The sequence below is a fragment of the Rhinoderma darwinii genome, chromosome 3 (assembly GCF_050947455.1).
Source record: "Rhinoderma darwinii isolate aRhiDar2 chromosome 3, aRhiDar2.hap1, whole genome shotgun sequence".
NCBI classification, from domain to species: domain Eukaryota; kingdom Metazoa; phylum Chordata; class Amphibia; order Anura; family Rhinodermatidae; genus Rhinoderma; species Rhinoderma darwinii.
In genome coordinates, this window is record NC_134689.1 from 327947710 (window position 1) to 328091888 (window position 144179).

The window sequence follows — 144179 nt, forward strand, 5'->3', positions numbered from 1 at the left end:
CCCTCTTCAACCCTAGACCACCAGGCCGTAAAACCACCCCTTCTACCCTAAAACACCATCTTCATCAGATGGTCATCAGTATGAAAAACCCGGACAACCCCTTCAAGGTTCCAGGTTTTGGCTTAAAAAATACTCTTCATGTACCATCCATATTTAGGGCCTGCATGCCCTCTCTGCCTTATCTGACGTTTGTATACCAATTTATTGTTTCTCTTTTGTATGCCTTATTTCTTTTAATAAAAAGAAATTTGCCCAAAAAAACATGCAAAATTTTTACCAAATATGCACTATGTGAACAAGGCCATTAGACTGTTTACCAGCTACTATATATGCAGGACGCTCGACTGCTATGGGGCTCATGGAGTGAGGGGGCCGGCATTGAACTGCATTCCAACATAACTGCATAAGGATTTATACAACTGCCATACTAGCTGTAAAAAGCCATATGCAGTTAGCTCCCCATAGTGGTGGCTGTAGGCAGCAAGGATTTTATTATGTACAGTAGCTCTATGTGAATTAATAGATTTTTAGTTCGTATTGTGCTGCTGGACTTCCCACCTACCCATATCTGGTAAGTCCCCAGTTTTACAGAGTACTTAAACACTGTAAACCTCTGAAAGCGTTTTTTTATTTTCATTCTTTAATAAAAAAGTCGATCAGTGTGTTTTGTGCAACTTTATAATTCATTTTTATTAAAATATATTTTTACTTTTTGAGATACATCTGCTTTGTATCCTGTAAACAGAGCAGCTGTATCTTGCGCCGAGACCTGAATCTGTCTGGTCCGCAGGACTGACAGGTTCAGTGTCAGCGGGTCCTGCATGTCTCTGACACGCAGGATCCACCTGTTATCCATCACATCTAAGTTCATAACTTAGATGTGATCGATTACAGGTAGACCCGCTGACACTGAACCCGTCAGTCCCGTGGACCTGACGGATTCAGGTCTTAGCGCATGATACAGCTGATCTGTATACAGGATACAGAGCAGCTGTATCTCAAAAAGTAAAAATTATTTCTAATAAAAACTAATTCTAAAGTTGCACAAACAGACTGATTAACCTTTTTTTTTTATAAAAAAAAATAAAATCGATTTCGAAGTACTTACTGACATTCAGAATTAAGCAATTTTGCAGTGATCTAATTCATTTAGTTCCCTGCACTGTATAATAAAGATTATAAACAATATTCAGGTTTCTAAAAATGATTAGAACCACTAAAGACTTTTAACATGTATTTATTTTTTGACCTCTGGTGGATCTAGGCCACAGTATATGACATGTTGGTGGCCATTCTCCTGTTGTAGACATATTCTGTAAAGTCTGACTGCATCTTTCTTGACATTCAGATGGACCTAGCAAAGAATGAATACAACTGTAGTCCAAAAGGCATAACAAAAATAAACATTTAACACTTGTACCGAGAATTCAACAGAAAAGGGGCTGTTATGGCATATACATATGTCAGTTAAAAAAATACAGGTGAGTGCTAATGACGTACAAGTTAGAAAAGAGTCCTGGAGGTGTTGGTGGGGCACTCACAGAGTGCATACAAATGGACTATTATCACAGAAAGGTATTGTGTAGCACCGTCCAAAAGTCCTCAAATTCTCATGCATTAATGTGTGGGGTACCGAGCTGCAGCACAAGCGTGTGACCAACGTTAGGGCTAGAGGTATACATCCTGGTACGAGATCATACAGCCGTATCTGCCGTATGTTATGGAAACAAAAGGAAATTACACTGAAACTTGTGAATTACAGTCATATTCCACAAAGGTTGGCATTAGGAATGTGAACAAGCCTTGGGCAGTGAATAGACAAAAGGCTGTCTGGAAATGATAAAACAGACATTGAATATAATCAAATACGTCAGAACAGAAATACAAGATATGTATAACAGTTAATGAGACCAGGGAGGCACCGATGTTTGTAGTGCTGGGCGGACACGTAACTCGAAGCTCCTGGGCCCCAATGCAAATTCTGTTACAATGCCCTACACCTGCCATGGGCCATTTATAATACTGGTGTCCTCTTATGTGGCAGACGGGTATTTCGCCACCCCCCCCCCCTGGGTTTAACTGGTACTGCTGCACCCCTATAATTATGCCTGGTGGTGGGTCCATCCAAGGGTCCCATGAATCATTTTCAGAAAGTACTGTCAGTGCAAAGGGAGAACACATGACACATAATTATTGTTTCATTATTTTTGCACTACAAGTACAAGAAGGCAACTTATTTGGTGATTTCAGCCTGACCTAAAATCCCTCATAGAGACAACAGCACATAATGCAAAACTCAGATTCCTACGTAATATCATTTCCTTTTAGCTTCATAGGAATTTGGTTTTGTAGGAACCTCAGCAACAGCAGTTGTACGTTGCAGCCTCTAGGTTCCTTTCCATAGATGACATATTGCCATGGACAGCCCTGTAGTAGATTGTGCCCGTGGCATTCAATTCACTCCTTCCTATAGCCATTCTCCCTCTTATGAAGTACCTGCGCACCGTTACAAGACTATCAGAAAATTCTTCTAGGTCAGAACAGGTTTTAGTTGCACAACATGGCTGAATATTCGCAAGGTTTAAGCCTACAACATTAGGTCTATTCTGAAATCTTTGATATCATGAAATAGACTATGTGCCCAAATCAATAAATCCTTTGTTTGTAGGTTCATTTAAGCCCAAGATCATAATTCAGTGTACGATCTCCTCAGGGTTGAGTGGTTGGAGTGAGTCTGGTGTATTGCTTAGAGGCAGTTCTTGCTGTGCCTTAGAAGTTAAAGACATCTCTTCAGAACATGGATCTCCACCGTCTACAGTGAAAGGCAAGCCCATGACTGCCTGATTCTCCTGAAAGTCCACACTCCTTTGGATTCCATTGGCAAGGTGCTGGCTCTTAGTTGTAATAGAATTTAAACTTTGTTCTGTACTAATGGCCATTAATGCTTGGCTGCTCCAGTCTTGGCTATCATGTTCGGTTACCACGGACTGAGTTTGAGGGTTAAAGACTGGAGTCGAACAAGTCTCAGTTTGGTCTTTGTCTGGATCCAAACTAAGTTCTTCCTCCTCCTCTGAGTCCAACTCAGCACAATGACCACTGCGCTCAGAAGCAGAGAAATCAGAGTGTACAATAACGTCGGCCTCCACTTGATTCTGAGATGGATTTCTATGATTCCTTCCAACATCCACCTGGTGAGAAGTAAATCATTATTCAGTATGTAGAAGATCAACCCAACATTAATGAGTGCATTTATGTCAACACACCCTTAATCAACTTTACCTTATGTGGTTCATAAGAAATTTCATGCAAGACCATCCTTAGACCTCCAGAGGTCATATGATTTGCTGAGCCGTTGGCAGCACAAGTGGCGTCCCCTGTGATGGCATCAGCATAGCTGGTGATGTGATTTGCCCAGTTCTGAGTGACTGAACCATTCCATGAAGGCTGTAAGGAGTAGAATATGGATATAATTCATGTTTATGCTTTAATCTTGAGTGAATTAAGATCAATCGAAATAATAATACCCATTACTGTGTACTAACGGTCCATACAAGAGAGGGGTGGGTGTCTTTGGCTCTGTTCACGTCACTATTTCCCTTTATGTCTTGCGTATACAACAGGGTAATCTCTGTATAAAATACAGTAGCACCTCCCTCATGTTAAAGAAGTATACCTGTCTAGTGGATGCCAAAAGGAGAATCTTCCGGCGCATACGCTGAACGTAACACACCAAACGTGGTGAGAACGGAGCCTTTTCTCTGACGGTAGCACAAGAAGGTACATGCTAATGTTTTTATGATCTAACCAGTATATATTTAATATGTATTTTTACAAGTTATTACTTTTAATACACAAGTTGGCTATGTACCCCTTATCTAGTTATAGGCTTCAGTCCCATATACAGTAAATGGACAAAAGTATTGGGACACATCTCTTAATCATAGCATTCAGATGTTTTATTCAGTCCCATTGCCGCAGGTGTATAAAATCCAGCACCTCGCCATGCAGTCGCCTTTACAACATTTGTGTAAGAATGGGTTATTCTAAAGAGCTCACTGAATTCCAGTGTGGTCCTGTAATAGGATGTCACCGTTGTAACAAATCAATTCGTGAAATTTTCTCTCTCCTATATAGTTCATGATCAACTGTGAGTGGTATAATTGCAAAGTGGAAGCATTTAGTAATCAATGCAAGCCAGCCAACAAACCACGTAATGTAACAGAGCAGAGTTGCCGAGTGCTGAGGCGGATAGTGCATAAAAATCGGCAACACTCTGCTGACTCAATAACTGCAGAGTTCCAAACCTCCTCAGGCAATAACATCCGGACAAAAACTGTGCGCCGGGAGCTTCATGACATGGGTTTCCATGGCCGAGCAGCTGCATGACGTCACCAAGCACAATGCCAAGCCTCGGATGGAGTGGTGTAAAGCACGTCACCACTGGACTCTGGAGCAGTGGGAACTTGTGATGTGGAGTAATAAATCTCGCTTCTCTATCTGGAAGTCTGATGGATGAGTCTGGGTTTGGCGTATGCCAGGAGAACGTTACCTGCCTGACTGCATTGTGCCAATTGTAAAGTTTGGTGGAGGGATAATGCTATGGGGTTGTTTTTCCCTTAGTTCCAGTGAAGGGAAATCTTAACGCTTCAGCATACCAAGACAGTTTGGACACTTGCATCACTGTGCCCCACTGCACAAAGCAAGGTCCATAAAGGCATGATCAGTAATGAAGTCCTTTATTATGAGCAACTTTCTGGTTTATCAATGTGTATTGTTTATGTACCTACCTTCAGCTTCACTTGATTCTTGTCTTCTGTTGGTGGGTTTAAAACAAGACTATGGCTTCCTTCCAGATCTGGAACTGGAAGGGAAGGAGTCTCTTCTTGTGGTGGAGGCATCAAAGTCTCTAACTCATGGGAGTCTTGGCAGTGAGTTTGGGAACATGACCCCTGTCTTGCCCTTTGATAGGATGAGGGCCCCCTAGTAGACCTGGACCCCAAATCAGATCCCACATCCCTAGGTTAGAACCAGTAAAGAGTGTGAAACCAATGATAAATACAACACTGTCATGAGTTTAACAACATAAGAAACAATCCAGCTACCTTAGGCTGTGTTCACATCACCATTCCTTTCCAATGAGGGGTTCAGTCTGAGTTCGACTGCGCTATTGATTCCGTCAAAACAACGGAACCCTGTCCCGACAGTGACAAAGGGAAACCTTTAGTAATGTTTCCGTCACCATCGATATCAATGGTGAGGGAAATGGAAGTTTAGGTTTCCGTTTTCCTTTCCGTTGAGGGGTTAACCAGACGGAAACCTCAGATGGAACCCCTCCACGAAAGAGTAACGGTGATGTGAACAGGGCCTTATTGTTACATATGTGGTAAATACACTGGGCAGATTATCAGCTTGCGTAACAAATAAAGGGGCGATAAATTTGCCTTTTTTTAGTGGGGTGCCAGCTGCAATCCACAGTCAATATTACTCTACTGATATTTGACATATTTACATTATTCAATTATTACATGTAGAAAAAAGAAGGTTGATAGTCATACAGGACAGTATCTCATATCTGTGTAAACCTATGTAGCCTTTTTTTTTATTAATTTGTCTGTGTTTCTGTTTATATATATTTTTTAAATTGACATATATTTTTTGCGCTGCAGCTTCTGTGTATCCACTATAAGTTGATGAACTTAAATTTGATCGGTAAATTTGAGCGTTTTTTCCGCGCGTAGTTGCATGCGGCAAAACCGCAGCGCAATACAATACCAGCATAGACAATGAGATTCCAGGAAATCTCATGTACACGCTGCATTATTTTCCCGCACGTAAATTGACCTGCGATGTGGATTTTAAAATCTGCAGCATGTCAATTTATCTTGCGTTTCCGCTTGCGAATTCTGTCTGCCTAGTGCAGAGGAAGATCGCACTTAAACCCGCAGCATGAAAATGCCATGATTTACGCATAAAAACGTAAATCGCGAGAATTACAGGTCAGTTGTTTGCTGTCCTATATACTGGATTTATTTTGCACTAAGCACTTTATTCTGTGGGTCTGTTATATAGGGCTGCAAAACTGTTACCAACAAATATTGTGCGACTATTACTGGTCTCGTCATAATTCTACCAACGATCAAATTATCTTGCAATATGCACTTTTGTATTATGCTTTTGCTGTCATGCATATTATAATGTATTGGTACCAACCAATGATGTGATATATTTTCCCTCTTGCTACATCTGTGTAGATTCATTTTTTTATATTGAATGTTATTTTTTAGAATTGATCTAATAAAAACTTTATATTTTATAATAGACTTATAGACTCAGTTTATTCTATTGGTAATATATATTTAAAGAGTATAGACATGTTACCTTAGGGGATCTACAATGTAAAATGGTATGTATGTATGCCTCGTGGATAGGTTGGACTCATCTGTAAAATACTGATGGCCATTTTGGCAAATGCATTCATGCCATGGTTGTCAACACCAGTTTGAATGGATTGCTGAAGTATATTATTTGTCTATGCACAGTATACCGGCTAGTATAACATTTCGGATTGACTCACCTCTGCTTGCCCTGTTGGAAGCTTGCACACATACAGAGTAGGAGGCACAGGAGGCACAGACAAACACCAACAATGATACCAGTAACAGAATTCATATCCAGGACATCTGCAAAAGCAAAATAGGTAAACTCTACAACTAGCTGGTGGATCATCAAACATTTTATTAGCATTTCATTTTGATCTAGCTTCCTCCAGGTTCTCTACTCTTACAAATAAATGTTATATAGTTTTCAATGACTGCCAATAATCCAAAATATTTGATAATATGACACCGACAGGTCCCATTAATACCAGGCTAAACAAATTTAGGCTTCGTTCACATCTGCGTCAGGGCTCCGTTCAGGCGTTCCGTTGGAGCTTTCCGTCAGGGGATCCTATGAACGGAACCCTGACTGAAACAAACGCATCACCATTGATTTTAATGGTGACGGATCCGGTGCAAATAGTTTCCGTTTGTCTCCGTTGTGTAAGGGATCCGTCGTTTTGACGGAATGAATAGCGCAGTCGACTATGGTATTGATTCCGTCAAAACAACGGAACCCTTACACAACGGAGACAAACAGAAACCATTTGCACCAAATCCGTCACCATTGAAATCAATGGTGATGCAAACGGAAATCTATGGTTTCCATTTGTTTGAGTTAGGGTTCCATTCATGGGTTCCCTAATGGAATGTTGCGACGGAACCCCTGACGCAGATGTGACCGAAGCCTTTGCTGTGTTATGTTTTGAATTTACGTTTTTATTAAATGATGTGTGAAAGAAATAAAAAACCCTCTTCAGATGGAGAAAGTGGAGTATAGAATTGCCTTGTTAAAACAGAAGGTATTTGCATGTCATGACTTGCATCACAAATCCCTAAAACAGGGATAATGGGCAGATCTATACAGCATCTTTTAGACCTTTCCAGAAAATTTATATTCCAGGCATTTTCATTACCAAACATTGATCCCTAGGCGTGCCTGCATGCAACAGGGGTGCGCATCTTATCTTAAGAATGAGTAGACCCGGGTCCCAGATTCCGATTTCAGTGAAGAGGTCTACAGTCACTCTCCATTGAAATAGAAGGGATCGATGAAAGGGTACATTACAGAATTATTAAACAACTGCAAAAGTCTCAGCAAAAAACATGTTACAACCGTGATGTCTGAACACAGCCTTAACAGAAGACTAATTCGTTTCTGTGCCATAGAAATTCCCCTTTACGTTGAGGAATAGATGGCATTTCACTTGTACTAGCACAGGCCTTCTTAAGACAGAAGGTATTCATATGCGCACTTCCTGCATATATCCACACAACAAGGAAATATATGCTTATTCTGTCTTAGTGGGCGGAGACATGTAAATTGCTCCTAACAGGTTAATTTGCATGTCTCCGCCCCTACCCCAGAATTAGGATTAATTCCCTTCATGTATAGATATTTGCTGTTAGTGAGCATGTGAACAGCTTCTGTTTTAATATGAGATTGCTGTGTTTCAAATTGCTTGAGTAAGGTGGATTTTTGGGTCCTTTTGGCCCTACTCACCCTGAGTGACTTGCAGCAGCGGTAGTATGTAGTATGCGATTTCCAGGTTGTACAGTCAAGTGTAATAACTGATGATGTTTTTTGTTTTTTTTTATAAAAGAGAGTAATATATCCAGACAACAGAAAGCACAAAACCTGATATTTTATACCTGGAGGTCTTGGAGGCAGGGTCTCAACTTCTACTACACTGGAATATGGCCCCCACCCTGATACTGTCTTGGCCCCCATCTTGAAGTAATATTTGGTCCCACTTTGCAAACCATCCACTTCTGCACTGAAAATATTTCCTGTATAAAACAAAACATATTGTCTTGTTAACACTAAAATATGGATTGAGACCCCTTTAGTGTTAACTGCAATACATTCCCGCTAGTACAGCCTTCAGATCATGTAATGGGTTATATAAGTCTAAACGGTGTCACTTCCTCTGTCCTCATGAAGGGACATTAAAAACCATGCAATAGTTAGACTGAAGACAAGAGGTGACAAAGGGAGCACACAAGTCACATATTAGTCACATGTAAAATGCTTGACTTCTACTGTTTCATTACTTTTTTTCAGAACCATCACACATCAAAAGCCTGTGTGGAGCATCATTTTGGGTGGAGTTATCCATTATTCATATACATACACCATAAACAAGATCTTGTTGCATTATTCTACAGTACATATACTTGGACTCCTATCGTGTTCTTAGAAAACAGACTTTGAAATAAAGAGAACAATTCCCTTTAATGACTTATTTGATATATTTCACTTTTAGTAACATGATTAGTGCAATCCATATATCGTATCTAAAATCAAACCAAATGACAACAGATATGCTTAGTTTATTTAAATGATAATCCTATTTTTATCAACATTACAGCTTAAATCTACTTAAAAAGCTAAGTAACTTTGCAAATGCTTCAATTTACAGCTTCATATCAAGTTTTAATTATTTCTTGTCTTTTCCAAGCTCCTTTAAAAATTCTGCTTGTTGCCCTTGGCAACAGACAGAAGTTTACCTCTGCTCAGCTGACAGACATGTGACCTAACAGCTTAGCTGTCACTGTGTAACTGTGATTTGAACTCCCATGATGCACTACTCTTTGTGAACAAGCAGTTACAGAGCATTATATATATGTCGATTTTAAAAGGCTTATCTTATCACAGACAACCCCTTTCAGATTGGAGTCGCCCTGGCAAACAGCTGATTTTGCCAAGTTAAGCTGCGGCCAGCCAGACATGTAGTGTTACAACGCAGCGATTCAGATTAATGGCCTACTATGTAATACATGGAAGGCTCGAGTCCACCATAGAAATGTCCAGGGTATTACACTTTACACATTTAATTGCACTTGTGTGAAAATAGCCTTTAATGTGAATCTAACTGCCATATCCACATCTTTATGTGGAATTAAGCTGCTGTGGTCCTGTATAAGTTGTTACTATGGTATTATGCTAATATAATGATATAAAAATAAAAACACATAAAAACCATAGAAGTAAAAATATTACAAATGGAAAGAAAGCCATGTTAACATATCCACTGTGGACCATATCATCTTTTCACTCACCTTCCTTTGTTAAAACAGTCCACATTTCATCAGGATGGCTTTTATTGGCAGTGTACAATATCAGATACTGCACAATTATTCCATTTGATTCCACTGGGGGGCGCCAGTGCACCTGAACGGAAAACTGTGACAGTGGCTGCAGCATCAGGTCAGCTGGAGCTGAGAATGGTCCTATAGTAAGTGCCATAAAAAGACATAAAAAGTGCCTATGAGTCCATAAATGATGTATCAATAACAAACTGATGGTAGAATTGTGTGCGGAATGGATGTATTAAAATTCGTCGGTCATTTAAAGATCTCAGCAGGTAAAAGAAGATGATATTTACTGTATATGGTAAGACTACTGCAAAAAAGAAAAAAGTTGGATAAGAAATCCAGGACCTTAAAGTCCTTGCCAAACCAGGAAGGCTACAGAGCTGGACTGGCCCTCAATTCACAGAACCCTATGAATATATTCCTTGTACGTGAACCATAGAGATACCAGGGATCGCATCAGTAGATAGAGTGCTTAGTATGGGAGAAGCCCCTTAATGTTAGAGAACCCCCTTCATATTCATGATGACAGATACAAATGGGCGGTGATATGTGTCACTTGCATTGGACTGTGACAAGAAAGTGTGGAACATTACTGCCGTATCCAACCACTGACCAAATATTGTCTTACTCACTATCTGGAAGGGTCATCTTTTCCACAATGTTACTATAGGGTCCATCAACTCCGGCTCCACTGGACTGAACCGCAATCTCATACCTGGTGTATGGTTTCAATTCACTTATCAGAACCTCTTCTGAAACACTGTGAACAGACAACATGCAGGTTACATGCACATTCCCTGACCTGCATGGAGAACATAACAGGGGGCACATGGGGCACTGGTTACCTGTTATGATAGGCGAACGAAGACGCGTTCTTAGCTCCCCAAGGTCCACATCGTACGGTATATTTCACAATTTTACTACTTATTATGGGTGTCCTCCATCTCACCAACATTGATGTAGAGCTGTTCGGTGTCACTTGAATGTGGCTGGGTGGTAGGGGTGGGATCTTCTGATCTATGAGATCTTTAGAATAAATAGGAAAACATACTGATTTTGATTTACCAAGGGAATCAGGATCACAACTACTGCTACATGGGGGCAAAGAAGATTATAGAGTCTGACGTCTGAAAGCAAAGTCTCCGAAAATATACCTGCTTTTTTTCTTTCTATGTTTATTGAGTTTGGCTACTATTGTTCCATTCGAACCCTGCAACTTTCGTATTCTTAAAGGGGTTGTCTGTTTTTAGACAAATAAATATTATTCTTTGTGTAATAAAAAGTTTTAGTTTTCCAATATATTTTCTGTATCAATTCCTCAAGATCTTTACTTAATTGGATCATTCAATTGTTTACTTTCAGTGGATAAAATCTGTCCTGGTCATGTGATGGACACAAAGGCATGACCGCCATCAGGGGGGTATTAGGGGTACTTCTGTAAGGGGCCCGGCCAGTGGCCCGCGGCATGAGGGGGCCCGTGTCGCCCGCCGGCACGGGCCCCCACCATGGCCGGAGGCTCCGCTAGCTGCCGCTATGGCTACTACAGCGGGACACCACTGAACACTACGGCAGAGCAGGGAGGTATCTCCCCGCTCTGCCATTAAACAAAACACATGTATCCCCTATCCACAGGACAGGGGATACATGTGTGATCACTGGCATTGATAGGGAGAACGGGGGACTGAAAGTCCCCTGAAGTTCTCCATCACAAACCTCGGACTTCCGGGGTCTGTGTCGGCAGCTCCGTAGAAATGAATGGAGAGCCGGTCGAGCTTGTGCGCATGCGTGACCAGCGCTCCTTTCATTTTTATTGAGCTGCGCAGACGCCGGAAGTCAGAGGTTAGTCATGGAGAACTTCAGGGGACCTTCGGTCCCCCGTTCTCCATATCGCTGCCAGCGATCACACATGTATCCCCTATCCTGTGGATAGGGGATACATGTCTTTTGTAGAACACACTGTAGGTCAGATTTTTTTGGGGGGGTTTGGGCTGCAGGGGGGGGCTGTATGGCGTTACCTACAGGGGGAGGGGCTGTATAGCGTTACCTACAGGGGGGCTGCATAGAGTTACCTACAGGAGGGCTGTATAGCGTTACCTACAGGGGGGGCTGTATGGCGTTAGCGCCATACAGCTCCCCTCTGTAGATAACGCCATATAGCCCCCGCTGTAGAGAACGCTATACAGCCCCCCCTATAGGAAATGCTATACAGCACCCCCTGTAGGTAACGCCATACACCCCCCCGTAGAGAACGCCATACAGCCCCCTCTGTAGAGAACGCCATACAGACCCCCTTGTAGAGAACTCCATACAGCCCCCCCTGTAGATAACGCCATACAGACCCCCTGTAGATAACACCATACAGCCCCCTTTGTAGATAACTACAGAGGGGGCTGTATGGCGTTATCTACAGAGGGGGCTGTATGGAGTTCTCTACAGAGGGGGCTGTATGGAGTTCTCTACAAGGGGGGCTGTATGGAGTTATCTACAGAGGGGGCTGTATGGAGTTATCTACAGAGGGGGCTGTATGGTGTTATCTACAGGGGGGTCTGTATGGCGTTCTCTACAGAGGGGGCTGTATGGCGTTATCTACAGAGGGGGCTGTATGCCATTATTTACGGGGGGCTGTATGGAGTTATCTACAGAGGGGGCTGTATGGAGTTATCTACAGAGGGGGCTGTATGGCGTTATCTACAGAGGGGGCTGTATGGCGTTATCTACAGAGGGGGCTGTATGGCGTTCTCTACAAGGGGGGCTGTATGGAGTTCTCTACAGAGGGGGCTGTATGGCGTTAAAGTTGTATATAAGAAAGTTTGTTACAATGTATCAGTCAATCATCTGTGAGCTAAACGCAGCAACAGCACAAACCCCTCTCCTGTGCTGGACTCCAGGCAGATGGCTCTTATCTACACTGATACATTGTAACAAGACCATCAGCTGTGAAAGTAATAAGCCAGGACTGGTTTTAATGTTCTCATTCACAGACAGCAGGCAGAGATCTTGAAAATCATGAGGAACTGAAGCAGGAAGACAGAAAGCTGCAGAATGTCATTATACAGAAGGCTGGGGTGCTGCACCACTCGCAGGGAATTTATACGTGTAAGGCTATGTTCACACGGAGTATTTTGACGAGTTTTTTGACGCGGAAACCGAGTCGCAAAACTCGTCAAAAACGGCCCGAAAATGCCTCCCATTGATTTCAATGGGATGCGTCGGCGTCTTTTTCCCGCGAGCAGTAAAAGGGGGGCCCAGAAAATTTAGCTGTATGGGGCCCTGTAATTCCTGATGGCGGCCTTGCACACAGGTGCTCTACTCGTTGCAAGACACCGCTCTGATAACTGGACTGTAACAAGTCATGCGTCTGTGTCCATCGCATGACCAGCACAGATTTTCATCTAGTAGAAGTAAACAATAAAGGTTCCTATTGAATGACAGCAAGCATAGATCTTGAAAACCATGAGGAATTGAGGCAGAAAGTATATTGGAAAATGTTATCATTTTTCATAACATTTATTTGCTAACACAAAGCAGGACTTGTAATGTCTGGACAATCTGCATCCTGTTTCTTAGACATGAACTACACTAAAACTGGAGTTTTTCCACTTAAATTTTTTTCTTTTTTATCTGCAATTTAAGTCTAAGTAGAAATTTAAGTCTAATATCGGTCTAGTGATTCTTACCTGGCGGTGCTGCTGGGACCGGTCTGGTTCTTCCCTCCCACATGACTGTCTGACCTTCCTGCTTCTTATTATATGCCACTAGTTTGACTTGGTACAGCTGTCCAGGTGCTGATATGGGTGTGGAGGAAAACAAAATGACAAAACAAAGAATACATAAGATCTAACTGCATGCCCAGATTCTCTATATTGGTTTTTCTAGTATTATCGGTAACTCCAGCTTAGCTGCACTGTCTAAGGAGTCTGTGGTGGTCTAAATCGACCTCCAGGACAACACGTGCTAAACTGCTTTTGAAACCATGGAAAAAAATGCGCAGTACTGTGATAATAAAGTCGAGTCACATTATTATAACCACATCCTAGTTTAGACGTCGTCAGCGTGTAGCCCATGTAGGAAGTGATGTGTCGTGGTCTGGCTTGGTGGGTATATAAGGTGTGCGATCGGCTGTCTGAACACATATCACTCGTTGTTGCAATGCGTAAAAAGGAGCGATTTATCAGAGTTGCAAAAAAGGATGATTATTGGCTTTCAGGTCAAGGGTGGCAGTATTTCTCAAACAGCTCAGTTTGTGAACCGTTCGCGTGCTGCTGTGGTGAAAGTGTATCGTGAGTGGACAAATGGCACCATTGGGAATAACTGACGTAGAAACTGTGGAGCACCACGTGCCATTGATGTGAGAGGTGAATGTCGGCAGCGAAGGTGCACGAGGGCCGAACGACACTCTATAGTGGAGCAGCTCACCGTGAAAATCAACCAGGGGGCTACCAGACGTGTGTCTAAAACAGCAGTTCAGCGAACCCTACTGCGTATGTGGCTCCGAAGCAGACGGATGGTCACTGCTCCTATGCTAACAAAGGTGCATCGGAAAAAAAGGCTTCAATTTGCACGGCAGTATCGGAATTGGACCACCGATGATTGGTAAAGGGTTGCCTTCTCTGATGAGTCACGTTTTCTGCTTCATTGAACGGATGGACGTTGGCATGTCAGGCGAGAAACATCAGAGAACAAACACCCTGCAACCATTGCTGGAAGAACACAAGCTGGTGGCGGCAGCGTTATGGTCTGGGGAATTTTTCATGCCATGCTCTGGGCCCACTCATCCATGTGGAGGGCACTCTGAACCGATTTGGGTATGAATCCATCGTTGCAGATCACCACCCATACATGCGGTTTGTCTTACCTGGGGCAGATGGAATCTTCCAGCAAGACAATGTGACATGTCACACGGCTAGAAATATCTGACAGTGGTCGGAAGAGCGTGACCAAGACTTTCAAGTACTTCCCTGGCCCCTGATTCGTCAGACTTGAACCCAATTGAGCATCTGTGGGACCACCTCAATCGTCTTGCTCGTTATTTGGATCCTCCCCCCACGCACCCTCCAGCAAATGTGGGGTGCACTACAGTCAGCATGGCCACCGAGACAACCTACCCGCACCTTATTGAGTCTCTCCCAGCCCGTCTAGCTGCTGTCCGTGCCGCCCGCGGCGGTTACTCTGGATATTAGCTGGTGGTCATAATAATGTGACTGGACTGTATATATCTATGTGACATATTTTCACTCCTGAAAGCTTATAGTGCATTCACTTCTTTGATGCCTTTACACTATGCTACACTGTGTACATACAATGTATGAGAAATGTAGCTTTGACTCTACCTTTATAAGGATGGGGTACCAGAGAGCGTGAAACAAAATGGTACATTCCAGATTACTGACTATTTTATACTTTAACATTGACCTGTGGCAGGGAACTTACTTAGATGAGTTAAGTCATATTGTTTCCTTCTCTTTTTTACTTTAATCGGCCCCACGTCCCAGTCATTCTGTCCTTGCTGAGGGCAGGAAATGTTATGATTCGACATAGGACACACCATGCGGTAATAGAGCCGAAAACCAGTGACTTGGAAATCCGAGTGAGGCAGCTGCCAGCTAACTAGAAGGGAGTCTGTGTGGGCAATGACTTGCAATTGTATTGGTGCCTGATCCACTGTAAGGAGAGGGAAGAAGAATGATGAGGTCGTATATAATACACACTTGATGGAAAATCCAGAAGGGTTATAAATAACATTATAAATAACGGGGAAGGTAAAAAGGAGGTAGCAGAAGGCAAAAATACCATAAATGAATGAACTAATACTGTATGACACACAATAAAAACACGATCAGTTCCCTATGCCATGAAGTTACGCACCTTGTGTCTGGTTGACTCTGTCTAAAGTGCGGTGCAGCACCCAGTTTGAGGGGACCCCGTATCCAGCTGTGGTGGCGGCAGAAATCCGGACTTTATATATAGTATTGGGCTGCAATGAGGATAGTGTGATCTGGGTTTCATTTCCACCAGCTTCCAGTATGCGGATCACACCTGAAATGTCGGACAGGCAATAAGATTTAGAGCACAAAGTTTTATTAGACTGCAAGACCTAAGTTACTCATATGCCACATCTTAAAGGGGAAACCCACCGAAAAGTAAAGAATCATAGACACCTCTGTAATGAAAACATTGATAAAGTCAATGATAAAGCTTGAACCTCTCCTATTTCCTTAACTATAGAGCACCCAAACCTTTTCGGCATTGTTCAGGAGATGCCATCACTGGAAATATGACATTCACATTCTGAATAAAGAGACACATTAAAATCAAAAGCTGCGAATTTCTTCAACCCCTCTACCCCAAAATGTGAATGTAACCTTGAAGGAATATTACCAATCACACTGATTTAATGGTATAATTTTATGTACCTACACCTAATAAACACATACACTCCTCAACATTGAAATTACAACATCAAGAAGGACAAGCTGTAAGGTTATGCAAACCGAGAAAGTTTATCAGCATGGCAACGAACGATATTAACAGCAAGAGGTGTGGGGAGGCGAACCTCTGCACGGATGGATCGTCTGATTGGAAGAATGGAGCATAGTGATCCATTTTGTACTGTAAGTGAAATTGGACGTCACATCCCATGCCTAGGGCGGCAAGCGGTGTCGACACAAACCATCAGAAGGCGTTTGCACGACATTGGGCTACGAGCGAGACCACCAGCTACAGGTGTTCCATTGACCACACGCCATCGGACTCAAAAGCTATCATGGAGCACAGCAAGACGGCAGTGGATGCTAGAATGGAAATCTATCCTCTTCAGTAATGAGTCACGCTTTTGTCTCGGACGCAATGATAGCCGGAGATTGATCTGGAGACCACGTGGGCAATGCCATGAAGAGGCTTTCACAAGGGACCGTCACACCGGTCATACTCCAGGTATTATGATGTGGGGTGGCATAATGTACGGTAGCCGGACCCCTATAGTTTTCATTTGAGGTATACGAACAGCTCGGCGTTATATTGATTTAGTCGTGGTACGGCCCTTTCTCCAGTGTCCCAAATTCCATTTTTCAACAGGACAACGCCAGGCTGCATGTTGCTCGTGCCTCCGGACTTGTCTCCCCTCGAGCACATCTGGGACGTCTTTGGTCAGCAACTGCAAAGGGAGCTTCCAGCAGCCGATCTCGATGATTTCTGTGCTCAAGTGCTCAAGTGCATTCAGCGTGGCATAACATTCGTCAGACAACCATTAATAGCATGCCAAGGCGTGTAAGTGCGTGTATTTCTGAGCGTGGCGCTCATACTAGATACTGAATAAATTAAGATGTTTGGAATATTTTGTCTCCTTTTTTTTATCATTTACATATCATTAACATGTCTATCGATCCTGTGATTTCCACAATTCAAAAACTTTTCCTTCTTGGTGTTGCAATTTCAATGTTGAGGCGTGTATATTTAGGAAACATACCATCTCTCTGGGTGGAGTATTCAATGCGATACTTTGTGAGTTGGCCATTGCGCATCTCAGACAGAAGGGGGAGCCATTTCACATGAAGATCTTCTGGAGCATCACTACTCAGGGCCAGCATGGGAGCCGCTCCTGGAACTATGGTGATAAACAGAGATTCATGAAATTCAGAACATTAATTCCTCCTATTGACATAAAATTTGTAAGTAAAGGTCATTGCCTATTTTTTTTCCACATGGGTATTTATTGCTCATTCTGTATGGGACACTGCACCTATTTTGGGCAATTTTTACAGTAGTGGGAAACTGGAAAAAAATTATTTGTGGGGTGGAATAGGAAAAAAAACTGTGATTCCTCAATGTTATGCGGCGTTCCGTTTTTACGGCATTCACGGCATTGATACCAAATTTATATAGTATTTTTTATGTCTTACTACTTTTACAAGGAAAAAACTGATTGTTAAAAATAAAATTTGTGTTGTGTCGCCATATTCCGAAAGCCATAACTTTTTTTTTTTACCATCGATTTTGCAGTATGAGGGCTTATTTTTTGCGGGGCGAGCTGTAGTTTCTGTTGGTTCCCTTATGGGGTATATGAGGAGTTTTGATCACTTTGTATTCAATTTTTTTGTGGGAGATGAAATGACCAAAAAAACAGCGATTCTGCGTCCTAATGTATTGCAATATATCATTATACTGACAGTCTACAAGGAAGCCCTGCTGAAAGCCATCAATAGTCCATCAATATCTTATCGGTCGGGGTCAGATGCCCGGCACCCCCACCATCAGCTGTTTCGAAGGGGCGGTAGCGGTCGTACAAGGGCTGCTTCCCCTTTATTACTTATCTGCTCGTACTGTGAATCGCCGACACACCTGGAGCGGCGGTTCACAGTATTACAGCCTTCTCTTTTTCACTTAAATGGAAGAAGGCTGTAATACTGTGAACCGCCCCTACAAGTGTGTCGACAATTCAAAGTACGAGCAGATAAGGAATGAAGGGGAAGCAGCACTCGTACAACTGATTAGATATTGATAGCCTATCCTAAGGATAGGCCATCAATTTTTAGGGAAAGGACAACCTCTTTAAAGCTGGCCATAAATTTTAGATAGCTATCGGCCAAACGCTTATTTGGCCGACAGCTATTCCTCTCGGCTCCCCACACACATGCGCACTCGTGTTCTCAGGGAGAAAGCCGCTGCCAAACTCGTCTGGCAGCGGCTTATCTAATAACGAACAAAAGGACCCTTCTCGTCGCCGACATCTGCAGTTGGGGGAGTGTAGGGACACTGCCATACAGTTTGGACCTCGTTGACATCTGTGTTAGAGGCTCCGTTAGGGGCCTCCGTTGCAGATTCGGCAGGGATTACCAGGGACAATAGCACAGCATGCTGCGCTATTGTGTCCGGTGAAATCACGGACACCCCGACTGAATGCCGACGGAACCTATTAATTTATCAATGGGTTCCGCCGGCTACCGGTGGTGTCTGTTTTGCAACGGAACCATTGCTTCTGTTATTCCCTTATTCTGCTCCTCGGACGGAGCAGAACAACGGAATGTCACAACGCAGATGTGAACGAAGCCTTAGATGGTCAGTCAGTCCCACCGAATTTCGGCGGGTTTGGCCGACATACAGCTAATGTGTATGGCCAGCCTAAGTGTCTGGACTTATCATGAAGTCATTCTCCTATACACTTGTACACTATAACTATTATAGAGGTGATTGTATTTCTGAAATCTGCACTGACTTGTTTATTATTGAATCTTACTTAGTCCTCGTGAACATGGCAGAGCCATAAGAACAGCTCCTATATGGCAGTGCATGGAGTCTGTATTGCTCCCTAAAACAGAGGGGTACGGACTCCATGTCCTACAGTACAGACTCCATCAGGTGCAGTGCAAATACAGATATTCTGCAAATTGCATGAAAACGGTATTCAATCGGGCATACCACTTTTTTATCACATGGAATCTAAAGGGAAAAAACTTCATATGCCTCCATATAAAATCAAAGGCATAAGGAGGTACAGTTAAGGCGCCATGCACCTCTATGGGAGCCCTATTATGGCTCTGTACAAAACAGAGTCGTAGTGCTTAGCCATAGTGCCTTACTCCGTTTTAGACAAGTCTACATCCAAATGTGAAGACTCCCGACAGTGGGACTTGCATGTCTACTTCCCACATTTGCAGTTCTAGGTTATAAGGCCTGTACCAATTAATGTCCACATACCATCATCCAACGTCTGCACCACAAGAGACTCTGAAGCACGACTGGCTCCTTGCTGGGAATATGCTACAATGTAGAAGGTGTAACTGGTTCCAGGTTCCAGGTATCTCACTGTGAAATCTGTGGTGTTATTATTAACTGCAAACTGATACTCCTCATTATTAGAACCTGAAAAGTATAAATTGGAGGATTCAGAATGCTAGACTAGTATCCGTCTACATTATCTGTGAACCATCGGAGAGTTACAATCCGAAACATACGTACCACCCGTCTTGGCATAATGCAAAGAGAAGCCCACAACTCTTTCCCAGTTGCTCTCTGGTCTTTCCCATGCCACAGTTACTGTCTTGCTTGTTATGGCCTGGGGTCTCAAGGCTTGTGGTGGACCAGGTAGACCTTCTAGGACTGTAACATGGAGCCTTGCAATAGCGCAGGTACTGCCCAAAATATTCTCTGCCACACACTGGTAATAGCCAGTATCCTCCAGAGCAACCTGCGTGATGACCAGGCTGCCCCTTGGTTGTATCCTGACTCTCCCATTAGAGAGAAGCACCTGTCCATTTTTTAACCAAGAGATGGTGGGCTCTGGATCACCATCAACTCTGCAAACAAAGCGGGCAGTCCCTGCTCGTGCCCGTGTAATGGCCTCTGGGGGTTGAGTAATAACTGGAGGCACTGAAAAGAGCACATACAGACGAAAGGTTCAAAATTATTAAATAACAAAGTTATTTTATCTAAAGGTGTGTTTAACATAATGCTAGCTGGAGTTATCTGCTTTGCTATCGACAACTGTTTTTCCACTTGTAACATTGACCTTCAATGATATACTGACCGTTGTTCAAGCAAGCATATAGGAAAAATGCATTTCAACACAAGGACTTAGAATCACGATATAAAGTAACATGGTGAAGTACGCGTGGATGGCATGTTTAACAATGCTACTTCTATAATGAAGGTTTGATGGTTCAGACCATAAAAGTTTTACTGGAAAATAATGGAACGGATCAGAACTATTTTGGCTCAGTGTCTATCTTAGGACCCATTTGTGCCTATCTTTTGGATTGGTTGATATTTTTGCGATAAGTTTCTCATTACCAAGGACGTGGAGATGGGCTGAAATGGTGATAAAGTGTTGACTTTGTGGTTTCTTAGCTCGGCACACATAAACTCCAGCATGATGGGCCTGAACCTGCTGAATCACAAGACTGGTCTCGCCCAATAGACTTATGTCAAAGGAGATTGGTTTTCCATCTATACAATATAGAGAAAATAGGTTAGTCTTTACAAAGACACGGAATCAATGAAGTGCTTCAAAATGACATAAAAGAGCAGAAATACAATAATAACATAACGTTTGGAAATATGTTTGCCTCTAACTGACAGTAACCATCCATATTACAAGAAAAGTAAATTAGAAAAAATACAGGGTTCTTTATCAAAGGGAAACAGGTTACACCCAATAAGGGTGGCAGAACCCCCTAGATAAGGGAAGTAGAAATATGAACCTAGCCATAAACTAACTCCAGGACTACCTCTGTGAGCACGTAGATATAGGCATAGGCATCATGTATGAACTCTGCAAATTTTGTTTGTTTTTTTTTTTTTTTGAGGGCTTTGTGCATCCAAGACACTGCTGGGTTCACAGACATGTTTTTTTTTTTTATGCCATGTTTAAAATAAATTACTGTTTAATGTAAAACTGCATGAAGCCAGAATTTTGACAATGTGGTGGGTGTCTACTTTCAGAAAATATTTGGCTTTGTGGGTATAATATAAATTGTTCATTTTATAATTCAGCTTCTATTTGTTCATGTCAGAAGTGTTAAAATTGTACCGGGTGTTAAAGACGTAAAATATCCAGAAAGCTCTGGCAGTGGAAGAGTTAAAAATACAAACATAGGCCTCATGCACACGAACGTAAAAACGGCCGTAATTACGAGCTGTAATTACGGCCCGTAATTACGGGCCCATAGACTTCTATTGGCCATTGGTGCCCGTGTCGTTGAAAAAGATGGAACATGTCCTATTTCAGGTTGTAATAACGGCACGGGCAGGCCCATAGAAGTCTATGGGGCTCCCGTAATTACGGGTGGCTACGAGTGTACACCAGTAATTACAGGAGCGTTGCTAGGCCACGTCAGGAGACAGTCACTGCCCAGGGTGCTGAAAGAGTTAAACGATCGGCTGTAACTCTCAGCACCCGGGATCAACCTGTAAAATAAAAAAAGACGTTCATACTTACCCAGAACTCCCTGCTTCTTCCTCCAGTCCGGCCTCCTGGGATGACGTTTCAGCCCATGTGACCGCTGCAGCCAATCACAGACTGCAGCGGTCACATGGACTTCCGCGTCATCCAGGGAGGTCGGGCTGGATGTCGAAAGAGGGACGCGTCACCAAGACAACGGCCGGGTAAGTATGAATTTCTTTTACTTTTACTAGGGCTGCCCCTTCTCTTTGTCCTGCACTGATAGAGAGAAGGGTTGCCGATTAGTGCAGTGCAATTTTGCAGAGAAATACGGGTGGACGGCACGGGTCCGTAAATACTGGTGAAATACGGGTCGAATACGTGTAACCAAGGACCCGTATTTACGCCAGTATTTACGGGAGGACAAAAATGCGTTTGTGTGCATGAGGCCATAGTGTGTATGTCTACTAGAAAAGCAAAAATCAATGCTTACCTTGACGAGACCAGGAGACCACCGGTGTCAAATTCCCTTCAGCTATACACTCCATTACAGCACTCTGACCCACTGCCACAGTCAGGTTCTGTGGTGCTCTAATAATTGCAAGCTCCTCAGGTAATCGTTTCCATTCTACAAAAAGCAATGCACAAGGAATGCTTAAGAAGACGATGATGGACACGGATAGCATACATACAATTTCCAACATATGAAAATAACTTCCATAGACAGCGTAGTATTGAGCAAGTGCAAATATTCAATACAGTTCTCTAAATGTTTCCCCCTGCCTTCCTCTCAGTACAAACTTAGAACATCTTAAAATCATTCTTGTTCCCATCTCCACCTTTTCCCTGCATGCTCTTATCCTGAAGTGACCACCTTCTCATGCCTCCGGAATCAAACACGTCTGTGTGGTAACCAGATCACATATAGATTTTGATAGATATGCAAACCTAATTTTACCACTTGTTCAGTTATTGCAACAGTTTAATGCTTTTAAGGATCCCTCCAAGCTTAATCTCACGCCCCAATCTGACCTCAGGCGTGGAGATGCGTTAGCGCACCCTGGTCAGTAAAGTTCCTGCGGCACCGTACGGTGCTCGGAGAGTATTGTGCACGGTTCCTATTCTAATAAATAGGATCCGTGCACTATACTTACCATAGACGTACAGATGCCTGAGCAACTGTGCCGCCCAGCATGCACTAGCGCATCTCAATAAATGATGTCAGATCATGCAAGAATTCAGACTTGGTACACTTTTTAGGCCATGTTGACACCGGGCCAATTTGCTGGATAAAAGTGCACAGTGTATCCACCCTGGAGCCCGCAGGGAATTCTGTTCGAAAAACCGTACCAAATTGTGGTGCAATTTTTAGGGTCAAAATTTTCGCTGTGGAAAACAGTATTTTAAAAAAAAAGAAGCCTATACTTACCCCAGCCTCCATAGTCATGGCGACGTGTCCCTCTGTTTTCTGTGCAGCCTGGTCTCCTGGGATCACGTTTCATCCCAAGTGACCCCTGCAGCCTGTGATTGGCTGCACCAGTCCCATGGGATAAAACGTCATCCCAGGAGGTCGGCCTGGATGGAGAAGTATAGAGATTTGCGATTTTTGCCAGCTTTTTCTGCCGCATAAATTACATTTGCTATTTGTTGAGGGTTTTACCTCCTGAAGCATAAATTGACATGCTGCGGATTAAAAAGACTGCACCGCAGGGCAATTTATGAACTTTTTTCGGCTGATTTATTTTACGCAGCGTGTGGATGAGATTTGTTCAAATGAGATTTGTTTAAATCCCATCCTCTCTGTTTCTACTGTATTACGCTGCGGATTTTGCACAATTAAATCTGTTGTGTAAAATCTGCGTTTTTTAAGCTTTCTGTGGACATACTCTAAAGGCTCTGTTCACCTTTGCAGCCAATTTTATTTATTGCTTCAATGAATCTAGAAAAAAAGAATCACGTTTGCAATTATCATTCATAAAAATGATCTAAAAATGTTGATTCTAAAGATCAGATCTAGGTGTCTCTATGGTTACAGACTACAAACAAACCCTGTGTGGCGTGATTCTGCAGTCATGTCAATCATGGAGACACATAGGTCTGCATAGAGGCTGTAGGCAAAAAATCATAGGATATTTTTTAATCAAGACAATTTGCAAAGTTGCTTAATTTTATAAGGTTAATTAGAGGTTAACTGGAACACCCTAACATCACCGTTATTTAAAACTGTACATGATATTATATAGATCTTTATATATGAACAAGTATAATAAGCATGGAATATGAGAAATTACCTTTTTTCACAGACAATTGAGCTTCGTTGCTATACCTAATACTCAGCGTGTTGGCAGCCACACAACGATATAAACCCTCATCTTCCTGCTGCACCCCAATAATCTGCAGGACACCAGAAGGAAGGATGATGACCCTGAAATATAACACAGAATGTCTGACGGTCAAAGCAAGGGTCTTCAGAAGCAGTTATTTCCTCCATTGGTGAAGACAACATGTGGAATATTCGTATCTTTACTTGGCGTATCCTAGTTTACTTCTATCTCATACTATAACATTAGTGCCATATGTGGTCAATCATTCATGGGATCCAAAAATCTAAAATTGGAGGGAGGAATTTAATAACTTTCCTACACCAATTTTTAGGCTTAGAAAAGTCCCAAATGCATCAAAAGTCATAATCTGTGCCCACTGAAAAAAATTGGGACTTTTAAAGCATGTACGTCGCCCATGGCACTTTCTTCCGAAAAATGGGTAGGGCTTCGTGAAAGGAGGGTAGGTCTGCAGCGGCCTGACACGGTTACTATAAATGATGCCAGAAACTGGCATCAATTATAGCAGAAATCTATATAAAACTATCTAACAATTTTTATATAAAGACTGGTATATAAAATGCCAGTCTTAATAAATATCAAAGACTGCACCATCAGCACATTTAAGAATGTGCCATGCCTCCAGTAACTTGCTTGGCTCTCCAACCAATAATAAACTGTGCCAACCTACAAGGCATCAAGCCAGTAATACAATGTGTTATCATTTCAAATGAACTTTATGCCATCCTTCCAGTAATGCATAATGATAGCCGCCGGTAATATCCTGAGCCAGTCTTCCAACTGTAATCTATGCCATCCAAACATGAATACATTATACAACTCTTACAGTAATATACAATCCCTACAGTACAGCACACGGCACAATCCCTCCATTAAAGTGTATCTCCAGCTATAAACTTTTTTACATATCTACAGATATTTTGTGTCATTTTGTGTTTTTCCTAGAATTTTTGAAGTCCAGAAAGAAACGCCATACCGAGAGTATGCTGCACTTAAAAAACAACAAAAAACACCACTGACCCCCCAAACGCTTTGTATGTAGGCTTTCTTATATTTTACTATAGACTTTAAAGTAACGTATGACCATGAGTTTTGAAGAAAAAAAACACAGCAAAAAATTTGCCATGATTACTGTAAAATGCTATCGTCTGTCCAGTAATAGCTCAGCTCCGGGAGGAACAGAACTTTTATGGTACGGACGTGTTGTGTGTCTCAGTCTCTGCAGGGGTCAGACTTTTAACCATAAACTTGATTTTTTTTAATGCATTCTCTACAAAATCTTAAGCTTTGATGCAAAATTGCATGATGGCGCCAATGATTGCAAAGTGCTGTCATTTGTCTACTTTCAGAAAATATATGGGTATGGGTGTATAATATGATTTTTTTATTTTATAAATCAGGGTTTTCTTACTAGCAGCTACTCAGTTTTCCTAAAAAATGAAAACTAAGAAACACCTGATCAGGTTAAAGGTCCTATCAGTGATCAGAGTTCTATTAGTACTGATGACTTACCTGTTATTAGAAGGTAGAGGAACCTGGTCTTTTTGCCATGTGATCTGTGGTGTTGGAGACCCGTTGATGCCACACTCAAATCTTGCCAGACTGTTCTCCAATACAACCTGAGGTTCGGGGTGCAGGTGAAAAGAAGGCAGCCCTTCACAGACACAGAACATTACATTTAAATATGCTGTAATCTTTGAGGAAAACTGCTAAACATCTTTAATCTGCTGTTGAATGATTGGTGGAGGTCCCAATCCTTTAATCATCAGAACATTGAATGGGGCAAAGTTAATGGGGTGAATGGGACTGAGTTAATGGGGCTGAGCTGCAGTCACTTTGTACTGGTTATTGGGGAGAGGTCCAGGGGTCAGAATCCCACAGACCAAACCACATATAAATCATTTCTTATAGAGCATTCCCCCTAAAATAAGAAAAAAAACCTCAGTAAATATACATCTTTGAGTTGAGTTCTTCTATCAGTTATAACTGTTTCAGGGAATGCTTGGTGGCAACCATTGTGGGTGCCATTGCAGCTCTGACAGGGTGGCACACAGATTGGGCGTATAATTAGATTACTAGACAAACTATTGATTGCCACTCACCTTCCTAAAAACAGATGTAAGTAAGAAAATGTTGAATAAAATTTTCAACAATCTGACAAAGGAGAACAACTCAAGGACATTTTTTTTTTTTTTCATTTTTTTTTTAGTTAAACAATTAGTGTGTAGGTGATTAAACATTGTTGTGATATATGAGTAAAATATAAGTTTATTTAAATAACTCTCTAAAAACAGGGGTACAATCACCACTGTGACAAAAGCCCCACCGTGTGTATTTAAAAAACGTATTAAACAGTAAACTACTGAGTCCTGATACCATTGCGAACCCTCTATGACTCAGTATGTTTGTAACAGATATCAAACCGGAATCCGCATATAACCATGGGCATAACAGTAGTATAAACCTTGAAACACACTAGAGCCCGCGATAACCGCACCTGGAACTCCCAGTGTTAAAGGATACAATAATTCACACTGTCCCCAATGCTACAATTCCTCACTAACACGACCCTAAAAAAAAAAATCCTATATTGTGGGAGCACAATTTTGTTGTATCAGTTATACAGTGAATGATTAAACATTGTTCTAATTTTTTTTATTTTTTTCACAAGTCAGGAAATATTATAAATTAGATTCTAATTTATAATATTTCCCAGCACTGGTCAATAGATGGAGAAATTCCCAAAATTGCAGCATTGCATGTGGTAAAGCAACCACATTGCTTTATGCTGCAAAATTGGAAAAAAATCGCTCGCTCTAGTGAGCTCTCAGAATCCCCCCCTCCTTTATCCTGGCTAGTGCCGGGAGAAACGAGGGGATTGAACGGTCAAACCTCCTACACTGTGTGTCGCCATTTTTTGAGCTAACACACAGTGTAGTAGGTTAACATACAGTAGTAAACACACTGAAACACGAACATACATAGAAATCCCTTACATGCTCCTGCCGCCGCCGCTCCCTCCGCTCCGTCTGCTGCCGCTGCTCCAAGTGCACAAGTACGGAAGCCGCGACCGGAAGTAGTAATCTTACTGTCCGGCCGCGACTTCCGGTCTACAGGAAAATGGCGCCGGACGGAGCTCAGTTCAACTTGGACTGTGTGGGAGCGGCGCATGTGCCGTTCCCACACAGACGGCGTACACCATAGTGGATGGAACGGGCCCCGTTCGCATTCACTATGGGACTGTAGCTGCCGTATTCCATGTCTGTATGTGTCGTTAATCGACACATACAGAAATGGAAAAAAAAATGGCAGCCCCCATAGGGAAGAAAAAGTAAAAAAATAAAAAAAAGTAAAACACAACACACAAATAAATATAAACGTTTTTAATAAAACACTAACATCAAACTGATATAAAAAAATTTTTTGGGGTGACACTGTTCCTTTAAAAGATCAGTGTTATGTATGCATTTATTAATTGATTGATTTATGAGGACATACAAATTCCAAGCAGATTATATTTGATGTAAAACTACTCCAATACTGTTAACATTTAGCAATTGAGGTTCAAAGTGTCTATTTACAAAAATTGTGCTACCCACCTGCCAATCTGACTGTTCCTGTTCTGCCCTGCAAAACTCCAAAGGAGTTCTTGATGGTACAGTAGTAGCTTCCCTCGATGCTTGCCCCTTCTCCCTGCGATATTACAAGTGATCCATCAAGAAGCACAGTGAGATCTTCTTTGGTTAGTTGTTCTCCATCCTTCCACCAGGTGAAATTGTTGGACAACTCCGTGTCATCTAGGTCACAATGCAAGATGGCTTCTTGACCTGGCAGGAGAGTAGTATCTGTAGGGCCAGGACGGCAGCCAAGGTCTAGCCAGGTGCTTTCTCCTGCAACATAGAGCCAAGAGAGAACAATTAAGAATATTGTTCAGATACTTTAAGATGCACTAATCAGGACATTGGTTGACCACTATGGGGTGGAACAGTGTGCAGCCAACAAGTGGGCCAAAAAGAAAAGGCTATGTGCCATGATAAGACAAGGATATAAAAATGGGTTATACACACATATATTTTCAGTGGTCACTTAATATTCAGCAACACATCAGAAGCTGAAAAAGTGCAAATGAGAAATGCTACTTGACTTCTGGACTGGAGAAACACAAAAGAACTTTCTTGGTGATCTGTTTTGGGGTTTTTGGCAACGGTGGAGGGCCGGCATTTGATTTACTATTGCAAGTGACACATTATTGATTTATTGCAAAAAAAAGAAAAATACACACCCCTCGCCTCTAAAAATAACAACACACATACTTATTATAAGTTACAAACATACATTTCAGTATTATATGAGGTTATGTATCAACAGGAGCAAACAAATAAGTGACGAGTCCCATAATAGCACTCAAAAATGGGGCCCACTCCTGCTTTATGTTCCCACCATCATCCTCCTAAATGCACGAGGAAAAAAGGGAGGTTTGACCATAATCACAGACAGGGATTCTTTACTGTAAAAGCAGTGAGACTTTGGAACTCTCTGCCACAGGATGTTGTTGTAGTTGGTTCATTGAGCAAGTTCAAGGAAGGCCTAAACGCGTTTATTGAAAAAGGTAATATGACAAGTTATGGGTAGTGGATTCTGGAGATGGGACGTTGATCCAGGGATTTATTTTGATTGCCATATTTGGAGTCGGGGAGGAATTTTTCCATTAATGAAGCAATTGGCAACTGCCTCATGTTTTTTTTTTTTAATTCTTCTGGATCGACGTAGTAGAATTATAGGTTGGACTTGATGGACCTGTGTCTTTTTTCAACCTTATCAACTATGTAACTATGTAATTATGACATGTCTTCCAGGAAAGCTCTCTGCAGGTCCACAGTGTCAATGGTGTAGGGGGAAGAGGCAAGTCTGAGCTGGGCTACTTCTTTCATTGTGCTCCATTATCAGCTGCCTGGGGTTCCAATATGTTACATACACCCTTGTAAACATGGGAAATATCCCCAGGAATGTCAGAGACTTATGTAAACATCCTTCATTCATTTACTGAAGTCTGGGTTTGTTACAATATATCTCTGAAATATTTAGTGTCGTTATACAACTTCTAAGAATCATTTCATCCTGGGCAGGTGTATCTACTCACATCATACAAAGTGCAGTCCAAGCAGACCATGGTACACTACAATACCAACCCTGACATATTAACTTTTGCAAGACTAAATGACAATACTATCCATAAATTAATTTTAAAACAGCCTTATCTGTCCCATGAGTCTAGTTCATGGCGCAATTATACTCCACAACACTATATACATAATGTATAGATCCGACCCTGTTACTAATGGGGCTCAAAATCTAATCTCTCTTTTCTAACCATACTGGATCAATTTCATAGGGAGCCATAATAATCAGTGTGTTCTTGGAGAATGAGTGGAAAATAGAGTTCACACTAGAAATTCATACATACACGTGGAGAACATGAAAACTCCATGCAGATGTTTCTATGGTTGGATTCCAACTAAGGAGGCCCAAGCTACAAGTCAACAGTGCAAACCACTGAGCCACCACATCTATGAAAAGAATAATTGTTTCTTTAAGGCAGGGTTCACACGACCTATTTTCAGGCGTAAACGAGGCGTATTATGCCTCGTTTTACACCTGAAAATAGGGCTACAATACGTCGGCAAACATCTGCCCATTCATTTGAATGGGTTTGCCGACGTATTGTGCAGACGACCTGTAATTTACGCGTCGTCGTTTGACAGCTGTCAAACGACGACGCGTAAATTGTCTGCCTCGGCAAAGAAGTGCAGGGCACTTCTTTGCAACGTAATTTGAGCCGTTCTTCATTGAACTCAATGAAGAGCAGCTCAAGATTACAGGCGTCAAAGACGCCTCGCATAATACAAGGAGAAGCTTTTACGGCTGAAACGAGGCAGCTGTTTTCTCCTGAAAACAGTCTGTCATTTCAGCCGTAAAAGCCTCTCATCGTGTGCACATACCCTAAGGAGTTTTCCAGTGGCCATAATAGTCATTAGTGGGAAAACCCTTTTAATTTACTTGGTGATTAAAAGTTTTGAGGAGTACAAACATACCACAAACAACAGACAATAAGGCCTCATGCACACGACCGTAGCCATGTGCACGGCCGTGATCTTCGGGTCGGCCGGCCGCGGAAGTGACACCCGCAAGCCGCCCGCAAATCGCGGGTCGTGCACATGGTCTTGTGCATTATTTCCTATGAGCCTGGCCCGCAGAACACGGCCGTAATAAGACATGTCCGTTCTTTCTGCGGTCCGGGCTCCTGGGCAATGCACGGACCGTGGAAACCAGGGTCGTGTGCATGGCCCCATAGAAATGAATGGGGCCGCAATTCTCCCGTGGATTTTCGGGGGAATTGCGGTCGCAAAAGCACGTTCGTGTGCATGGGCTTGAAAAAAATGAAATTACACTAATGACAGACGACAGAAATAAGTGGCCACGTTTTTACAGCACACATGCCACACACATTTTTGTCTTTGCCAAAACTAGAGTCAAATAAAGATCTCTTTCTTTACAATCCAATCCAGGTTTTGGCAAAATAAATATGTGCGGCAATCACACAACTCCACGGTGTGAGCCTAGCCTAAGACCTCATGCATACGACCATAGCCACCCGTGATCACGGCACAGGCAAGAGGAGTGTCATCCATGGGCCGTCCGCAATCACGGACCTTGCACACACAAGATGTACATTGACTTTAAGGAGCCCGGGCTCCTGGACAATGCACGGACCGTGGAAACCATGGTCGTGTGCGTTGGCCCATAGGATAGAATGTGTCCTATACTATCCGCAATTGTATGGCCGCAAAACTACGGTCGTGTTCATGAGGCCTAAGATGTTAGGTTATTTATTACAATAATGATGATACAAATATAGACATAGTATATATTAAGCTGTTGATATTCCTCTAATCCAGGTATTCTCAAACTTTTTTTCTATTAGGGCCTCACCAGTCATGGCCAAAGTCCATGCAAAAATACAAAATATTCCTGCATCTCTCACTCAAAAGGTGCGTAAACTTGCTAAAAATGATGGTACTCCCTAAGTTTCTCTATCTATTCTAACCCTCCCAAGCTCAGTCTCCAGATAAATGGTCTGCCAACTACACACATATTTCTTAAATATTGTATGGAAAGACGGTCACCACCGTATCTATAACTCAGTTGTGATTGCTAGTGTGCCACAGGAAGAGTTATTTCTTCCTGACATAACCAAATATTACTTTGCTGCCCACCCCCGTCAACTACCATCCTTGACCATACTCCCAATATACAACAAGTGGACAGAAATATAGAAACTGGTTGGGTTCTTTCAACCAGCTTGCTTCCTATTGGCCTTTCTATACACTCCTGACCTTCCAGACAGCTTGACCTCCATGATTGCCAAGCTCTGGTTTCAGGCTGTATTCCAATAGTCCATCCGGTGAATCGTGAACTCTCTACATTTGACTTTACAGAATAAGTTCCTCTAATACCTCTAGGAGCTCCTCCTGTACCTATCAGCAAATACGTTATATAGCTAGTAAACTCTTTGAGTCCTTCACTGCCCCATATTGCTAATTTTGAGCTTCTCTGTCTTAAAAGCCCATCCTCCAAGGGTCTAATAACAGAGATATATAGGTTGCTATGCACACCATCCATTGAACCCTTACCCAATCATGAATACATGCTTAAATTGAAGCGATACCTGGGCAGGGAATGACAATCTGGCAAATTATTTGGCGAAAGGTGTCCAAATTTTACCTTTGCACTTTGTACAAAGATAATCAGTATAAATTCTTAATTCACTGGTACCATACCTCACCACTTCTCCACAAATTTAATACCTCCATCTATAATAGGTGTTGGAGGTGCCATTGGCTCTCGGGGTCCCTATTTCTTATCTTTTGGGACCGTGTGATGACCTTGCCCAACTGGTCTATGGTTCAGTCTCTCATTGCACATGTACTGAATTATATTGTCCTCATGGAGCTCCAGCACTTTCTACTTAATGTTTCTACTAAAGGAATCAGTAGATAAGGCGCTAGAGTGCTTTGCCACTTTCTCACTGTGGAAAAATGCCTTATTGATTTACACTGGAAGCAAGGTTCTTGTGTATAGTGAGTGGACAAATGACACCATTGGGAATAACCGACGTGGAAACTGCGGAGAACCACGTGCCATTGATGTGAGAGGTGAATGTTGGCTACGAAGGTGCGCGAGGGCCGAATAACATGCTATAGTGTAGCAGCTCAGCATGAAAATCAACCAGGGGGCTACCAGGCGTGTGTCTAAAACAACAGTTCAGCAAACCCTACTGCGTATGGGGCTCCGAAGCAGACGGATGGTCACTGCTCCTATGCTAACAAAGGTGCATCGTAAAAAAAAGTCTCCAATTTGCACGGCAGTATCAGAATTGGACCACCGATGATTGTCAAAGTGTTGCCTTCTCTGATAAGTCACGTTTTCTGCTTCATCGAACGGACAGACGTTGGCATGTCAGGCGAGAAACATCAACAATTTTTTCATGGCATTCTCTGGGCCCACTCATCCATGTGGAAGACACTCTGCACCGATTTGGGTATGAATCCGTCGTTGCAGATCATGTCCACCCATACATGCTGTTTGTCTTCCCTGGGGCAGATGGAATCTTCCAGCAAGACAATGCGACATGTCACATGGCTAGAAATGTCTGACAGTGGTCGGAAGAGCGTGACCAGGGCATCCAAGTACTTCCCTTGCCCCCTAATTCACCAGACTTGAACCCAATTGAGCGTCTGTGGGACCACCTTGATCGTCTTGTTCACTCTATGAATCCTCCCCCACGCACCCTCCAGCAAATGTAAGATGCACTGCAGTCAGTATGGCGCCGCATACCTGAGACAACCTACCAGCACCTTATTGAGTCTACCCCAGCCTGTCTAGCTGCTGTCCGTGCTGCACACGGCGGTTACTCTGGATATTAGCTGGTGGTCATAATAATGTGACTTGACTGTATAAAGATAAATATATATATATATATATATATATATATATATATATATATATATTTGTGTGTCTGTGTGTGTGTGTGTGTGTGTGTGTGTGTGTGTGTGTGTGTGTGTGTGTGATAGATAGATAGATGAGAATCCTACTCTCCTATCTCTATGTGTGCTGTGTATAGAAGACATGATAGCCATTAGGCTCCGCCCACTACCTCAGAGACACCTACGAATTAGAGACCGAGGAAAACTACAGAAAATGCAGGGTACATCGTATAATGTCGAGAAATAGTGTTATTCCTCAGGTACACACATATGACAGCTTATTCCTAAAAGTCACCTAAAAAGTTAGGTAAGCTTTAAGCAGTTATTGCATGCCCATAGGATATGACATAAATGACTGATTGGTGCCAGTAGTACCTCTGATGGTTTCTGACCAGAGAAGGCTTCCTCCGGGGAAAACAAGCTATTTACGGGGACACCAAAAGCAAGACCTGTAAGTGATCAGCTGATCATAGCTGCGGCTGCAATATGAAGGGGTTGTCTCTGATGAGACAATACCTTTAACCCCTTATTAACATGTCACCTACATGTATGTGACAGCCATTAAGTGGACGTATGGAGCGGGCTCACGGGCTGAGCGCGCTCCATACTCAGCGGGTGACGGCTGTGTTATACAGCCGACACCTCACTGCAACGGGCGGAATCAAAGATCACTTTGATTCCGCCCGTTTAACACCTTAAATGCTGCGGTCAATTGCGACCACAGCATTTAAAATGTTAGAATTAGGGGGGTGCCCCCTCAAACACACCATCGCACCACCTGTGATGGGATTGGTCAGTGACGATGGTTGTCATGGCAGCCTGCGGGCCTAATGAAGGCCCCCAGGTCTGCCATTTTTGTACTCCTATCAGTATCACGATAAACTGTAATACATTAGTATTGCAGTATATCATGCAAGCGATCCAACGATCGCTGGTTCAAGTCCCCTAAGGGGACTAATAAAAAAAAGTAAAAAACAGTTAAAGCATTGTGTTAAAAAAATAAAAAAAGTTAAAAAAAACAAACCCTTTTTCCATCTTTTCCCTAAAAGCAATGTTAAAAAAAAGTTAACATAACTGGTATCGCCGCATCCATAAAACTCCAAACTATCACAATATAGCATTGTTTAACCCGCTCGGTGAACGCCATGACAAAATATATATATATAAAGCATGCAAATTGCTGTTTTTTGGTCACCTTAGTTCTAAAAAAAAAAAATTGAATAAAAAGTGATTAAAAAAAAGTCGCATGTACCCAAATATGGTATCGGTGAAAACTACAGCTCGCCCCGCAAAATTTAAGCCCTCAGACCGCTAAATTGATGGAAAAATAGAAAAGTTCTGGCTCTCAGAATGTGGCGACAAAAAACATATATATATTTTTTTTTAGTAAAACATAAAACAAAACATAAATTTGATATCGTCTTAATCGTATCAACCTGTAGAATAAAGTGAGTATGTAGTTCTTACCGCCTGATGGATGCCGTAAAAACATAACCCCCCAAAATATGGCATAATCAGTTTTTTGCCCATTTTTTGCCCATTTCATCCCACAAATATTTTTTTTCAGCTTCCCAGTACATTATGCAGTACAATAAATGGTGCCAGTTGAAAAACTACAATTTGTTCCGCAAAAAACAAGCCCTCATATGTCGACGAAGGAATAAAAAAACGTATGGCTTTTAAAAGGCGGTGAGGAAAAAACTAAAATGAAAAAACTCAAATTGGCCTGGTTTTTAAGGGGTTAAACAACGTTAAATGAGGGCGTCTATGATGTTTCTGAGAGCTGATATAAGGTAAGTGCTGTTGCGCTTCACCACAAAAGCAAGAACTTTTTGTACGAGAGAACTAAGTCACCCCATGTTAAAGAAGAATCAATGCAGTTCCCTTTAAAGAAGCTTTGGAGTAGTAATGGAGGTATAGAATAATGTACTCCGTTCTCAGAACTATTACCAGTTTTAGAAAACTTGATGTTGACATTACAACAAAGGGTAGAAAATGTTGTGCAACCTTCTGAATTTATTGAGGTCGGCTTATTTTTTGTGAATATGTGATTCAGACATTAATAAAAGAAAGAGTTACAGGTGGCCATACACATTAAATGATTGCTGGCTGAACCCGCCAGCCGACCATTTAATATGTATGGTGGAGAGGGATCAGGATGAGAAGGTTTAGGCTGTTGGATTTCAACATGCCAGATCCTTTTGTTTGTAAGGATATAAGACTTACTCTCTTCTCCCTATTGAAAACACATACGCACCTGGCTAAGCCGAGTGTGCATGTGTATGGGGGGGTCAGGAGTAACAGCTGTCGGCTAAACGAGTGTTCGACCGACAGCTAAAGTGTCTGCCATGCTCTGGCCAGGGATTACGATCCAGAAGGAGCCCCTGACTTCACAGTCTATATATGGAGAGTAACATCAAGGGCTCATTCTAGGAGCGGAATCAGTGGCCAGTGCGTCAGCAACGCACTGGTCGGGGATTCCGCTCCAGGAGGAGCCATTGACGTCACTATCCATATATGGACAGTGATGTCAGGGGCTCCTCCTGGAGCGGAATCCCTGGCCAGAGCGTTGCTAAAGCTCTGGCTAGGGATTACCACGCTGGGAACTGCTGGAAAGTGGATGCGGCAACACACGGCATTCATCTGGTGAACAGTAGATTAAGATAGGATACGGAGCCGGACCTTCCAGGGAGGTGGTCACAAAAACGATGAAGGTAACGTTTATGGATCCTGCTCCTGCACAGGTCCAGCACCATACGGTGCCACAACTTATGTCCTATGTGCCAGAACAGATTCCATAGAAAGCTAGCATCAGTTTCCTTCCAGCTTTTCTGCAACACGCCAGAGGGAAACTGACAGGGACAACGGATATATGTGAACGGCCCCTAACTATGTACTGTAGTACTGGTGTCTATTTCAACCTTCTTTTTTTATAAGAAGTTCAAATACTTCGTCATCTTCCCCACCAACTGCCAGACCAGACCGGCATATCTAGGGGTGACATATATGAAAGCAACAACTGCTCAGCCACGAGTTCCAGTGCTGGACTGGGGTTCCATGGACTCACCAGAGGAGTCTACACCGCGTTCCAAATTATTAAGCAAATGTTATTTTTCGCTGATTTTCCTAAATAGTCGATGAAAATGACAGTAAGTATAATCTTCAAGCCATCAACCGTTGGAGTATAATGCAAATGTTATTGAACAAATCTCCTAATGATAAGATTTTTTTTAGAAGTAAAAAAACTCAAAATGCACTGTTTCCAATTATTATGCACAACAGAGATCAAAACATTTTAAAGGTTGTAAAGAGAACTAAAATGGTAATTTGTTGAATTTGCAGCATCAGGAGGTCATATTTACAGAAATCAAAAGCTCTTTCAATCAAAAAAAACTTAACAGGCCAAGTTACATGTTAACATAGGACCCCTTCTTTGATATCACCTTCACAATTCTTGCATCCATTGAATTTGTGAGTATTTGGTCAGTTTCTGCTTGAATATCTTTGCAGGATGTCAGAATAGCCTCCCAGAGCTTCTGTTTTGATGTGAACTGCCTCCCACCCTCATAGATATTTTGCTTGAGGATGCTCAAAAGGTTGTCAATAGGGTTGAGGTCAGGGGAACATGGGGGCCACACCATGAGTTTCTCTCCTTTTATGCCCATAGCAGCCAATGACACAGAGGTATTCTTTGCAGCATGAGATGGTGCATTGTCATGCATGAAGATAATTTTGCTACGGAAGGCACGGTTATTCTTTTTGTACCACAGAAGAAAGTGGTCAGTCATAAACTCTATGTACTTTACAGAGGTCATTTTGACACCGTCAGGGACCCTAAAGGGGCCTACCAGCTCTCTCCCCATGATTCCAGCCCAAAACATGACTCCGTCACTTCCTTGCTGACGTCGCAGCCTTGTTGGGACATGGTGGCCATTCACCAACCATTCACTACTCCATCCATCTGGACCATCCAGGGTTGCACGTCACTCATCAGTAAACAACACGGTTTGAAAATTAGTCTTCATGTATTTCTGAGCCCACTGCAACCGTTTCTGCTTGTGAGCATTGTTTAGGGGTGGCCGAATAATAGCTTTATGCAGACTTGCAAACCTCTGGAGGATCCTACACCTTGAGGTTCGCGGGACTCCAGAGGCACCAGCGGCTTCAAATACCTGTTTGCTGCTTTGCAATGGCATTTTAGCAGCTGCTCTCCTAACCCTATTAATTTGTCTGGCAGAAACCTTCCTCATTATGCCTTTATCTGAACTAACCCGTCTGTGCTCTGAATCAGCCACACATCTTTTCACAGTACGATGATCACACTTAAGTTTTCTTGAAATATCCAATGTTTTCATACCTTGAACAAGGTATTGCACTATTTCACGCTTTTCGGCAGCAGAGAGATCCTTTTTCTTTCCCATATTGCTTGAAACCTGTGGCCTGCTTAACCCCTTCCCGACATTTGACGTAAATGTACGTCATGGAAAGCATTGACTTCCCGCAAAATGCCGTACATTTACGTCAAATGTTTGGCACCGGCTCAGAAGCTGAGTCGGTGCCATCATCGTCGGATCTCAGCTGTATCTTACAGCTGACATCCGACTGTAACGGCGGGGACCGAAATTAGCTTCGATCCCTGCCATTAACTCAAACGCGATCGCTGCACTTAAGGTGTTTGCAGCTCATCGGAGCCCCAGCAATGAAATTGCCGGGGTTCCGGTGGCTGCAATGGCAACCGGAGGCCTAATACTGGCCTCCCGGTCTGCCTAGCACCGAAGCCGGTCAAGATCCGCCCGGCGGCGGAGCCTGATCGGCTTCCGTAGCTGCTGGCAAGATGGCGCCGGGTCAGGAGCTGATCCGGCGTCATCAGCGGTGGAAGTCAGCTGTACTGTACAGCTGACATCCACCTGTAACGGCAGGAACCGGAGCTAGCTCCGATCCCTGCCATTAACCCCTTCGATGCAGCAATCGAAAGCGATTGCTGCATCGTAGCGGTTACTAGCAGATCGCCAGCCCTGAGAGCCAATCGGGACTGGCGACTGCTGTTATGGCAACAAGAGACAAAATGGTCTCCTGCTCTGCCATTACGGAAGCCGATTTAGGCCCCGCCATGAGGCGAAGCCTAATCGGCTTGCTGTCAGTGAATGACTGACAGATCTAATACATTGCACTACATAGGTAGTGCAATGTATTAGAAAAAAAATAATCTGACCATTGGACCTTCAAGTCCCCTAGTGGAACTTGAAGAAAAGTGTAAAAATAGTATAAAAAAGTGTAAAAAAAAGTGCAAAAAATAAAAGTTTGAAAACAATAAAAGTTTCAAGTAATCAAATAAAACACAATCCCCCTTTTACTCTTATCAAGTCCTTTATTATTGAAAAATAATAATAAACCATATGTATTTGGTATCGCCACGACCATAACGACCTGAGGTATCAAAATATTATATTATTTATTGCACGCGGTGAACAGCGTAAAAAAAAAACGTAAAAAACTTTACCAGAGTTTCTGTTTTTTGGTCACTTTGCCCTACAAATATTAGAAAAAGTGATCAAAAAGTCGCACGTATCCAAAAATGGTACCTATAAAAACTATAGCTCGTCCTGCAAAAAACAAGCCCTCATACACCTCCGTCGACAAAAAAATTAAAAAGTTATGGTTCTCACAACTTGGCGACAGAAAAAATACATTCTTTTTACAAAAGTTATTTTATTGTGCAAAAAGTTGTAAAACATAAAAAAGTGCTATAAATTAGGTATCGCCAGAATCGTACTGACCCACAGAATAAAGTTAACATGTAATTTATAACGCATGGTGAACGCTGTATAAAAAAAACGAAAAAAGCTGTGCCAGAATTGCGTTTTTTTGTTTACATGGCATCCCAAAAAATAGGATAAAAGGTGATCAAAAAGTCACATGTACCCCAAAATGGTACCAATAATAACTACAGCTCGTCCCGCAACAAACCAGCCCTCATACCGCTACGTCTATGAAAAAGAAAATTAGTTATGGCTCCAATAAGTCAGGAAATAAAAAAATATGCAGTTGTGCCCGAGGGGAACATTTCTTCTGTTTCAAGAGGCGATTTATCAAGGACCTAAAATTAGGGAACCAGGAAGGGGAGAGCCCAAACATATCCACTGGAAGCGACGGTGCCCGTATTATACCAGGACAACACTTTCCCAGCAAAATTCCCCAAACTACAAAAGGTGCGGAGTGTGGACCAAAAGGGGGATAAGAAATGACACCATATATTAGTGCGACACCGGCCTGTGCGGAAAGGATTGCTTCACAGCGTAACACACATCTATGGATTATTTTATTTTTTTATACCACCTGACTATGCTCCTTATATACTCCGCCCCGCTTACATGTACCCCCACATTATAAAACACCAGCAATACTCAAACAAATATAGTACCAAGCAAAATCCGCTCTCCAAAAGCCAAATGGTGCTCCCTCGGCTCTGAACCCTACAGCGTCCCCAAACAGCAGTTTCCTTCAACATATATGGCATCGTCATACCTGGGAGAACCCTTTTAACAATTTTTGGGGTGTGTGTCTCCAGCGTCATAAGCTGGGCATGACATATTTGCCACTGAATGGCATATCTAGGGAAAAATAAAAAATTTTCATTTGCACCATCCGCAGCGCATTCATTTATGGAAAAGACCTGTGGGGTGAAAATGCTCACTACACCCCTTAATAAATGCCTTGAGGGGTGCAGTTTCCATAGTGGGGGTCACTTATCAGGGGTTTCTTTTTATTATTTCACATCTGAGCCTCTGCAGTTGTGAACCAATACTTTGTAAATCGCCAAATTAGGCCTCCACTCCGCATGGTACTCTTCACTTCTGAGCCCTGTCATATGTCCAGACAAAAGATTAGGGCCACATGTAGGGTGTTTCTAAAACCGGGAAACACCGCATAATAATTAGAGAGCTGTCTTGTTATGGTGGCACAAGCCGGGCACCACATATTGACATATCTATGGAAAAAAATCCCATTTTCACTCTGCAACATCGAGTGAACACTAATTTATACAAAACACCTGCAGGGTTAAAATGCTTACTACACCCCTTGGTAAATGCATTGAGGGGTGTAGTTTCCAAAATGGGGTCACTTCTGGGGGGTTTCCACTGTTTTGGGCCCACAGGCGCCCAGAAACCAATCCAGCAACATCTGCACTCCAAATGGCGGTCCTTCCCTTCTGAGCCCTGCCGTTTGCCCAAACAGCAGTTTATGACCACATATGGGGTATTGCCGTACTCGGGAGAAATTGCTTTACAAATGTTGGGTTCTTTTTTTCCTTTATTTGTTGAGAAAATGAAAAAATTTGCGCTAAAGCTACGTCTTATTGAGGAAAAAGGACTGTTTTTATTTTCACTGCTTAATTCTAATTAATTCTATGAAACATCTGTGGGGTCAAAATGCTCACTACACCCCTAGATGAATTCCTCAAGAGGTGTAGTTTCCTAAATGGAGTCCCTTTTTGGGCGTTTTCATTGTTTTGTCCCCTCAGGAGCTTTGCAAATGTGACCTGGCCTCCGCAAATCATTCCTGCTAAATGTGATCTCAAAAAGCCAAATAGTGCTCTTTCCCTTCTAAGCCCTGCCGTGTGTCCAAACAGCCGTTTATTACCACATGTGGGGTATTGTTTTACTTGGGAGAAATTGCTTTACAAATTTTGTGGTGCTTTTTCTCCTTCAGTCTTTCTGGAAATGAGAAAAAATTAGCTAAACCTAGATTTTTTTTAAAAAAAATGTAGATTATTATTTTCAGGGCCTACTTCCAATAATTTCTGCAAAAAAACTGTGGGGTCAAATCGCTCACTATACCCCTAGATAATTTCCTCAATGGGTGTAGTCTCCAAAATGGGGTCACTTGTGGGGGGTTTCCACTGTTTTGTCCCCTCAGGGGCTTTGTAAATGTGACATGGCCTCCGCAAACCATTCCTGCTAAATGTGAACTCCAAAAGCCAAATAGCGCTCTTTTCCTTCTCAGCCACGCCGTGTCTCCAAACAACCGTTTATTACCACATGTGGGGTATTTTTTTACTCGGGAGAAATTGCTTTACAAATTTTGTGGTGCTTTTTCTCCTTCAGTCCTTCTGGAAATGAGAAAAAATTAGCTAAACCTAGATTTTTTTTGAAAAAATGTAGATTGTTATTTTCAGGGCCTACTTCCAATAATTTATGCAAAAAACCTGTTGCGTCAAATCGCTCACTATACCCCTAGATAATTTCCTCAATGGGTGTAGTCTCCAAAATGGGGTCACTTGTGGGGGGTTTCCACTGTTTTGTCCCCTCAGGGGCTTTGTAAATGTGACATGGCCTCCGCAAACCATTCCTGCTAAATGTGAACTCCAAAAGCCAAATAGCGCTCTTTTCCTTCTCAGCCACGCCGTGTCTCCAAACAACCGTTTATTACCACATGTGGGGTATTGTTTTACTCGGGAGAAATTGCTTTACAAATTTTATGTGCTTTTTCTCCTTCAGTCCTTGTGGAAATTATAAAAAATTAGCTAAACCTACATTTTCTTTGAAAAAATTTAGATTGTCATTTTCAGGGCCTACTTCCAATAATTTATGCAAAAAACCTGTTGCGTCAAAACGCTCACTATACCCCTAGATAATTTCCTCAATGGGTGTAGTTTCCAAAATTGGGTCACTTGTGGGGGGTTTCCACTGTTTTATCCCCTCAGGGGCTTTGTAAATGTGACCTGGCCTCCGCAAACCATTCCTGCTAAATTTGAGTTCCAAAAGCCAAATGGCGCTCTTTCCCTTCTCAGCCTCCAAACAGCCGTTTATTACCACATGTGGGGTATTGTTTTACTCGGGAGAAATTTTTTTACAAATTTTATGGTGCTTTTTCTCCTTTAGTCCTTGTGGAAATGAAAAAAAATTAGCTAAACCTACATTTTATTTGAAAAAATGTCGATTTTCATTTTCACAGCCTACTTGCAAAAATTTCTGCAAAAAACCTGTGGGGTCAAAATGCTCACTATACCCCTAGATAATTTCCTCAAGGGGTATAGTTTGCAAAATGGGGTCACTTGTTGGGGGTTTCCACTGTTTTGTCACCTCAGGGGCTTTGTAAATGTGACATGGCCTCCGCAAACCATTCCTGCTAAATGTGAACTCCAAAAGCCAAATAGCGCTCTTTCCCTTCTCAGCCACGCCGTGTCTCCAAACAACCGTTTATTACCACATGTGAGGTATTGTCTTACTCGGGAGAAATTGCTTTACAAATTTTGCGGTGCTTTTTCTCCTTTAGTCCTTGTGGAAATGAGAAAAAAAAATCAATAAAGCTACATTTTCTTTGAAGAAATGTTGATTTTAATTTTCACGGCCTACTTCCAATAATTTCTGTAAAAAACCTGTGCGGTCAAAATGCTCACTACACCCCTAGATAATTTCCTTGAGGTGTCTAGTTTCCCAGATGGGGTCACTTTTGGGGGATTTTTACTGTTTTGTCACTGCAAGAGCCCTTCAAACCTGACATGGTGCCTAAAATATATTCTAACGAAAATAAGGCCCCAAAATCCACTAGGTGCTCCTTTGCTTCTGAGGCCGGTGCTTCATTCCAGTAGCACGCTACGGCCACATGTGGGATATTTCCTAAAACTGCAGAAACTGGGCAACAAATATTGAGTTGCATTTCTCTAGTAAAACCTTCTGTGTTATAAAAAAAATTGTATTCAAAATTTATTTCTACAGAAAAATATGAAATTTGTAAATTTCCCCTCTACTTTGCTTTAATTCCTGTGAAATGTGTAAAGGGTTAAGACATTTTCTAAATGCTGTTTTGAATACTTTGAGGGGTGAAGTTTTTAAAATGGGGTGACTTTTTGGGGGTTTCTAATATATAAGGCCCTCAAAACCACTTCACAACTGAACTGGCCCCTGTAAAAATAGCCTTTTGAAATTTTCTTGAAAATGTGAGAAATTGCTGCTAAAGTTCTAAGCCTTGTGAGGTCATAGAAAACTAAAAGGATGTTCAAAAAACGATGCCAATCTAAAGTAGACATATGGGTGATGTTAATTAGCAACAATTTTGTGTGGTATAACTGCCTGTCTTACAAGCAGATACATTTAAATTGAGAAAAATGCTAATTTTTGCAATTTTTTGCTAATTTTTGGTGTTTTTCACAATTAAATACTGAACATATCGAGCAAATTTTGCCAGTAACATAAAGTCCAATGTGTCACGAGAAAACAATCTCAGAATCGCTTGGATAGGTGAAAGCATTCCGGAGTTATTACCACATAAAGTGACACGTCAGATTTGAAAAATGAGGCTCTGTCAGGAAGGTCAAAAGTGGCTAAAGAGGGAAGGGGTTAATAATGTGGAACATCCTTCTTAAGTAGTTTTCCTTTGATTGGGCACACCTGGAAAACTAATTATCACAGGTGTCTGAGATTGATTACAATGATCCAAAGAGCCCTAAGGCTGGGTTCACACGACTATGTTACGTCCGTATTGTACGGAACGTATTTCGGCCGGAAGACCCGGACCGAACACAGTGCAGGGAGCCGGGCTCCTAGCATCATAGTGATGTACGACGCTAGGAGTCCCTGCCTCTGCGTGGAACTACTGTCCCGTACTGAAAACATGATTACAGTACGGGACAGTTGTCCTGCAGCGAGGCAGGGACTCCTAGCATCGTACATAACTATGATGATAGGAGCCCGGCCCCCTGCACTGTGTTCGGTCCGGGTCTTCCGGCCGAAATACGTTCCGTACATTACGGACGTAACATGGTCGTGTGAACCCAGCCTAAGACACAATACCATCCATGAGTTTAATTGAAAAACTAATAATTAAATGTTTATGACACTTAAATCCAATATGCATAATAATTTGGAACACGGTGTATAGAGTCCATCCATACAGAACATGTACATGTCTACTTTTAATTACATTGTAAACATTGTTGTTGTTGAAGCAGGACATATAATCAATAAGGTCGAATACGTTATTTGTGAATCAACTGAAAACCTATAAAACAGACCCTAGTGGCAAGCAATTGACTCCAGTCAGCTTCTTTTGGGGTTGTCTTCTGCTGGACCTTTAGGGTGCTCTGGAGGGCCAGTCTGACCCTGATGAAATCTGACTAAGCAGCAAAGTATGTCACTGTCAGACGAGGATTGAGTTAAGTATTAAGCATGTCTGGTAAAGGGCACCATATCTCATACAAAGTGTCATGTATTTTTAAGAATCTGTGTTTTAGACATTACCGTATGTTTTTAGCCTTGCTATCTTCTACAGAAGACTTCATTTACTTTAAAACTGTATTCAATACGGATATGGCTTTCCACTCTCAATAGGAAGCAAACAGAATTATTCTTAGACAATTCATCAGTAATACATTTCTCAAATTTATTAAGAAGGTTACTTCAGAATTAGGCCTCATGCATATGGGCATATCTGGAATCTATATCACACAGATCCCAAATCCCAAGCACTTTAATTGGGCCATGCATCCCACAAAATGAGGCGGTATACAGAGACATTTTTAAGCCGAATCTGCAAAAATGACGTATTTTGCACCAATCACGTGTCTTTATTAATACAACCAGGAATCCCTAAATGTCAGCAATTTTCATCATGCCACACTAAAATTCTACGAAAAATTTTCCCAAGCATTTTCCAAAAGTTTAAATACTTTAAAAAAATACAGCAATTGGAAATGCTCCGATATTGAAAATAAGTTAATCCTGATTTGACCATGTCCCGGTTTATAATGGCATGTGCAGTCATTGTAAGGCATGATAGTTACGAAACGTTCTAAAGTGCAGGCTGTACAGGCCTAGTAAATGACACCAAACATGGGAAATACGCAACATTCATGGACTCTAGCACATCTTCTACTATATGACATACTTGATTGTACTGAAGATCCTGATAGCACCCAGACTACCAAGTTAAGGACAAAGAAGTCTGAATTAACCCATTCCACACATGTGGCATTCCACCCTGTCACGCTATGACCTATCTGGTCCTGTCTACAAGTCAAACTGAATTCCAGATTGCAAATAGACGGACGGCTCATATGCCTACACCTTGAGGGCTTGTACTCGAAAAAACGTATGTATTCAGCAAATATTCATAGCCCTGCAATACTTTTAGAATGCAGAAGACCTTAAAACAGAGGTCTATTGATCAAAATGAGGTTTGTACCATCTGTCCTGACAGGATGCTGAACAGACTAAAAATAGTTGAAGCTGAATTTATAATCCTTCAGTGTCCTATAAGTACAGGTCATGCAACCCTATCATCTTCATTATTGGAAGGGCTATTTTCACTGAATTCCCCAAAGAGATGCTCTATGAGGGCGACTCCTGCTCTAGCGGACCTGGCTCATCCATGCATTAAATGGTCAGCCATTCTGTTGAATTTGTGGCAGAAAAAATGTATAGCCAAACGCAGCATGCCATCGCACAAACAGCTGATAATTGGGGGTTACAAAAGCTGGAAATGCGGTGATCAGATGATCGCCAGGATGGCTCATTTTAAAAAGGGGGTTCTTCGGTTGCCGTCATGAAACATCACCTTTAACTAATGAATTCAGATCTATTGACAAGAACTATTTTGGGTAAAATGAGTAGAATAAGACCCTAAGAATCTGGTAATGGGTAAATATTAGTAGGAATTCTGAGAATAAGCAATGATGCTGAATTATAATTCCTAAAATGATGATTTATACCTCTAAGTATATACATATACATATGTATAAAATCCATAAAAATTATATATATATATTATAGCCTGTTAAAATATTAGCAAGTGCAAATCAGTTACTCTGAAACTCACCCAAAAATAACTGGTTGGACAAGAATAATACATGATTAGATACATAGGATCAGAATACGCAGGGTTTGTTTCCACTGAGACACATAGATCTGCATAAAAGATGCAAAAACAAAACAGTAGGATATCTTTTTTTACTAGGGTCCTATTACACGACCCCATATGGGCCGTGAAAACGAGCGCCGTTCAACAAGTCAGCTCGCTGGTCGGCGCTCCTTTGACAAGGAGCAATGCTTGGTTTCTCCCCATACATTTCCTTCATGTCGGCAGCACATTTCCCTGTTTAGACCGGGAGATGCGCTGCCGACAACAATAATATTTATAGCTGCATAAACGATACGATCAGCCGATGAATGAGCGTTTGTTTCTTCAATGGCTGATCGTTGTCCTGTTTACAACGGGATTAAGCGTTCATATGAACGCTCGTTTGCCCGATCATTGGGCCGTGTAAAAGGGCCTTTACTTCATTTTTATTTAAAATGCAAAAAAAAAAGCGCTTGCAAAATGTTTAAATTACACTTAAGGTTATTGACCTACAAAATATGCGTTATTGCTATACCTGGGATTAAGTTAGAATCCGGCTTTCACACTGTTACTTTACAGCACTTGGATCCTGGGTTTGTATCTGACCTCAGGCAACTTGACCAGGGCTTCCATCTTCCCAGAGTCTGAATGGGTATCCTTGGGGTACTCTGGTTTCCTAAAACGCGGATAGGTTAACTGACTTCCTACTGAATTGGTGTTAGTGTGCGTTTGTCTAAATTCGACGATTGGTGACCACTGTGTCCTCTAAGCTGTGCGCTCTGAAAGGAAAGAGTTAAAACAACATACTAATGAGAATAAGGCTGGATTCACGCGAGAATGTTCGGTCCGTAAAGGACGGAACGTATTTCGGCCGCAAGTCCCGGACCGAACACAGTGCAGGGAGCTGGGCTCCTAGCATCATAGTTATGTACGACGCTAGGAGTCCCTGCCTCTCCGTGGAACTACTGTCCCGTACTGAAAACATGATTACAGTACGGGACAGTTGTCCTGCAGCAAGGCAGGGACTCCTAGCATGGTACATAACTATGATGCTAGAAGCCCGGCTCCCTGCACTGTGTTCGGTCCGGGACTTGCGGCCGAAATACGTTCCGTCCTTTACGGACCGAACATGTTCGTGTGAATCCAGCCTTAAGGGGGTATTCCCATCTCAGACATTTATGGCATATCTAGGTGGGAATTGGGTCACCTGACCCCTGTTCTCGATATAGGAAACCCAATAACAGCTCTACATGTCTGCAAAGTTTGGCATTTTTAACTCTATCATTTCCAGAGTGTACAGCTTAGAGTATGTGTTGGTGACAGGGACTGATTTGAATAATTACAAACTGAGAACAGCGCTGCGAAATAATTTGGCGCTATAGATATATAATAAATGAGTAAATCTATTAATTGCTAGATGGGTCACGGAGGGACTTGATTCAGCCACCCAGGATCGTTGTCGTTTTTAAAAAATAAATACAAATTTAATCCTTTATTGAATAGAAAAATATCTTTGTGTATTTCTAGTTCTAGCCTTCTTTATGTAACCAATATTCCATCAACCAAAATGACGTTATTAAATTGAATACCTGTAAATGTGTCTTTGTCAGTAAGTAGGTCGATACATAATATGTGTCTGATTTTCCAGAGGATGAATAGTAAAAATCTTTGGATTTGCTGTAAACCTATAGACATCTTTCTAGCACAGACCACAAATAATAATAATAATAATAATAATTATAAGACCACAATGAAATATTCATGCTTGTTCCAGACACTTTACCTTATTCATATACAGTTCTACTATTTTTAAACCATCTCATCCAGTTGCTAGGAGACAATGATGTCCGGCACTCCGCTCGTCTTTTTCCCATCAGCTCAGTAGAGATACCGCGCCTATCTGGTTTCTAATCCCGAGTCATAATTCTGCATTAGGATTTATTGACATTAAGATCTATTCAATTAACTTTCTTACACCAAAGTGGACATCTGTATAATATTCTTTGGTCACTCGGTGATCGGTGTTGGGTATCTCTTTTTCACAAAGTATGTCATATAGGGTAGTGACGTAATAGAATTAACAATTGGGATATACAGGCTTATCTGTGGATTATAATTTTAGCTTTTGAAGCTAATATGCTATATGAACATACAATATATTCTCCTAGCAGCCATGTTATTAGATACTCATTACATCTGCTCGATAAAGAACCCTTGATAAAAAAAAAGCCAGTGTGGCGATCAGCTGATCACTGTGGGTCCGGTTTCTCAATCCCCCACCGGGAGGGGGAGGCCACGTCTAGGCATACCCTGCATAGGCCGTCAAATGAATGACCGTCCATGTAATGTATGGACGTGCCAGGTCTGCCACAGTTGGGGCTGCTCTAGAAGTCAATAGCGGAGGTCGGAGGCGGAAGATACTGAGTTACAGGGCATCATTGTCTGTCTGAGGCTCAGTGTGAAGCTCCCAAAACCACACCTACTTTTTACCGACGTTGGCTTGTATTTACATATGACAGTTTTGTGGTGTCTTTGGCATTTTCTAGCAATTTTTTTCTGGTAATAACACAGTTTTACCCTAAAATAGACCTTTTATTTGTGATCGTCATTGTCTACTGTAAATTTTTATATATTACATGTCTATTTTAGGGTAATTGGGTCAGGGCTAGCGCTACTACAATAATTGGCGGGGGAGGCTTTTTTGGGTGGGTATGTTACATATGTGTATTTATTATTAATATTTTTTGCACTTTTTTTACTTTTATTTTTATATTATTATGGTCTGGCCCCAAAAGGTCAGAAAAGACCTATGTGGGATTTAGATTTTTTTTTTCTTCTTTTCCACCATGTTTTTCCACTGTAACTGGGGCTGCACAGCAGCCCCAGCTACATGGGAAACCAGCCCTCTTATAGTGACTATTGTCATTAATAGAGCTGTGCTGGGTCTGGTAAGACCCAGCAGCAGTCTGCCACTAACGGCATCCCAGTGACCAGTCACATGATCACCGGGACCAGTAGAAACAGCGGCGCTGCCGCTGCCTCTATTCATATACACAGCACTCATTGAGCGCTGTGTAGAAGGGATCAGAGGGATCGCTCGGGCAGCAAGCTACAACCTGCGACGTAAATAGTCTATGGCACGGGTTTTAGGGACCCCGACCACCGGACGTATATACACAGCAGGCGGTCGGGAACCGGTTAAAGGGATTTTCCCATGAGGGACATTTATGACATATCCACAGGATATCCAAAAAATTCAATATTTGAAGCAGCACAAATCCCGTTATCAGGAGCGGTGTCACGCTGTAAAATCAGACAAACCCAGTCTGACGTAATGTAATCTTCAGAAAAAGCGTGGTGAACAGCAGCACACGTCTCCAAAGTTTCAATCAATATGTTCTTTTATTGGTCAAACATCCAGTAAAAAAATGGCAACGTTTCGACCCGTGACAAGTGGAGGAAGACCTGAGAAAGACCCTCCACTGCTACTCGAGAGGAAGCGAAGGAATAAAAAAATGCGCTGCAGTTATGCGTTTATTTTAGACTATTCCCAGAACTAAATAGTAAATGAGTATAGAAAAAGGAGACACGGCGCCACAAAAGGACAATTGAGGATCTGGTAGGATAAAAGAGAAAGATGGGTGCGACAATTCCGCTCACCTCGGGTGGTGGACACCTATAGGTGTCAAAGCAGGCTTAGAAAGCTGCAGCCAGGTCCACAACACAGTCAAACGGGGTTCGATGTCGATTTGTAGAACGATTAGAACTCAGGAAAAAACGAGGACCATCGGCGCTGCTTAGGTAGAGATATTAGGACGACCAACTCAATAGGTAGGAATAGATAAAAGGAATTTATTGTTAACAAGGCTACGCTTTTCGATGCCGGTTCGGCATCGAAACGCGTAGCCTTGTTAACAATAAATTCCTTTTATCTATTCCTACCTATTGAGTTGGTCGTCCTAATATCGCTAAAAAAAAAAAACATTCTGTTCCATTTAAGGAGTTAGGGACTCGCAAGTCTGGGGATCCTTGTCGTGGATTGCGAGCTTGCGTCCTTTTGGCCAAAATGATTACTAATACCCCAGGTATTTTTCATTACTACGTATATTCGCTTCCCTTGGACACAGCCGGGTCTTTGATGCTGGGAGAGCATGGTGTGTTGTTGTTTGGCATAGCAAGCAGGGTAGCCCGCTCTATGAACTATCAAGGCGTCACAAATAGGCTTCTACCTGGCTATACACGTTGTGCCTCATGACGTACACACTATCCCTCCATGTTTCACACACTTGCACCCCATTATCCATTTATTTCTATTGAGGCACTTCACTCATTACTGCCCCCTATATTTCACTTATAGTATTACACTTGCACACACACTATTCATTTATTATTTCTTACTACACATCCCATGCACCACACACACCACTCCCCTCAAGACCAGTGGGAGTGGCTATTATTATTTAAAGCACCTGCTCACTCCTTCATCTGCGTTTCTGACCTGGCTGTGTCCATTTGTAAGTATGGCCTTTTTCGGTGGTTTTGTATATGTCCCCTTGTTTTTATCGGTTTTGTCTGTACATCAGGAACATTCTGTTCCATTTAAGGAGTTAGGGACTCGCAAGTCTGGGGATCCTTGTCGTGGATTGCGAGCTTGCGTCCTTTTGGCCAAAATGATTACTAATACCCCAGGTATTTTTCATTACTACGTATATTCACTTCCCTTGGACACAGCCGGGTCTTTGATGCTGGGAGAGCATGGTGTGTTGTTGTTTGGCATAGCAAGCAGGGTAGCCCGCTCTATGAACTATCAAGGCGTCACAAATAGGCTTCTACCTGGCTATACACGTTGTGCCTCATAACGTACACACTATCCCTCCATGTTTCACACACTTGCACCCCATTATCCATTTATTTCTATTGAGGCACTTCACTCATTACTGCCCCCTATATTTCACTTATAGTATTACACTTGCACACACACTATTCATTTATTATTTCTTACTACACATCCCATGCACCACACACACCACTCCCCTCAAGACCAGTGGGAGTGGCTATTATTATTTAAAGCACCTGCTCACTCCTTCATCTGCGTTTCTGACCTGGCTGTGTCCATTTGTAAGTATGGCCTTTTTCGGTGGTTTTGTATATGTCCCCTTGTTTTTATCGGTTTTGTCTGTACATCAGGAACATTCTGTTCCATTTAAGGAGTTAGGGACTCGCAAGTCTGGGGATCCTTGTCGTGGATTGCGAGCTTGCGTCCTTTTGGCCAAAATGATTACTAATACCCCAGGTATTTTTCATTACTACGTATATTCGCTTCCCTTGGACACAGCCGGGTCTTTGATGCTGGGAGAGCATGGTGTGTTGTTGTTTGGCATAGCAAGCAGGGTAGCCCGCTCTATGAACTATCAAGGCGTCACAAATAGGCTTCTACCTGGCTATACACGTTGTGCCTCATGACGTACACACTATCCCTCCATGTTTCACACACTTGCACCCCATTATCCATTTATTTCTATTGAGGCACTTCACTCATTACTGCCCCCTATATTTCACTTATAGTATTACACTTGCACACACACTATTCATTTATTATTTCTTACTACACATCCCATGCACCACACACACCACTCCCCTCAAGACCAGTGGGAGTGGCTATTATTATTTAAAGCACCTGCTCACTCCTTCATCTGCGTTTCTGACCTGGCTGTGTCCATTTGTAAGTATGGCCTTTTTCGGTGGTTTTGTATATGTCCCCTTGTTTTTATCGGTTTTGTCTGTACATCAGGAACATTCTGTTCCATTTAAGGAGTTAGGGACTCGCAAGTCTGGGGATCCTTGTCGTGGATTGCGAGCTTGCGTCCTTTTGGCCAAAATGATTACTAATACCCCAGGTATTTTTCATTACTACGTATATTCGCTTCCCTTGGACACAGCCGGGTCTTTGATGCTGGGAGAGCATGGTGTGTTGTTGTTTGGCATAGCAAGCAGGGTAGCCCGCTCTATGAACTATCAAGGCGTCACAAATAGGCTTCTACCTGGCTATACACGTTGTGCCTCATGACGTACACACTATCCCTCCATGTTTCACACACTTGCACCCCATTATCCATTTATTTCTATTGAGGCACTTCACTCATTACTGCCCCCTATATTTCACTTATAGTATTACACTTGCACACACACTATTCATTTATTATTTCTTACTACACATCCCATGCACCACACACACCACTCCCCTCAAGACCAGTGGGAGTGGCTATTATTATTTAAAGCACCTGCTCACTCCTTCATCTGCGTTTCTGACCTGGCTGTGTCCATTTGTAAGTATGGCCTTTTTCGGTGGTTTTGTATATGTCCCCTTGTTTTTATCGGTTTTGTCCTAATATCTCTACCTAAGCAGCGCCGATGGTCCTCGTTTTTTCCTGAGTTCTAATCGTTCTCAGAACTAAATAGAGAAAATCCTGTAATAAAATGATATGGTTAATGGCTATTTATGCAACTAAGGCATAAATACGTGTCAGGGGTTTCCATTGTTCTGCTCCGTCATAGAAGCAGAACAAGGAAAAGCCGGAAGCAACGGTTCGATTTCACAACGCATATCACCGGCGGCCAACAGTACCCACTGACTTTAATGGGTTCCGTCGGCTTTCTATCGGTGTTTAACCGGAAACAATTGGCAGCATGCTGTGCTATTGCTTCAAGTAATCTTGTCCGGATCTGTGACAGAGGACCCTAATTGAGCCTCCAACGTAGATGTGAACGAGGCCTTACTTATATTTTCAGCAGAGTAGCTCAAATATTTATTTATTCTTTTATTTAGTTTATATGTATTGAATTTATACTTTCATTTTATGTGTAGAATTACCGGCCATTAATAGAATTGGATAGATCATTACTGACAAAGGCTACACAATCGTACTAGGCTGCAAAACCCAAACCCACACTATTTTACAGAACTAAGATCGCCATTGGCTTCTAGGTCTAAATCTGAAGGGGGGGGGGGGTTTGGTCGTAAAACAGACCCTAAAAAGCAACCATATTCCAGTTTGTGCAATTATTTCCAGGGAGTGACTGGGTCACTGTAGAATTCACACTCAATCACTGACCCTTTGTTTCCGGCCTATATGGATGCTTTTGGTCATTTGATCATTTCGTCCCCACCCCCTTTATTTTTATTTAGGTAGAAGTTGTCTGACAATTTACAATTTCACTATGTGCAGATAATGCAAAGCTTTTGGTGGCAATACTATAAGGCCATGAAAATATATACCTAATATATATAAATATATATTTAATCAAAGAGTATACAGCAAATAGTTTTCTCTTAAATGTGTTTGCTCTGGACATTATGATGAAAAATAATATAGTGATTAGAATCACTGGTGGATGAAAGGTGTTTTCCGCATGTAACACAATCTTTGTGAAAGATAATACGAGGTGACATAACAACCACAATACTAATTGTGCATTTAATACTGACAGTCAAAACACTGCTTGCAGGGTGAGATTCTGAATGGCTCAAAAAGATTAGCTTGGAAAAACTCTATACTGAAGCTCACAAAATATAATAAAAAGTCAGGAGTAAAAATAAAACTCAAAAAACATACAGATAGGGAATTTAGATTGTAAGCCCCGCTAGGGACAGTGAGTGAGGGCAACCTCTGTACAGCTCTGCGGAATATGTTGGCGCTTTATAAGTAACAGATCTTCTATGATGTCCATATGCCCTAATAGAACACATGAACAGGATTGTTCTAATAGGACTGCTCACTATGCCCATCAGAACAACATCAATTCAAGTGCTCAATTCAGAGACTACAAGCGTGTGCAGGGCAGCAGTTGGCTCTTTATTCGCATAGTTCCTGCTTGTAAATGCTGTGACCACCAGCGATCAGCTGTAATTTCTGAGAAAACCTGACAGCAAGTGTTCAAATCTCCTGCAGTGCCACAGCAGGAGAAATGAAGCATTACACGGCGCACATTTAGGGTATGTTCACACGGCTTAGCTAAATACGTCTGAAAATACGGAGCTGTTTTCAGGCGAAAACCGCTCCTGATTTTCAGAAGTTTTTGTAGCAACTTGCGTTTTTTTTGCGGCGTATTTTACGGACGTTATTGGAGCTGTTTTTCAATGGAGTCAATGAAAAACGGCTCCAAAAACGTCCCAAGAAGTGGCATGCACTTCTTTTTGACAGCGACGCGTAAAAGAACACCTCGTGGGAACAGAATATCGTAAAACCCATTGAAAGCAATGGCCAGATGTTTGTAGGCATAATGGAACCATTTTTTCAGGCGTAATTCGAGGTGTAAAACGCCCGAATTACGTCTGAAAACAGTGCGTGTGAACAAAGCCTAAATGTATGGACGTGCCGGGTCTTCCGGAGCGAGAGACAGTCTTTATAGCCAGTCTGCACTTTTGGCTCATATATGAGGGTCCTGAATGGGAGACTTTGCTCTTTTAACTCTGAATTTCCAGATGGATTTCTTGCGACTGTTTTTTCGTGGCAACCTGCGGGTCGCAACACTGCCACATCTACTGCCAGCACGACATTGTGATAACGCAACAATCTTTGGCCGTGCATCCTGTATTGTGGCTAAAGTCATTGTGTAGCCCTAGCCTAAAGGCTATTACTGGATTTAATCAACTGGTAAACAAAGTAATAGAGGAATTATGAATTTGGGTGGAGACACTGAATAGTGTCTCCACCCAAATTCATAATTCCTCTATTACTTTGTTTACCAGTCCAGTCCAGTCATCATCACTGTATATAACCCCCATCATCCCTGTATATAACCCCCATCATCCCTATATATAACCCCCATCATCCCTATATATAACCCCCATCATCCCTGTATATACCAGCCTTCATCACTGTACATAACCCCCATCATCCCTGTATATACCAGACTGGCTGGTATATACAGGGATGATGGGGGTTATATACAGGAATGATGGCTGGTGTATACAGTTTCACTGTATAGTTAGATAGAATCTAATTGTGCTCCCACAATATAAAGAATTTTAATTATAAGGTTCACTGAATTGACAACTAAGTAAAAAGATATCTTTAATAGTAACTAGTTTAAAAACAGGGGTAACACACCACTGTGACATAAGCCCCACCGTGAAAATTTAAAAAATGTATTAAACAAGGAAACACTGAGTTATTATGATACCTATATCTCTGTGTATAAACGATATTTGTAGGAATCAGCATATACCCAGGGCACAACAGTAGTACAAGCCCTAATAATAGCATAGGTGTCCGACAATTACGGATCTCCTAAAGCTGGGTTTCACACAATATATTGTCCCCAATGCACACATTCCTAAAACATTAAACGACGGTCGTTTAATGTTTTAGGAATGTGTGCATTGGGGACAATATATTGTGTGAAACCCAGCTTTAGGAGATCCGTAATTGTCGGACACCTATGCTATTATTAGGGCTTGTACTACTGTTGTGCCCTGGGTATATGCTGATTCCTACAAATATCGTTTATACACAGAGATATAGGTATCATAATAACTCAGTGTTTCCTTGTTTAATACATTTTTTAAATTTTCACGGTGGGGCTTATGTCACAGTGGTGTGTTACCCCTGTTTTTAAACTAGTTACTATTAAAGATATCTTTTTACCCTGGTGTATACAGGGATGATGGTTGTTATATACAGGGATGATGGTTGTTATATACAGGGATGATGGGTAGTCCAGCCATAATCCCTATATTTACCTCATCATCCCTGTATATACCAGCCATTATCCCTGTATATAAAACCTAACTATATAACTTTATCCATCAGGGAGGGGTGCTTATTCAATCTCTCCTCACACGCAGGCTACTTCTCCATCCGGCGGGCAGCATCAGAGGTGTACTCTAGCAGACGTGCCCCTATCGCACAGCACGTCTGCTAGATTGAATAATACTGTAGCGTGGCCACACTGGTCATGGTGGGGGCTGTGGAGCAGCGGGCCCCACCATCTCAGTGGGCACGAGGCCACCGCCCCCCGCTAGCTATGCCACTGGTATAATATATTGGTGGACTTCTAGTGATTAAGATCATCGTCTTGAAGGGAGACTCATAACATGAGACACGCGTTATAAAAACCTTCCAAACTAAATGTTTAGCGTTCCCGCTTGTTCAGCCATCAAACTGCCTGATTTTGGAAGTTTAAAAACAGAAAATAAAAGAGACAAGTAATGAGAAAAATGTCTGACCATCAGATTATGACCAAAGAAGTAATATTTTCTTGAATCCTGAATAAAGAATGTCCAATAGTTTAGAAAATGACTCTACTTCAGCATCATGTCAATACCAAGGAAGTCAGTCTTATGGTTAAAGGAATTTTTCCAATAAGAACATTTATCACCTATCCACAGGACAGGTGCTAAATGTGTGATCGCTGGGGGCCCCATCGATCAATATAACAGGGGTCCCGAGCCCCCAGTTCCTCCTCACTGCATGATCACAGTAAGAAAAAGTTTCAATAGAGCGGCAATCGGGCATACGTGATACAACTCCATTCAAAGTCTATGGGACTGACAGGGATAAACGAGTACAGCGCTCGGGTACAGCGCTCACACATTTTAAGTGATAAATGTTCTTAGTGGGAAAACCTGTTTAAGGCGCTCTCTTATAGAACTGTGTTAACAATTGAAGTGTAACTAGAATCAGAATTTCTACTTTTTTCAGCTGTGGGCCGACACAAGCTGCCACAACATTTGCTCTGCTCGGTGGGCGGCATCGGGCTGCCTGGAGCCGTTGCCTCACCATGGGACACTAGAGCTGTCCTCTGCTTGTGATGCGCAGCTCTAGCCGCAGGACCCAGCATCCTTCTGCCTGGACCTTATAGAACCGCTCCAGTGTTTCAGTGCTTGGTTATCAGCTCTGGTGTTTCCTGGTGTTTGTTCCTGTTTATCCCTGTGATCTTCCTGTGTTTGACCCGGCTTGTCTTGACTCCGCTTGATCTGACTTATCCATGTACTGAACTTTGGCCTGACCTCAACCTAGCCTCCTGATACTAATTACTGGATGTGCCATTGCCATCTGTTACCCACCCAGATCTATTTGACCACAAAACTGTTCATACCTACCATCTGCATGCCAACTGTTTATTGAGGACTATATTGGGTTCGTGATCTGGGAATTTTGCCATTGTTTTAGGTGTTTCTTTTGGATGCCGTTCATACGGCGGTTTAATTAATGTGTTAACCTTATTGGGTTCGTGATCTGGGAATCTTACCGGAAAAGTCCATTACTACTTGTGGAGTTAAGGGTGATGAACAAGAGATTACTTAGACCCCACACGCCAATCATTCATCGTTCCTGTCTACTGCCAAACTCCTGCACAGAAGCGCAACTACTTCTCATGGTGCCACTCAGGTCTGTTCCTGCTATACTCTGCTAACTGTGTCAACGAGCCCTGAGACATCCCAAACTAAGCCCTCATGCACACGAACTTATTTTTGCCTCCCGCAAATACTGGCGTAAATATGGGTCCTTGGTCACACGTATTCGACCCGTATTGCACCAGTATTTACAGACCCGTGCCCGTAAATACGGGTCCGGTGTCACCCGTATTCCACCCGTATTTACGGGCACGTTTTCGCTGCAAAATTACACTGCAGTAATCGGCAGCCCTTCTCTCTATCAGTGCAGGATAGAGAGAAGGGACAGCCCTTTCCGCAGAAAAAGAAAAAGAAATTCATACTTACCCGGCCGTTATCTTGGTGACGCGTCCCTCTCTTGACATCCAGCCCGACCTCCCAGGATGACGCGACAGTCCATGTGACCGCTGCAGCCTGTGATTGGCTGCAGCAGTCACATGGACTGAAACGTCATCCCAGGAGGCCGGACTGGAGGAAGAAGCAGGGAGTTCTTGGTAAGTATGAACGTCTTTTTTTTTTTTACAGGTTGATCTATATTGTGATCGGAAGTCACTGTCCAGAGTGCTGAAAGAGTTACTGCCGATCGTTGAACTTTTTCAGCACCCTGGACAGTGACTATTTACTGACGTCGCCTAGCAACACTCCCGTAATTACGGGTGCACACACGTAGTCACCCGTAATTACGGGAGCCCCATAGACTTCTATGGGCCTGCCCGTGCCGTAATTACGGCCTGAAATAGGACATGTTCTATATTTTTTAACGGCACGGGCACCTTCCCGTAAGCATACGGGAATGTACCCATGGCCAATAGAAGTCCATGGGCCCGTAAAAACGTGCCGTAATTACGGCCCGTAATTACGGGCGTTTTTACGTTCATGTGCATGGGGCCTAACTCTGCTAGCCAGGAACCAGCATCCAGGTGCGCTCTTTAGCTTAAAGTCTAATACAGAGTGTTACAACCGTAGTATTAAAATTCTATTAACAAGAATTGTTAACAGGGAAGTGAAAATGATGACATGTTGTTATTTGAGTATACTCACTGAACTTTGCCCAAAACGTAACTTTTAGCATAAGTTTCAGTAAGAGTAAAGCAGGTTGACCGTGAGTTAAGAGTATGTACACACGCTTAGCAAAAAAAATATGAAAACACGGAAGCTGTTTTCAAGGGAAAACAGCTCCTGATTTTCAGCAGTCTTTTAAGCAAACTGCATTTTTTACGGCCGTTTTTGGAGCTGTTATTCTATAGTCAATGAAAACGGCTCAAGAAGTGACATGCACTTCTTTTTCGCGAGCGTCTTTTTACGCGCTGTTTTTTCAAAACGGCCACGTAAAAAACGCCCCGTCGGGAACAGAACGCCGTATTTCCCATTGATATCAATAGGCAGATGTGTGGAGGCGTTCTACTTCCGATTTTTCGTCCGTTTACAGCCCGAAAAATGGTCAAAAATAAGCCGTGTGAACATATCCTGTTTAGTTGCATTAGAATTGGATTTTTGAAGGGTTTGTACCATTTAATTTACACAACATGCCTATTACTTTGACACAAACAATAATTAAGACAAAACACATATCTTTAATGCGCATAAGGGCCAGTTCACACAGAGTTTTGTTACGCGTTTTTTGACGCGGAAACCGCGTTAGAAAACGCACCAAAAAAACGTCCGAAAATGCCTCCCATTGATTTCAATGGGAGGCGGAGGCGTTTTTTTCTTGCGAGCGGAAAAACCGTCTCGCGGGAAAAATAAGTGACATGCCCTATCTTCGGGCATTTACGTCTCTGACCTCCCATTGACATCAATTGGAGGCAGGGAAAGCGTATTTCGCAGCGTTTTTTGCCCGTGGCGCTCAATAGCCACGGGCGAAAACCGTGGCAAACGGCGTGCAGGCAAAAAACTCTGTGTGAGTCAATACTTTATGGAGCCGCCTTTTGCTACAATTACATATGCAAGTTTCTTGGGGTAAGTCTCTATTATCTTAGAACATCTAGACACTGGGATTTTTACCCATTCTTCCAGGCAATACTGCTCACATTAAATGAGTTGTGTCAGTGTACAGAAGTCTTCAAGTCTTGCCACAATTCTCAGTTGTACTGAGGTCTGGCCTTTTGACTAGGCCATTCCAAGACATTTCAATGTTTCCCTTAAACCACTCCAGTGTATCTTTAGCAGTATGTTTAGGGTCCTTGTCCTGCTGAAAGGTGAACCTCCGTCCCAATCTCAAATCTCTGGAAGACTGAAACGGGTTTCCCTCAAGAATTGCCCTGTATTTACTGCCATCCATCTTTACTTCAATCCTGACCAGATTTCCAGTCCCTGCCGATGAAAAGCGTTACCACAGCATGATGCTGCCACCACCACCATGCTTCATTGTGGGAATGGTGTTTTTGAGATGATGGGAAGTGTTGGGTTTGCGCCACATATAGCGTTTCCCATGATGGCCAAAAAGTAAAATTTTATTCTCATTTGACCAGAGAATCTTCTTCCATGTATCTGGGGAATCCACCCCATGCTGTTTGGCGAACTCAAAATGAGTTTTCTTACGTTTTTCTTTAAGCAATGGCCTTTTTTCTGGCTTCTCTTCCATAAATCCCCTCTCGGTCGAGTATACGGTTTATAGTGGTCCTATGGACAGATACTTTCATCTCCGCTGTGGATCTTTGGAGTTCCTTCATTGTTATCGTTGGTGTCTTTGTTGAATCTCTGATTAATGCCCTCCTTGCCCAGGCTGTAAGAATTGGTGGGCAGCCTTCTCTTGCCAGCTTTGTAGTTGTGCAATATTCTTTCCAATTTGGTTATAATGGTTTTAATGGTGCTCCGTAGGATGTATAAAGTTTGGGATAATTTGTATAACCCAACTCTGATCTTTATTTCTACACCACGTTGTCTCTGGAATGTTTGGAGAGGTCCTTGGTCTTCTCACTTAGTGGTGTTAGACTCAGGGGTCTTTCAGAACAGGTGTATTGACATCATGTGACAGATCATGTGACACTTTGATTACACACAGGGGGGACCTTATTCAACTAATTATGTGACTTCTGAAGTTAATTGACCTGTTCAGACCTTATTTAGGGGTTTCATAGCATATGCACTTACATCTTTTCAGGTTTTAGTTATTTTATTTTAATTTTTTTTTAAACAAGGTTTTTTTTTTATTCATCTGTAACAATTTTAACTATTTTATCAGGTCCATTACATAAAACCTAATTTAAAATCCATTTTAAAGGGAGTCGGTCAACAGAATATCCGTAGTAAACTTGTAACAGTGCACCTAAATGCTCCTACATCACTCCCCAGTTCAAACCCCCTCCCTTCCTTCTTACATAGATTGACGGGGACCTGGCAACGTAATCAGCGCGTTCAGGCCTGGTTCCGTACTATCTGTAACGCGCGCGCTTGTCCCTGCGCTTTAGTCGGCGCATGCGCAGTACGATCTTTCTGCTCGACGTTCTAATTGCCACTACTGCGCATGCGCCAAATAAAGAGCAGGTACGCTGCGCATGCACAGTAGTGCCGTTTAGAACGTTGAGCAGAAAGATCGTACTGCACATGCACCGAGTAAAGAGCAGGGACACGCGCACGCGTTACAGACAGTATGGGGTCAGGCATGAACTCGACGCTCTAATCGGAACTACTGCTCTTTATTCGGCACATACGCAGTAGTCCTGCCTGGTCCCTGTCAATCAATGTAACAAGGGAGGGGGGTTGAACTGGGGAGCGACGTAAGAGCATTTAGGTGCAACGGTGACACCCTTGTTGCACCTAAATGCTCATTAGCATAAACGTTAAAAAAGGTATTTCTCTACAAAGGAGGCAGTAAGCAGAAAATGAAAATAAACACTAGAAACAGGTTAGTCTCTTCTACAATACACTGTTATTAGTTTAATACAGACAGGGGCTGCTACAGGGGCCAGCACATAACATGCTAGCGACTGCCACAATCAATTGTATCTGCGTCCTCAGGAAGCAGATACAATTGAATACTATAGGCTGTCGGCCACATTAGGCCTGCAGCCTATAAGACGCTGAGACATAATTCCTGCACAGGCCGGCGTGATGATGTCACTGCATCACGCTGGCCTAGGCAAGGGTCCCGTCTGGAGGCTGTGGAGTGCTCCATCCGTCGTGGGAACGCTAGGTAAGAACAATTTTTTTTTTTATTTGTTTGTGGGGCTATGTGGCACTATCTCCAAGAGGGAGGGGGGGGGCTGTGTTGTGCCTTTTACAAGAGAGAGGCTGTGTGACGCTATCTACAAGAGTGAGGGCTGTGTGGCGCTTTCTACAAGAGGGGGAGGCTGTGTGTGGCTCTATCTACAGGGGATACTATGGCACTATCTACATTGGCACTGTGACACTATGTACAGGAGGCACAAAGGGGGCTTTATTACTGTGTGGGGGTTGAATCGCCAACCAAATTTTTTCAATCTGGAGCTTTAAAGTAATTTAATGTACAAATATTATTGTAGTAAATGTTTTCCAATTTGCGTTTCTTAGTATTAAGCCTCATTCAACCTACCATAATGAGGTTGCATTTTAGAATCTATATTATGGCCCCAAGATCTGGACCCCTGCAATTCCAGTGAACTGGACTTTGATCACCGTAGGCTTTATTAGTAATCTTACTCTGTTTCACTTGAACCACCTGGAGCGCTTGTGGCCGTAATAAAGATCCTAAAATGCGAATACATTATTGTAGTCTGAATGATATTGATGTAGGACGAAATGGCCCAACTTGATTAATAGTATGCCCACCTGGTGCACCATTTTCTTTTGTATGGAATTTTTTCTACATTTTGAGCATGATACCCCATCACTCACGCATTCAAGTTCATAGCTACTAGATGTTAACAGATATTCTTCTCTCTATTAATAGGTACACTTGAATACACACAGTGTTCTATAATAGCGATACCTTCAGAAATATAGAACAATTAGGTGTTGCTCTCCATTATACAAAGTCAACCGAGCAATAACCCCAAATAAACCAGTGGTCCTAGTGACTGATGGATCAAACCAAAAAAGAAGAAAAGGTCACAACCATATAATTGAAAAAATACAAAAAATCCTTTATTAGGCTGGGTTCACACGACCTATTTGCAGGCGTAAACGAGGCGTTTTACGCCTCGATTTACGCCTGAAAACATGGCTCCAATACGTCGGCAAACATCTGCCCATTCATATCAATGGGTTTGCCGATGTACTGTGCCGACGACCTGAAATTTTACGCGTCGCTGTCAAAAGACAATGACAGACACGTCAAAGAAGTGCAGGACACTTCTTGGGACGTAATTGGAGCCGTTTTTCATTGAATCCAATGAAGAACAGCTCCAAATTATGATCGTAATTGACGCCTCGCAAAACACGAGTACGAGCAATTACGTCTGAAATACAGGAGCTGTTTTCTCCTGAAAACAGCTCCGTAATTTCAGCCGTAATTGACGTTATCGTGTGCACATACCCTTAATGTCAAATAGACACATACAAACAGACAACATTAAACAAGATAAAATAGCATAACCCTCGCAGGATAAAATATGGAATCAGAACACTAACGCAGCTGAACACCCAGATAATAATCCGGTCATACGATCCCCAAAATGCTAAAGTGCATGAATAGTAAGTTTTTAAACAGGTAATAGGTATGGAACTTTTGAACAGATTGGTACATAAACATGAATAAATGTGAATACAATTAAAAACAATCTCATTTGAGCAGCAATATACCTACACCTGCAAAGTACGGGAATAGCCGGGAGATCAAGACCGGGGGTCCACTGCAGAACCCGACGCGCGTTTCGCAGATGCTTCGTCAAAGTGCAATGCTTTCACTCCATGACTAAGATGCAGAATTTGCTGTTTTAAAAGTTCACTTTCCAAAGTATAAAGCTTTGAATAGACTTGGGTCTATCACTAGACAAACCGCTTTCAGTAATAGCATATATTAGTTCAGTGTGTGTACGTTCGGGATATGCACTGGGAAATGCTCCCAGCACATACACCAAACAGGTCCATAAACTAACCGCAAAGGCCCGTCAGGGGACAAAACTGTCCTTTTTGACAATTGTCGGGCTGGTATACATTGGTATAACTTGTTTTTCACTGTGTATGAAAGCTCAGCCTAAGCCGCCTTCCTATACAGTCAGGCACTGCAAAAAAACCATATACCAATGGTGGCCTATGCGTGATGTATGCAACTGTTGAAGGCATCCATCTGTGGTATACATTGGGAGTTTTTCCCAATGTATATGTCAAATAAATGCCTTAACCCCTTCAGGACACATCCTGTTTTGGCCTTCAGGACCCAGCCGATTTTTTCAAATCTGACATGTGTTTTTATCGGTTCTATGTGTCAATTTATGTGGTAATAACTTGGGAATGCTTTTACCTATCCAAGCGATTCTGAGATTATTTTCTCATGACATATTGTGCTTTATGTTAGTGGAAAAATGTGGTCGATAAATTCAATATTTATAACAAATGTAAATGGATCTGCTTGTAAAACAGATCGTAATACCACACAAAATAGTCACTAGTTAACATTTCCCATATGTCTACTTTATGTTTGAATCGTTTTTTGAACGTTGTTTTATTTTTCTAGGACGTTACAAGGCTTAGAACTTTAGCAGAAATTTCTCACATTTTCAAGAAAATTTCAAAAGGCTATTTTTACAGGTACCAGTTTAGTTCTGAAGTGGTTTTGAGGGCATTATATATTCGAATTTCCCCAAAAAATCACCCCATTTTAAAAACTGCAACCCTCAAAGTATTCAAAACAGCATTCAGAACGTTTATTAACCCTTTAGGCGTTTCACAGGAAATAAAGTAGAGGGGAAATGTAAAAATTAAATTTTTTTTGCCAAAATTTATCTGCAATACATTTTTTTCTGTAACATAGAAGGTTTTACCAGGGAAACGCAACTCAATATTTATTGCCCAGATAGAAATATCCTACATGTGGCCCTAGTGTGCTAATGTACTGAAACACAGATCTCACAGCAGGGCTCAGAAGGGAAGGAGTGCCATGTCTATTTTGGAGCGCAGATTTTGCTGGAATGGTTTTTGGTGCCATGTCGTGTTTGCAATGCGCTGGAGGGACCAAAACAGTGGAAACACCCCAAAAGTGACCTCATTTGGGAAACTACACCCCTCAAGGAATGTATCTAGGGGTATAGTTAGCATTTTGACCACACAGGTGTTTTGCAGAATTTAGTGGAATTAGGCCGTGAAAATTAATATCAACATTTTTGTCCACTAAAATGTTGAATTATTTAATTTTCACAAGGGACAAAGGAGAAAAAGCCGCCCAACATTTGTAAAGCAATTTCTCCCGAGTACGTCAATACCCCACATGTGGTAATTATTGTTTTTTTTAAATTAGAAATTAATTAACCTTTGCAGGACTGATCCTTTTTTGCTTTTCCATTTTAGTTTTTCATTCCCCGCGTCCCAAACGCCATAACTTTTATATTTTTTTCGCGGGAAATGTTGTAGTTTCTATTGACACCATTTAAAGTACCATATAATGTACTGGGAAACATAAATAAAAATTCTTTGCGGGGTGAAATTATTATTTTTTGGGTTTCGTTTTTACCGCTTTCACCGTGCGGTAAAAAAGACAACTTAACTTTATTTTGCACAATTACGGTCATACCAAATGTATAGTTTTTTATATATATATTTCACTACTTTTTCAAAGAAAAAATTAATTGTTAAAAAAAATTTGTTCTGTATCAACATATTCTGAGAGCTATAACTTTTTTAGTCGATTGAGTGGTGTGAGGGCTTATTTTTGGCGGGACGAGGTGTAGTTTTTATTGGTACCATTTTTTGGTACATGCAACTTTTTGATCACTTCTTAACACATTTTATTTAGAGCTAAGGTGACCAAAAAACAGTGATTTAGGCGTATTAAATTCTTTATTTCTTAAGACGTTCATTATGCGCTAAAATTGACAGCTTTACTTTATTCTGCGGGTCGATACGATTACGGCGATATCATATGTATATAGTTTTTTTTATGTTATGCAGCGTTTGTACAATAAAATCACTTTTTTATAAAAATAATTTCTATTTTGAATCACCATATTCTGAGAGCCATAACTTTTTTATTTTCTGTCAAAAAAGCTGTGGGAGGTCTTGTTTTTTGCGGGACGGGTTGTAGTTTTTATTGGTACTATTTTGGGGTACTTGTGACTTTTTGATCACTTTTTATTCTATATTTTGTGAGGGGTGGTGACCAAAAAATAGTGATTCTGGCATTGTTTTTCATTTTTTTTTTTTGTGGTGTTCACCGTGCGGGAAAAATAACATTATAGTTTTATAGTTTTGGTCTTATGAATGCGCTAATACCAAATATGTATACGGTTTTTTAACGTTTTCATTTTTTTCCTATAATAAAACACTTATTATAGGAAAAAAACAACTTTTATTTTTACACTTTTGTAAAACATTTTTATGAACTTTTTACACTTTCTTTTTTTACCTGCAGCTCTGATCGCTGCTAGAATATATTAGCCTACCTTGTAGTATAATGTATTCCAACTGTCAGTGTAACGGCACAGTTACTCTGACAGTAAGGCCTTATTCAAACGAACATGAAAATCACGCGCGTCGCACCTACCTATGTTAGTCAATAGGGCCGTTCAGACAGTCCGTGACTTTCACGCAGCGTATGTCTGCTGCGTAAAACTCGACATGTCCTATACTTGGCCGTTTTTCGCAATGTCAAGTCAATGGGTGCGTGAAAAAGCACTTCCGTGTGTCGTGTGTGATTCGTGCAACAGTAGATAAAGAAATGAAGGAAAAAATAAAAGCACTTCCTTCATTTATTTTTCTAAACATCAAAACCGCGTGTCATAAGCGTGAAAATCACGCAGCCACGCACCATTCACTGATGACACAAGAAACTGCAATGCGCGCAAAACGCTGTGTTTTTTGCGCGCGCAAAACGCACACGTTCGTATGAATAAGGCCTAAGTCTATGAGGACCAGCCAGAGGCTGGTCCTCATAGGCTTCCATACATGGCAGACCCGGAGGCCGTTGTCTGGCCTCCGGATGCCATCACAACCATCGGCAACCCACATAATTGCATGGGGACTGCCAATGTGCTACAAACCCCCTAAATGCGGCGATCGCAATCGATTGCCGCATTTAAAGGGTTAATTGCCAAAATCATTGCGAGGTCTGCCAATATGCTAGAAACCCCTAAAAAGGCTTTGTTCACATCATGTTTAACCCCTAGGCGCACCACGATGCAGCTGTGCAGCTGTGCCAGTGTCTTAGCGCACGAGGACGTACAGTTACTGTGCGGTTCCCGGTGTACACTGTTGGCGACAGTGTGCACCGGGAACCGAGAGGCCAGCTGTCCCCGACTGATTTTGGAACGTAACACCTTAAAGTGTAGCTAAATGTTTGACAAACTTCTGACATGTCATGTGACCGCTTAGCCGCTTCGTCTCTGTTCGGCGATTTCCGGAAAAAAATGCACCGGTGTATGGACTCAATAGAAAGTCTATGAGCCCGTACACCGATACATCGGCTTTCCGGAAAAAGCAAACAGACACGAAGCAGCTGAGCGCTCACACGAGCACTTCAGCTGCTTCGTTCTAGAGATTGGTGTGGGTCTCAGTGCTCGGACCAATTTCCACCAAAGTGCCTTGGTCATGACTCTGTGTTGTCTTAATTTGCATAGGGCTCACACTTTGAGTTGGGTGGCCACAAAGTGATTATGAGACACAAGCGGCTTTGGCCCTCTTAAAAAGTGTTTTCCCACAATTGACAAATATCACCTATGCATAGAATAGTTGATGTGTCTGATCGATGGGGGCCTCACCACCTTCTTTAATGCTTCGGACTACCCAACCCCATGAAATGTGTCCAGGATTCAGTGAATTCCTAGAACTAGCCCAGAATGTAAGTTGTGTAAGCCTGTCTGCCCAACTTGTCTTTAAAATTGTTGATCTCTGACGGCAGAAGAATAATAGATAGATTTAAGTGGCTGCTAAAAAGTAAGTTTCTGAAAAATTTAAGTTTGCGGTAAAGGTACTAATATTTGGCCTACAGGAGCACAACAGTGGGGAAGAGCTGTAAGTAGACACACTGTGTAGGTAGTAATATGTGGCCCGTGTGGGACTACAGTTTGCTGTATTTTGAAACATTCAGGAGCATCATTTGCTCATATAATATATCTGAAAGTTTTGCTGCGACATGTGCTTCTTTGCTTCCACGATTACGGCTCCTGAATGGCAGCTAGCCATTGTTGTGGCTCCCAAAAGACACATAGCGCAGCTATAACATGTAACTTGCTTTACATATTTCATATTCTAGCCGCCTATCCTAGCAGTGAGGGGTTTCTATAATATACAAACATAATTAGGTACCAGCCGTTAACGTAATAAAGGAGCAAGATTTAGTCTGTGCTTGACATATAGATACACAATACACACTGCAGTGCACTACAGTCTAGGCGGTGAATTACAGTATAGATCTTTCCTATAATTAGGCATGCTTCTGGTATATAAAGTAGAGGGCTCTCCACCGTATAATACAGATTTAGGCTTCTCTGTAATTAGACACATTCCTCACTACAATATGGAAAACATCTAACAAAATATATCCATGCTACACAGCAGCAAAAAAAAATTCTAGCTACTATTTAAATGTAACTAAAATCATAAAATCCCCCCCAAATATAAGACAACCAATTTTGCTGCCATAGGGGTTCTCTTGCTGACTATATGAGCAAGCGATGTATTACATCACAACAAGGCTGTTATGGACGTGGTGGCTGACCGACAGAATCTTCCCCTTACCATGGGCCGCGAAAGCAGAGCTTTGAGCTCCTGCCGGCGTCTCCTCCCACAAAAAAAAGGGGGGAAAAAAAAGTTGGTCAACTCCTCCTAAAACATGATATAGATATGCAGGTGCAAATCTGCCGTGACTAATGTATTACCAGTAACAAGAAAATGCAACTGCACACCGCAGGCGCTAAGATATATATATACACACACACACTTATAGAGGTCGCCTTGTCGTGGCAGGTGGGCTCGCACATTTTGATCAAACTGAGCGCTAAGAACCTCACATTTATTAACATAATAACTATAGCAGTAATGCAATAAAAATGCATAATAAACAATAAGTGTGTGTTTGTGTGTGTGTCTATATATATCTATCTTAGCGCCTGTGGTGTGCATTTGCATTTTCTTGTTACTGGCGCACACTACTGTTCACTCTGGCAGATGCCAGTAAGGTGCTCCCCCACCCCGTAAACGGCCAGCGCGCACACCAGGAAAATCCAACCTATCCCATCACACCTGGAACTTTAAAAGAGACTTTTCCCACTCCTTCCTTGCCTGAGCAATGTTGTGTCTTCCCTACATTTGTCTTGCAAATGGTTCCTTAGCTGTATCCTGTATCCTGTTTCCCGTATCCAGTATCTGTGTTTAGTTCTAGTGTCTAAGTCGAGTATCCGAGATGACTTCACCATCTGTGTCCGGTGCTGGTGCCAAAACGAGTGTCGAAGATGACTTAACCATTCGTGACCAGTGGCCGTGCCAAACCGAGTGTCCGAGACGACTTCACCATCTGTGTCCAGTGCCCCTGCGTTGCCGAGTGTCTGAGACGACTTCACCATCTGAGTCCGGTGTCCTAGCCATGTCCAGTGTCCGAGACGACTGCACTACTCCGGTCCGGTGTCCTAGCCAAGTCCAGTGTCCGAGACGACTGCACTACTCCAGTCCAGTGTCCTAGCCAAGTCCAGTGTTCGATATGACTGCACTACTCCAGTTCAGTGTGGTAGCCAAGTCCAGTGTCTGAGACGTCTGCACTACTCCAATCCGGTGTTCTAGCCAAGTCCAGTGTCCGAGACGACTGCACTACTCCTGTCCTAGCCACACTTTGTTATCATGCACAGGCCTGCTTCCCCCTGACTGTCTGGCATATACCCTACCCACTTCTGACCTTCCAGGTACTTTAGCATTACTGACTCTCACAGACTCTGTTGATCAGCAGCTGTTCCTCTTACGGTGGAGTGGCCCACTGGATCCACATACCTGCAAGTAGTTACACAGGCAGATTTCCATTTAAGAGTCTAAGGAAGAGTATGCGGCCGTCTTAAGAATAATGTCTTAAATTCAGACAGCTTAGAATTAAACTAGATGCATTTATCACAGTGGCTCATGCTGGATGATAAATTTGGTGCCCCTTTATCTCTTGTTAACTTACTTTAAAGAGGCTCTGTCACCACATTATAAGTGCCCTATCTCCTACATAAGGAGATCGGCGCTATAATGTAGGTGACAGTAATGCTTTTTATTAAAAAAAACGATCTATTTTCACAACGTTAGGAGCGATTTTGGTTTATGCTTATGAGTTTCTTAATGCCCAAGTGGGCGTATTTTTACTTTCGACCAAGTGGGCGTTGTACAGGGGAGTGTATGACGCTGACCAATCGGCATCATGCACTCCTCTCCATTCATTTACACAGCAGAATCGCGTTCTTACTAGAACATGATGTGCAGCCACATACACAGCGATTCTGCTTAATTAACATTACTACAGTATCCTGATAATGAATACACATGATCATCCAGCCTGGACGTCATGTGTATTCAGAATCCTGACACTTCTGAAACTTTTCTGTGAGATTTACAGCAAGGGAAACGAAATCTCGTTTACCTCCGTAATCTCGCGAGATTTCGTATCCGTTGCTGGAATCTCACAGAAAAGATTCAGAAGTGTCAGGATTCTGAATACACATGACGTCCAGGCTGGATGGTCATGTGTATTCATTATCAGGACACTGGATTAACATTAATCAAGCAGAATCGCTGTGTGTGTGGCTGCACATCATGTTCTAGTAAGAACGCGATTCTGCTGAGTAAATGAATGGATAGGAGTGCATGATGCTGATTGGTCAGCGTCATACACTCCTCTGTACAACACCCACTTGGTCGAAAGTAAAAACACGCACAATTGGGCATTAAGCAACTCATTAGCATAAACCAAAATCGCTCCTAACGTTGTGAAAATAAATAGTTTTTTTAAATAAAAAGCATTACTGTCACCTACATTATAGCGCCCATCTCCTTATGTAGGAGATAGGCCACTTATAATGTGGTGACAGAGCCTCTTTAAACCACTTTTTTGCGCCAAAATTTTGGTGCCATTTGGAGCATTTAACCCACACCCCTTGTAGGACAAAAGAAAGTACCAATTAGGCCAGAATTCTGATGCAGCATTAATAGTATATTTGCCCCTATGGATGCCTTACTTACCTAACCTCAAAGAAGAATAGCTTTCTCTTTCCAGCTGTTTCAATCAATTATTATAAAGATTTGCTCTTTGTGGGCTAAATTAAAGGGATTTCCTAAAATTAACATTTGTCACCTATCCATAGGATAGGTAATAAATGTATGATCGCTGGGGGACCCACCACTGGGAACCCCACTGAACTCTAGAACATAGGTCCGGACCCCGTTCCTCCTCTCTGCACGATCTCAGTGAGGAGGATTTTAATTTAGCCGTGGTCGCGCATGTGCATTGACGCCCCATTTAATGTCTATGGCCATTTAATGGCCCACCCTGTATATCAAATCTACATGAAAAGTTGAGCATCTATATAAATAAATTGCCTTACTTACTCCTCATGTACACGACCGTTGTGCCACTCTGGCCGTTTTTGACGTCATCCGAGTGGCACCGATAGTCTTCACGGACCCATTCACTTTAAAAGGTGAATCGGGTCCATGAAAAATTATCCGAATCTCCGATCCGAGGAAAGATAGGACATGTTCTATCTGTCCTGGGATCACTGATGGGTGGGACTCTGCTGGCGCACACGGTCGTGTGCATGAGGCGTTATCTTGTACCGGTCCTGAATTACAGCTGGTATTACAATCAAGAGCTATACTCAAAATTTGGTTATTATTGTCAACAGTCAAGAAGCTTGTTGACAGACACAACCCTGATGTCACGTTGGGTATGTGGACCCACTGGGCCGTACCGCCTTGACGGTATGGCAGCTGGCCAACAGGACACAGTCTATAATTCGTGTAGTGTACCTGTGGTGGCTCAGACAGTAGCAAGACAGGCTTCGGCTGGGACTAGGCAGCAGGCAGGCGGCAGGTGTGGCGCATCAGGACAGGCGTGGTACACAGCACGACTTCAGCTCAGCACGGCACTTGACCAGGATAGAACGGGAAACAGGTTACAGGTAGCAGGAACGGGGAACACTGGGAACTGGAAAACACTTAGGAGACCATTTGCATAGAAATACCAAGATAACGACAACAAGGCTCAGGCATTGGAGGGAGGGGCACAGCCCTTCTTATAGCCCAGGGTGCTCTGGGAGCAATCAGCTCAATCTCCCACCTGTGTGGGACCTGGCTCCTTGTCTGGACTGAGCTCGCGAGCGCACCCTGGTGGTCACTGTGGAACAGGACGGCCACATGTGCAGACATCTCTGAAGAGATGGGCGTCGACCTGATGGAAGGAGTTCGTGGTCAGCGACCACAGACGTTACACCTGACAGTTTAGATGCGTTCTATAATGCAGTTGTATTTGCAATTGTAATGCAAGTTATTGTAAGGTTCCTGATGTAGTGTGAGATTACGTTTTTTCAACATGAAATTATTGTAAGGTTCCCGACTTCAGAAAAGCAAGCTATTGATATGAGATTTCAGCTCTGATGCCTGCAGAATTGTGAATTAAGTTCTGAACTATAATTCATGTAACTTAGAGCCATTACAAGATAAGTAATGCAATGTATTTACTAAGTCGCCCAACTTTTTGAAGAATAATTTTATCATCTCCAACCTATATTTAACAAAGATCATAAACTGAAGGAAATATTCCCGTATTTACCTCTCCCTGCATACAAACAACCACCCAACCTAAGGAATCTCCTGGTCAGAAGTGCCCTCTCCTCACCATCAGAGACTGGCAGCTTTCCTTGCAACAGTACAAAATGCAAGACCTGAACCAACATCTTGTCATCAAACACCATCCACATACCAAACACGCAGCAGGACTATAAAATCACTGGCACGTTCTCCTGTACATCCTCCAATGTAGTGTACATGATCCTGTGTACAAGGTGCATCAGTAAAGGAATCTACATTGGGGAAACAATACAAAAACTACAAACCAGAATGAATCGTCACAGACATACAATAAAACAGGAGGTGGATACACCCGTGGGAAAACACTTCTCTGGACCTGATCACAGTTTGGCAGATCTAAAGGTACTCATTCTGAAGGGTCATTTTAAAAACAACAGAGAAAGAAAAAATTTGAGAATTCAAGATGATGATAAAATTCCAGTCATTGACACAAGGCCTCAATCTAAGGCCTCATGAACACGAACGTATTTTTTCCCTTCCGTAAATACTGGCGTAAATACGGGTCCTTGGTCACACGTATTCGGCCCGTATTGTACCAGTATTTACGGACCCGTGCCCGTAAATATGGGTCCGGTGTCACCCGTATTCCACCCGTATTTACGGGCACGTTTTCGCTACAAAATTGCACTGCACTAATCGGCAGCCCCTTCTCTATATCAGTGCAGGATAGAGAGAAGGGGCAGCCGTTTCCGAGGTAAAAGTAAAAGAAATTCATACTTACCCGGCCGTTGCCTTGGTGACGCGTCCCTCTCTTGACATCCAGCCCGACCTCCTTGGATGACGCGGCAGTCCATGTGACCGCTGCAGCTTGTGATTGGCTGCAGCGGTCACATGGGCTGAAACGTCATCCCGGGAGGCCGGACTGGAGGAAGAAGCAGGGAGTCCTGGGTAAGTATGAACTTCTATTTTTTTACATGTTGATTTATATTGTGATCGGAAGTCACTGTCCAGGGTGCTGAAAGAGTTACTGCCGATCAGTTAACTCTTTCAGCACCCCGGACAGTGACTATCCCCTGACGTCGCCTAGCAACGCTCCCGTAATTACGGGTGCACACACGTAATCACCCGTAATTACGGGAGCCCCATAGACTTCTATGGGCCTGCCCGTGCCGTAATTACGGCCTAAAATAGGACATGTTCTAGATTTTTTAACGGCACGGGCACCTTCCCGTAAGCATATGGGGAGGTACCCGTGGCCAATAGAAGTCTATGGGCCCGTAATTACGGGCGTTTTTACGTTCGTGTGCATGGGGCCTTACACCTGGATTTATGAGCCACTACATGGACACATGTCACATCCCCCATCAGACTGACTCCAGATGCCTTAACTCCTAAGTCATCACCCCTATAACCTCAGTTTTATTGCCCCGGCTTATCTTAATGATGTATCACTTCATGTACTAATTGTCTTTGTGTAACATCTAGATGTTGTGCTTTTTTCTAAGTCATTCATTTGTAAACTGCCTGACGAAGGAGCCTGTGTGCTCTGAAAGCTGCATATAGAACTTTTAAGGGTATATTCACACGGCCTATTTACGGACGTAATTCAGGCGTTTTTGCCCCGAATTATGTCTGAAAATAGCGCCTCAATAGCGCTGACAAACATCTGCCCATTGAAAGCAATGGGCAGACGTTTGTCTGTTCACACGAGGCGTAAATTTACGCGCCGCTGTCAAATGACGGCGCGTAAATAGACGCCCGCGTCAAAGAAGTGACCTGTCACTTCTTTGGCCGTAATTGGAGCCGTTATTCATTGACTCCAATGAATAGCAGCGCTAATTACGGCCGTAGTGGACGCGGCGTTCAAGCGCCTGCACATGCCGGTACGGCTGAAATTACGGGGATGTTTTCAGGCTGAAACATCCCCGTAATTTCAGCCGTAACGGACGCCCTCGTGTGAACATACCCTTATGGTTAGCCAATAAAGGTATCATACCTATTATACTTTTGTCTTATTTGATACAAAAGTATTTAACATTTCATATCAGTAAACTGTAAAATGGTGAATGGTGTAAAAAAGTGTCAACGGTATAGTGCTAAAATAAGACCCTGTAAAACATATTTCCAATAAAAATAATATTTATTGGGTATTCAAAAGAAAACTGCTTTATATTGAGTGACTGTCAGGAGAGAAAGAAGAAAACGTAACAAATAATATTTATACTGAAGAAAGTAGCTCGCTGTGGTTTAGAGATTTATTATATATGTAATGGTCTAAGTAACCTCTGACGTGGATCAATGCTGAGCGTTTCATGTATGTTAATTTACAAGATCTCCTGTTAAATATTATCTTATCAGACCTTGGAACAGGGGCCGGCAGCTGATCTTTGGTCAGTTCGTTCCCAAGTGGAGTCCGGTATTGGAAGTATAAGTAATACACATAAGTGAAATTGGCTTTACTACCTCACAAAGATAGATTGGAGAAGGAATATTTTCAGATCTATATGTCCAGAAAGAGAAACGGCTACCTTATATCTAGAATGGCTAGAATTTACCAGCATTTCACCTATTGAACTCTACTCACCCCTCAGTGGCCGCTGCTATCAAAAGTTAATTGCCGTTATCCCCTCTCCTAAACTCCTCCTCCGATCATAAATAACGGTGTGCAAACCTTTTGCGCCTTTTATGGTAATAATCTGGCAGTCTCGTTTCTTCTTCTTCCAATGCCTGCCCTGACTGCCGAAATCTTGTCTGAGATAGCGCGCATGCGTCCGTCATGTATGGTCCGACACCCTTCCCTGCTTCGTCCAGGCCTCAAATTTAGTAACTGCGCATGCGCCGCTATGGTTTCCCGTTGTGCGCGCGCACCAGAACAGGTCATCGTTGCGCAAGTGTGGGATTTTGTGTGTGCTGAGGGGAGGCGAGGAGCTGTCAATCAAAAGTAAGGCGGCGGAGTTAACTCGAAAAGGCTTGACTAATGAAGATATGACTCTTTTCAAACAAAGATATGACTCTTTTATGCAAATTAGCACTAAAAAACGGAATACTAAAGGTACAGAGCCTACTTAGAAGATAATTATGGGTTACATAAAAATTATTTTTCACCCACTACCACCAGGCATTGCTGGTTTAATAGGTGAAATGCTGGTGACAGGTTCCCTTTAAGCCCTTAATTCCTAAATGTTTTTTTCCCTGGATAACTATGGTTTTTTTCTCATCTTGGTAATAAGTTGCCATTTTATTTTCAAATAGTGCCTCTTTCAATATTTCTTACATCCCCTGCCAGTGTTTACATGTGGCCACAGCGTAACCCCTACATGGCTACTCCTTCCTGTACACGACCATGTGACCTTGTCACGCAGCTGATTCATGCTACAGTGCCAGAACTACTGGATGAAAACACTTTGAGAACTACGTATACAAAAATGTTTAAAGAAATTGTAGGCTGGAACACAGCCATGTGTCATAAACATAAAAATGTCTCACGGTATATGGGGAAATGTCTCACACGAGGCCACTTACTACAGATATATGCTGTTGTACATTTTGCAGGGGCGTAGCTAGGGGGGGCAGGCGGGGCATGTACCCCGGGTGCAACTAAGAGGGAATGTGGAGGGGTGCCAGGGCCGCACCGTTTATGCTATATGTGGAGCACTATAGGGGGAGCTATATGTGAGGCACTATATACAGGGGTCGGCTATATGTGGAGCACTATGGGGCAGCTATATGTGGGGCACTATATACAGGGGTGGGCTATATACAGGGGTGGGCTATATGTGGAGCACTATAGGGGGTGAAATATGTGAGGCAATATATACAGGGGTGGGCTATATGTGGAGCACTATTTATAGGGGGAGATATATGCAGGGCACTATCTGCAGGGGTGGGCTATATGTTGGACACTATATACAGTGGTGGGCTATATATCGAGCACTAGGGAGAGGTATATGTGAGGCAATATAAACAGGGGTGGGCTATATGTGGAGCACTATTTATAGGGGGAGATATATGTAGGGCACTATTCACAGGGGTGGGCTATATGTTGGACACTATATACAGGGGTGGGCTATATGTGGAGCACTATCTACAGGGGGGCCTACATGTGGGGCACTATTTTCAGAGGGGGCTGTATGTGGGGCACTATGTACAGGGGGCCTATATGTAGAGAACTATCTACAGGGGTGGCAATATGTGGGCACTATCTAGAGGGGTAGCTATATGTGGGACACTATCTACAGGGGGCTGTATGTGGGGCAATATCTACAGGGGCTCTATGGGGGTCACTATCTACAGGGAGATCTATGTAGGGCACAATCTACAGGGGGCTCTATGGGAAGCACTATCTACAAGGGGCACGGTGTGTTTGTGGGACAGTGTATGGTGCTATTATAATTAGAGGTGCACTGTATAGTGCTATTATAATCAGGGACATTGTATGGTGCTATTATAATTAGGGGCACAGTGTTTGGCACCATGAGAACTTTATCTTTGTTTATTGGTGCAGAAATGTTTGAAAAGTGAGAAACTGAAGACAACTGAGTTTCAAACTGCAGAAATGGGCTGTGGCCGGGAGAAGTCATCATAGAGGTCTGGACCAGTTGGAGAAGAAAAGAGAAAAAGAACAACTAGAATCTGAGATCGTCACCTGTGAGTCACTTAATGTAAATGTTTATTCTGTCTCTAATCAGCACGAGATGATGGGTGGTATATTTAATTTTTTTTGTGAAACAGCATCTCCCAGCATATCCTTACCATTGTTTGGTCCATGCTGGGAGCTGTATACAATTTAGTGCAAACCTATACGGCAGGGGTTGTACTAAATTTAGCTGTATTTGTGCTGGTGTTGTATTTATGTACTGATCTTGGTTCTGGTGTTGTATATATGTACTGTGCCTTGTTCTGGTACTGTATATATGTATTTAGCTTGGTTCCGTTGCTGTATATATGTACTGATGTTGGTTCTAGAACTGTATACATGTACTGAGCTTAGTTCTGGAACTGTATGCATGTACTGAGCTTAGTTCTGGCACTGTATATATGTACTGAGCTTTGTTCTGGCACTGTATATATGTACTAAGCTTTGTTCTGGTGCTGTATATATGTAATGAGCTTTGTTCTGGTGCTGTATAAAACTATATTTCTTGTAAAATGTACAAATGGCTTTATTTAAAAAATTACACCTCATTGATTGGTAGAGAAAACAAACATGGCGACGGGGAAGGAGATGTGGGAAAAGAGGTTGGGGGGGTGCCAAACGGAATCTTTGTCCCGGGTGCAGGAGAACCTAGCTACGCCTCTGCATATTGAACACTTATATGCACTTGAAGTTGAAAACTTGAGTTTTTTTGCAGGCAGAAAAATCTGCCTCAAAATTCCGTCTGGAATTTTGAGGCAGATTTTGACCTCCCTACACGCCTTTAGCCGCTTTTTTCAGCCCCAGCCATTGAGCGCAGCGGGCAAAAACCGCAGCGAAAAACGCTTTCTCTACCTCCCATTGATGTCAATGGGAGGTCAGAGATGGAAACACCCGAAGAAAGGGCATGTCGCTTATTTTGCCATGAGCGTTTTATTCCGCTCGCGGGGAAAAAACGCCTCCCCTCCCATTGAAATTAATGGGAGTCGTTTTCGGACATTTTTGACGCGGTTTCCAAAAACTCTGTGTGAACAGGGCCTAAAACTCCATGAGACATAAGGAAACAATCAAAATTGTAAACACGGATAGTTCCATATCTCACATACAGCTTGAGGGCGACATGCCAGGCATACCTGTTCCCAGACTCTGTGGTGATCATAGTCATGGATCCTCAGGATCAGACAAATTATTATACATGTATTATACATACAAATATTATACATTTACAAATAACTATACATTGTGAAATAACTTCCTTTAAACATAAATTGGGAGATTTGAGAGGCAAAAAAATAAATGTGTTTCCCTGCTAATCCATCAGCAGAAGGCGGGCTGTAGTTTAAAATACCACAGTCTTGAGAAAGTTGCACTTAAAATATAGGCAACTATAAGATGCTCATGAGCAGCTAGGACAATCGAGGGTGCTGTTGGCCACTTTCACAGTCACTGCGAGAAGGACTCGGTTCTAGCAGTACTGCTAATTGAATAACCTCTTCAAGCACCGCATGTGTGTCCTTTACATATAGACTGCGGATGACTGTTTCTTTTATAAAACACATCACTGCATGTTTTTGTCACAGTATTTGTGGTGCCAATCTGTGCCACACCACTACTGGTACAAGTCAAATATGAATCGTGATACTGAAATGTTTGTCCTGAAGCACTTGCACGGCTACCGTTCCATAAAACTCTTTCCCACAAAGAATGTGCTGGTGGCAAGGGATATGGGACTGGGGTCCCCTGTTCTAGTAATCATAACGGGTTCCAGCATTCTGACCCCTACCGATTTTAGATCGATCACCTCTCCAGTGTATAAGTGATAAATGTTCAGGGCTGGAATACCACTTTAAGAGTACCCACACACGTAGCAGATTCGAAAAAATTCAATAAACATCTGATTGTTGGAAGTTCAATTGTTGGGACCCTCACTGATAATGAGAATGTGGTCCCATTTCCCCTATATGTGAGTCAGCAGGAGAGAGAAGGAGGAGAATAAAGAGGAGGCCATGCATGTATGGACACATCCCATTCTGTATGTTAAATATTAAAGAGGCTCTGTCACCAGATTTTGCAGCCCCTATCTGCTATTGCAGCAGATAGGCGCTGCAATGTAGATTACAGTAACGTTTTTATTTTTAAAAAACTAGCATTTTTGGCCAAGTTATGACCATTTTTGTAGTTATGCAAATGAGGCTTGCAAAAGTCCAAGTGGGTGTGTTTAAAAGTAAAAGTCCAAGTGGGCGTGTATTATGTGCGTACATCGGGGCGTTTTTAATACTTTTACTAGTTGGGCGTTCTGAAGAGAAGTATCATCCACTTCTCTTCAGAACGCCCAGCTTCTGGCAGTGCAGACACAGCCGTGTTCTCGAGAGATCACGCTGTGTCGTCACTCACAGGTCCTGCATCGTGTCGATGTAGCTGCTTACCTGCAAACGCTGATGCTGCTGCAGAATCAATTGTAGCCTCTGGTGCCGATGTGTCCTCGCTCGTCTGACACGATGCAGGACCTGTGAGTGACGTCACAGCGTGATCTCTCGAGAACACGGCTGTGTCTGCACTGCCAGAAGCTGGGCGTTCTGAAGAGAAGTGGATGATACTTCTCATCAGAATGCCCAGCTAGTAAAAGTATTAAAAACGCCCCGATGTACGCACATAATACACGCCCACTTGGACTTTTACTTTTAAACACACCCACTTGGACTTTTGCAAGCCTCATTTGCATAACTACAAAAATGGTCATAACGTGGCCAAAAATGCTCGTTTTTTAAAAATAAAAACGTTACTGTAATCTACATTGCAGCGCCGATCTGCTGCAATAGCAGATAGGGGCTGCAAAATCTGGTGACAGAGCCTCTTTAAGAGTCAAGTAAGTGTACTACAGCTGTATAAGGCATCATTCACACCCAGAAGTAGTCATGCCAAAACAGCAGCACCCCTACAGTATATGAAAAAAAAACCTGCAAAACAAACATGCTAAAACAAGTGGTTTTGCTGTGATTGGTAACAACAATATTTCTTAAAGGGAATATAGATAGAGGAGGGGAAAACATTGTAGCAATACCTTTTGTCTCGGTCATGCAAGTTGCATGACTAAGAAACCGATGCTTCATTCCCCCGGCGCTGCGGTCGCAAGTGCCACTCTCTGCTCTAAATGACGGAGCAAGCGTCCAATAATGAGAGCCGTTACTCAACGGAGAGGGGTCTGGCTGGCAGCGTTCTCTGAGGAGAGCCAAAGAGCCATTGCCAATCAAGTACCTGCCTCAGTGGCACTTGTGATCGTGGCGTAGGGTAATTTCACATCAATTTCTCGGTCATGCAACTTTGGCTATGGACACCTTTGACACATGTTAGCGGGTCCCTGAAGTTAAAAAGGATGCCCTAATTTTCAGCCTGCAATCTTCATCCCCTTATATACCCCCTGATATTCAGTTTTGAAGCTATTCCTAGTTTCAGACCTTTCACCTGCGTGGGTGTCCCTCCCAGTAAGGGTATGTTCACACGGCCTATTTACGGACGTAATTCGGGCATTTTAACCCCCGAATTACGTCCGAAATTACGGCTTGAAAGCGTTGACAAACATCTGCGCATTGAAAGCAATGGGCTGACGTTTGTCTGTTCACACGAGGCGTATATTTACGCATCGCTGTCAAAAGACGGCGCGTAAATAGACGCCCGCGTCAAAGAAGTGTCATGTAACTTCTTCAGACGTAAATGGAGCCGTTTTCCATAGACTCCATGGAAAACCAGCTCCAGTTACGTCCGTAATGGACGCGGCGTTCAACGCCTGCACATCCAGTTACGGCTGAAATGACGGGGCTGTTTTCTCCTGGAAACAGCCCCGTAATTTCGGCCGTTACGGACGCTGCCGTGTGAACAAACCCTAATACATGCTGGATGTGAGGTCTGTGACTCAAGGATGCTGCTCTCTTCACTTTTTTTAGATTTTTTTTTATTCCTAGAGTGCCATCATATTTCGCAGCGCTGTACAAAGATTGTTATTACTTACATTGGTCCCTATCTTCCCTTTCTGTATGTTTTTGGTGTGTGAGAATAAACTAAAGTACATGAAGGAAACACACTCAAACACAGGGAGAACTTATAAACTCTATGCAGATGTCGACCTTGGTCAGATTTAACGCCCAGGTCCCCAGCACTGTAAGGCAACACTGAGCTATTGTGCAGTAGCTCTCATATATCAGCACAGCTTCATTGCTGTACTGCATTTTGCTTCTACAGCCCAAGAGGGATCTCTTCTCCTTTGTGCTGACAATACTGAGGCTGAAGAGTTTGTGATTTCCTCTTCCTTCTGTACACAGATATACAGCCTATGTGATTTCCCCTCCCCCTCTGCTTTCCTCCCTATATTTACTCTGAAACAGTATAGCTTTTGTGATCTATCGTCCCTGAACACTTAGATGCTTTCCTCCCTCTCCACACTCTGATCTGCTGTGTACAACCTCCTGATGCTATCTCTTAGGCCTTATTTACACGAGCGTTGCTCACCTCGGACGTGAAAAACGATAGTTTTTCACAGCCAAGGTGCATGCATGCTCGGCGCTGCGGGACGCGATGTCTCGCATCCCCCATAGATGAGAGTCTATGGAGGGATGCGTGATGCGTGAAAAGATAGGACATGTCCTATATTCCCACAGACCCTTCACATGGTCCGTTGAAACAACGGCTGTGTGAACGGCCACATTGAATTACATAGGTCCATGTGACGGCCGCTGTTTCAACGGCCGTCCCACAGACGTTTAGCACGCTTGTGTAAATAAGCCCTTACACTGAGAAAAGGGAGAGAGAGCAGAGACAGCCAAGACCCCCAGGAGCAGTGTGCTGTCAAATCTATGTCAGAATCAGCAAAACCTGCAGCTATGTACAGGAGTTGCGCAGACTCTACAGAAACCAAATTGATTGGAAATTTTTAATGTAGACTATTTGGAAAATTCCTTAATATTGCATTTAATAAGCAAATGACCAGTGAAAAAAATTTCAGTGCATCACTAGGGTCCGTGGTTGCAAACCTCTTCACAGAGTTTGTATGAGTTTTCTTGGGGTACCTCTAAAATTTACTGAGACAGACAGGTAGTTAGATAGACAGACAGACAGACAGACAGATAGACAGAGAGACAGAGAGACAGACAGACAGAGAATAACTGAGTCTTTGTGTTTCTGAATCCAATATCAGTGAAACAAACAAAAGCCAAGCGTTTTTACCAATCAGTCACTATGTCAGTTCGTCGATCCCGTTATAAAAAAGAGGCAATATATGCCCTGTCTATATATTAATAAATCAACATGTCAATTACAGCAGGTCAGTTTATACATGGATGTACCAATGCATTGATAGACCTGTAATAAATGAGCACATCACTGTGCCAGTGCCTTGTCATTAACTTCTGCCATTACACCAGAGCAGATTATACATCAATGTATCAGTGTGTATGGATAGATCTGTAATATAGGAGCATGTCACTGTGCCAGTGTATTATAATACCCACCACCATTATATCAGGGTAGTCTACACAAGACTGTATCAGTATGGATAGACCTGTAATATAGGAACATGTCACTGTGCCAGTGTATTATAATACCCACTACCATTATATCAGGGTAGTCTACACAAGAATGTATCAGTGTGGATAGACCTGTAATATAGGAGCATGTCACTGTGCCAGTGTATTATAATAACCCCCTACCATTATATCAGGGTAGTCTACACAAGAATGTATCAGTGTGGATAGACCTGTAATATAGGAACATGTCACTGTGCCAGTGTATTATAATACCCCCTACCATTATATCAGGGTAGTCTACACAAGAATGTATCAGTATAGATAGACCTGTAATATAGGAGCATGTCAGTGTGCCAGTGTATTATAATACCCCCTACCATTATATCAGGGTAGTCTACACAAGAATGTATCAGTGTGGATAGACCTGTAATATAGGAGCATGTCACTGTGCCAGTGTATTATAATACCCCCTACCATTATATCAGGGTAGTCTACACAAGAATGTATCAGTGTGGATAGACATGTAATATAGGAGCATGTCACTGTGCCAGTGTATTATAATAACCCCCTACCATTATATCAGGGTAGTCTACACAAGAATGTATCAGTGTGGATAGACCTGTAATATAGGAGCATGTCACTGTGCCAGTGCATTATAATACCCCCTACCATTATATCAGGGTAGTCTACACAAGACTGTATCAGTGTGGATAGACCTGTAATATAGGAGCATGTCACTGTGCCAGTGTATTATAATACCCCATACCATTATATCAGGGTAGTATACACAAGAATGTATCAGTGTGGATAGACCTGTAATATAGGAGCATGTCACTGTGCCAGTGTATTATATTACCCCCTACCATTATATCAGGGTAATCTACACAAGAATGTATCAGTGTGGATAGACCTGTAATATAGGAACATGTCACTGTGCCAGTGTATTATAATACCCCCTACCATTATATCAGGGTAGTATACACAAGAATGTATCAGTGTGGATAGACCTGTAATATAGGAGCATGTCACTGTGCCAGTGTATTATAATAACCCCCTACCATTATATCAGGGTAGTCTACACAAGAATGTATCAGTGTGGATAGACCTGTAATATAGGAACATGTCACTGTGCCAGTGTATTATAATACCCCCCTACCATTATATCAGGGTGGTCTACACAAGAATGTATCAGTGTGGATAGACCTGTAATATAGGAGCATGTCACTGTGCCAGTGTATTATAATACCCCATACCATTATATCAGGGTGGTCTACACAAGAATGTATCAGTGTGGATAGACCTGTAATATAGGAACATGTCACTGTGCCAGTGTATTATAATACCCCCTAGCATTATATCAGGGTAGTCTACACAAGAATGTATCAGTGTGGATAGACCTGTAATATAGGAGCATGTCACTGTGCCAGTGTATTATAATACCCCCTACCATTATATCAGGGTAGTCTACACAAGAATGTATCAGTGTGGATAGACCTGTAATATAGGAACATGTCACTGTGCCAGTGTATTATAATACCCCCTACCATTATATCAGCGTAGTCTACACAAGAATGTATCAGTGTGGATAGACCTGTAATATAGGAGCATGTCACTGTGCCAGTGTATTATAATACCCCCTACCATTATATCAGGGTAGTCTACACAAGAATGTATCAGTGTGGATAGACCTGTAATATAGGAGCATGTCACTGTGCCAGTGTATTATAATACCCCCTACCATTATATCAGGGTAGTCTACACAAGCATGTATCAGTGTGGATAGACCTGTAATATAGGAACATGTCACTGTGCCAGTGTATTATAATACCCCCTACTATTATATCAGGGTAGTCTACACAAGAATGTATCAGTGTGGATAGACCTGTAATATAGGAGGATGTCACTGTGCCAGTGTATTATATTACCCCCTACCATTATATCAGGGTAGTCTACACAAGAATGTATCAGTGTGGATAGACCTGTAATATAGTAGCATGTCACTGTGCCAGTGTATTATAATACCCCCCTACCATTATATCAGGGTAGTCTACACAAGAATGTATCAGTGTGGATAGACCTGTAATATAGGAGCATGTCACTGTGCCAGTGTATTATAATACCCCCTACCATTATATCAGGGTAGTCTACACAAGAATGTATCAGTGTGGATAGACCTGTAATATAGGAACATGTCACTGTGCCAGTGTATTATAATACCCCCTACCATTATATCAGGGTAGTCTACACAAGAATGTATCAGTGTGGATAGACCTGTAATATAGGAACATGTCACTGTGCCAGTGTATTATAATACCCCCTACCATTATATCAGGGTAGTCTACACAAGAATGTATCAGTGTGGATAGACCTGTAATATAGGAGCATGTCACTGTGCCAGTGTATTATAATACCCCCTACCATTATATCAGGGTAGTCTACACAAGAATGTATCAGTGTGGATAGACCTGTAATATAGGAACATGTCACTGTGCCAGTGTATTATAATACCCCCTACCATTATATCAGCGTAGTCTACACAAGAATGTATCAGTGTGGATAGACCTGTAATATAGGAGCATGTCAGTGTGCCAGTGTATTATAATACCCCCTACCATTATATCAGGGTAGTCTACACAAGAATGTATCAGTGTGGATAGACCTGTAATATAGGAACATGTCACTGTGCCAGTGTATTATATTACCCCCTACCATTATATCAGGGTAGTCTACACAAGAATGTATCAGTGTGGATAGACCTGTAATATAGGAGCATGTCACTGTGCCAGTGTATTATAATACCCCCTACCATTATATCAGGGTTGTCTACACAAGAATGTATCAGTGTGGATAGACCTGTAATATAGTAGCATGTCACTGTGCCAGTGTATTATAATACCCCCTACCATTATATCAGGGTTGTCTACACAAGAATGTATCAGTGTGGATAGACCTGTAATATAGGAGCATGTCACTGTGCCAGTGTATTATAATACCCCCTACCATTATATCAGGGTGGTCTACACAAGAATGTATCAGTGTGGATAGACCTGTAATATAGGAACATGTCACTGTGCCAGTGTATTATAATACCCCCTACCATTATATCAGGGTAGTCTACACAAGAATGTATCAGTGTGGATAGACCTGTAAAATAGGAACATGTCACTGTGCCAGTGTATTATAATACCCCCTACTATTATATCAGGGTAGTCTACACAAGAATGTATCAGTGTGGATAGACCTGTAATATAGGAGCATGTCACTGTGCCACTGTATTATAATACCCCCTACCATTATATCAGGGTAGTCTACACAAGAATGTATAAGTATGGATAGACCTGTAATATAGGAGCATGTCACTGTGCCAGTGTATTATAATACCCACTAACATTATATCAGGGTAGTCTACACAAGAATGTATCAGTGTGGATAGACCTGTAATATAGGAGCATATCACTGTGCCAGTGTATTATAATACCCCCTACCATTATATCAGGGTAGTCTACACAAGAATGTATCAGTGTGGATAGACCTGTAATATAGGAGCATGTCACTGTGCCAGTGTATTATATTACCCCCTACCATTATATCAGGGTAGTCTACACAAGAATGTATCAGTGTGGATAGACCTGTAATATAGGAGCATGTCACTGTGCCAGTGTATTATAATACCCCCTACCATTATATCAGGGTAGTATACACAAGAATGTATCAGTGTGGATAGACCTGTAATATAGGAACATGTCACTGTGCCAGTGTATTATAATACCCCCTACCATTATATCAGGGTAGTCTACACAAGAATGTATAAGTGTGGATAGATCTGTAATATAGGAGCATGTCACTGTGCCAGTGTATTATAATACCCCCTACCATTATATCAGGGTAGTCTACACAAGAATGTATCAGTGTGGATAGACCTGTAATATAGGAACATGTCACTGTGCCAGTGTATTATAATACCCCCTACCATTATATCAGGGTAGTCTACACAAGAATGTATCAGTGTGGATAGACCTGTAATATAGGAACATGTCACTGTGCCAGTGTATTATAATACCCCCTACCATTATATCAGGGTAGTCTACACAAGAATGTATCAGTGTGGATAGATCTGTAATACAGGAGCATGTCACTGTGCCAGTGTATTATAATACCCCATACCATTATATCAGGGTAATCTACACAAGAATGTATCAGTGTGGATAGATCTGTAATATAGGAGCATGTCACTGTGCCAGTGTATTATAATACCCCCTACCATTATATCAGGGTAGTCTACACAAGAATGTATCAGTGTGGATAGACCTGTAATATAGGAAAATGTCACTGTGCCAGTGTATTATAATACCCCCTACCATTATATCAGGGTAGTCTACACAAGAATGTATCAGTGTGGATAGACCTGTAATATAGGAGCATGTCACTGTGCCAGTGTATTATAATACCCCCTACCATTATTTCAGGGAAGTCTACACAAGAATGTATCAGTGTGGATAGACCTGTAATATAGGAGCATGTCACTGTGCCAGTGTATTATATTACCCCCTACCATTATATCAGGGTAATCTACACAAGAATGTATCAGTGTGGATAGACCTGTAATATAGGAACATGTCACTGTGCCAGTGTATTATAATACCCCCTACCATTATATCAGGGTGGTCTACACAAGAATGTATCAGTGTGGATAGACCTGTAATATAGGAGCATGTCACTGTGCCAGTGCATTATAATACCCCCTACCATTATATCAGGGTACTCTACACAAGAATGTAACAGTGTGGATAGACCTGTAATATAGGAACATGTCACTGTGCCAGTGTATTATAATACCCCCTACCATTATATCAGGGTAGTCTACACAAGAATGTATCAGTGTGGATAGACCTGTAATATAGGAACATGTCACTGTGCCAGTGTATTATATTACCCCCTACCATTATATCAGGGTAGTCTACACAAGAATGTATCAGTGTGGATAGACCTGTAATATAGGAAAATGTCACTGTGCCAGTGTATTATAATACCCCCTACCATTATATCAGGGTAATCTACACAAGAATGTATCAGTGTGGATAGACCTGTAATATAGGAACATGTCACTGTGCCAGTGTATTATAATACCCCCTACCATTATATCAGGGTAGTCTACACAAGAATGTATCAGTGTGGATAGACCTGTAATATAGGAACATGTCACTGTGCCAGTGTATTATATTACCCCCTACCATTATATCAGGGTGGTCTACACAAGAATGTATCAGTGTGGATAGATCTGTAATATAGGAAAATGTCACTGTGCCAGTGTATTATAATACCCCCTACCATTATATCAGGGTAGTCTACACAAGAATGTATCAGTGTGGATAGACCTGTAATATAGGAAAATGTCACTGTGCCAGTGTATTATAATACCCCCTACCATTATATCAGGGTAGTATACACAAGAATGTATCAGTGTGGATAGACCTGTAATATAGGAGCATGTCACTGTGCCAGTGTATTATATTACCCCCTACCATTATATCAGGGTGGTCTACACAAGAATGTATCAGTGTGGATAGACCTGTAATATAGGAACATGTCACTGTGCCAGTGTATTATAATGCCCCCCTACCATTATATCAGGGTAGTCTACACAAGAATGTATCAGTGTGGATAGACCTGTAATATAGGAGCATGTCACTGTGCCAGTGTATTATAATACCCCCTACCATTATATCAGGGTAGTCTACACAAGAATGTATCAGTGTGGATAGACCTGTAATATAGGAACATGTCACTGTGCCAGTGTATTATAATACCCCCTACCATTATATCAGGGTAGTCTACACAAGAATGTATCAGTGTGGATAGACCTGTAATATAGGAGCATGTCACTGTGCCAGTGTATTATAATACCCCCTACCATTATATCAGGGTAGTCTACACAAGAATGTATCAGTGTGGATAGACCTGTAATATAGGAGCATGTCACTGTGCCAGTGTATTATAATGCCCCCCTACCATTATATCAGGGTAGTCTACACAAGAATGTATCAGTGTGGATAGACCTGTAATATAGGAACATGTCACTGTGCCAGTGTATTATAATACCCCCTACCATTATATCAGGGTATTCTACACAAGAATGTATCAGTGTGGATAGACCTGTAATATAGGAACATGTCACTGTGCCAGTGTATTATAATACCCTCTACCATTATATCAGGGTAGTCTACACAAGAATGTATCAGTGTGGATAGACCTGTAATATAGGAGCATGTCACTGTGCCAGTGTATTATAATACCCCCTACCATTATATCAGGGTAGTCTACACAAGAATGTATCAGTATGGATAGACCTGTAATATAGGAGCATGTCACTGTGCCAGTGTATTATAATACCCCCTACCATTATATCAGGGTAGTCTACACAAGAATGTATCAGTGTGGATAGACCTGTAATATAGGAGCATGTCACTGTGCCAGTGTATTATAATACCCCCTACCATTATATCAGGGTAATCTACACAAGAATGTATCAGTGTGGATAGACCTGTAATATAGGAGCATGTCACTGTGCCAGTGTATTATATTACCCCCTACCATTATATCAGGGTAGTCTACACAAGAATGTATCAGTGTGGATAGACCTGTAATATAGGAGCATGTCACTGTGCCAGTGTATTATATTACCCCCTACCATTATATCAGGGTGGTCTACACAAGAATGTATCAGTGTGGATAGACCTGTAATATAGGAGCATGTCACTGTGCCAGTGTATTATAATGCCCCCCTACCATTATATCAGGGTAGTCTACACAAGAATGTATCAGTGTGGATAGACCTGTAATATAGGAGCATGTCACTGTGCCAGTGTATTATAATACCCCCTACCATTATATCAGGGTAGTCTACACAAGAATGTATCAGTGTGGATAGACCTGTAATATAGGAGCATGTCACTGTGCCAGTGTATTATAATACCCCCTACCATTATATCAGGGTAGTCTACACAAGAATGTATCAGTGTGGATAGACCTGTAATATAGGAACATGTCACTGTGCCAGTGTATTATAATAACCGCCTACCATTATATCAGGGTAGTCTACACAAGAATGTATCAGTGTGGATAGACCTGTAATATAGGAGCATGTCACTGTGCCAGTGTATTATAATACCCCCTACCATTATATCAGGGTAGTATACACAAGAATGTATCAGTGTGGATAGACCTGTAATATAGGAGCATGTCACTGTGCCAGTGTATTATAATACCCCCTACCATTATATCAGGGTAGTCTACACAAGAATGTATCAGTGTGGATAGACCTGTAATATAGTAGCATGTCACTGTGCCAGTGTATTATAATACCCCCTACCATTATATCAGGGTGGTCTACACAAGAATGTATCAGTGTGGATAGACCTGTAATATAGGAGCATGTCACTGTGCCAGTGCATTATAATACCCCCTACCATTATATCAGGGTACTCTACACAAGAATGTAACAGTGTGGATAGACCTGTAATATAGGAACATGTCACTGTGCCAGTGTATTATAATACCCCCTACCATTATATCAGGGTAGTCTACACAAGAATGTATCAGTGTGGATAGACCTGTAATATAGGAACATGTCACTGTGCCAGTGTATTATATTACCCCCTACCATTATATCAGGGTAGTCTACACAAGAATGTATCAGTGTGGATAGACCTGTAATATAGGAAAATGTCACTGTGCCAGTGTATTATAATACCCCCTACCATTATATCAGGGTAGTCTACACAAGAATGTATCAGTGTGGATAGACCTGTAATATAGGAACATGTCACTGTGCCAGTGTATTATATTACCCCCTACCATTATATCAGGGTAGTCTACACAAGAATGTATCAGTGTGGATAGACCTGTAATATAGGAAAATGTCACTGTGCCAGTGTATTATAATACCCCCTACCATTATATCAGGGTAGTATACACAAGAATGTATCAGTGTGGATAGACCTGTAATATAGGAGCATGTCACTGTGCCAGTGTATTATATTACCCCCTACCATTATATCAGGGTGGTCTACACAAGAATGTATCAGTGTGGATAGACCTGTAATATAGGAACATGTCACTGTGCCAGTGTATTATAATGCCCCCCTACCATTATATCAGGGTAGTCTACACAAGAATGTATCAGTGTGGATAGACCTGTAATATAGGAGCATGTCACTGTGCCAGTGTATTATAATACCCCCTACCATTATATCAGGGTAGTCTACACAAGAATGTATCAGTGTGGATAGACCTGTAATATAGGAACATGTCACTGTGCCAGTGTATTATAATACCCCCTACCATTATATCAGGGTAGTCTACACAAGAATGTATCAGTGTGGATAGACCTGTAATATAGGAGCATGTCACTGTGCCAGTGTATTATAATACCCCCTACCATTATATCAGGGTAGTCTACACAAGAATGTATCAGTGTGGATAGACCTGTAATATAGGAGCATGTCACTGTGCCAGTGTATTATAATGCCCCCCTACCATTATATCAGGGTAGTCTACACAAGAATGTATCAGTGTGGATAGACCTGTAATATAGGAACATGTCACTGTGCCAGTGTATTATAATACCCCCTACCATTATATCAGGGTATTCTACACAAGAATGTATCAGTGTGGATAGACCTGTAATATAGGAACATGTCACTGTGCCAGTGTATTATAATACCCTCTACCATTATATCAGGGTAGTCTACACAAGAATGTATCAGTGTGGATAGACCTGTAATATAGGAGCATGTCACTGTGCCAGTGTATTATAATACCCCCTACCATTATATCAGGGTAGTCTACACAAGAATGTATCAGTATGGATAGACCTGTAATATAGGAGCATGTCACTGTGCCAGTGTATTATAATACCCCCTACCATTATATCAGGGTAGTCTACACAAGAATGTATCAGTGTGGATAGACCTGTAATATAGGAGCATGTCACTGTGCCAGTGTATTATAATACCCCCTACCATTATATCAGGGTAGTCTACACAAGAATGTATCAGTATAGATAGACCTGTAATATAGGAGCATGTCACTGTGCCAGTGTATTATAATACCCCCTACCATTATATCAGGGTAGTCTACACAAGAATGTATCAGTGTGGATAGACCTGTAATATAGGAACATGTCACTGTGCCAGTGTATTATAATACCCCCTACCATTATATCAGGGTAGTATACACAAGAATGTATCAGTGTGGATAGACCTGTAATATAGTAGCATGTCACTGTGCCAGTGTATTATAATACCCCCTACCATTATATCAGGGTAATCTACACAAGAATGTATCAGTGTGGATAGACCTGTAATATAGGAGCATGTCACTGTGCCAGTGTATTATAATACCCCCTACCATTATATCAGGGTAGTATACACAAGAATGTATCAGTGTGGATAGACCTGTAATATAGGAGCATGTCACTGTGCCAGTGTATTATAATACCCCCTACCATTATATCAGGGTAGTCTACACAAGAATGTATCAGTATGGATAGACCTGTAATATAGGAGCATGTCACTATGCCAGTGTATTATAATACCCCCTACCATTATATCAGGGTAGTCTACACAAGAATGTATCAGTGTGGATAGACCTGTAATATAGGAGCATGTCACTGTGCCAGTGTATTATAATACCCCCTACCATTATATCAGGGTGGTCTACACAAGAATGTATCAGTGTGGATAGACCTGTAATATAGGAGCATGTCACTGTGCCAGTGTATTATAATACCCCCTACCATTATATCAGGGTAGTCTACACAAGAATGTATCAGTATGGATAGACCTGTAATATAGGAGCATGTCACTATGCCAGTGTATTATAATACCCCCTACCATTATATCAGGGTAGTCTACACAAGAATGTATCAGTGTGGATAGACCTGTAATATAGGAGCATGTCACTGTGCCAGTGTATTATAATACCCCATACCATTATATCAGGGTAGTCTACACAAGAATGTATCAGTGTGGATAGACCTGTAATATAGGAGCATGTCACTGTGCCAGTGTATTATAATACCCCCTACCATTATATCAGGGTAGTCTACACAAGAATGTATCAGTGTGGATAGACCTGTAATATAGGAACATGTCACTGTGCCAGTGTATTATAATACCCCCTACCATTATATCAGGGTAGTCTACGCAAGAATGTATCAGTGTGGATAGACCTGTAATATAGGAGCATGTCACTGTGCCAGTGTATTATAATACCCCCTACCATTATATCAGGGTAGTCTACACAAGAATGTATCAGTGTGGATAGACCTGTAATATAGGAGCATGTCACTGTGCCAGTGTATTATAATACCCCCTACCATTATATCAGGGTAGTCTACACAAGAATGTATCAGTGTGGATAGACCTGTAATATAGGAGCATGTCACTGTGCCAGTGTATTATAATACCCCCTACCATTATATCAGGGTGGTCTACACAAGAATGTATCAGTGTGGATAGACCTGTAATATAGGAGCATGTCACTGTGCCAGTGTATTATAATACCCCCTACCATTATATCAGGGTGGTCTACACAAGAATGTATCAGTGTGGATAGACCTGTAATATAGGAGCATGTCCCTGTGCCAGTGTATTATAATACCCCCTACCATTATATCAGGGTAGTCTACACAAGAATGTATCAGTGTAGATAGACCTGTAATATAGGAACATGTCACTGTGCCAGTGTATTATAATACCCCCTACCATTATATCAGGGTAGTCTACACAAGAATGTATCAGTGTGGATAGACCTGTAATATAGTAGCATGTCACTGTGCCAGTGTATTATAATACCCCCTACCATTATATCAGGGTAGTATACACAAGAATGTATCAGTGTGGATAGACCTGTAATATAGTAGCATGTCACTGTGCCAGTGTATTATAATACCCCCTACCATTATATCAGGGTAGTCTACACAAGAATGTATCAGTGTGGATAGACCTGTAATATAGTAGCATGTCACTGTGCCAGTGTATTATATTACCCCCTACCATTATATCAGGGTAGTCTACACAAGAATGTATCAGTGTGGATAGACCTGTAATATAGTAGCATGTCACTGTGCCAGTGTATTATAATACCCCATACCATTATATCAGGGTAGTCTACACAAGACTGTATCAGTATGGATAGACCTGTAATATAGGAGCATGTCACTGTGCCAGTGTATTATAATACCCCCTACCATTATATCAGGGTAGTATACACAAGAATGTATCAGTGTGGATAGACCTGTAATATAGGAGCATGTCACTGTGCCAGTGTATTATAATACCCCCTACCATTATATCAGGGTAGTCTACACAAGAATGTATCAGTGTGGATAGACCTGTAATATAGTAACATGTCACTGTGCCAGTGTATTATAATACCCCCTACCATTATATCAGGGTAGTCTACACAAGAATGTATCAGTGTGGATAGACCTGTAATATAGGAGCATGTCACTGTGCCAGTGTAATATAATACCCCCTACCATTATATCAGGGTAGTCTACACAAGAATGTATCAGTATGGATAGACCTGTAATATAGGAGCATGTCACTGTGCCAGTGTATTATATTACCCCCTACCATTATATCAGGGTAGTCTACACAAGAATGTATCAGTGTGGATAGACCTGTAATATAGTAACATGTCACTGTGCCAGTGTATTATAATACCCCCTACCATTATATCAGGGTAGTCTACACAAGAATGTATCAGTATGGATAGACCTGTAATATAGGAGCATGTCACTGTGCCAGTGTATTATAATACCCCCTACTATTATATCAGGGTGGTCTACACAAGAATGTATCAGTGTGGATAGATCTGTAATATAGGAGCATGTCACTGTGCCAGTGTATTATAATACCCCCTACCATTATATCAGGGTAGTCTACACAAGAATGTATCAGTGTGGATAGACCTGTAATATAAGAACATGTCACTGTGCCAGTGTATTATAATACCCCCTACCATTATATCAGGGTAATCTACACAAGAATGTATCAGTGTGGATAGATCTGTTATATAGGAGCATGTCACTGTGCCAGTGTATTATATTACCCCTACCATTATATCAGGGTAGTCTACACAAGAATGTATCAGTGTGGATAGATCTGTAATATAGGAACATGTCACTGTGCCAGTGTATTATATTACCCCCTACCATTATATCAGGGTGGTCTACACAAGAATGTATCAGTGTGGATAGACCTGTAATATAGGAGCATGTCACTGTGCCAGTGTATTATAATACCCCCTACCATTATATCAGGGTAGTCTACACAAGAATGTATCAGTGTGGATAGATCTGTAATATAGGAACATGTCATTGTGCCAGTGTATTATAATACCCCCTACCATTATATCAGGGTAATCTACGCAAGAATGTATCAGTGTGGATAGACCTGTAATATAGGAGCATGTCACTGTGCCAGTGTATTATAATACCCCCTACCATTATATCAGGGTAGTATACACAAGAATGTATCAGTGTGGATAGACCTGTAATATAGTAGCATGTCACTGTGCCAGTGTATTATAATAACCCCTGCCATTATATCAGGGTTGTCTACACAAGAATGTATCAGTGTGGATAGACCTGTAATATAGGAGCATGTCACTGTGCCAGTGTATTATAATACCCCCTACCATTATATCAGGGTAGTCTACACAAGAATGTATCAGTGTGGATACACCTGTAATATAGGAGCATGTCACTGTGCCAGTGTATTATAATACCCCCTACCATTATATCAGGGTAGTCTACACAAGAATGTATCAGTGTGGATAGACCTGTAATATAGGAGCATGTCACTGTGCCAGTGTATTATAATACCCCCTACCATTATATCAGGGTAGTCTACACAAGAATGTATCAGTGTGGATAGACCTGTAATATAGGAGCATGTCACTGTGCCAGTGTATTATAATACCCCCTACCATTATATCAGGGTAGTCTACACAAGAATGTATCAGTGTGGATAGATCTGTAATACAGGAGCATGTCACTGTGCCAGTGTATTATAATACCCCCTACCATTATATCAGGGTAGTATACACAAGAATGTATCAGTGTGGATAGACCTGTAATATAGGAACATGTCACTGTGCCAGTGTATTATAATACCCCCTACCATTATATCAGGGTAGTCTACACAAGAATGTATCAGTGTGGATAGACCTGTAATATAGGAACATGTCACTGTGCCAGTGTATTATAATACCCCCTACCATTATATCAGGGTACTCTACACAAGAATGTATCAGTGTGGATAGACCTGTAATATAGGAGCATGCCATAGAGCCCGTGCCACCTTATTACACTCTGCCATTCTATCAGGGTAGTCTACACAAGAATGTATCAGTGTGGATAGACCTGTAATATAGGAACATGTCACTGTGCCAGTGTATTATAATACCCCCTACCATTATATCAGGGTGGTCTACACAAGAATGTATCAGTGTGGATAGACCTGTAATATAGGAACATGTCACTGTGCCAGTGTATTATAATACCCCCTACCATTATATCAGGGTAGTCTACACAAGAATGTATCAGTGTGGATAGACCTGTAATATAGGAACATGTCACTGTGCCAGTGTATTATAATACCCCCTACCATTATATCAGGGTAGTCTACACAAGAATGTATCAGTGTGGATAGACCTGTAATATAGGAGGATGTCACTGTGCCAGTGCATTATAATACCCCCTACCATTATATCAGGGTAGTCTACACAAGAATGTATCAGTGTGGATAGACCTGTAATATAGGAGCATGTCACTGTGCCAGTGTATTATATTACCCCCTACCATTATATCAGGGTAATCTACACAAGAATGTATCAGTGTGGATAGACCTGTAATATAGGAGCATGTCACTGTGCCAGTGTATTATAATACCCCCTACCATTATATCAGGGTAATCTACACAAGAATGTATCAGTGTGGATAGACCTGTAATATAGGAGCATGTCACTGTGCCAGTGTATTATAATACCCCCTACCATTATATCAGGGTAGTCTACACAAGAATGTATCAGTGTGGATAGACCTGTAATATAGGAGCATGTCACTGTGCCAGTGTATTATAATACCCCCTACCATTATATCAGGGTGGTCTACACAAGAATGTATCAGTATAGATAGACCTGTAATATAGGAGCATGTCAGTGTGCCAGTGTATTATAATACCCCCTACCATTATATCAGGGTAGTCTACACAAGAATGTATCAGTGTGGATAGATCTGTAATATAGGAGCTTGTCACTGTGCCAGTGTATTATAATACCCCCTACCATTATATCAGGGTAGTCTACACAAGAATGTATCAGTGTGGATAGATCTGTAATATAGGAACATGTCACTGTGCCAGTGTATTATAATACCCCCTACCATTATATCAGGGTAGTCTACGCAAGAATGTATCAGTGTGGATAGACCTGTAATATAGGAGCATGTCACTGTGCCAGTGTATTATAATACCCCCTACCATTATATCAGGGTAGTCTACACAAGAATGTATCAGTGTGGATAGACCTGTAATATAGGAGCATGTCACTGTGCCAGTGTATTATAATACCCCATACCATTATATCAGGGTAGTCTACACAAGACTGTATCAGTATGGATAGACCTGTAATATAGGAGCATGTCACTGTGCCAGTGTATTATATTACCCCCTACCATTATATCAGGGTAGTCTACACAAGAATGTATCAGTGTTGATAGACCTGTAATATAGTAACATGTCACTGTGCCAGTGTATTATAATACCCCCTACCATTATATCAGGGTAGTCTACACAAGAATGTATCAGTGTGGATAGACCTGTAATATAAGAACATGTCACTGTGCCAGTGTATTATAATACCCCCCTACCATTATATCAGGGTAGTCTACACAAGAATGTATCAGTGTGGATAGATCTGTAATATAGGAACATGTCACTGTGCCAGTGTATTATATTACCCCCTACCATTATATCAGGGTAATCTACGCAAGAATGTATCAGTGTGGATAGACCTGTAATATAGGAGCATGTCACTGTGCCAGTGTATTATAATACCCCCTACCATTATATCAGGGTAGTATACACAAGAATGTATCAGTGTGGATAGACCTGTAATATAGTAGCATGTCACTGTGCCAGTGTATTATAATAACCCCTGCCATTATATCAGGGTTGTCTACACAAGAATGTATCAGTGTGGATAGACCTGTAATATAGGAGCATGTCACTGTGCCAGTGTATTATAATACCCCCTACCATTATATCAGGGTAGTCTACGCAAGAATGTATCAGTGTGGATAGACCTGTAATATAGTAGCATGTCACTGTGCCAGTGTATTATAATACCCCCTACCATTATATCAGGGTAGTATACACAAGAATGTATCAGTGTGGATAGACCTGTAATATAGTAGCATGTCACTGTGCCAGTGTATTATAATACCCCCTACTATTATATCAGGGTAGTCTACACAAGAATGTATCAGTGTGGATAGACCTGTAATATAGGAGCATGTCACTGTGCCAGTGTATTATAATACCCCCTACCATTATATCAGGGTAGTCTACACAAGAATGTATCAGTGTGGATAGACCTGTAATATAGGAGCATGTCACTGTGCCAGTGTATTATATTACCCCCTACCATTATATCAGGGTAGTCTACGCAAGAATGTATCAGTGTGGATAGACCTGTAATATAGGAACATGTCACTGTGCCAGTGTATTATAATAACCCCTGCCATTATATCAGGGTTGTCTACACAAGAATGTATCAGTGTGGATAGACCTGTAATATAGGAGCATGTCACTGTGCCAGTGTATTATAATACCCCCTACCATTATATCAGGGTAGTCTACGCAAGAATGTATCAGTGTGGATAGACCTGTAATATAGTAGCATGTCACTGTGCCAGTGTATTATAATACCCCCTACCATTATATCAGGGTAGTCTACACAAGAATGTATCAGTGTGGATAGACCTGTAATATAGTAGCATGTCACTGTGCCAGTGTATTATAATACCCCCTACCATTATATCAGGGTAGTCTATACAAGAATGTATCAGTGTGGATAGACCTGTAATATAGGAACATGTCACTGTGCCAGTGTATTATAATAACCCCCTACCATTATATCAGGGTAGTCTACACAAGAATGTATCAGTGTGGATAGACCTGTAATATAGTAGCATGTCACTGTGCCAGTGTATTATAATACCCCCTACCATTATATCAGGGTAGTCTACACAAGAATGTATCAGTGTGGATAGACCTGTAATATAGGAGCATGTCACTGTGCCAGTGTATTATAATACCCCCTACCATTATATCAGGGTAGTCTACACAAGAATGTATCAGTGTGGATAGACCTGTAATATAGGAGCATGTCACTGTGCCAGTGTATTATAATACCCCCTACCATTATATCAGGGTGGTCTACACAAGAATGTATCAGTATAGATAGACCTGTAATATAGGAGCATGTCAGTGTGCCAGTGTATTATAATACCCCCTACCATTATATCAGGGTAGTCTACACAAGAATGTATCAGTGTGGATAGACCTGTAATATAGGAGCATGTCACTGTGCCAGTGTATTATAATACCCCCTACCATTATATCAGGGTAGTCTACACAAGAATGTATCAGTGTGGATAGACCTGTAATATAGGAGCATGTCACTGTGCCAGTGTATTATAATACCCCATACCATTATATCAGGGTAGTCTACACAAGACTGTATCAGTATGGATAGACCTGTAATATAGGAGCATGTCACTGTGCCAGTGTATTATATTACCCCCTACCATTATATCAGGGTAGTCTACACAAGAATGTATCAGTGTGGATAGACCAGTAATATAGTAACATGTCACTGTGCCAGTGTATTATAATACCCCCTACCATTATATCAGGGTAGTCTACACAAGAATGTATCAGTGTGGATAGACCTGTAATATAAGAACATGTCACTGTGCCAGTGTATTATAATACCCCCTACCATTATATCAGGGTAATCTACACAAGAATGTATCAGTGTGGATAGATCTGTTATATAGGAGCATGTCACTGTGCCAGTGTATTATATTACCCCTACCATTATATCAGGGTAGTCTACACAAGAATGTATCAGTGTGGATAGATCTGTAATATAGGAACATGTCACTGTGCCAGTGTATTATATTACCCCCTACCATTATATCAGGGTGGTCTACACAAGAATGTATCAGTGTGGATAGACCTGTAATATAGGAGCATGTCACTGTGCCAGTGTATTATAATACCCCCTACCATTATATCAGGGTAGTCTACACAAGAATGTATCAGTGTGGATAGATCTGTAATATAGGAACATGTCATTGTGCCAGTGTATTATAATACCCCCTACCATTATATCAGGGTAATCTACGCAAGAATGTATCAGTGTGGATAGACCTGTAATATAGGAGCATGTCACTGTGCCAGTGTATTATAATACCCCCTACCATTATATCAGGGTAGTATACACAAGAATGTATCAGTGTGGATAGACCTGTAATATAGGAGCATGTCACTGTGCCAGTGTATTATAATACCCCCTACCATTATATCAGGGTAGTCTACACAAGAATGTATCAGTGTGGATAGACCTGTAATATAGGAGCATGTCACTGTGCCAGTGCATTATAATACCCCCTACCATTATATCAGGGTAATCTACACAAGAATGTATCAGTGTGGATAGACCTGTAATATAGGAGCATGTCACTGTGCCAGTGTATTATAATACCCCCTACCATTATATCAGGGTAGTCTACACAAGAATGTATCAGTGTGGATAGACCTGTAATATAGGAGCATGTCACTGTGCCAGTGTATTATAATACCCCCTACCATTATATCAGGGTAGTCTACACAAGAATGTATCAGTGTGGATAGACCTGTAATATAGGAGCATGTCACTGTGCCAGTGTATTATAATACCCCCTACCATTATATCAGGGTAGTATACACAAGAATGTATCAGTGTGGATAGACCTGTAATATAGGAACATGTCACTGTGCCAGTGTATTATAATAACCCCTGCCATTATATCAGGGTTGTCTACACAAGAATGTATCAGTGTGGATAGACCTGTAATATAGGAGCATGTCACTGTGCCAGTGTATTATAATACCCCCTACCATTATATCAGGGTGGTCTACACAAGAATGTATCAGTGTGGATAGACCTGTAATATAGGAACATGTCACTGTGCCAGTGTATTATATTACCCCCTACCATTATATCAGGGTAGTCTACGCAAGAATGTATCAGTGTGGATAGACCTGTAATATAGTAGCATGTCACTGTGCCAGTGTATTATAATACCCCCTACCATTATATCAGGGTAGTCTACACAAGAATGTATCAGTGTGGATAGACCTGTAATATAGTAGCATGTCACTGTGCCAGTGTATTATAATACCCCCTACCATTATATCAGGGTAGTCTACGCAAGAATGTATCAGTGTGGATAGACCTGTAATATAGTAGCATGTCACTGTGCCAGTGTATTATAATAACCCCTACCATTATATCAGGGTAGTATACACAAGAATGTATCAGTGTGGATAGACCTGTAATATAGTAGCATGTCACTGTGCCAGTGTATTATAATAACCCCTGCAATTATATCAGGGTTGTCTACACAAGAATGTATCAGTGTGGATAGACCTGTAATATAGGAGCATGTCACTGTGCCAGTGTATTATATTACCCCCTACCATTATATCAGGGTAGTCTACACAAGAATGTATCAGTATAGATAGACCTGTAATATAGGAGCATGTCAGTGTGCCAGTGTATTATAATACCCCCTACCATTATATCAGGGTAGTATACACAAGAATGTATCAGTGTGGATAGACCTGTAATATAGGAGCATGTCACTGTGCCAGTGTATTATAATACCCCCTACCATTATATCAGGATAGTCTACACAAGAATGTATCAGTGTGGATAGACCTGTAATATAGGAGCATGTCACTGTGCCAGTGTATTATAATACCCCCTACCATTATATCAGGGTAGTCTACGCAAGAATGTATCAGTGTGGATAGACCTGTAATATAGTAGCATGTCACTGTGCCAGTGTATTATATTACCCCCTACCATTATATCAGGGTAGTCTACACAAGAATGTATCAGTGTGGATAGACCTGTAATATAGGAGCATGTCACTGTGCCAGTGTATTATAATACCCCCTACCATTATATCAGGGTAGTCTACACAAGAATGTATCAGTGTGGATAGACCTGTAATATAGGAACATGTCACTGTGCCAGTGTATTATAATACCCCCTACCATTATATCAGGGTAGTCTACACAAGAATGTATCAGTGTGGATAGACCTGTAATATAGGAGCATGTCACTGTGCCAGTGTATTATAATACCCCCTACCATTATATCAGGGTAGACTACACAAGAATGTATCAGTGTGGATAGACCTGTAATATAGGAGCATGTCACTGTGCCAGTGTATTATAATACCCCCTACCATTATATCAGGGTAGTCTACGCAAGAATGTATCAGTGTGGATAGACCTGTAATATAGTAGCATGTCACTGTGCCAGTGTATTATAATACCCCCTACCATTATATCAGGGTTGTCTACACAAGAATGTATCAGTGTGGATAGACCTGTAATATAGGAGCATGTCACTGTGCCAGTGTATTATATTACCCCCTACCATTATATCAGGGTAGTCTACACAAGAATGTATCAGTATAGATAGACCTGTAATATAGGAGCATGTCAGTGTGCCAGTGTATTATAATACCCCCTACCATTATATCAGGGTAGTATACACAAGAATGTATCAGTGTGGATAGACCTGTAATATAGGAGCATGTCACTGTGCCAGTGTATTATAATACCCCCTACCATTATATCAGGGTAATCTACACAAGAATGTATCAGTGTGGATAGACCTGTAATATAGGAGCATGTCACTGTGCCAGTGTATTATAATACCCCCTACCATTATATCAGGGTAGTCTACACAAGAATGTATCAGTGTGGATAGACCTGTAATATAGGAGCATGTCACTGTGCCAGTGTATTATAATACCCCCTACCATTATATCAGGGTAGTCTACACAAGAATGTATCAGTGTGGATAGACCTGTAATATAGGAACATGTCACTGTGCCAGTGTATTATAATACCCCCTACCATTATATAAGGGTAGTCTACACAAGAATGTATCAGTGTGGATAGACCTGTAATATAGGAGCATGTCACTGTGCCAGTGTATTATAATACCCCCTACCATTATATCAGGGTAGACTACACAAGAATGTATCAGTGTGGATAGACCTGTAATATAGGAGCATGTCACTGTGCCAGTGTATTATAATACCCCCTACCATTATATCAGGGTAGTCTACGCAAGAATGTATCAGTGTGGATAGACCTGTAATATAGTAGCATGTCACTGTGCCAGTGTATTATAATACCCCCTACCATTATATCAGGGTAGTCTACACAAGAATGTATCAGTGTGGATAGATCTGTAATATAGGAACATGTCACTGTGCCAGTGTATTATAATACCCCCTACCATTATATCAGGGTAGTCTACGCAAGAATGTATCAGTGTGGATAGACCTGTAATATAGGAGCATGTCACTGTGCCAGTGTATTATAATACCCCCCTACCATTATATCAGGGTAGTCTACACAAGAATGTATCAGTGTGGATAGACCTGTAATATAGGAGCATGTCACTGTGCCAGTGTATTATATTACCCCCTACCATTATATCAGGGTGGTCTACACAAGAATGTATCAGTGTGGATAGACCTGTAATATAGGAACATGTCACTGTGCCAGTGTATTATAATACCCCCTACCATTATATCAGGGTAGTCTACACAAGAATGTATCAGTGTGGATAGACCTGTAATATAGGAGCATGTCACTGTGCCAGTGTATTATAATACCCCATACCATTATATCAGGGTAGTCTACACAAGACTGTATCAGTATGGATAGACCTGTAATATAGGAGCATGTCACTGTGCCAGTGTATTATATTACCCCCTACCATTATATCAGGGTAGTCTACACAAGAATGTATCAGTGTGGATAGACCTGTAATATAGGAACATGTCACTGTGCCAGTGTATTATAATACCCCCTACCATTATATCAGGGTAGTCTACACAAGAATGTATCAGTGTGGATAGACCTGTAATATAAGAACATGTCACTGTGCCAGTGTATTATAATACCCCCTACCATTATATCAGGGTAGTCTACACAAGAATGTATCAGTGTGGATAGATCTGTAATATAGGAACATGTCACTGTGCCAGTGTATTATATTACCCCCTACCATTATATCAGGGTAATCTACGCAAGAATGTATCAGTGTGGATAGACCTGTAATATAGGAGCATGTCACTGTGCCAGTGTATTATAATACCCCCTACCATTATATCAGGGTGGTCTACACAAGAATGTATCAGTGTGGATAGACCTGTAATATAGTAGCATGTCACTGTGCCAGTGTATTATATTACCCCCTGCCATTATATCAGGGTAATCTACACAAGAATGTATCAGTGTGGATAGACCTGTAATATAGGAGCATGTCACTGTGCCAGTGTATTATAATAACCCCTGCCATTATATCAGGGTAGTCTACACAAGAATGTATCAGTGTGGATAGACCTGTAATATAAGAACATGTCACTGTGCCAGTGTATTATAATACCCCCTACCATTATATCAGGGTAGTCTACACAAGAATGTATCAGTGTGGATAGATCTGTAATATAGGAACATGTCACTGTGCCAGTGTATTATATTACCCCCTACCATTATATCAGGGTAATCTACGCAAGAATGTATCAGTGTGGATAGACCTGTAATATAGGAGCATGTCACTGTGCCAGTGTATTATAATACCCCCTACCATTATATCAGGGTAGTATACACAAGAATGTATCAGTGTGGATAGACCTGTAATATAGTAGCATGTCACTGTGCCAGTGTATTATAATAACCCCTGCCATTATATCAGGGTTGTCTACACAAGAATGTATCAGTGTGGATAGACCTGTAATATAGGAGCATGTCACTGTGCCAGTGTATTATAATACCCCCTACCATTATATCAGGGTAGTCTACGCAAGAATGTATCAGTGTGGATAGACCTGTAATATAGTAGCATGTCACTGTGCCAGTGTATTATAATACCCCCTACCATTATATCAGGGTAGTCTACACAAGAATGTATCAGTGTAGATAGACCTGTAATATAGTAGCATGTCACTGTGCCAGTGTATTATAATAACCCCTGCCATTATATCAGGGTTGTCTACACAAGAATGTATCAGTGTGGATAGACCTGTAATATAGGAGCATGTCACTGTGCCAGTGTATTATAATACCCCCTACCATTATATCAGGGTAGTCTACACAAGAATGTATCAGTGTGGATAGATCTGTAATATAGGAACATGTCACTGTGCCAGTGTATTATAATACCCCCTACCATTATATCAGGGTAGTCTACACAAGAATGTATCAGTGTGGATAGACCTGTAATATAGGAGCATGTCACTGTGCCAGTGTATTATATTACCCCCTACCATTATATCAGGGTAGTCTACACAAGAATGTATCAGTGTGGATAGACCTGTAATATAGGAGCATGTCACTGTGCCAGTGTATTATATTACCCCCTACCATTATATCAGGGTAGTCTACACAAGAATGTATCAGTATAGATAGACCTGTAATATAGGAGCATGTCAGTGTGCCAGTGTATTATAATACCCCCTACCATTATATCAGGGTAGTCTACACAAGACTGTATCAGTGTGGATAGACCTGTAATATAGGAGCATGTCACTGTGCCAGTGTATTATAATACCCCCTACCATTATATCAGGATAGTCTACACAAGAATGTATCAGTGTGGATAGACCTGTAATATAGTAGCATGTCACTGTGCCAGTGTATTATATTACCCCCTACCATTATATCAGGGTAGTCTACACAAGAATGTATCAGTGTGGATAGACCTGTAATATAGGAGCATGTCACTGTGCCAGTGTATTATAATACCCCCTACCATTATATCAGGGTAGTCTACACAAGAATGTATCAGTGTGGATAGACCTGTAATATAGGAGCATGTCACTGTGCCAGTGTATTATAATACCCCCTACCATTATATCAGGGTAGTCTACGCAAGAATGTATCAGTGTGGATAGACCTGTAATATAGTAGCATGTCACTGTGCCAGTGTATTATATTACCCCCTACCATTATATCAGGGTAGTCTACACAAGAATGTATCAGTGTGGATAGACCTGTAATATAGGAGCATGTCACTGTGCCAGTGTATTATAATACCCCCTACCATTATATCAGGGTAGTCTACACAAGAATGTATCAGTATGGATAGACCTGTAATATAGGAACATGTCACTGTGCCAGTGTATTATAATACCCCCTACCATTATATCAGGGTAGTCTACACAAGAATGTATCAGTGTGGATAGACCTGTAATATAGGAGCATGTCACTGTGCCAGTGTATTATAATACCCCCTACCATTATATCAGGGTAGACTACACAAGAACGTATCAGTGTGGATAGACCTGTAATATAGGAGCATGTCACTGTGCCAGTGTATTATAATACCCCCTACCATTATATCAGGGTAGTCTACGCAAGAATGTATCAGTGTGGATAGACCTGTAATATAGTAGCATGTCACTGTGCCAGTGTATTATAATACCCCCTACCATTATATCAGGGTAGTCTACACAAGAATGTATCAGTGTGGATAGATCTGTAATATAGGAGCATGTCACTGTGCCAGTGTATTATAATAACCCCTGCCATTATATCAGGGTAGTCTACACAAGACTGTATCAGTGTGGATAGACCTGTAATATAGGAGCATGTCACTGTGCCAGTGTATTATATTACCCCCTACCATTATATCAGGGTAGTCTACACAAGAATGTATCAGTATAGATAGACCTGTAATATAGGAGCATGTCAGTGTGCCAGTGTATTATAATACCCCCTACCATTATATCAGGGTAGTATACACAAGAATGTATCAGTGTGGATAGACCTGTAATATAGGAGCATGTCACTGTGCCAGTGTATTATAATACCCCCTACCATTATATCAGGGTAATCTACACAAGAATGTATCAGTGTGGATAGACCTGTAATATAGGAGCATGTCACTGTGCCAGTGTATTATAATACCCCCTACCATTATATCAGGGTAGTCTACACAAGAATGTATCAGTGTGGATAGACCTGTAATATAGGAGCATGTCACTGTGCCAGTGTATTATAATACCCCCTACCATTATATCAGGGTAGTCTACACAAGAATGTATCAGTGTGGATAGACCTGTAATATAGGAACATGTCACTGTGCCAGTGTATTATAATACCCCCTACCATTATATCAGGGTAGACTACACAAGAATGTATCAGTGTGGATAGACCTGTAATATAGGATCATGTCACTGTGCCAGTGTATTATAATACCCCCTACCATTATATCAGGGTAGTCTACGCAAGAATGTATCAGTGTGGATAGACCTGTAATATAGTAGCATGTCACTGTGCCAGTGTATTATAATACCCCCTACCATTATATCAGGGTAGTCTACACAAGAATGTATCAGTGTGGATAGACCTGTAATATAGGAGCATGTCACTGTGCCAGTGTATTATAATACCCCCTACCATTATATCAGGGTAGTATACACAAGAATGTATCAGTGTGGATAGACCTGTAATATAGGAACATGTCACTGTGCCAGTGTATTATAATACCCCCTACCATTATATCAGGGTAGTCTACACAAGAATGTATCAGTGTGGATAGACCTGTAATATAGGAGCATGTCACTGTGCCAGTGTATTATAATACCCCCTACCATTATATCAGGGTAGTCTACACAAGAATGTATCAGTGTGGATAGACCTGTAATATAGTAGCATGTCACTGTGCCAGTGTATTATATTACCCCCTACCATTATATCAGGGTAGTCTACACAAGAATGTATCAGTGTGGATAGACCTGTAATATAGGAGCATGTCACTGTGCCAGTGTATTATATTACCCCCTACCATTATATCAGGGTAGTCTACACAAGAATGTATCAGTGTGGATAGACCTGTAATATAGGAGCATGTCACTGTGCCAGTGTATTATATTACCCCCTACCATTATATCAGGGTAATCTACACAAGAATGTATCAGTGTGGATAGACCTGTAATATAGGAGCATGTCACTGTGCCAGTGTATTATAATACCCCCTACCATTATATCAGGGTAATCTACACAAGAATGTATCAGTGTGGATAGATCTGTAATATAGGAGCTTGTCACTGTGCCAGTGTATTATAATACCCCCTACCATTATATCAGGGTGGTCTACACAAGAATGTATCAGTGTGGATAGACCTGTAATATAGGAGCATGTCACTGTGCCAGTGTATTATAATACCCCCTACCATTATATCAGGGTAATCTACACAAGAATGTATCAGTGTGGATAGACCTGTAATATAGGAGCATGTCACTGTGCCAGTGTATTATAATACCCCCTACCATTATATCAGGGTAATCTACACAAGAATGTATCAGTGTGGATAGACCTGTAATATAGGAACATGTCACTGTGCCAGTGTATTATATTACCCCCTACCATTATATAAGGGTAGTCTACACAAGAATGTATCAGTGTGGATAGACCTGTAATATAGTAGCATGTCACTGTGCCAGTGTATTATAATACCCCCTACCATTATATCAGGGTAATCTACACAAGAATGTATCAGTATGGATAGACCTGTAATATAGGAACATGTCACTGTGCCAGTGTATTATAATACCCCCTACCATTATATCAGGGTAGTCTACACAAGAATGTATCAGTGTGGATAGACCTGTAATATAGGAGCATGTCACTGTGCCAGTGTATTATAATACCCCCTACCATTATATCAGGGTAATCTACACAAGAATGTATCAGTGTGGATAGACCTGTAATATAGGAGCATGTCACTGTGCCAGTGTATTATAATACCCCCTACCATTATATCAGGGTAGTCTACACAAGAATGTATCAGTGTGGATAGACCTGTAATATAGGAGCATGTCACTGTGCCAGTGTATTATATTACCCCCTACCATTATATCAGGGTAGTCTACACAAGAATGTATCAGTGTGGATAGACCTGTAATATAGGAGCATGTCACTGTGCCAGTGTATTATAATACCCCCTACCATTATATCAGGGTAGTCTACACAAGAATGTATCAGTGTGGATAGACCTGTAATATAGTAGCATGTCACTGTGCCAGTGTATTATAATACCCCCTACCATTATATCAGGGTAGTCTACACAAGAATGTATCAGTGTGGATAGATCTGTAATATAGAAGCATGTCACTGTGCCAGTGTATTATATTACCCCCTACCATTATATCAGCGTGGATAGACCTGTAATATAGGAGCATGCCATAGAGCCTGTGCCACGTTATGATCCTCTGCCATTCTATCAGGGTAATTTACACATGAATGTAGCAATACATCACCAGACCTAGAACATAGGCTCTTGCCAGTCTTGTGCATTGTGCCATTCTATCACATAGACTTCATACATGAGTGTAGCAATACCAGTCCTGCACTATATAAGAATGCCAGAGCCAGAAATCCTGAAAGACAACGCATGGAAAACCCAGGGATAAGGCAGAGATGTTCTCATCTCTGTGCCCAATGTGATTTACTGCCACTGGCACATTTCAAGAATGCAGCAGCCATTTATCCTGGCATGCCTGATGGTGCACCTTTTCCATGAGGGTTTGGCAGTTGGCACTACACTGTGCCATATACCCCACATGCTGGTTACTGGGGGGCACATTCTCACACCTCTCCCTCTTTATTTTATGAGCAGCCCCAAATCCCAGCACTCACCTCCAGCTGCCACCAGCAGCAGCAGCACCAGGATGCATCCAGCCCAGTGCAATCCCCAGAGCAGAGACAGCGCCATGTAGTGATGAGGATCCCCCTCCTCCTCCTGCCAGGCTGCCCGCTCCCCTCTCTCACCAGCCCGGGGATGCAGAGAGGGGCTCCCTCTCCCTCCAGTCAGACGCCATCTTGTACAAGTTTCTCTCCTCTTTTTTTAACCCCCTTTCTGTTTATTTAGGCAGCTGGTATCTGAGTGTCCTTCTGCTGCCATCTATTGGTTAGTGAGCCAGTCTCAGGACATCTCCACTGTCTCATTCTAACAAAGGGGTCACATGTTTGGGAGAAGCTGCTCCCCACCCCGTCACTAATCACACAGGCTGGGGGGGGGGGGGGGGGGTGATATGTATGTTATGTAAGGGCTGTAGACATGAAGAGCTGAGATACAAGACAGCGAGGGGTTAATCGTGCTCATCACGGGTATTTGTATGGAGAGCACACGGTCACTACACGGACGTACGCGGCACATCAATCATCCCTGCTGGGGCTTTACATGTAACCATTTTTTCTAAAATCAATACATATTTTGATCAGTCCACAAAAAGATTAACAACAATAATATTACACGTTATAATATATTGTTGCTAATGAGGTTTCTTCATCTGTGATCTCTTAGTTATGAGCAGGTAGGAGAGATTTACATAAAAGGAAGCGTCATGCCCTATCTTCGGGCATTTACGCCTCTGACCTCCCATTGACATCAATGGGAGGCAGAGAAAGCGTAGTTCACGGCGTTTTTGCCCATAGCACTCAATGAGCGCGAGCAAAAAAACGCTGCGAAAATCGCGGAAAACGGCGTGCAGGCAGGTCAAAATCTGCCTCAAAACCCCAAACGGAATTTTGAGGCTGAATTTTCCTCCGGCAAAAAACTCAGCGTGAACAGGGCCTTTCTCCCGCGAGCGGTTTCCGCACTAAAAAACTCGTCAAAAACCTCAGTGTGAACCCAGCCTTGGGTATGTTCACACGCAGTGGTTTCAGACATAATTCGGGCATTTTACGCCTTGAATAACGCCTGAAAAATCGCCCCTAATACGCCTACAAACATATGCCCATTGCTTTCAATGGGAATTACGATGTTCTGTTCCCACGAGCGTTTATTTTACGCGTCACTGTCAAAATACGGCGCGTAAAATGACGGCTCGTCAAAAGAAGTGCAGGACACTTCTTGGGAAGTTTTTGGAGGCGTTTTTTTGCCTGAGAACAGTTCCGTATTTTCAGACGTTTTTGGTCGCTGCGTCTGAACATACCCTTAGGTCACGCAGTGACCAAAAACCTCTTAAAATACGGAGCTGTTTTCAGGCGAAAACAGCTCCTGATTTTCAGACGTTTTTGTAGCAACTCACATTTTTCGCGGCGTATTTTACGGACGTTATTGGAGCTTTTTTTAATGGAGTCATTGAAAAACGGCACTTCTTTTCGCAGGCGTCTTTTTACGCGCCATATTTTCACAGCAACGCGTAAAATTTCACCTCCTGGGAACAGAAATGACGTCTGAAATCACTGCATGTGAACATACCATTAGGGTATGTTCACACACTAAACAAAAAACGGCTGTAAAATACGGAGCTGGTTTCAAGGGAAAACAGCCTCTGATTTTCAGTCGTTTTTAAAGCAGGATTTTGGAGCTGTTTTTCTATTGACACAATTTATACACCTTATAAAATGGCTGAAAACACAGCGAGTGAACATACCCTAACATTTACGCTGTGGAAGTATGAGGCAAATATATGCCACGTGTAACTGCACCCATACACCCGCACCTCTTGCCATGGTTATGCCCCTGCACACAATTTGTTGCAGATTTCCACTCACCCACATGCTGCTGACCATTTTCCAAACGTAAATCAGAACGTGCTGCGCTCATTCTGCTCTGAATGTTCACCCTTTTCAATGTAGAAGGGGTTAAATCCGCAACAAAATCGCTACGTGTATGGGCACCCTTCCCTTAGATCATAGGATTAACATTGATGGCATATCAATAGGATATATAATCTGTTAGTGATCAGTGGAGGTCCAACTTCTAGGACCCCCACAATCCCTAGAATATAGTGCCCCCTTCAGTTTTTCTCCTTCAGTGCCACTCCTGAATTGGGCTGTGTGGCAATACCAGACTCAACTCCTTGATTCTGTCTGAAAACCGGAAACCAGACGGAATGGTGACGAACGGAAGCTGTGCTGTCAGTTTCACTTTCCGTTGCGGGGTTCACCCGACGGAACCCTCCGACGGAACCCCGGAACGGAAATGAACGATGATGTGAACAGGCCCTAAGGCTAATGCTTGGTCCTATGTAAATGATGACATACAATTATAACTTGGTAATTTGACTGAAGATACATAAAAATTCAGATAATCCAGACGGCTGTGAAATCGCGGGAATGGTGACGACACCTCGCTACGTGTAAACAAGCATTGTCACTTGCTTAGTGGCAATCGCTCCATGTGCACGGCCTTTAGTCACTATGGAGACAGGCATTTGTCTGTAAAGAACTCCACGCCGATCGTACCGTCAGAAGATGATGGAAATAGTCTAGGAGTACGAGTTCCACATGATACGAGTGACTGATCATTAATATTAGAGTGTCACTGTACCATTGGGCTATTTCCATTGTCAACACATCCTTCTAGAGCATCTCCATAATAACCCCAGTGCTGCGGAACTACAAGTCCCAGCATTCCAACATCTGTCCTTGTCCTTTGTTATGGTCATCCCTATACGATGCGCTGAGTGGATCAGTAAACAGAATAATTATTTGTAATGACAATCTTCCGTGCCTGTAGTGCTAGAGGTTCCAATCTGTTTAGTTCTTCGAGTGGCCAGCCTTGCAGCTGTCCTGATTAACAGTATGGTCTCGCCAGACTCCTGCATGCCAGCGCCCGTTACCATGGTGATGTGTACTCCAAGACAAGATGACAAAAAAAAGGCTTGGGAAGGTCCCAGCGAGTGAGAATGGGGAGCAGCTGGCACCTGGTCGTGTAATCCCCCAGTGTGCGTACCCTGTGCCGTTACCATGGTCTGTTCATATCACATTCTTGTAATAGCGGATAGAAAGCGTGACTGTACTTTTCAGAAGTCACTGATAATATTTAGACAGACGCTAGTCGTCTTAGAAACATTCTACCATACAGAATACAATAATACAATTGTCTTGAATAAAGGTCTGTTAAAAAGATTTTCGGACCCTCTAAGTTTATCTATTTCGCAGGTACAGTACTTGGTTTTGCTGTACTGTACCTCTTAAATCTAGTGGTACTACTTTTACTACTTTCAACAATTTAGCCAGGCGTCAACACAATGGGGCAGATTTACTACTGTGTCTATGTCTAAGATTTGTCAAAAAGTATACTACTTTTTGGATGTTAGCACCTCACTAGATACTTTTTAAGTGTCCAAAAAGGGGGTGCGGCTTAGCGGGAAAGGGGCAAGACCTAAAATGCGCCAAACTAAAACTTAGCCAGCCAAAAGTTGGTATAAGGAAGTGAAAAGCATCTAACGTGACTAGCAGGATGTACCAAATTTATCAGCGAGCACCACTTTGATAAATTATCCTATGACGGCCTGGTCCAATCATCAGTGGTCCAATTCCGATACTGCTGTGCAAATTGAAGACTTTTTTTCCGATGCACCTTTGTTAGCATAGGAGCAGTGACCATCTGTCTGCTTCGGAGCCACATACGCAGTAGGGTTCGCTGAACTGTTGTTTTAGACACGTCTGGTAGCCCCCTGGTTGATTTTCACGGTGAGCTGCTCCACTGTAGCCGCGTCATTCGGCCCTGGCCCACATTCGTAGCAGACATTCACCTCTCACATCAATGGCACGTGGTGGTCCGCGGTTTCCCCGTCGGTTATTCCCAATAGTGCAATTTGTCTACTCAATATACACTTTCACCGCAGCAGCACGCGAACAGTTCTCCCCTCTGAGCTGTTTGAGAAATACTGCCACCCTTGGCCCGAAAGCCAATAATCATCCTTTTTTGCAACTCTAATAAATCGCTGCCAATGTTGAAAGTAGGAGGTGGTCATAATAAGGTGACCCGACTGTATAAGACAACATTAGTAAATCTGCCCTTTTAACTCCTGCACTGTTAGGGCATGTTCACACTCCGTGTTTGCAGGCGTATTTCGGGATGTAAATGCTCCAAAATACACCTGAAAAAACGGAAGCTAAATGCCTACAAACATCTGCCCATTGAATTCAATAGGAAAAACAGCGTTTTGTTTAGACGGGGCATTTTTTTTACGCCGTTGTTTTAAAAAACGGCACCTAAAATAACGCCCTGTAAAAAGGAGCTTCTTGAGCGGTATTTGGAGCTGTTTTTCGTTGTGTCAAAGGAAAAAAACCTCCAAAAACCAAAAGAAAAAACGCCTAAAAAAAAAAAAAACTGGTTTCTCTGGAAACAGCTCTGTAATTTTCAGCCATTTTTGACTCAGCGTGTGAACATACCCTTAAGGGGACTCTGGGGCTGGTAGTTCTAGGACACCGGATGTCTCGGGGGCATTGAGGCTCGCTGTCTGCTGGCGGAATTTACACGTCAGCTAGAGATCCACAGGTTTCACATCACTAATGAAAATGTTTTAAGTTAACACAAACCGTTAAATAAATATCTCAAAAATCTATTTTAGTTGAAATCTCATCTCATTATATCATACGTAGGCACTAATAGCTCCCAGTGAACCACAGCTGAACACGTTGGACAATGTAGATAAATGACAACCAGTGGCGTAACTACCGCCGTAGCAGCCGTAGTGGCTGCCACAGGGCCCACGGCATGAGGGGGCCCGAGTCGCCTGCCGGCACGGGCCCCCACCATGGCCGCAGGCTCCGCTAGCAGCCGCTATGGCTGCTACAGCGCGACGCCACTGAACACTACGGCAGAGCAGGGAGGTATCTCCCCGCTCTGCCATTAAACAAAAGACATGTATCCCCTATCCACAGGATAGGGGATACATGTGTGATCACTGGCAGCGATAAGGAGAACGGGGGACTGAAAGTCCCCTGAAGTTCTGCATCACAAACCACGGACTTCCGGGGTCTGTGTCGGCAGCTCCGTAGAAATGAATGGAGCGCCGGTCGCGCTTGTGCGCATGCGTGACCAGCGCTCCTTTCTTTTTTATTGAGCTGCGCAGACGCCGGAAGTCAGAGGTCAGTCATGGAGAACTTTGGGGTGCTTTCGGTCCCCCGTTCTCCCTATCGCTGCCAGCGATCACACATGTATCCCCTATCCTGTGGATAGGGGATGCATGGCGTTACCTACAGGGGGGGACTCTGCATGGCGTTACCTACAGAGGGGGGGACTCTGCATGGCGTTACCTACAGGGGGGACTCTGCATGGAGTTACCTACAGGGGGGGGGACTCTGTATGGCATTACCTACAGGGGGGAATCTGCATGGAGTTACCTACAGGGGGGGACTCTGCATGGCGTTACCTACAGGGGGGGGGACTCTGTATGGCGTTACCTACAGGGGGGGACTCTGCATGGCGTTACCTACAGGGGAGGGGACTCTGTATGGCGTTACCTACAGGGGGGGGGGAATCTGCATGGTGTTACCTACAGGGGGGGGGGACTCTGTATGGCGTTACCTACAGGGGGGGAATCTGCATGGCGTTACCTACAGGGGGGGGACTCTGTATGGCGTTACCTACAGGGGGGACTCTGTATGGCGTTACCTACAGGGGGGGACTCTGCATGGCGTTACCTACAGGGGGGACTCTGTATGGCGTTACCTACAGGGGGGACTCTGTATGGCGTTACCTACAGGGGGGGACTCTGCATGGCGTTCTCTACAGAGGGGGCTGTCTGGCGTTATCTACAGAGGGGGCTGTATGGCGTTATCTACAGGGGGGGCTGTATGGCGTTATCTACAGGGGGGGCTGTAAAAAAGGCACTATCAACAAGGGGGGGGGGGTTATGTGACACCCAGGGGAGGGGGGGCCCCAGTCAAAAGTTTGCTATGGGGCCCAGTCTTTCCTAGTTACGCCCCTGATGACAACATAAAGTAACGGAGGGTGGAGGTTACCGTATGAAGGGGAATAAAACGACCCTTCAGCCAAAAATTTTAAAAAAATTGATTATACATAGAAAATTTAGTATTTCTGTATAATTCAGCTGATATGTTGTTCAAGACTCAAGGAAAGTTGAGTGACCTGAAACTAGGACCGCAGAAGCATTTGAGGAGAACTGCAGTTCTACGCAGCAAATAAGCGATGTAACTCACACCCAGGTTACCTGATCAGACAAGATATTCTATTTCTTTAGGCCCCATACACACGACCGTTCGGTACTATTGGGCGCGAACACCTTTCCGTATCGCTACGGATAGGTGTCCGTGCCGTAGAACCATGCCGGGAATTATGGAGCATGTCCTACTTTTCGTAGAAAATGCAGCTCGCGGCCGTCAGCAGCCGGCCGTGATTACGGGCATGGATGTGTGCATGAGGCCTTAGAGGATATAATTACTGCACAAGAGTACACACTCAACACCCTGCTAATAGTGTTAGATATAAGAAGAAACCCTCTGCATTTTAGCATGACAAACGTAAATTCAAACGAAGCATTAATGGTGCAATATTGCCAAAATCCTATACTTTTCCATCCATTTTATAGTAGAATGATAATAATTGATAAAAATGGTCTTCTCTACAAGGAGCCAGCATTCTTTGAAATGGCTCTCCAACCTCGCTCAGTTTCTGAATGTGAGTCTTGTGCACCATAGTCCTCTTCATACTTTTTTTCGTTGCAACTACTCTCCGGATTAGTAAACTGCTACTAATATACGCCGCGCCAACGACTGGATGAACCAGACACCAGGAGGTACAAGTGCCTGATGAAGGCCTAATATACGACCGAAACGTCGCACTAAACCTCTGGCATCAATTTTTGATCAAATAAAACCGAAAGATTTGCTAAAAACATCACCTTGTGTGCCGAATATTTCTTTACTACGTAATTGGGTTGGGCCCCTATTCGTGCACCTACCGGATCTTGTGGGCTCTGAACCACTACATTAGTGCAGAGAAAACAGGTCCGTAAATACAGGTGGAATACTGGTTACACCGGACCTGTATTTACGGGCACGGGTCCGTAAATACTGGTCGAATACGGGAGGAAAAAAATAAGTTTGTGTGCATAAGGCCTTAGGCCTCATGCACATGAACGTAAAAACGCCCATAATTACGGGCCCATAGACTTCTATTGGCCAAGGGTAACTTCCCGTATGCTAACGGGAAGGTGCCCGTGCCGTTATTACGGCCTGAAATAGGACATGTTCCATCTTTTTCAACGGCAGGCCCATTGAAGTCTATGGGTCTCCTGTAATTACGGGTGGCTACGTGTGTGCACCCGTAATTACGGGAGCGTTGCTAGACGACGTCAGGGGATAGTCACTGTCCAGCGTGCTGAAAGAGTTACCTGATCGGCAGTAACTCTTTCAGCATCCGGTACAGTGACTACCGCTGGAGTTAATAGTATTATAAGTTAACTTACCTGCTTCTTCCTCCAGTCCGGCCTCCCGCGATGACGTTTCATCCCATGTGACCGCTGCAGCCGATCACAGGCTGCAGCAGTCACATGGACTGCCGCTTCATCCAGGGAGGTCGGACTGGATGTCAAAAGAGGGACGCGTCACCAAGACAACAGTACGTATGAACTTATTTTACTTTCAATCGCTGCGGAAACTCTGCCCGAAAGGGTTGCCCCTTCTCTTTTTCCAGCAGACGAAGGCATTTCGCCGAAACACGCGTCGGGACTGACGTTCTCTCCTTGCAGAGGGCTACTATGGGTATGTTATACGCTCCACTCTTTGTGTACTACTTTGCTCAAACCACCTGTATTATTACTAACTGCACCTGCATTCATCAGGTCCAGCAATAGGCAGGTATCTGACGTTATATTTCAGTCATCTCTAGCAGAGTTTTTACTCTTGCTTCCTTACACATGTTATGCAATTCTTTGCACGTTGTTACTTATATAGAAGCTGCAATCATTTCCTGGTCAGGCCTATCTCTGTCTTGTATTACACGTATATATTCATTGTATTGTTATTTCTGTGTTACCTGTATGTCCTCTGTAATTGACAGACGTTTTTATTCATGCTCAGCATGATCCATCGTTTAATATTGTTATATTGTTATATTCAATAAAATTTATATATGTTTCTACAAACGACAATGTGTTAATTGACCCTACAGCTTATAGGTATTCTTTCAGCACTGATAGAGAGAAGGGGCTGCCGATTAGTGCAGAGAAAACGGGTCCGTAAATACGGGTGTAATACTGGTTACACCGGACCTGTATTTACGGGCACGGATCTGTAAATACTGGTGGAATACGTGTGACAAAGGACCCGTACTTACGCCAGTATTTACGGGGGGAAAAAAATAAGTTTGTGTGCATGAGGCCTTACAGTGTGATTGTGCAGTGAAAGAAGCTGGACTGGAACAATGAGAAGTATATGACGCTGATTGGTCGCTGATTGGTCACTGATTGGTCAGCCTCATACACTTCTCTGTACAACGCCCAGTTGGTAAAAAGTAAAACCACACCCAGTTGTCTATTAAGAAACTAATTAGCATAAATCTAAAATTGCTCATAACTTGCTAAAAAAATGATCGTTTTTCAAAATAAAAACCACTGCTGTGATCTACATTACAGCTCCGATCACATTATGTAGGAGATAGGGCACTTATAATCTGGTGACAGAGCCTCTTTAAGAGTATGCAGTGGAATCTCTGGTAACTCCCTAATATCTGATTCAGCCTAATCTGCATCTTTCCGCCTTTTCTCCTTCCCAGAATTCTCAGGCAGGTCAAGTCGGAGAAAATAATGACAATCCTGCGGCTTTGGATTGGCCTCTCCTGTAGAACCTACTCAATAAAGGACCGCGCTTTCAGCAACATTTAGAATGGCTATATTAAATGGTGCGGCTGTTGAAGTCAGTTTTGAGAGCTTTGGTTTTTACTGAGCGGGTGATTCAAACCATGCGGAATACCAAGAAACCACCTATACATCCACCCAAGTGACTCTTTGTTATTCCAGGGGGTCTGCGAAAAGGCCATCCGTTCTCTAAGGCTCCTATCACACCTGGTCTACCTTTTACACTTTCATAAAGTTCTACAGGGTGAACACATTTGCATCTTCGGATGCTTCTCTGGTCAATGGATGTGGATTAGGTAGCCTCACTTCTTTACTGGATTGTTGTTCACTCCCCTGAGTGCGGCTTGGGAACTTTCCAAGGTGTCTGTGCTCTCAAACGATACCAGTGAGAAAAAGAGATTTATTTTTTTAAAATACGGATTGCAAGTTCCTTTTATTGTCGAGTTCATTGGTAGACACAGCTATGTTGCTTTTTCCCCTTTGGAGTTAGCCAGGTTTACCTTTGTTGGTTCCTTCGATTCGGAATGGAGTTCCTTGTTTTATTTCTGCTTCTCCTACAGTTTGAGTACAAATTCTGTGTCTGAAGGAGGGGTATAAAAGATAACTCTTTGGTACTTTACTGCCTCCTAGTGGTAACAGCATATACCCAAGGTGTCTGTGTCCCCAATGAACTCTAGCTTGTGGGGCTGAATGTAAATAAAAATATCTGCATTCACTGCTATCAGAGATCTTGAGAATGGTGAGGAATTGAAACAAAGTATATTATAAAGTATTTCATTATACGGTGATTAAGCTTTATTTACGATGTCAACAATAAGCAACAATTAGAGTATAATAAATGTACCATTAATAACAGAAACTAATTCTCTACCATACTAAGTGCAGGTATTTTAGGAAGAACCTGATCCAAACATTGGGGCATATTTACAAATATTGGCACTGGGTTTGGCTATAGAAAAAGTGCCATTCCGTCTGTGCCATTTATTAAAGTGTTGTGCAACTCACGATTCATATATCTAATAATAAAAACCTTTCATAAACAGACAAGATCTGCCATAGATCTGACCGGTCACTGAATCTCTTTGAAGATGCATAAATGTTTCTATTATGTACATGTGTATCACAGGAATGTAGAAAGGTTTTCCTTCTTTGATGTGATGGTTCGCTCACATGGCACGAAATAGCAGGACCTAACTCGAACTGGGATCATTCAGGTACAATAAGATTCAAACACTTGTCCAGTCCCTTGTCCAGGCGGCTGTTCTGTACCCCCATTTAACAAAACAAAAAAAAAGTTAATGCTTACCCGTCAGTCCTCTTGCTGTACGTTACTGCAGGGTTAAGAGAGGGCATCTGCCACCTAGGAATAACAGTGCTGACACCTTTCAGGACTACTCCTCCTATATGGCTCGTGGGTGAAAGCAGTAGTCTGAGATCATGACAACATCTGTCACGACGACTACCGCTGACATTGCTGTAAAATACTAGAGATCCTATTAAAAAAAAAAAAAAAGAGTATAACTTCAGTCGTGCCGTTATCTGTAAGGTAAGTGACCGACTGAACTATGTGGACGTAATACAAGCTTGTTGCTGGAAAAAAAAAAATGGAGTTCCCTGGAGTTACAATACGACTTCCATAAAGGGTTACTTATAATGAAGGTGTACAAAAAAAATAAAAAATGAAACCACACAGGTCACTGCATGCTTGTGAAACGGATCACCGGGCCCTCTTCACCTTCACTGGAGGATGGACTGAGGAGACATAACTTGGCTTGTCTGGTCTCCATTACACAAACAGCGTTAAGGTAACCCAAGTTCTGCCTCTTGTCCCAAGATTCCAAAGTACATGCCTCTTGGGACAGATTTACGCCTCCCCCTGACTACGATATGGGGCAAAACACAATTCCGAAAGGGAACATCACAGTAAGTGCTGGTAATAGGTTTTATTTTATTTTTAATTTAATATTTCCTTTAATCCCGGCCTTGTCAAAAGTGTAAAAAAAAAAAAGATAATATGACAAGATATGTCAGAAGAAGGGTGGTGGGTACTTGTGAAGCAAAATGATTACATGGAACGGTTGTTTTTTTTTTGTTCTGTGTGTATTGAAGGTGCAAAGATGTCATCTGTGCTGCCTTTACAACTAGTCCTCATCTTGAACATTTGATGAAAGTCCTGGTGATATCTACCAAAAGATTTGTTAAAGGGCATTTGATTATCTCTGTCCCACAGGCCAATAATTGTGAATGAGCGTTCATAAGAAAACTCAACAGGGCAATGATCAGCCGACAAAGGAGCAAACGATCGCTCGTCGGCTGATCACACCGTTCGCGCAGCCTATATAATCATCGGCAGCAGCACATCTCTCGTGTAAACAGGAATCGTGCAGCCGATAATGATGCGAACCAATGGTGACTGAACAATTGTTCGTCCTCATACAGAAAGCATCGGCCAGTGTAAAAGAACACGTTAACCAGTGACGATCAGCTTGTTGTATCGTTGATCGGTGATTGTTATGTGCAAAAATTTGAGTGTGTAAACCAGCCCTTATCACAAGCCGATGGTCAGGGAAATCAGCCCATGTAAAAGACCCCATCGATAAGCGTTCAAAAGAGCGAACGCTAGTTTGGCGGCTAATTGCATCACAAGGGGTTCTGGTGCAGACAATGATGCAAATTGTATACGGATGGACGATCTCGTTCAGCCCCATACAGTTCAAATGATTGCTTCATGCAAATGGAGCTAAGTGAGTGCCAATTGACATGCTACATCGATTGGCACTCGTTTATGGCATACATTCGCCAATGTAAAAGGGGCCTTAGGCCTCATTTAGGCAGGTGTATATTACCATATTTCTCACTGTATCACAGTTATGGTGCTGTAAGTTTAGCTCAGTAGAACCCCAGGGTGACCGGGTGTTACATCCACAATACTGACGGTGGCATATACTGGGCTCAACTTAATACAGCAGTTGCAGTTAAAATGACACTGCTATGAAAACTGCAGTCTATCATTGTAATTATTCTTTAGGGTATGCCAAGGCTTGCTAATAAATCATTTTCTGGATGCATGCTTTGCCAAGTAGTAGCCTGAATACGTTAGAGCTGCTGCCAGGCAACTCCGGATAACACATGTGGGTGACACATACACATCTTCTCCCTCATGTGGAGATACGGATGAGTAATCTGCTTTTAATAAAGACTGACAGGAAGTGTTAATACGCTAGCACTTTACGCCTATTGTCAAAGAGGGAACAAGATGGCAGCTGGTCCGTAGTGGTAATACAAAGGTTCAAATAAGATTATTTTTTCTTTCCGAGCATGCTTATGGGGGCAGGATCTAATGGAGACATGAAGCTTTATAGTTGTACCCCCCCCCCCCCAAATCAGGATTGGATCACTTCTAAATCCTATCCCATTTCTGACATACCTATATTCCTACATCTTGGTTTTCCCAGGATACGTTTCCTCTTCATTTCTAGTTTAGACTCACTGCACCCTCATTTGTAGCTAGGATTTTATACTGAAAAGACACCGGAAAGGTGTTGGCCAACAAAAAGCATTTATCGCCTATACACAGTATAGGTAATAAGTGTATGATCGCAGCGACCCCCACTCATCATGAGGGTCCCATGTACCCAGTTTGAACGGAGCGGTCTTCACCCGTACACACTAGCACTCTATTTACTGTCTATGTGACTGACAAAGATAGCTGAACGCAGTACTTGGCTATCTCCGTCAGTCCCACAGACCGTGAACGGAGCGGGGGTGCGCATGCATTCAAACGGGTGCATGGGACCTAGTCTCCGTGATCAGTTTAGGTCTCAGCGATAATACATTTAATCCCCTATAGTGTGGATAGCTTTTGAGTTTTTTCTTGAGGCCAACCCATTTAATCACTGGGACAGATTTCTTGTGGCTCGGGGCAGTATTGGATAGAGGGGGAGGAGAGAGGCTGAGCTTGGGAATATATAGTTTTCTATGATCATAAAAAACTGTAAAAAGCTGTTAGAATGCTGCAAGGACTCCTTTACTGTATAAGCTCTCAGATAAAGTAGCATAGAAGTCCTGAATGCTTTAACTAGATATAATACACTAAGTGTCGTCATCATTACAAAGTATCTATGGTGCCCTGCCAGATATTAATCCCCTGCTGGACAGTATATCAGCCAGATTCACATTCTACGATGGGGATGTCACTACTGCCTCTACCCCATTTTTCATGGTCAATGGGCACAAGCCGTTTTTGTTACAAGGCTAGAATGTGTGACCATAGGCAGTAAAGACAAAAGGAATGACTTGTCCCCAAGCACAATTTTACCAAATTTGCTTGGGTCAAGAGTCCATTTATAACAAACCTTGTAGCAATTATTCACAAAACCTGAATAATTAATCGTCGTAACTAAAATGGTTTTGTAACCCATCAGTATCAGAGAAATCTGTTAACATTTTCTTGTCGGCTTAAAGAGGCTCTGTCACCAGATTCTGAAATCCCTATCTCCTATTGCATGTGATCGGCGCTGCAATGTAGATAACAGTAACGTGTTTTTTTTTAAAAAAAACGTTCATTTTTGGCCAAGTTATGAGCTATTTTATATATATATATATATATATATATATATATATATATATATATATATATATATATATGCAAAGGAGGTTTGAAATGGACAACTGGACGTTTTTTTTTTCGTCATGTCCAACTGGGCGTGTATTGTGTTTTTAACTGGGCGTGTTTACGTGTATGACGCTGACCAATCAGTGACCAGTCAGCATCATACACTCATCTACATTCATTTACACAGCAGCGATGTGCAGCCGCATACACAGAGATTAACGTTACTGCAGTGTCCTGATAATGAATACACATGATCATCCAGCCTGGACGTCATGTGTACTCAGAATCCTGACACTTCTGACTCTTTTCTTTGAGATTTCTAGCAAGGGAAACAAAATCTCGCGAGATTTCGGAAGTAAACGAGATTTCATTTCACTTGCTGGAAATCTCACAGAAAAGATTCAGAAGTATCAGGATTCTGAATACACATGACGTCCAGGCTGGATTTCATGTGTATTCATTATCAGGACACTTGATTAATGTTAATCTCTGTGTATGTGGCTGCACATCGCTGCTGTGTAAATGAATGTAGATGAGTGTATGATGCTGACTGGTCACTGATTGGTCAGCGTCATACACGTAAACACGCCCGGTTAAAAACACAATACACGCCCAGTTGTCCATTTCAAACCTCATTTGCATACATATAAAATAGCTCATAACTTGGCCAAAAATGAACGTTTTAAAAAAAAAAACTAAAACACGTTACTGTTATCTACATTGCAGCGCCGATCACATGCAATAGGAGATAGGGATTTGAGAATCTGGTGACAGAGCCTCTTTAACAAAAATGAATAAAAGCTGAACCCATGTCTACAAGTTAGTCCGTGTTAGATCATAAAAAGCAGACTATGAATATTTTGCAGGTCACATCACAGAAAAGACTTGACACTCGATCCCACCAATGCCTACAGGTTGTACCATAAAGATGAAATAGGATTGTAGATCCCAAGAACCCATTATGACATATAAGCATCCGAAAATTCCTTGTGGCACTCCTGAACGCGCTTGAAGAAAGAGAAGGAAATAATCAGACACAGAGAACTGGTTTCCCTCTTTTTTAAAGACTATATCATCTCTAGTTTTCAAACATAGCAGAATATGGCACCTTTAAAAGAGACGTTGTGAGACGAGAGCAGACTGCATTAATGACAGTGACATGATGAGATTAATAGTTCAAAACTTAACAGTTAAAATAAAAATCCATATAATTACAAGTTTAGTTTAAAACACTTGACATTCTAGAAATTTGTACAGGATCACTGAAAAGGGGAGAGATATTTGTCCCGCGTGGGCAGACAATGGTAAATCTAAGCTATGCAGTCCCCTGCTTGTCAAACCACCGAGCATCAAGGCAGGGGATCACGTAAGGCAGAGGTCAGCCCGATAATACCTTCAACTAGCAACAATCCTCAGACAATTCAATGTACATTTGTCAGCATTTCAAGTCAGAATAATAAAAGTTGGAATAAACTCTTCCAGACTATAACTTATTATAATGGGGTGCTGCCAAACAGTGGGAAATCCTCTCCATTTCCTACTTTCTCGCCTGTTTGGTGATGTGGAGTGTTATGCTGGACCAAAGATGAGACGACAGCAGCAGCTAAGAAGATCACACGTCTCATTGTGCTGTCCAGATAGTCTGCAGACACCCCCAACAAAACGGCTGCTGGTTATTTGCCCTACGTTTCATCTGATAGATGGGTTCTGACAATAAAAGTAACAGGTACAAACTAGAACGGTTCAACAGTTTCTACTTGAATTGCTTGTGTACAGTGGTTGGTGACCGGATCCAAAAATATACAACGCTGTCCATTTTGGATATCATGTTTGAAAATGGAACTAAAACAAGTATACACCATGCTGAGAGAAGACAGGGTGACATATGGTGAGGTGTCAGAGCAGCCAGCATTGATTTACATTTGATATGGGGTAGGGGGTGAGGAGCAGCACGCTCCAGCTACTGTCATCCTTAAAACGACCATCAACATTATAAATGTTTTGTAAGATGCATCAAGCCTATGAAATTCGGAATTTTCAAACTGAGAAAATGGTTCAAGTAGTTTAAAGTAGCACCTTTTTCTTTTTTGTGTACATGCTATAAAGGGCTGTACCAGACTGATGATATACGCAAAACCTTAAATGGGGTGGAAATTGGGCAAATTACACTGCATGATGGTCCTGCCAAAGAAGAGCTATACTAATAAGAGCACATTGATAGCGGAGCTAGGACTTTCAGCGGAGTCACATAGTTGTGATAGTAGTTTTGATAACCAATCAAATTTTACGAGAAGTATTAGTTTCCCAGTTAAACTGCATTGTGGAGCAGGGAGGAGTACTATAAACAGTAAAAAGAACAGCAAAAATACCCCTCCTTTTTGACAATTCATGCAAAGCAATCCAGCATGACCATTATTGTGAGGACCAGAAGAGGAGTGGACAGAGAGGCATATAAGAAAGGCACTCCAAAAGTTGCACAATAGTGGGAACATGGTGTTCAACCTAGAAGTAAATACTGAGTAGCTTTACACCGATGGGACTAGGAATGGTCACCAAACATTGACAAGGAGACAATTGAAATGTATTATTTCCCCACAATGCGGGTGCAGCCTGACAGATTGTGACTGGGGGACGCTAGTCCAGCTGACAATTTTCCTGGATCAGATAGTAAAGCATGGCCAGAGTGTGATTCAGATGATGTGCACAACCAGAGAAACGGGACTGTCAGGTTGTGCTGTTAGAACAAGGACTGTACACAGAGCAAACAAATAGCTTTGCAATCCGCTAAAACGCTGCATTTGGTATGTGCAGCTTCTTGTTGCCTGGTACTAGGCTCCGTTTGCATCTTGTAGCAAAATTTTTTTAACTGACTGACTCGTTGCTCAACTAAGCTTCATGGTAATATATGCAGATATTGGGGAGAAGAAATAAAACCCAGAACGAACACTTCGCAACATAAACCTATATCATGTAGTGTAGGGGGTCACACATTTCCCAACTGTAAAATGCAGTTAGAAGTTGTGGTTCACATGACTGGTAGACTGTGGTGTGAGATCACTGCAGTAAAGGGATTATGCCTTCAATTCCCTCTCCTCTGGCGATCGGCCTAAATCCAAGCTGTGTATATGGGGTCTACGGGTGCCATTCTTTGACGGTAGCAGTGGTGCCACACTCCCTATTTCCACCCTGACCACCATTAACACTTTGCTCACAAGGCTTTGGTGACAGCTATGTGAGACCCCAGATTTTCCTGCAGATAATACAGGAGGTGCAGTTCATAATGTTCTCCTGATTCAGGAACCCGAATACTGTGACGCTCCTGAGGATAGATCTGAAAAGAAGAAATCACGTTACTAGCCTACATTGCAAATTACAATACATATATATATATATATATATATATATATAACTTAAAGGGGTATTCTGGTCCCAGCAAATAAAAGGTAATATATATTGTAATAAAACGTTTCATTCCTCACCGTTTTCAAGATCTCTGCTTGCTGTCGAAATACAAACCTTAATAGTTTACTTCCAGTGAATAAAAATGTGTCCACAGTCATGGATGGACAGATTAAAAGTTGCAGTAGTTTGCAGAGAAGTGTCTTGTAGTGAGCCGAGCGCCTGTGTCCATCCCATGACTAGGACAGATTTTCATTACCTGTATGTAAACATGACAGCAAGGAGATATTTTAAAAACTAGAAGGAATTGAGAGAGAAAATTAATGGAAAGAATGCAACTTTTCATAATACAGTGAAAAACCTTTTTTTTGGTTTCTGAAAACCATAAAACCCCATTAAAGGGTTCTCGGGAATTGAGCCCTGTATATGGCTGCACTATAGACATGGGAGACTAGATATTTATGGACGCTTCACAGAGCGTAAAAATAAAGCATAGTTCAGTAATGCGAGGCTCTAAGCCTTACCTGTAGATCGTACGGCTTCCCACTGCGCACTAAGAAACTAAGGAGGATGCTTGTATGAGCAAAGTGCACATTTTCATCTAGGAAACCATGCAAAAGCAGCAGACGACTTGGTCTAGATGATAAAAAAAATAAGAAAAAATAAATAAATGATATTCATAAAAGATTAATATAAAGGTGTCTTGTTATATAAAGTTGTGATAAACACATCATCTAAAAACTATCAGATTGATCACAACCCATTACACATTTCGTTTTTACAAGCACAATAACCATGTTACATATAAACTGGGTATCACACTCACTCAGAGGGAAATTTTTCTGCCTGCATTGCAACAGAGCCTAGGTAGTAGCCATGTTCATTTTGATCAGGATGACCCATGTACCGCTCTGTATATCCTGTATCATAGAAGATCCAAAGCGTTACGGGGGCTCCGGCAATAGCCACCTGGGATAGAGAAACAATAGTTATTATCACAATCTACTTTAAGGTCAAAAGACATGATAAAAGAGTGAGCTCTATATCCTCTGCACAGACATTGAGTTAAATAATACAATTCTGGCTGGTTGCCTGCAACCACCTCTAGGGGAGCTCAGGAGCTCGCTGCATACCGTTACATTACGGAGCACAGGTAAGCTGATAAACTTTCTGTAGTTGTGGCTGCAATTTGTCAGAGTTATCATTTCTCTCTGTCTCTGCAGTAGATTTGGAGCTCTGTACAAGAAAAACTGAACTCCAGTTGTTATACAAGACATATTAAGAAATGAGTCAACAACATTTCGGCTCTATTTAGAATAATAACAAATGTTTTTAAATGTGGACGTTCACTTTGTAGAAGCACTGCAATAAAAGAACACAGACACAAATAATAATATTTCTTGATATTTTCAGTATCTACAGGAACTTACTTTGAATATATCAGGTTTCTGGATCAAAGCCATTAGTGAGAGGTAGCCTCCATATGACCAGCCATGGATTCCAACTCGGTCAAGGTCTATGAAGCTATGCTTAGCAGCCAGATACTGTAACCCCTCCACCTGATCATCTATCTCTACTTGACCCTACAGAGAAAGGAAAAATATTGATTATGCTACATGAGACAGGATGCGACTCATTACTAATTATTATTTTTCTTTTATATTAAACATACTTTATCTTCCTTAGTTAAAATAGTTTGTCTCTTTCCCAATTCAAAAGAAATTACTACAACATTAATAACTTTTCTTACCATCTTGTACTTAAATGCGCCCTCAAACTTCAGCCCCCGATGACAGGAACCTCGATTGTCGATTACAACAACGACATACCCCAGTGACGCAAGGGTATTCAGTCGGAAATACTTGACACCCTTGAATCGATTGTTAACCAGCTGAACCTAAAAGGGAACAAAATTGTTTGTTTTGTATGTAACTGTACCCCCTGATAAAAACATCACACACACAAATACTGGATAAACGGAATACATTAAACTATAAGAATCTCGCATGAAGGTAGTCTGTAAACTATGGGTATCAGGTATAATGGTAGTATCGAAAAACAAAACCATCATAAGCTTCTAAAAAATGCTTTAAGCGTACATAACTTTTCAGAATCAGCCGTCATATGTGTGAACATGAGGACTAACACTATTTCTGACCATTATATGACGTGTGTTCTGCATTTTTTTTTTAGCAGCTTTCCCCTCTGCAGGCTCTATCTATACTAGTCAGTGGTCTCTGAGCTAGTGGGTGGAGCCTAACTGCTATCATGTCTCCTATACACAGCACACAGAGAAGAGGAGAATCCTGCTCTCCTACATCTATCTATCTAATATATAGAACCAGCAGCAGCATGGAAGAGCTTATACAGCAGTAATGAGCAGAGTAGCTGTAAATCCAGCACTGGTGTGACATAACTCTTGCCAGTAGCCTGTGTGTGTGTCTCTCTTTCTCTGCTCCATCCTCCCCTCTCCACAGACTTTTATGGGCAGCAGTATTTAGGTCTCACTTCTTCTCCTCCCCTATTTAGACTTCTATGGGCAGCGTGTATGTGTCTCTCTCCCTCCTCCCGCTTCCCCTCTTTTCTCCATAGACTTCTATTGGTAGAAGTAGACAGTGGAAAGACAAGGGACAGATTTTTGCTAGACAAGGGGTGGATGCTGCAGATTACAGGAAGGGAGAAACCTAGTGGCAGTAACCTCGCACAGAATATGTGTGGCTAAAACAATAATATTTTTAACAGTAAGTAAACTACAAAGTTGATCTATATCTGATATACTATTATATTAGCATAAGTTGTTTGAAAAATGTGTGCCTATTTAAGGTTATACCTGTTTATTGATTATTTTAGCATTTTGGACCCATCTATGAATCCAGGTAGCACAGTAAGACACTGAGCATCATCAGGACACTTATTATAAATTGGAAAAGCTGTTGAAGCTCCAGATTGCATATGGAAAAAAAATAAAAAATAAGCTGGTGAGTTGATCATTTAAGTATTTGGGTTTGTCTCATCTGTGAATGGAGATCACTAAATGTAGTAGATCAAAGCTGGTCATTCACGTAAACTAGCTGAACCCGCTTTCAGCGCACCGCTATCTTCCCTGACCTCCCCATGAACATACATGTTTGGCTCAGCTGAGCTTTCATGTAATTTTCTATGGGGAGCAGGAGACCAGCTGCTTCGAGGCACTTCAGACAATGGCTTTTCTCCAGGCTGAACAAAAGGGTCAGGCATGTTGAAGATAACACGTCTAATCCCAGCTGTTGGGGGAAAGTCCATACGAACATTTTTTTTTATATATCTGAAATGACTGGAGTTTTAAGTTTGAAGATTTTGGAAACTACTGGGTGGTTAGCAACACCATCACGCATGTGTTTCCAGTTTAGTAATACCAGCAGATAGATATGAGGAATAACCTAACCTGATGACATGCATTACCTCTAAGATTTGCCTAGTCTAGTACAGACATGGAAATATGCATGTGGGTTTACATCTAGGTTCATACTATACATCATGCCAAAGGAATCTTACTTGTGGTCCTCCATAAATAAAGAGTACAGTGGGGTATTTCTTCCCTGGCTGCAACTGATGAGGTCGATACATCATGCCATAGAGAGTGAATCCTGTCCTACTGGGAAAAGAGAAAATTTCTGGGGCAATGTACCCAGGAACTGTCCCTATTGGAAAAACAAAACATCCAACTATTTAAACACAAAAGAAGAAAACAAAGCAATAGCAGTATTTACTATATGTAAAAAAAACTGCTTAAGGCTATGTTCACACGGGGTCTTTTGCCGAGTTTTTTGACGTGGAAACCGCGTCGCAAAACTCGGCAGAAACGGCTCGAGAACGCCTCCCATTGATTTCAATGGGAGGCGTCGGCGTCTTTTTCCCGCGAGCAGTAAAACTGCCTCGCGGGAAAAAGAAGCGACATGCCCTATCTTCGGGCGCTTCCGCCTCCGACCTCCCATTGACTTCAATGGGAGGCAGGAGAAAGCGTGTTTTATGCCCGCGGCGCTCAATGGCCGCGGGCGAATAACGGCCCGATAATTGCTATTCACACGGAGTATTTTGGGGGAGGAATATCTGCCTCAAAATTCCGTTTGGAGCTTTGAGGCAGATATTCCTCCCCCAAAATACTCCGTGTGAACATAGCCTGTATCATTGCAGCAATTTGTTTTATTTGACGTGTTTGTCATGTACTGGACAGTCACAATAGTACATTGTAAAACAACACAGACATCTGAAAGTCTAATGTGCCGTCTCACCTGGTGACTCCAGAAGGGTAGCCCAAAACTCCTTATCCTTTTGTGTTGGATCCCATCCATTGCCTTTGATTTTGAAAAGATGCACTGAATGAGGGACGGTCTGGCTGCTGTATCTACTAATGAACATATCGCTGTGCTGAATGGAATCAAACAAGACAATCTCCATAAGAGTTAATAAAACATTGTTCAGATATTTTGCTGCAGTGTTCCCTGTCCCTGGCATTTCCATTGATCCCCCTCCCTCAATCATTTCTAATTTCTCTTTGAGTACCTGCAAAGTAGTAACAGTGTGGAACAGACACACCAAAAACAACAGAAAATAGGTCAAAAGCTCAGGAAAATGTTCTTACCTTGCTAACACAGCAGGAATGGGAAAAGCCAAGGTCTGTGAGTCTCTTCACCTCTCCGGGAGTCTCATAATTTGCCACATACAGATGATGTTCTAGAGGGGTGTCCTTCGTCGCTTCAAAATAGACAAGTTTATTAACCTCATCCACCCGAATCTGAAGAATAAAATAATGATATTGTTTACCATACAGGCTTTGATGCAAACATACTTGTTATAAAGGTGGACTGGCACTTTGTCCCCTAAAAAAATTCTCTGATGTTTTGGTTCATTCAACAATTACAAGGCCAAAAATCAGCTGAATAGACATGGCTGTATCATTTCTAAAACATAAAACACTATTTTCAGTTGCAAGAATATCAGTTGGCCATGTAACCAATTTAACCTCTTCCTTTTTTTTAATCTCCCCATTCCAAAAGCCATAACTTTTATTTTTCCGTCAACATTTGTTGTGGGATGAATTGTAACCATTTTGGGGTACATATAAAGTACTGAACTTTTATTCATTTTCTTTTGGGGGGCAGGGGGATAATGGACAAAAATCCCAGCAACTTCACTATTGTTTTTTTGTTGTGTTTTTAGGGTGTTAACCGTGCAGTTGAAATGACAAGTTAACTTTGTTCTCCAAGTCATAACATTTACGGCAATACCAAACATATAGTTGTTTTTTTTATGTTTTACTACCTTTGCACAATAAAAACACTATTTATGTAAGAAATTTTTACCGTCAACGGAGCTTCACTAGGGCTTACTTTTAGTGGGAGGAACAGGGCCTAATAAGTACATACATGACAGACCTGGGGCCATTGTAAAGCCCGTTGCTGCTATGGCAACTCAACAGCAACCCACGATCGCATCGCGGTGGTACCAATAGGCTTACAGAGGGAGCCCTGTCCCTCAATAAAACCACTTTAGTGTCGTGGTCGATATTAACCGTGGCATCTAAGGGGTTAAATTGCATCTAAGGGGTTAGGGCTCTTAGAGCGGAGTGATAGCTAACTAATACAGCCGGCACCCACAAGTGAATGGGCAAGCACACATCCTATGCCCGCTCCATCACTGCACCGTAATACTATGGCGGTTTGCGGGACCAACTCACTCACAGTGACTTACTACAGCCCAGGGAGGGAGGGAAGGGGTTAAGACATCAGCAGGAAGAAAAGAAAACGGCAGGCTAACCATCAGAACAGTAGATATACAAACTTACAGTGGATCCATGTCTGCCAAGAACTTCCCACTCTCCACTGGTCACAGCCACCTCTTCCTTTATGGGGCATCTGAAATCACCTAAAAGTACAAAAAAGTCACAGACCACATATAAGATGTCATAAAATGAAAATAGTATGCGTCTGCACATAGGTTTGTATTTTAGTAGCCTACAAAAAACACAAAATTAAAGGGAATGAATATTTAGAATTTTTTTTTTTTTTAACTTTTGGTTATACACTAACATTTTTGTTGTTGACTATGCATAACATTTTTTATATCTTGCAGTATTCCAGTTTTCGCACTGGTCACTAGTCACTGTAGGTTGACACTTCCTGTTTTCTGCTTCACTGTGTGCACTGGAACAGAGTCAGCAGAGGAATTTAATGACAGCTCTATTATACTGCTATAGGGTTTGGATAAGGCAGGATAGCAAGACTATACACATAGAAAAGGTTCAGTATGAATCCCATGTCACGCCTTGGACTTTGAAGGAGAGGGCTGTACGTAATAAATTTCTGGAGACTGTTAGGCTGTGTTCACACAGAGTTTTTTGCAGGAGGAAAATTCCTCCTGCAAAAACTGCTCCAGATGGTTTTTGCACAGCGGTTTGACAAAAACTCGTCAACACACTCGTCGAGGCGTTTTTTTCCTCTTTCTGACTGACTGAAATGGGGTTTTGGAGGCGGAAACCGCCTCAAGGTGGGTCATGACGCTTCTTTTTACTCGCGGTAAAAAAACTCGTCCAACTCCCATTAAAATCAACGGGAGGCATTTTCGGGCGGTTTTTGAGGAGTTTTGCGGTGCGGTTTCCACGTCAAATAACTCGTCAAAAAAACTCTGTGTGAACAGGGCCTTATAGTTCATTAACTTCCATGTTGGAAGGTGATAATTTAGGCTGGAGTAAACCTTTAGGATGGCAGTAGGGTGCACTACCGTAAATAATAATGAAATTAAATAATTCTAGATGCAATGTTACATTATATGCAGAGTTTGCTGCTTTTATTTATTATCCAATAAATATATGTTATGCTTTTTTACATGGCCATGAAAGCTGAAATACCATGTAATGTACTGGGAAACTGAAAAAAAAAGTCTTTGCGGGGTCAAATGGGCAAAAAAACAGCGATTGCGCCACTTTTTGGTGGGTTGGGTTTTTACAGCGTTCACTGTTAACTGAAAACGACATGTTCACTTTATTCTATGTGTTGATACGATCACGGTGATACCAGATTTCTGTGTGCTTTTTTTATGTTTTATCACTTTTCTAAATAAAAAAAACTGTTAAATAAAATTGTTGTGTTGCCATATTGTGAGAGCCATAACATATTTATTTTTTGATCACTTTTTATTAAAAAAAAATTTCTTGAGCGAAGGTGACCGAAAAACAGCAATTTGGGTGTTTTTAATTTATTTATTTTTTTTACAGCGTTCACCGAGCGGGTTAAATAAGGGTATATTGTAATAGTTCAGACTTTTACGGACACGGTGATACCAGTTATGTTAACTTATTTTTTCTAACATTTTTTTAACGTTACTTAAGGGTATGTGCACACACACTAATTACGTCCGTAATTGACGGACGTATTTCGGCTGCAAGTACCGGACCGAACACAGTGCAGGGAGCCGGGCTCCTAGCATCATACTTATGTACGATGCTAGAAGTCCCTGCCTCTCTGCAGGACAACTGTCCCGTACTGTAATCATGTTTTCAGTACGGGACAGTAGTTCCACGGAGAGGCAAGGACTCCTAGCGTCGTACATAACTATGATGCTAGGAGCCCGGCTCCCTGCACTGTGTTCGGTCCGGTACTTGCGGCCGAAAAACGTCCGTCAATTACAGACGTAATTAGTGTGTGTGCACATACCCTAAAGAGAAAAAAAATGGGGGTTTTTGAACGTCTAATATTTTTTTTTTCACTGCTGAATACGTGAACTTACTTTTTTTTTTTTACACTTTTTATTAGTCCCCGTAGGGGACTTGTACCAGCTATCGTCAGATCGCTGGTACACTAAACCGCAATACTAATGTATTGCAGTAAATTGTCAGTTTTACAGGCTTCTGCCGGGGGAGGGGGGGGGCGGCAATGGGATGAGCTGTCCGAGGGGGCAACCCCAGATGCTGTGGTCGCAATTGCCTGCAGCATTTAAGGGGTTAAGCGGCCAGGAGCAGTGCGATCGCTGTTCCTGGCCGTTAGTCCCGGGTGTCAGCTGTAACACACAGCTGACTCCCAGAGCGGGCTCAGCGCGCGAGCCTGCTCCATACATCACCCCCCGCACTGTGACGTACCTGGCCCGTCATTTTTCGGTAAGGGTTTAATTTTCAGTCAAAATGTCAACTAACAAAAGTATGGTCTCTATTGTACAGTGCTGTTGATACCTCATAATATATATTATAATTGAAGGTGAAAATTAGATCAAATGTGTGTTTGTTCATCAATCTTTATTATTACTAGTCATAGAAGAAAAAAATTATGTGTGTGTATATATATATATATATATATATATATATATATATATACACACACACACACACACACACACACATTTATACATTTTCCTCTCTGTGAAGGCTGTCGGAATATATTACTCTGGTCTCTTGGAAACCTGTTAACATGGCAGCAAAGATCACAGTAACATATGTCACTGTATTCTTATGAGTGGAGCAAACATTCAGATATCAGAGCATATACAGGTTAGTGCCAAGCAATGTTTGATATATTGATGCTTCCAGATGCAGAAAGGTACAAAGCAACTCACTGAGCCCTAGAAGATCAGCTCCTGCTCTACCAGAACTGGCTGCTCTCAATATGCTGGTGATCCGGTAAAGGTGCCGAAATCCTGTCTTGCACTCAGAGGCAAATAGGAACTGGATTTCATCATCTCGGGTTTGGGGGAAAAAGTACAGGATATCATGAATCTATTGAGAAGAGAGAAAGTTATAGTAAGGAGCAGAAAGTGACATAGCAAAAATACCTTAACGTTCTTGGCAACCGTTTCCATGCACCACCCCTAACTAAGAGCTTTGAGGTAGAACATAAAAGTCTCCTTTTAGCTTGATGGAGTTACAGAAATGTTAGGAAGAAAAGAGTATCCGGCACACCAATATGAGATAAAGGTAATTTTTATTTCGTTTTTAATGCCAGTGGCAGAGTGCGACGTTTCGGTCTAGGCGACCTTCTTCAGGCACGGAGCCGTGCTGATTAGACTACATGGACGAGCGCCGGTCAAAGTAATAGCGGCTGGCCGCTGTATCAAGGTCGCATAGACCGAAACGTTGCACTCTGCCAAAAATGCACAGTCCCCTTCTATAACAGCTAGATTGTTTTTTGCAGCGGCCTATTATATCATGCAAGTCTATTGCGGGGCAACACCTTTACTATTTTGTGTCGTTTCCACTGGTTCTCCCTGCTGCAATGTCAATTTCCGGATTTCCTGTCCTAAACTTTACTTGACCTACAGCTAGAACACTCTAAAAGTTATATGGCAGATATATGGCAAATGTTATCGGATACAGGAGGTACACTTTAGGAAGACATACTGTATACTCCACCATATTAATATGCGTATATTGTAGATCATAGACTTGGTCCATGCGTAATATCAGTCCACATGGAACTACTGAGGGAAATTGACATTTATAATGAATGACCAGTCCTAGAACTGTACAGTCTCTGTTGGTCATTTTAGAGCAGTTTGTATAGCAAAATCAAGTAAATTCATATACATTGACTTGAGAGCGCTGTTACTGACATACATTTATCCAAATATCCGTGTTCTCCTCGTAGATCACAAGAGGCGTTACACATTCAGACACAGAATCCGACAGCCGGTGATGCTCTGAAAGTTCTTTGTAAGGAGCCACAAACAGAGAGGGTGGAATAAGAACAATCTGCAGACGGGTCTGTGGACGATCTAGTAGGATAGCCCAGGCGCTGCATGCAAAGACATATATACAAATGAACTCAAGAAAACAATTCACAGAAACCTTAAAAATATTAACCCCTTCCAGGCCAGGCCCTCCTTCCTCATGGCATAGCTATTGTTGGCATTGTTTTCTTGCCTACCAAGTACTTTTATTTCATTATTCTCAATAGGCAAAGCTTTCTTGAAAATGCAAAGATTAGAATAAAATAGATGTTTTTTTTCTTGCCTGAAAACATTTTAATTTGTACACAATTAGTGCAAGGATATGAATTACCCAAAAAGGTGTCGTTTATGTCACAATGTATTACAAATGTCTGTGTGTTTCTGTTGGAACCCTTCAATTCATTTATCGGGATAACGGAGCACCAAATCCTCTTCATTGTTTATTCAGGAACAGAGGGTTGTTCATAAGTTCGGCTGTGCCTGGTACTGCAGCTCATCCCTATTCACTTTAATGGGGCTGAGCTGAAAAACCAGGGACAGCTGTACATATGGACGACCAGCGGTGCTTGGATAAACTAAGAAGAGGATGCCATGCTCCAGAGACCCAGACTGATCACTCATTGATGAGTGATCGATTTTGGGTCGAATAAGCAACTTTAACTAGAAAAATATTTCTCTTATTGAAAGATATTTAAAAATTACGCCTGGTATTCGCCTCAAGAAACTCACTATTTTCCATCTGGAGTCCAGCCGGCTCTAGCAATGTATTCACACCCAGAAAACAGCACCTCGAATGGCTGCCGCAGCTCTTTATCATCAACATCCAACACCTAGAAAAAAACAAACACGTTATAGCGGAGACCACCACAGTCCTATAAAGAAACAGAAAACTTCTGAGAGTTGTCAAGTAGGGTTACAGGCGTCCATATTTAGTGATCTGCTGCAATTCTGAATTTGTACTTTTGCATTGATCGATTATCACTTCATGTGTGTGATTTGTAACAGTAGCCACCATCATTAGGGCCTGTTCACATCAGCGTTGGCTTTCCGTTGAAGGGTTCCTTCGGAGGCTTCCGTCTGGTGAACCCCTCAACGGAAAGTCAAACGGAAACCATGGCTTCCGTTTGCATCACCATTGAGACCAATGGTGACGGAAACATTGCTAATGGCTTCCGTTTGTCACCATTCCGGCAGGTTTCTGTTTTTTCAACAGAATTAATAGCGCAGTCGAGGGACAGAGGAATCAATTCCCTCAAAAACACAGCAGACCCATAAAGGAAACTGCTGTATTTTTTATTAATCCCCATTAGCCAGACGGTTCAATCTTCTAACAGTACAGCAGACCTGTCCCCATACTATGCTGCCCTTAACCAGTTAGTGACCGCCCATAGGCATTTTTACGGCGGCCACTAATGGGCTTTATTCCGAAGCAGTAGCCTTTTTACGGCGCTGCATCGTAATAAACAAATACCGAAGGCTGGGAGCAGACCTGCTCGAGCAGGCGGGATCGATATCAGTATCTTTCCCGCTCGTTTAACCTCTCAGATGCGGCGTTCAATAGCAAGCAGGGTGTCGGTGGTTTCTATGGCAGCCAGGGGCCTAACAAAGGCTCCCAGGTCTGCCTCTAGTTGATGCCTGTTAGGCCATGCCAGAGTCATGGCCTAACAGATTCCGGTACGTTTTATACTGACAGGCAAGTAATACACTGCAGTATATTATAAAAGCGATCAGATGATCGCATAGTGAAATCCCCTAGTGGGACGAATAAAAAAAAGTTTAATAAAGTTTATAATAAATAAATAAAAATCCCAAGTAAAAAAAAAAATTAAAAGCCCACTTTTTCCCCCTACAAAATGCTTTATTATGAAAAGCAAACAAAAGTTACAAAATTACAGATATTTGGTATCGCCGCGTCCGTAACGACCCCACCTATAAAGATATTACATTATTTAACACGCACAGTGAACACAGTTAAAAATAAAATACAAACTAATGCCAGAAATGCTATTTTATGTTCATCCTGCCTTAAAAAAAAGTGATAAAAAGTGATCAGAGTCGCATGTACTCCAAAATGGCACCAATGAAAACTACAAGTCGTCCCGCAAAAAGAAAGCCCTTATACAGCTGCATCGTCAGAAAAAAAACAAAAAACGTATGGCTCCCAAAATACGGCAACACAAAAACAAGTCGTTTTAACCCCTTAGTGACCACCAATACGCCTTTTCACGTTGGTCACTAAGGGGCTTTAGGCTAGGCTGACGCCTTTTCACGTTAGCCTAGTCTAAGTCCTGCACGAGTCTCCCGTGCAGGCTGGAGCCGGGGCTCAGCTGTCTGATGACAGCTGAGCTCCTGCTCCAACGCCCGCGATCGAAGTTTACTTAGATCGCGGCCGTTTACCCAGTTAAATGCCGCCGCCAACAGCGACCGCGGCATTTAACTTGTCACCCATCGGCGGCCTGCAAATGCAATCGCGGGTCTCCGATGGCGTGTCATGGCAGCCGGGGGCCTGATGAAAGCCCCCAGGTCTGCCCTGGACATATGCCTGTTAGGACGCGCCGGAGGCACGTCCTAACAGATTGCCTGTCAGATTTACACTGACAGGCAATAATGCTCTGGTATACGAAGTATACCAAAGCATTATAGCAGCGATCTGAAGATCGCACAGTAAAGTCCCCTAGTGGGACTAATGAAATAAATAATAAATGTGAAATAAAGATTAATAGTAAAAAGTACAGTAAAAAAAACAAAACATAAAAAGTGATTTTATTTAGTAAAAGTGTAAAAAATAAATAAAAGTACACATATATGGTATCGCCGCGACCGTAATGACTCAATTAATAAAGTTAATATGTAATTTAAACCGCAAGGTGAACACCGTAAAAAACAAAACGCAAAAAACAATGGCGAAATTGCAATTTTTTTCCATCGCCCCCCAAAAAAAGTCATAATAAAAATGAATCAATAAGTCCCATGCACCCCAAAACAGTACCAATCAAAACTACGTCTCGTCCCGCAAAAAACAAGCCCAAGAAATCACTACATTGATGGAAAAAGAAAAAAGTTACGGCTCTTGGAAAGCGACGATGCAAAAACAAATAATTTTAGTTCAAAAGTGTTTTTATTGTGCAAAAGTCGTAAAACATAAAAATAAACCTCTACATATGAGGTATCGCCGTAATCATACCGACCCATAGAATAAAGGTAACGTGTTATTTACGCCGCACAGTGAACGGCGTCAATTTAAAAACGCATAGAACAATGGTGGAATTTAAGTTTTTTTTTTTATAATTCCCCCAAAAAAAGTTAATAAAAGTTAATTAAAAAATTATATGTACCCAAAAATGGTGCTATTAAAAAGTACAACTAATCCCGTTATAGCTCTTTGAATGCGACTATAGAAAAACGAATAAAATAGTTGGTCATTAGGTCTTAAAATGGGCTGGTCACTAAGGGGTTAAAAAAAGTGTTTTTACTGTGTAAAATTAGTAAAACATAAGAAAACTATATAAATTTGGTATCGCCGCAATCGTAACGACCCGCTGAATAAAGTCGATATGTTTTCGGCATTCTTAGCAATTCATTAGAAACACAATTTGCCTCACATATACAGTCAAACAATCAAATCCGAAATTGAATAATTCAAAACCAGCAATTCAAAAAAAAAAAAAAAAAAGAAGGACTGGTCTATAAAAGGCATGGAGAGGGGGGGGGGGGGCCACAACGTTTCAACAACTTACCCTGCCATCTGCATCTACGGTTATCTCGGACAACTTAAATGCCACTTTTGGGTTTGAAGTCCCTGGTGAGGAAGAAAAAAAAAGATTAAAACTGTAAATTTTATCAAGTGATAATTTAAAAACGATTTTCTACTAAACACCTTTCACTATCACTTCTTTGGACCAATTACATCCAAAAATCTGTAGTGCTGCTAAAAGTTAGAGAAAATAAAACAAATAATTTGATGTATGTGACTTTAGATAGTACTAGCACACACTGAAATATTTTCTAGGTACGTAGGACTTGTTAAAAAAATAATAAAAATAATAAAATAAAAATTAAGTGCTTACCAGCTTTGGGGTACCTAAAAGAATCTGTCCTGCGAGTCTCCAGCATTGGGGACGTCACATGGATTATCTCTACTTCCGATTCATCATTTTCTTCATAGAGGATGCGCAGTATCTGACCACCTGACGGGGCTGTGTCATAAGGAAAGAACAATGATGACAACCTGTATGTTACAAGGCTTACTTATATATTAGGTATGTTGAACGGGGGACGCAAGAAACGCTTACAGTACAAAACACCCCTAGAAATATTACCAAATTAATTGGTTTTCAAAAAAGCTTTACCACATAGGTATATTTTAACCTCCTGATGCACCAGGACACTGGGGTGTTAGCGGTGTATTACAGCTGACACCTCGCACTAACGGCCAGGAACAGAGTACTAGGATCCGAGCCGTTTAACAACTTAGATGCCACGAACAATAGCAACCGCGGCATCTAAGCCATGCCCCCCCCCCCCCCTATATGCGATTGCCGATGGTTGTCATGACAGCCAAGGGGCCTAATGAAAGCCCTCAGGTCTGCCTCTTTCTGCTCCTGTTAAGCGCTGCCTCTGGATTACGTTGCATCCCATGTGACCGCTGCAGCGAATCACAGGCTGCAGCGGTCACATGGACTGCTTTTAAACCAATGAAAAATCGGGCTTCAAACAAAATTTCCAAAATATATATTAGATAGAAACTACAACTCCTCCTGCAAAAAAATAAGCCCTCACACTACTCCACTGACGGAAAAATAAAAAATGTATGGCTCCAGGAAGGCGGGAAGTGAAAAACAAAAATGGGTTAAAGACCAAAAATTGTCCATCGTTCACAGGCCTTACTTGTCTCATTGCGGGGACACCACCAGTATCCAGTGTAGCGATCAAACTCCTCCTGTAACACAAATGAGGCTACTCCAGCAGAACGACAATCTTCTTCTACTCCAACCAAATCTGTGTTAAACATAAATTATTTTATCTGCTTCATTTTCGCACAGAAGATACTAAATTTACACAACAAATGAAGATGGCAATAATATCACCAGAACTATGATTATATACCAAGGTCACAAAGGTCAAACATTACACTCCACGCTTCCAGTCTTGTTAGGCATTTATCTCACCTTTGTGCACAAATGTCAGTCTGCGCTCCTCTCCAGTCTCTATATTGGCCACCCACAAATCGTTGCAATGCACAAATGCCATCCAAGTTGGGTCTGCAGGACAGATGGTGGGGTCCATGCGAATATTGGGGCAACTGCTTTCCAGTAACTGTGGTTGCAGTGACTGTTTCTACAGATTAAACACAAGACCACCATATAGTTGAGTAAACACAATAACAAAATATTGTACAAATATTTTTATTCAACAGGAATTAAAAAATTAAACTCAAGTATTAATCTATGGTGAGTGACATGGCAGTTTTTTTTCCCCAGAAACAGCGCCACGATTGTCCATAGGCTGTATTGTTTCTCAGCCGCATTTACTTAAATGATGCTGAGCTGCAATACCACACACAGCCCATGGACAAGAGAGGTGCTGTTTCCAAAAATAAATCTCATCTCATATGGCCCCTTTACATCTTGGACTGCCAACTTGCCTTTCCAACTTATGGGCTTACAAAATTAAATACTCCGGTATGACGGAAATATATGCTATCACATATGCCCCATGTGCCTTCCGTATTCACTATGGAACCGGCAGCAGGGAAGAAAATGTTATGCACTCTGCTTGCCCGTTCAATAGTGTGTAGCAAAAGCGCTTCAGTAGGAGGAGCGCCCGCCTGGCGCCGCCTCCCTGTACACTTTCGCCTATATACACTATGGAACAGGCAGAAGCAGATCGCAGGGAAGAGAATGTGATGTGTTCTGCTGCCACTATGCCCCCATCCTGACACTTCTGATTTGCAGCAAGGGAAACGAAATCTCGCGAGATTTCGTTTCCCTTGCTGCAAATCTCACAGAAAAGATTCAGAAGTGTCAGGATTCTGAGTACACATGACGTCCAGGCTGGATGATCATGTGTATTCATTATCAGGACACTGCAGTAACGTTAATCTCTGTGTATGTGGCTGCACATCGCTGCTGTGTAAATGAATGTAGATGAGTGTATGATGCTGACTGGTCACTGATTGGTCAGCGTCATACACGTAAACACGCCCAGTTAAAAACACAATACACGCCCAGTTGGACATAACGAAAAAAACACGCCCAGTTTTCCATTTCAAAGCTCATTTGCATATATATAAAATAGCTCATAACTTGGCCAAAAATGAAAGTTTTAAAAAAAAACACGTTACTGTTCTCTACATTGCAGCGCCGATCACATGCAATAGGAGATAGGGATTTGAGAATCTGGTGACAGAGCCTCTTTAATCTCTGCTCATACACACCTGATTCAGCCTTCACAGTATAATGCTCCCTTGGTGCCCCCCCCCATATAATGCCCTCATAGAAGCCTCCCACACAGTATAATGCCCCCCATAGCTGCCCCCATACTGTATAATGCCCCCATAGAAGCCCACATACTGTATAATGCTCCCATAGATGCCCACATACTGTATAATGCTCCCATACTGTATAATACCCACACAAATGCCCCCTCACAGTATAATGCCCCGTTGGCTGCCCCCATACAGTATAATGCCCCGTTGGCTGCCCCCCATACAGTATAATGTCTTGTTGGCTGCCCCCCCCCCCCCATATAATGCCCTCATAGAAGCCTCCCACACAGTATAATGCCCCCCATACTGTATAATGCTCCCATAGATGCCCACATACTGTATAATGCTCCCATAGATGCCCACATACTGTATAATGCTCCCATACTGTATAATACCCACACAAATGCCCCCTCACAGTATAATGCCCCGTTGGCTGCCCCCATACAGTATAATGCCCCGTTGGCTGCCCCCCATACAGTATAATGTCCCGTTGGCTGCCCCCATACAGTATAATGCCCCGTTGGCTGCCCCCATACAGTATAATGCCCCGTTGGCTGCCCCCATACAGTATAATGCCCCGTTGGCTGCCCCCATACAGTATAATGCCCCATAGTGCCTAATAAAAACAACATAAGATAAATACATTGGCTACATTCACACGACAGTGAAAAAAATTGCCATTAAAACAGATCAACGGTCAGTTTTTCATGGCCGCTTTGAATCAGTGTGGCGCCATCGTTACAGGATAGTGCGGGCAGCGCCGTCGTTACAGGATAGTGCGGGCAGCGCCGTCCTTTTAGGATAGTACAGTGCTGCCTTTATAAGATCAAGTCCAAAGTCAACACAGTCGTCTACAGGGAAATTATAGAACACTTCATGCTTCCCTCTGCTGACAAGCTTTATGGAGATGCCGATTTCATTTTCCAGCAGGACTTGGCACCTGCCCACACTGCCAAAAGTACCAATACCTGGTTTACTAACCACAGTATCACTGCGCTTGATTGGTCAGCAAACTCGCCTGACCTAAACCCCATAGAGAATCCATAGGGTATTGTCAAGATGAAGATGAGAGACACCAGACCCAACAATGCAGACGAGCTGAAGACCGCTATCAAAGCAACCTGGGCTTCCATAACACCTCAGCAGTGCCACAGGCTGATCGCCTCCATGCCACGCCGCATTGATATCACCTCAGCAGTGCCACAGGGTGATCCCCCTCCATGCCACGCCACATTGATATCACCTCAGCAGTGCCACAGGCTGATCCCCCTCCATGCCACGCCGCATTGATATAACCTCAGCAGTGCCACAGGCTGATCCCCTCCATGCCACACCGCACTGATATCACCTCAGCAGTGCCACAGGCTGATCGCCTCCATGCCACGCCGCATTGATAGCACCTCAGCAGTGCCACAGGCTGATCCCCCTCCATGCCACACCACATTGATATCACCTCAGCAGTGCCACAGGCTGATCCCCCTCCATTCCACACCGCATTGATATCACCTCAGCAGTGCCACAGGCTGATCCCCCTCCATGCCACACCGCATTGATATCACCTCAGCAGTGCCACAGGCTGATCCCCTCCATGCCACACCGCATTGATATCACCTCAGCAGTGCCACAGGCTGATCCCCTCCATGCCACACCGCATTGATATCACCTCAGCAGTGCCACAGGCTGATCGCCTCCATGCCACGCCGCATTGATATCACCTCAGCAGTGCCACAGGCTGATCCCCCTCCATGCCACGCCGCATTGATATCACCTCAGCAGTGCCACAGGCTGATCCCCCTCCATGCCAC

General features: G+C 42.1%; 2 protein-coding genes across 3 annotated transcripts in view; both read right to left on the minus strand.

Moving 5' to 3' along the window:
• Nucleotides 1–1221: 1221 nt before the first annotated feature.
• LOC142749817 (immunoglobulin superfamily DCC subclass member 4-like) lies at nt 1222–109578 on the minus strand. The gene is made up of 20 exons (XM_075858295.1): nt 109257–109578; nt 27512–27802; nt 25425–25566; nt 23862–23995; nt 22064–22198; nt 20481–20636; nt 19650–20060; nt 19389–19553; nt 17161–17298; nt 15561–15731; nt 15126–15356; nt 13373–13480; nt 10541–10721; nt 10328–10455; nt 9660–9830; nt 8250–8387; nt 6575–6680; nt 4788–5016; nt 3280–3444; nt 1222–3188 (listed from the first exon to the last, which is right to left on the minus strand). Exons 1-20 carry the CDS (start codon nt 109330–109332, stop codon nt 2694–2696), a joined length of 3771 nt encoding a protein of 1256 aa, XP_075714410.1. The 5' UTR covers nt 109333–109578; the 3' UTR covers nt 1222–2693.
• A 14259-nt stretch (nt 109579–123837) lies between these two features.
• DPP8 (dipeptidyl peptidase 8) overlaps nt 123838–144179 on the minus strand; it is a 36046-nt gene continuing 15704 nt past the window's right edge. For both annotated transcript variants that reach the window (XM_075858297.1, XM_075858296.1), the window contains exons 5-20: nt 141056–141224; nt 140775–140885; nt 139955–140083; nt 139625–139686; nt 136617–136717; nt 135775–135952; nt 134778–134937; nt 132019–132098; nt 130816–130968; nt 130466–130601; nt 129729–129874; nt 127945–128091; nt 127625–127777; nt 127021–127163; nt 126719–126830; nt 123838–126126 (exon numbers count right to left, since the gene is read on the minus strand). In XM_075858297.1, coding sequence (XP_075714412.1) covers nt 126004–126126; nt 126719–126830; nt 127021–127163; nt 127625–127777; nt 127945–128091; nt 129729–129874; nt 130466–130601; nt 130816–130968; nt 132019–132098; nt 134778–134937; nt 135775–135952; nt 136617–136717; nt 139625–139686; nt 139955–140083; nt 140775–140885; nt 141056–141224 — 2103 coding nt within the window. In that variant the 3' untranslated portion in view covers nt 123838–126003. The remainder of the gene's footprint in view (nt 126127–126718; nt 126831–127020; nt 127164–127624; nt 127778–127944; nt 128092–129728; nt 129875–130465; nt 130602–130815; nt 130969–132018; nt 132099–134777; nt 134938–135774; nt 135953–136616; nt 136718–139624; nt 139687–139954; nt 140084–140774; nt 140886–141055; nt 141225–144179) is intronic.

Excerpts from the sequence above, each read along its gene's own strand:
- LOC142749817 (XM_075858295.1), bottom strand. The coding sequence starts at position 109,332 with ATGGCGCTGTCTCTGCTCTGGGGATTGCACTGGGCTGGATGCATCCTG. Across the intron at positions 19,554-19,649 it reads GCATTATGCCAAGACGGGTG|GTTCTAATAATGAGGAGTAT; the intron begins GTACGTATGTTT and ends TATACTTTTCAG. Across the intron at positions 10,456-10,540 it reads TCGTTCGCCTATCATAACAG|TGTTTCAGAAGAGGTTCTGA; the intron begins GTAACCAGTGCC and ends GTCTGTTCACAG.